At 35.3% G+C, this 144,179-nt stretch overlaps 4 protein-coding genes and 3 long non-coding RNA genes across 18 annotated transcripts; all 7 read left to right on the top strand.

Annotated features, from left to right (window-relative positions):
• Positions 1-2,551: 2,551 nt before the first annotated feature.
• Positions 2,552-4,548, top strand: LOC130013105 (uncharacterized). The gene is made up of 3 exons (XR_008788462.1): positions 2,552-2,688; positions 3,409-3,524; positions 4,285-4,548. It is a non-coding gene; the product is annotated as an uncharacterized LOC130013105 (long non-coding RNA).
• A 9,847-nt stretch (positions 4,549-14,395) lies between these two features.
• Positions 14,396-21,811, top strand: LOC130013106 (uncharacterized). Its single transcript, XR_008788463.1, has 2 exons — positions 14,396-14,478; positions 20,885-21,811. It is a non-coding gene; the product is annotated as an uncharacterized LOC130013106 (long non-coding RNA).
• A 1,504-nt stretch (positions 21,812-23,315) lies between these two features.
• Positions 23,316-26,272, top strand: LOC126825336 (zinc finger protein 239-like). The gene is made up of 3 exons (XM_050554948.1): positions 23,316-23,421; positions 24,135-24,229; positions 25,268-26,272. Exon 3 carries the CDS (start codon positions 25,295-25,297, stop codon positions 26,171-26,173), a length of 879 nt encoding a protein of 292 aa, XP_050410905.1. The 5' UTR covers positions 23,316-23,421; positions 24,135-24,229; positions 25,268-25,294; the 3' UTR covers positions 26,174-26,272.
• A 4,417-nt stretch (positions 26,273-30,689) lies between these two features.
• Positions 30,690-63,444, top strand: LOC126825324 (zinc finger protein 271). Of its 10 annotated transcripts, XM_050554919.2 has the most exons (5): positions 30,693-30,728; positions 34,833-34,897; positions 53,229-53,440; positions 60,280-60,388; positions 61,804-63,444. In XM_050554919.2, the coding sequence occupies exon 5, from the start codon at positions 61,830-61,832 to the stop codon at positions 62,955-62,957; it is 1,128 nt and encodes a 375-aa protein (XP_050410876.1). In that variant the 5' UTR covers positions 30,693-30,728; positions 34,833-34,897; positions 53,229-53,440; positions 60,280-60,388; positions 61,804-61,829; the 3' UTR covers positions 62,958-63,444. The 10 variants fall into 10 exon arrangements, 6 of the variants coding, with proteins under 6 accessions (XP_050410876.1, XP_050410874.1, XP_050410875.1 ...); XR_008788467.1 differs by lacking the exons at positions 53,229-53,440; positions 60,280-60,388; positions 61,804-63,444 and adding exons at positions 40,599-40,707; positions 41,685-41,908 and having other exon boundaries at positions 30,690-30,728; XR_008788465.1 differs by lacking the exons at positions 30,693-30,728; positions 34,833-34,897; positions 53,229-53,440; positions 60,280-60,388; positions 61,804-63,444 and adding exons at positions 39,392-39,689; positions 40,599-40,707; positions 41,685-41,748; positions 42,422-42,559.
• A 4,266-nt stretch (positions 63,445-67,710) lies between these two features.
• Positions 67,711-72,310, top strand: LOC130013107 (uncharacterized). 2 transcript variants are annotated; one of them, XR_008788469.1, is made up of 4 exons: positions 67,711-67,780; positions 68,388-68,581; positions 68,882-69,018; positions 71,939-72,310. It is a non-coding gene; the product is annotated as an uncharacterized LOC130013107 (long non-coding RNA). The 2 variants fall into 2 exon arrangements; XR_008788468.1 differs by lacking the exon at positions 71,939-72,310 and having other exon boundaries at positions 68,882-69,110.
• A 2,971-nt stretch (positions 72,311-75,281) lies between these two features.
• LOC126825333 (zinc finger protein 239) lies at positions 75,282-102,267 on the top strand. Of its 2 annotated transcripts, XM_050554944.2 has the most exons (4): positions 75,282-75,574; positions 92,954-93,157; positions 94,722-94,828; positions 98,961-102,267. In XM_050554944.2, exon 4 carries the CDS (start codon positions 98,988-98,990, stop codon positions 99,900-99,902), a length of 915 nt encoding a protein of 304 aa, XP_050410901.1. In that variant the 5' UTR covers positions 75,282-75,574; positions 92,954-93,157; positions 94,722-94,828; positions 98,961-98,987; the 3' UTR covers positions 99,903-102,267. The 2 variants fall into 2 exon arrangements, 1 of the variants encoding a protein (XP_050410901.1); XR_008788470.1 differs by lacking the exons at positions 75,282-75,574; positions 98,961-102,267 and adding an exon at positions 97,534-97,752 and having other exon boundaries at positions 92,903-93,157.
• A 19,666-nt stretch (positions 102,268-121,933) lies between these two features.
• LOC126825337 (cytochrome P450 2J2-like) lies at positions 121,934-127,875 on the top strand. The gene is made up of 5 exons (XM_056101987.1): positions 121,934-122,354; positions 123,920-124,006; positions 124,039-124,434; positions 124,757-125,197; positions 125,801-127,875. The coding sequence occupies exons 1-5, from the start codon at positions 121,952-121,954 to the stop codon at positions 125,977-125,979; spliced, it is 1,506 nt and encodes a 501-aa protein (XP_055957962.1). The 5' UTR covers positions 121,934-121,951; the 3' UTR covers positions 125,980-127,875.
• Positions 127,876-144,179: the final 16,304 nt, after the last annotated feature.

A 144,179-nucleotide genomic window follows, 5' to 3' on the forward strand; every position in this document is an offset into this window, starting at 1 on the left:
GTGTGTTGATGGTTACTTACAATTTGATAATGCCTTTAGAGTGCGTAAAGTTGAGGATAACTTAAATATACATTATGCAAGGGCTTAATCTGCCTATTGCAGGTCTTTCTTAGGCGTGAAATGTTATATAAACTATTAAAGATACATTATGGGAGATAAGATAAAGAGATGGCAGTTCTCGCTATAATAGTTAAAAACTAGATAGTGTAAAGGTAATTTGCTGAAGCGAGTGAAATTTTTGCATAGTCTCGGTCATCATTACTAAAATCATTAATACAAACAGCATAGTCTGGATTATCCACTTTTTTGATTTAATTATCAATGGCCGTTAGCGCCATATAGGAATCTAATCCAGCCAACATCGAAGGCTAGCCTTGACATCGAGAGTTTATTATGGTCTAGATCAGTTAATTAATGTCTAATTGATAATTTAGATAACATTTCAGTTATAAGAAGATTTTGCTCTTGCATAATGCATTATTAATTAGACATTAATTAACTTATCCAGACTATAATCAACTCTCGATGTCATCGCTATCCTGCGATATTTACTGGATTTGAATCCGATCTGCTGCTCAACGCTCAGTGATGGTTAAATCCAAACAATGGATAACCGGGACTATGTTTTGTTTATCGTAACGACTTTAGTAATGATGATCGAGGCTAGGCCTAAAATTCAAAAGTTAATATCTCGGTTCAGAGTGAATCAATTTGACTGACATTTTCTGCAAATTCCCTTTACATTATCTAGTTTTTAACTATTATAGTGGGAACTGTCAGCTCTTTATCTAATCTTCCATAATGCCCCTTTAAATGGCGGTTTTACAAGCATCATTCATATTAAGGTGGATACCAAACTAAATCGTCCATAAAAAAAATACTTGCCCAAGGTAGTTTGAGGTGGATTTTTTTTCTTGTAATCTTGCAGGACTATGTACTTACCTCCTTACAAAAAAACAATAATCATTTATTTCGTTTTTGTTCCAGAGATTGGAGCGTCTCCTACCAGCATATTTTTAGCAGTGTCGAATTTAAATGACGAGAGTACCTAGGCAATTGCGCTTATGAGACCCCCCCCCCCTTCCAATACCCCAACCTAGACGAAGATTAAAGTGTCATTTGAAAAACAACTGAGCAAAGCCGATGTTTGTCCACTGCACTTATTATTATGATTTCTTAAGGATGACTATATTATATAGCTGTAATATGACAGTTTAGCCCTTGATAATATGGAGATGAACTCAACTAAATACATGTATATATGTAATATACTAAACACATGTTCTCCATTAATACCCAATATATTTAATGATAAAGTCTTAATTAGTTTGTTTACTTTGATAAATGTCTTTATTGATTTTCTTATTTCTATAATAATCAGTTAGATATATAATTAATATACAACATTTCAAATAAATAATGGCACTGTTATTGGTAATATCTCAATAACGGTAGTTAATATCTATCTACAAATGGAGTTCAGCCACATTTCAAAGAATTGGTATACCAATTAAGAATTTAATTAAATCGCCCACTTTGAGCATAGTTTCTGTATAAATACTAGCTTGTATTATGGATCATTATCATACATATCTTGTGTTCGAGTTTGATCATAGTACACGAAGGCAATTTATCATGAATCTCTCAGTAGCCCTTGCTGTATTTGTTGTTCTTGCCTTGGTCTTGCAGTCAGAAGCGGGCAAACCTACAGGTGTCTCTTCCGGATCGCGACAACACGATTGCAAAAAAAACAAAGTGGAAGAATCTGAAAGTAGTAAGTTAAGATGTTACAATTTATTTTATTGGTAAACTTATTACATATTCTATGTTTTATTTGATTGCTGAAACGACTATGGAATATCACAACGTCCTTTTTTTTTTATTTAATTCAAATTTTAAGGCATCAAAATTCATTTGGGTTTATTCTTCAGCAAGGGCCAATAAGTTGGCTTATTATGAAGGGTTCCAAGGGGAGCCAGAGGCATGAAATGTGATATGTCGATAGGAAACAGAGTTTAAATAATGTTTGGACCCACCTCAGCGCCTAAATTATTGAGACCCCCCCCCCCCCCTTCCCCAAGCATTTTATTGGGCTGATTGACTATAGGATGATAAATAATTGTTTCCTCGTGAAACTTTTCAAGATGCACCGAAAGCCCATTAACGGGGTGTTCGCTCCATAGAACCACCAATGGTACTTCGGTGTGTAAAGGGCTGGTTCAGTAACCAAGAGGTTCGGGGTTCGATCCTAGTGTTTCATGTGTGCTTTCAGTCTTGCTTCCCCCTTGTCAGTGGAGCAGGGCATTTGGAATTTGGCAGTTGAAATTCGATAAAGACTAGGGGTAATCCCGGCCAAAATATTTCCTTATAGCACAGCATGTCCATATTATCCCGGTTTGAGGTAGAAAACTAGGACATTAAACCCAATCTCCCCTCGACATCGTGCTACAACTCCGTGGGTAAATTGATAAATATATTTTTGTGTTTTTAGCTGTTAAAATTTGCGGATACTTTAATATCACCATGGAGACATTATAACATATTGTACATTAAATATATTCCCAGTAAATGAAGAATCTGTTATAGAAGTCACTGAAGCTCCTATAGGAGTTACAGCAGGTCCTACAGCAGCTCCTACAGAAGCAACAACATCTGCAACAACCGATTCCGTTGTAGAACAAAACCCAGGTAAGTGTACATTTCATTCCGTTGTATGTAATTACATTTTTGCAAACTTCGAAATTAATTAATCTACTTCCGGTACGTCTTATACACTTAACATTATAACATTAACTTCGGTTTCCTCTTTTCGATTCCCTGTTCGAACGGGGCTCACTTGTCCCGGGAGACCGCGATAAGAGTTTTACTAATTTACTAATCTGAAGGAGCACGGGGACTCATCGGTTCACTACCAGGAAATCTGGGGTTATTGACCCGAGAACGTGTCTCAGGATTTTCCTGCATTGCGCACCCTGGTCAGTGATGTGAAAACACGAGAACGGGCTCTCCTGTAAATAACATAAAGGCAACGAAGACTAGACGGAAACGCCACCGGCGAAGCACGATTGCCCTCATATCACATTGCATGGCGTATGCTATTCGTCATCAACCTGGGTGGCGCAGAGGTTACTTTTTTACGGGGTTCATTAGAACATCATGTCCACGCGATGGGCTAGTACGACAAATCAGGAGTTAGAGGAAGATTTCTTATCTTTCTAACTAATTTATTTGGATGAAATCTTCTTAAAATATTCCAACCCTTTCCTTTCAATTAAAAAGATCTGGATATTTTTTGATGGTAGGTGTTTGTCGTGTAAAATGTGGATCTGACGAACAATGTGATGGTTTTGACGGTAACTGTCGTGTAAACTGTCAACCTAATGAAATATATTCTTGAAATTTTTTCAGCCTGTGATGCTTATGACGGTACTTGTCGTGTAGAGTGTCGAGGTAATGAAGTGGACGTGGGTGGTGTATGCACCAACAGTGAGACAACATGCTGTGTTGAGGTATAAGTTGGCAAAGTAAGTAGGACGTTCGATCCCTGTGTTGACCGAGAAAGTTCATCGTGCTTCTCCGGCCTGGCAGGGGACAGCCTATAGTTTTCAGGTGGGAAGAAACACAGAGGTCCAGTGTACAGATTGGCGTGCACGTAAAAGATTCCTTGACAGCTGGAATTTGACATAAGAAACGTCTGCAGCGCTGCTGTCCCCGCACAAATGTCCTCTTAGCATTAGCCCTGTCATAACAGAACAGAAGGGTGTTAGACCCCATTTCATTTATTCAATGTATGTCTATTGCCTGCTTGTCACCTATAACATACATAACTGACTTCCACTGTAACTTTACCGCTTGAGTTCGGAACTGATCCAATAAACGAGATTCCGGGTATACATTTACGTGGGCGTAAAAGTACCCTTGGCAATCCTAATTTGATACAAGAGTAGGACGTAGCGCTACTGCCAGTGCAAAACGTCCCTCATGGCACACTGCATGGCGTTGGCCTTTTTCAATAGCTCATTTCATGTCATTTCGTTTCGTAGAAATTAAATTCAAAACTGTTCCGACTATTCAGTTCTTTTTGTGCTCGTGTTAGATATTAAAATGAAAACTGATCCTCAATTCAGATGCACGTGTTGTGTCCTTGTTAGAAATTAATTGAAAAGTTGGCTGCCATTTTAACTACCTCTTGGACGTCAGCATTAAATTACATGCTCCTTTAATTGTCGACCCGTGGAGGGTATACTTACATAGTTCACCACCCATGTATCTTTATATTTTCAGATAACTGAACAACTGGATGAATCGTACATCGGAAGCATGCAAAAAATCAAGAAATCTATAAAGACCTTTAACTCCAGAACACTAAATTTATTCTTTTTGTGTGGGGGCAATTTAGGAGGGGGCCTGTGCAACATCAACCAATTAGCCCCACCCCACCCCCACGGAACGCTAATACTTATCCAGTTACCCACAAGCAAATGCAAATACCCATCCAGCTAATTGACAGCTACGCATATTCCACACTAGAATTATTATAAACAAAAAAGAGCGGTTGTTTAACATGTTTTGTAAAATTCCTCGCAGTTTCTGCGATCTCAATAAAGTTTTCTTGAACAAAGAAGTTTTATTTTTTAAGGTACTGATCCACAATTCAACAGCACGGATTGTCCCAATGTATTCGATGAGAGATAAATGGGTTTTAACGTCTACTCAACACAAGCCAAGTCATTTCAGGACTTACACATTGTACAATTTTACTTCAAGAATTTGATTGTGCTAGTGGCTTTAGCAGGGGGAGGAATGCGGAAGACCCGAAGAAAACCCACGAGGTTAAGCAGATAACCTTACCCCTTGTCACGTACAAGTCTGTGATTGAAACAACGCTGCTTGACTAAATGACAGAGCTTATGTTTTAAAGCGCACATAATTGAAATGGATGTATGTGACTGGGTGTATGTGACTGGGTGTGCGTGGGTGTATGTGACTGGGTGTGCGTGGGTGTATGTGACTGGGTGTGCGTGTGTATGCATGTGAAACGCAGAGTGTGTTTCTGCGCTTGTGTGTGTCGGAGTGTGTGAGCAAATACCTTTTACGAGGACATTTGATATGATTTGGCTTAACCAAATCGAAATCTTTTGCAATATTACCAGGGACCTCTTCTAAAAATCTCAACAGCCGGGTGGCAGTCGGATATGTTTGATTTCCATTCAACTGCCATGTGAGTTCCTTCATTCACATTTACACAGTATTTATGCCGCGCATGTACCTTACAAGAGTAGCCATATTTGGAAGAATTTTGTAGCCGTGTAAGCGGTCCTTATAACATTGAAAACGACCAAGGTACGCTCGAAAACGGGGAAAATAATCCGCAGTTTTAGTCATATATTGTTGGACGTCAATTTATACTTTAAATTGAAATAATTGTCTCGAAAATCAAAGCAATTAATATCATCATCACTTGTCATAATCTAAGTTTGTTTTCGCTTCGTGTATCTTTTTTTTTCTTATTAAGAACGAGCCCATGAGAGGACCATGCACCGATTGAAACAAAATAAGATAAACCTGAGGGTCAGCAAATTTCAATCATAAATATGAGGACCCCTAGGCGATAGAAGTCACACGATGCAGTGAAAAAAAATTTGAAATGATAACTTCCGGTATAACGGGAAATTGTTGTTTTGGGCCAAATTTGCCATATTTCGACCAATGTTTAACCCTAATTTCAAAACGCTCCTACTCCAAATGTCTTTACGCTGAAACCTTGAAAACATCGACACACGAAAACACACGCAGGACACAAAAACCTTTTACTTGTGATGTTTGTAGTAAATCTTTTAAATAATGGAAGTAATCTAAATAAACATAAAAGAATTCATACTAGAGAATAAGATACTGGTGAAAAATATTTTACATCTTTTAGTGTTTGTAGTAAACCATTTACCACCATGAAATGGTGTTAATATTCTCCCCCGACTGGACTAATGATGATCAACATGAAATAAGATACTATAACCCATATGTAAGGAAAACTATTTTCTTGTGATGTTTGTGATAAATCATTTACAGCCAACATAAATATTTATTTATCAGAATATTAAGAAAATTATTTATTTACACATTCAAAGTATTGTAAGGTTTTGTTGTCTAGGGTTATTTCCATAAAATAAATATAAATATAAATTATTTTAGCACCAATAACAATTAAATTTATCTTCAAATATGGTTCTTCAATTGAACAAGAAAAATAAAATCTGTATAAATAGAGTTTAATTAGTTTGTTATTAATGAAAAATAAAGGATATTGTAATTGATCAACCTAGTCAGCTATTTGAAACGAGTAGACCTACAAATAACATTAAACCCATCATCCCATTGCTTTATCAGTTTTTACATACTCAGATTTTCAAATGGACGTGTGTTGTCATCCTCTAGCTAGAGGTCTATATTGTTAACCCTAACCCTATCTTAAAATATGTATCTTATATCCCAAAGATCTCAGTTCCGTTCGATATTGACGCATAGCGGATCGCAACATCCTGGATTGTGGTCCCTGATTTTAAGAAAAATCACCCTTTTTGTAGCTTGTTGTCTGTCATGTCTTGTAAAATGTGGGTACACCTTGGACAAGATGGTTCCTCAGTATTTTGCAGCATGGTTTCCCTCTGACAAGGTTGTAGGATGGAACGCCTGATAAGGTTGTAGGATGAAAGGCCTGACCAAGAAGAACTTCTAGTCATAACTAGATCTTCTATTTAGCGATGACAGGTTATTTATATTTATAGATTTATGACTGGGTTTTGATAGTCGAGTAGTGTAATGTTTTATATCATAAGGTCTGTTATTACTGGGGTTTGATAGTCGAGTAGTGTTATGTTTTATATGGCAATGTGTCGATCCCAAGCTTCTAGGTAACAAGGAGAATGATTATTTGGCCAGACACATGGGTATTTCAGGACGAAGGACGTTCTGAAAGGCTTTATTCTAGTGTCTGAATGACCACTTTAGCTGTACCAAAAATAACCATATTCGTTATTCCAATTTAAAAATAACCAGTTTATTTATTTCATTTTAACAAAAAAAGTTTATTTATTTCATTTTAATAAAAAAACAGTTCATCTATTCCAGTTTAAAAATGACCAGTTTAATTCCACAGCAGTGTTTAGAAACCATGTCTCCTAGTCAATTCCTTGGTTTTAGTAGGAATAAAAAAGTATGACCTAAAAACCATGCAATAATGATCTCTGGAAAAACAAAGCTTTAAAAAAAAAGAAAGAAAAAAAGTTGCTCCTAGTATTTTAAAATGGTTATTGGAGTCTTTTAGATAAATGTATTAAATGTGTGCATATCTATTTGTATTGTACCATTTCTATCATCGTTGATAGGGGTTTTGTAAATTAAACATACATTATGCAAGAGCAAAATCTGATTATTGCAAGTCTTAATTTAGGCTTCAGATGTTATAGAAATTATAAATTAGATCTTTATTTAAACAACAAGCCCAAAATCAACTCTGTAGACCCACGAATGGCTCGGCTACAGCTCGGATTTAAATAGGATTTCACTTATTAATTAATTCAAATATGGCGCATCCTGATGAGAATGCGTAAGTTTGATCGAGGCTAAATGATAGAGTGTACTTAGCGAGGCCGCTGTAGAGCGTTTCCGCATGCCATTGAAAACTTTACTTGATAATCGAGATATGTAGGTGGAGTTAACGCCTGTCAATCAAACCATCGGCCAAGGTGAAAGCACATTTCACTACCATTTCTAGTCAAATATTACAACGATGATAACTATGTTCAGAATAAAGTAATTTGACTGAAATTTTCAATATATTCTTCTTTCATCATCTACTTTTGAACTGTTATAGCAAGAATGGCCAATTCTCTATAAAAATCTCCCATAATGTATCTTTAATATAAATGGGCTAATGGGCTATTTGATCATTTATTTATTGTTTGAAATGTAACATTGGTAAAATTTGGTCTGTGCAACAAATAGTATTCTGCATCCTCTATATAGTGACCACAAGAACAGATAGGGTTGTCCTTTAAGTGCACGAAGAATTTATGATAGTTTAAGTTGCTATTATTGTGACACAGTTTAGTATGGATTATTTGAGATATATGCTTTGCCTGGTTTTGGTAATATATCATCATTATTAATTACTGATGCCAGCATGTAAGATTTGGATCAAGAGCTGTCAGTTCTCGTTATAATAGTTGAAAAATAGATAATGAAAAGGGAATATCTTTAAAATTTCAGTCAACTTACTTCATTCTGAGCGACAATTTGCTGTTTGGAAAATAGACGAATCTCGATTGACATGGCTATCATTGTTACAATAGTAAACAATTTATTGATTTTACCATTCTTAATTAAATCATTAACTGCCAATCATGTTTAAATCTGTTGAAAATCAAGAGTGTCTGATGTCATAAAGAGTTGGTTATTGGCAAGTTAATAAATGTCTAGTTAATGAAAGATATAACATTTAAGGCCTAAAGAAAGACCTGCAATAGGCAGATTTTATATTAGTAGTAGATGATTTTATATGTTGGGGTTTGATAAGCTTCAGTAATGATTATGATTTAGAATTTCTTTTCAGCATCAATCTTATCAAATACATTACAGATTCTGTTTAACATTTATATTTATAATTTAAATTATAGAATATAATGTACACTCACACAAACAATAATGGTCCGTAATCTTCAGATATGAGTTACTCGGGTAGGAGATGGTCCACGTCATATTTTTTTTACTTTCCTAATGCTTATAAAATGGCGGATATCTGAACACAGCAGACAAGACGTATTTATGAATTTCATATCGTACCGGTATATGTCTGCATTGTAGATGATTAATATCTGTTATTTAATGTTCAATTAAATACGAAGAAGCATAACTGTAATTTACGTTTAGACTAAACACCAGAATTCACTTAAACATCTAAATGTATTGATTTCGTAACTTCCCGAAAGTTGATATCTTTTGACACGTTTCTAACGTTTAAGGTTTGTTTGTTCTCATCTTTTCAGAATTTATTTGTTCGTTGTATTATTAATAAATAAAGTATTATTTAGATTATCAGTTAATAAATGTTGAAAACTATACAAATCTTTACCTATCTCCTATTTTATTTTAACCTTGCATCTGTTGGGTGTTAGATTTCATATTATAGAGCTGCTTTCACCTACCAACATTTTGTTTATTTACAGAGAGAAGATTCAGAAAATGTCAGTTCATTGTGTCTCAAAAAAGAACTATAAATGTGATGTTTGTGGTAATTCATTTAAAGACAGTTATCGTTTAAGTAGACACATTATGATTCATACTGGTGAAAAACCCTTTTCTTGTGATGTTTGTAGAAAATCATTTACACAAAAAAATGGTCTACGTGTACACATCAGAACCCACTCTGGTGACAAACCCTTTTCTTGTGATGTTTGTAATAAATCATTTAGCACTACCAGTAATCGAACACTACATATGAGAATTCATACCGGAGAAAAACCCTTTTCTTGTGTTATTTGTAAAAAATCATTTGCCGCTAGTAGTTGTCTGCAACGACACACTAGAATTCATACTGGGGAAAAACCCTTTTCGTGTGATGTTTGTAGGAAATCATTTACCACTAGTAGTAATCTGACACAACACACCAGAACCCATACCGGTGACAAACCTTTTTCTTGTAATGTTTGTAATAAATCATTTGCCGTCAATAGTGAGCTACATCGACATAACAGAACTCATACTCGTGAAAAACGTTTTTCTTGTGATGTTTGTAGTAAATCATTTACACGAACTAGAAATCTACTGCAACACATGAAGACACATACTTGACAAAACCCCTTTTCCTGTGATATTTGTAGTGAATTATAATCTACCTGTACACACCAGAACACATATTGGAGTAAAATCTTTATTCTGTGATGCTTGTAGAAAAATCTTTCGCTTGGGATGTTTGTAATATTTTTATAGCAAATCATTTATACACTAAAAATAAAATCTGTAGAAAAGGAGTTTAATTAGTTTGTTATGAATGAAGAAATAAAGGATAATGTAATTTTATCAACCTCAACTAGTCCGCTATATGAAGAGGTGTTCAGATGACCGTTATCTATTTAATATGGTAATTAGTGTCTGAACCATCCTAAATTTTAAACGGATTTCATCGATTATGAACAAACTACTTAACTTTGGTTATTAACAACAATTCAAGTTTGGTTTATGAATAAGCTATAAGTCTCGGCTCGGCATTCACACACTTAACTATCCGTATTCTTTCATTTTGTTACCGTCTTTTACATTCTAGTAAAATCTCTGCAAAGTTTATAACTTTACCTTTTGAAATATTTTGTTTTAATTATTTGATTAGCGACTCACCCATTCCACATCTTTATCAGAATCAGCCAGTGGTGGTTCTGCACCGCTGCATAGCTTACACACACTGTCATCAACACATTCAACAACATTTTCCCTTGCACTGATCTATAGTAAAAAACATTCAACTCAAATAAAATTTGGGGAAATGTATGAGGTAAGAATTCACGTCAGTGGTCTGTAGCCCTTTAATGGCTATAGAGTTGTTACTAATATTTTATCAGAGGTTGAAAAATATACCTGTTTGAATTAAATTAAACTGTGAAGTTAATTAAATTATTTTTTTACAGAGAGAAGATCAGGAGAAAAGCTGACAATGTCAAAGCATTCTGTTTACAATAAAAACTATAAATGTGATATTTGTGGTAAATCACTAAGAACCTCTACTGGTTTAAGTAGACACATTATGATTCATACAGGGGAAAAACCCTTTTCTTGTGATGTTTGTACAAAATCGTTTACAGAAAGATATACACTACCAGAACTCACACTAGAAAAATCACTTTTTCTTGTGATGTTTGTAAAAAGTCTTTTACCACTAGTGGTGGTGGTCTAAAGAAACACACCAGAAGCATACTGAAGGAAAACCTATTTCTTGTAATGTTTGTAGTAAATCATTTTCTGCATCGACACACCAGAACTCATATTATGATACACACCAGAACTCATATTATGATACACACCAAAACTCATATTATGATACACACCAGAACTCATATTATGATACACACCAGAACTCATATTATGATACACACCAAAACTCATATTATGATACACACCAGAACTCATATTATGATACACACCAGAACTCATATTATGATACACACCAGAACTCATATTATGATACACACCAAAACTCAAGAGAAACTATATAAATGTGATGTTTTTGATAAATCAGATCGGTTATCCATGTCTAAGACATCTTTCAGAATTTTCTTTTCGTCCACATTGCGATTATTTCTCCACACACTACACGACTTGAAAGTATTTATCGCCCCAAGAGTTCCTTTGTAAAGTATTTTTGGGTACAGTCCACTTAAAATAGTCGGTCAAATCCTTCTCTGAACATACCGAAAACCTTCAATCATGGTTCACTGTCAGAATTCTTGGAAAAGAATGCCTTTTGGTCCAAATTTTCTGCAGGCTTTGGATAGATCCTCGTCGATATTTGCCTTCACATCTATTCCATCGTCAATATGTTGGCTAAAAAGGGTTGATTATTCGCCTGACTTCGTATTACTATCCATTTTGTTTTTGCTTTCAATTCAATAGTCCAAAATGGCGACGTATAAACAAAAACATGCACGTGATTACTTCGGTATTTTTCGCTATTTGGCGGAAACTATCGAGCAATTTTCCAATCGTTGTTGCCTTTTAATGGAAGGGCCTATTAAATTTAAGGGTGAAATGGCGTTGTATATGTCGGATACAAACCTACTCTCCCTCGGATTGATATGGTAGAGAACGCGCGGGCGAAGCCCAAGCGTTCTCTACCATATCAACCTCGGGTAGGTTAATATCCTTTACGCACATACCAGAACCCATAATGGGGAAAAACACTTTTCTTGTGATGTTTGTAGTAAATCATTTACCACAAGAATATATCTATCTACCTGTACACACCAGAACCCATAAAATCCTTTTTCTTGTGGGGGAATCACGTGGCTAAGTGGGTAAGACGCTGGCTCGCTAGCCTGGAGATCGGGTGTTCGATCCCTGCATTGGCCGAGAAAATTCATCCAGATTTTCCGGCGTGGTTTCCCCCTTGTCAGTGATGCAGGATGGAAGGCCTGACAAGCCAACAAGGCCAGCTGTCTAGTTGTTCGGATGGGACGAAAAACCGAGGTCCCGTGTATATATTGGAATGCACTTAAAAGATCCCCTGGCAGTTGGAATTCGATATAAGAGTAGGCGATAGTGACGCTGCCCGGGCATAAATTTCCCTCATTGCACACTGTATGGCGTATGCCCGTCTTCATTAGCCCAGTATAGGAGCAGAACAGTAGGACGTTAAACCCCATTTCATTTCATTTCCTTTTCTTGTGATGTTTGTAGACAATCATTTATCACTAGTAGTAATCTACATGTACACACCAGAACCCATACGGGTGAAAAACCTTTTTCTTGTGCCTTCTGATGTCAAGATAAAAAATTCTAAACATTTCAGTCAAATTGCTCCACTCTGTACCGAGGTATTAGCTTTTGAATTTTAGACTAGCCTCGATCATCACTATTAAAGTCTGTGCGATTCTTAATTATCCACCTTTACGTTTAATTTTTTTTCAAAAGAGGTATTCCAATCCGCTAAATATTGTGGGCTAGCGATGGCATCGATAGTTGTTTACGGTCTTGAGAAATTAATTAATAATTTAGATAATATTTCAGGCCTAAAGAAAGACCTGTAATAGGTAGATTTAGCCCTTGAATAATGTATTTGTTAATTCATCAACTAGTCAGTCATATGTTATTATTGTTAAACCATTTTTATTTCATCCTCGGCTGAGAGGCTTGGAAATACCGCCGTAACTCACAAACTAGGGGACAGAGAACTTATATCTAGCTTATATTTAATGTCATAGCTGTGTGTGTAGTTTCCTGTATATAACCTTTGTATTATGGATGTTATAAAGATGTAAAAACATAGTTAACGTAAAAAATGTTCCAGAGTTAATTGATCATATGCACAACGTGAACGTCCTGACTAGATAAGTGCCACCCTAGTGTCACGGGCCATATACATATACACAACGTGGAAGTATTTCATAATTCATCTAATAAGCAATACTGTAGTGTCACAGCTAGACGTGGGAGAGATCAGAGACCCCCATATCCCTGTCACAACTTATACTTATATATTGCATATAGGACATGCCTTCTTCTCATCGACGGGAGAGAGAAATGGGGTTAACCTCCACTTGACACAAACTAGGTCATTTCGGAACTAACATATATTTCAATTTATTTCAGTAATTTGCTTGCGCGTAGGGGTCTTTAGCATTGTGAGGAAACCGGAGAGGACCCTGAGAAAACCCATAAGATTGGACAGACGACCCTACTCCTTGTCAAGTACAACCGGGGAATCGAAAACATGCCAGTTGACTTAAAAAACAGACCTTATGATACAGCGTGCACACGTTAACCATTCTGCCATTCACTCCCCCGCCCCAATCAACATAAACACTGGGTATTAATTTAAAGTTAATCGGACAATCACATTAGCCTCCCGGGTGTCCTGAAGCTATTGTGAAGGTTGCAAATATATACAGTAGGCGTCCTCAAACCAATTGTGACCACTCGACGTGAGGACAATATACAATCACATTTCAAAGTGGGCGTATTGATTTGTGTTAAAGAAAAAGTTAAAAGATGCATTATGTAAGATTTAGATAAAGAGCTGGCTGTTCTTGCTATAATAGTTCAAAAATATCTTTCAAATTACTTTATTCTGAGCAAGTAATATGTGTTGGAAGTTTTGCAAAGATGTAGTATAGGTCATTTATTATCGTAGCAATGGTACTGAGCCTTGATTCGCCTTTGTGTTTCAATCCATTTAAATCTCGACCACCCGATAGTCTAGAGTTGATCATTGGCTAGGCATATAAACAAATGTCTGAATAACATTTGAAGCCAAAATATAGAATTTGTTATTGCACATTACTAATTGTGCCATATCGAGGCCTCATTAAGTCACCCAGATTTCATCCTTATCCGTCATAAAAGCAGCCAAGCGAATATTTACTGTGGATCAGTCTGCATTCAGAAAACCAACTCCCATTGGTACAATGTTCAGATTGAAATTTAGCTGGAGTTAAACTCATATGATTTATATCAAAACTATTATTTGATATTACAATTTGAATACAATATTATTATAAATTATATCAAAACTATTATATATAATATTACAATTTCAATACAACAAGGAAAGGACTGAAGTTGGGGGTTGATATGGTGCAGTGGCGATTATGAGTTACTCGGGTTGGAGAAATCCACGTCACATTTTTACCTCATCCATTGCTAAAAAAATGGCGCCCATCTGATCGCATCGCGCGGTCAAGAGATATTTTATTAGATCAATATATCGTACAGGTAATTAACTTCTATATAGATGATTAAGATGCACTAACCTGTTAAAGGGATGGCTGACAGATAAAACTTCCTAGATTCAAAACATACTCTCTTCCTGGCATACCAAATCTTAAAGTAGCTAAGTCTCTAACTCAATATCATCCAAAATCTTCGACATTGAAAGCACGAATTATTTGTCGGTTTAAATCAACATTGATGTTGTGATGTTACCGGGAAAAGATGGTCTTCTGATATCCAATATTTAAGACAAAATAAACATTTTACCATTGGTACACGAATCGTGTACCATAATGCGTTTCAGCTCTATGTGTAATAAGGGACTCGAAAAACGAGGCTAGGCACATTCTAGGTATGTGGCAAACACCAGATAATCTCCAGAGCCGCTTCGGCTCGAGCCTCGTTTTCGTTTTTCTGCTTTAGGGAATTCCCTCGATACCTCCCCCGTACTAATTCTCTTTTTTCTACGTGTTACACAATAACTTAAGTCGAGCTCAGAGACTAATTACGTAGTACACATGTTTATTTACCGCCATGTTGCCAAAATTTTTCCATTGTCCGCATCGAATATTTTTACATTTCAACTTGCAGTTTTCGAGTTCCGTTTACTTCACAAAACAGCCTATTTAACGTCTAAAGGTGAGCAATGTTTGACTTGATCTTCTGATGTATTATTCTTTATTATATTGACAACATCTGTGTTGATTTTGAGCGAAATTCATGGATTACCAACCCACTTTTTTGAATCCGCCGCGAAAGGTGTCAAGGTCGGGGTTAGAAATCGGGACCAAATTTGAATGTGTTTTCCATCTTTTTCGATCAAAAATAAATCACTAAAACGGCCATAAACAACATCAATTGTGTTTTTTATATAATCATTTGTATGTAAAGATATAATTAAATACAGTGTCTGGTATTTTTATGCCTTAATAACGCCGATGATTGATGATTTAGAATGGTATAAAATCCAGCAATTTGTGTAAAACTAGGGCCGTTTGGGTCACGTGACCTCCATTCTTGCTTTGGATTGGCTGATCCGTTGTGTTGATAAACAAAATAATGTGCTGAGTTTGTTTTTTTTTGCATTTCATGACTTAATTTTGATATGTTTTTGATGATTTATTTGAAAAAGTCATAGAGGCATTACTTAGATTGTTGTTTGGACAGGGATATGTTCAATTTTGTTTTAAATTCCTCTGCAAATTCTTACTTATACTCTTATAGTATGACTTATTTCGCTTATAACTTACAGACTTTTATTCTTATTTTTCAGTTTACATTCCACAATGAAGAAAAAGACTAGGACTGCACCGCCTCCAGCAAAGCCGGGTCCAGGCCGTCAACATCTGATGAATCTCTACGGAGAGATGCCAGAGAACAATTTCAAAGTTGGGCATATTTTGACACTGTACTTCCAACATGGGAAATCTGAGACAAAGACTGTCACAGCCATTAAACGCTTTGCACCTGATCATATCTCACTGAACATTAGTGCTGTAAAAACTGTTGTCAATCGTTATGGCAGGTACAAACATTTAAGTCGGGAGTCTGAGTTTGAATCGTTTGCGCTATTTTGTACTGAGCCTTTTACGTTAGATTCATCACCACCTCCAGTTCAATCAAATGAAGCCATGGATACATGTACGTCACCTGTTCCAGGCCCCTCGCAGCAGCAGCCGCCCCACACACCAGTGAAGAACACAGATTCACCCCGGACCCCAAGGCACATGCTCACCCCAAGAAAACTTGAGATGAGGAAGCGGCTTACGTGTTTGTCCAATATGAGAAATACTGAAAAAAAGAAATACTTGACTTGTTTGAGGAGCTTGAAAGAGAAGCTGAAATATAGTGACTATCATGACAAGAAAAAGATAAATCAGTGTAAACAACGGAGAAAGAACTCTATGCTGGAAAAAGATAAAACGATTGCTCAGCTCAAGGAAGAACTCCTGAGATTGAAAAAAGGGCCTGATATGAGTGTGGAGGCAGAGCTTAGACATCTTCAAAGGACTCATAAACGTTTGTTGAATTCGAATAAGGAAAAGCTGAAGGAAAAAAAATCTGAAACAGTTTCAAAAGAGGAGTTCATGAGGGTAAAGAAGGAACTATCTGAACAAAAGGAGTTGACAAGGGGATATGAAAATGAAGTTATTCAATGGCAAGAAAGGGTTGAGGAATTAAAGAATGAAAAAAGCCAGGAGAAAGAAACTAAAAAGGATGGAAAAACATACAGTGTCAAGACACGCATGATGGTCTATGATACAATTGTGGGTCAAGTGCCAACAAATAATGTTCCAGGCATCATAGCCGGGCAGGCGAAACGAAATGGAGACGTCCTCACATCTGTGCCTCATAGGACCACAGTGGAGCAGATGGCCAGGGAACTTGACACTATTGCAGATTTGAAAAGTGCAGAATTAGCCATGAAATCAAAAAACCTTACTTTGGGCTTTGATGCTACCACCCAAGAAGGAGTTCACGTGAACAGCATTCACCTGACTACAAAAAGTGACTGTGACCTTGTTGCCGTAGATGAGCTTCCTGGAGGGACAGCTAATGATTACCATGGTCACATCACCAACACGATTGATTATCTTGCAGACGTTTATTCTGACTTTCATGAGGAAGAGTACCAGTATTGTAGAGAAACGATAATAAGTAATATAGCCAATACCATGAATGACAGGGCTGCTGTGAATCAGGCAACCATTCGACAGGTTAATGCCTCATGGGGAAAAACTCTCAATGAACTCAATTGCCATTTACATCCGCTAGATACAATAGCAACTAAATGTAGGTCTGCCTTAAAATCCGTTGAGAGTGAGAAAGGAGAGTTATTTGGGAATGACTGTGTAATTGGAAACTTAGTTGTACAAATGAACAAACTGAGATATAAAGATTCAAAAGGAGATCCTAAGGGGTTCAAGACATTCCTAGACGACAACAACTTACCAAGGGGTCTTCTGCCTAGGTACAGAGGAAACAGACTTCAATTCCTCTTCCATATCAGTGGGAAATTCTTTGAACATTATGATTTACTACTCAATTTCCTAGGAAGTGGTTCGGTTTCTTGTGGTGGTTTAGTACCCAGTTTACTAAAAGATTTTGGTTTAGAAACTGCCATCACAGAAATGCAGGTTGTTGGTATCCTTGGAAAGCTTCTGACAGGGCCATGGATGACCAAGTTCTATGCTTCAGCTGAGTCAGAAGTTTCACATATGGAAGGTATCAACATAGTAAAAGATGTGCTTTGTACCCTTCGGCAAACACTGGATGACCCAGTTAGTATTATTACAAGAAATGTAGATTTTTTCGGTGGTGCATTCAAACCAGACGACAAAACACTTCATAGTTTATTGAGGGAACCAGTAAACAAGGACATGTTCAGAATCATGGCAACAGCCTGCTTGAAAGCCATCATAGAAGTATTAGAACGACAATACAAACGTTATTTTGGGATGGATATCACTGAGCAGTTGAGAAGAGAAACTGAGTCAGCACGATTGCACAACATTGACTCTGAAGAAATTATGGGTATGTTTAGTGCGGGAAAAGAAAGGGCAAAAAATGCAAATGTAGACTTTTTGGTGGCAAGGATGCGTGCAAAAAAAAACAATGTTGTGGGGTGGTTAGATAGTGTGTATGGGCAATTGGCAAGGCGCGGAAGAAAAGATCAATGAACAGGAAAAAAATTTATGATGTTAACAAGGAATTGTCAAGGAGAGCGGCACACAATAGACAGAAAAAGAATATTAAAGAGAGGAAAGACATTGAAAAAAAACTTAAAAATCTAGATGTTAGTGCTCTTAAAAGAGTATTCCCTGAAGTGTCAGATGAGACCCATGTTGACTTAGTTGGTCTTTTTGAAGGAAGTATAGTTGGCCGCAGCATCTGCCACACTTGGTATGACGAAGACACCGATCAAAAGACTGAGTGGTGTGGTAGAGTAGAAAAAATGAAAAAAAGAAAGAAAGATGGAAATAAACAAAACATTCATTGTTACAAAATAGCTTATTGGTCAGCAGAAGGAAGTTATGAGGATGCAGAGGACTTTGAAATCCCCAAGTTGGAACTTGCTGCCGATCTCATTTGTGAAGACTTGATTTTTTGTTAGGTAGAATAGACGCTGAGTTTGAATAATACTATATATGGATTATTAGTTAATGTGTGTTAAAATTGGTGCATAGATGCTTAAATAACTTGATCGGATAATGAAACTGTTGTTTTATGAAATCCTAGTAGGACATTGACCAAGAAAAGTTGTGCGACGCCGATGCCTTTCACCAATTATTGTATGATTTTTGACTTGTCATTTTAATTAAAATTTAACATGAACACATTACTATTCTTGTTTTAAAGTATTACATACTCCTCCGTCTGTGAATAAGCTTTCCATTGATACCTTTAACTTTGAATTTGAGTTAAAAATAAGAAAGTTATGTGCATTCTCCTGGATTCCACTTTTCGGTCACGGCGCCAAGTCGTTAATCTTACCATTTTCCTATGAAAGACAAAGCCGCCAATTAGCGCTAATTGGTGACACAAAAAATGGTGTACCTCCTTTACTATTTGTCACAGAAATGTGATCTTGGTGTCATTGGAAAGGTCTTGGAGAGACCTATCTACTGATACCAGTCTCATTAAAATCCAGTGACTTTCATTTTTTTTGCCACATACCTACACATTCCACAAGTCATGTCAAACGGTGACGCTATATTTTTATCTGGAGAGCATGCACAATAAATACTATCGGCGTAGACTGGAATAACCAGAAGCTAGAGATTGAAATTCGATTGAGAATACTGGCGTAAGTCGCCGAACCTAACTGATTAGAAATTACAGTAAAAACAGAAACGATTGAATGTAAATCAATTTTATATACATTCATATTACATTATTGTATGCTTTGCGACCCATTTGTTTCAATTTCTAGGTCCCAAATATTAGCGACTTAGCTCCTTTAAATCAAACATTCGGTTAGAAAGAAATAAACAATCATATGCCAAATGAAAGTCATTTAGAATGAATAGAGGAGATAACTCTTGTTTGACTAATGGAGGGAGAGATAACTCTCTCTTTCTCTCTCTCTCTCTCTCTCTCTCTCTCTTCTGCAGTATTAACTTTTAAATGAATATAATCTTAAAAACATTGGCATTTACCCTCAAAATTTGGCAGTTTCAGGTATTCGATTTTGGTAAACTTTTAGGGTGTGATTCAGTACACCTAACTCTACCAGAAACCACCAAAAAACCTTTTCTGGCAATTGTTTGGGGTTTGCCTCTCTTCAAATACGATAGATTTTAAAAACAAACCAAGGGCTAACATTTAATCGCCTTCTTATTAATAAAGATACCAGATGATACAATTACAATATGTACACTTTAGCAGTATGTTTAAGTTGCTATTATTGTGACGCAGGTTAGTATGGATTATTTGAGATGAATGCTTTCCGGTGTGTAAATAATTCGGTAATAAAATATCATCATTAGTTAAAGATGCCAGTACGGTATGTAAGATTTGGATCAAGGAGCTGGCAGTTCTCGTTATATTCGTTGTTACGATATTCAAAGCCTCTATTTTCAATTTCTTAATTAAATCAGTAACTGCCAATCGTCTTTAAATCTGTTGAAAATCAAGTGTATCCGATGTCATAGAAAGTTGGTTATGGTCTTGACAAGTTAATTAAGTGTTAAATTACTTGTATAATATTGTAAATGGCATTAGGTATCACACGGTGAAAATTTTATGAAAATCGAATAATAATTGACACTTTTATGGACCCAAAACCTTGAAAAGTTACCTGTTGAAAATCGTCTATTTCTCCGCAACTGAACAAGTTAGAAACCATTTTGTGATACCTATATGATCGTATGGGTTCATTCTATTGGTTGATTGGGATCAAATATCAAAATTTTAAACAAATAACAAATAGGACTCATTTGAATAAAATACTGATTTTGAAGGCTATAAATACAATTTTTGTCCAAATGACGTTATTTCCGGTGACATTGGAAATGTTAAATTGGTTTGACCTTGTTAAAATTGAGATTACGCATCAAATGAAAATCGAATAATAATTGACTCTTTTACAGGCAAACTAGCGTAAAGGGTGACTCATGCAAAATTGCCCATTTCTCGGCAACTGCTCATATTACAAACTAATTTTCACATACATTCTCTTCGTATGGATAATTGCTACTAGTTTATGAAAGTTGCGAAGAAATATTTTTTAAAATATGAAAAACCTGAATGGGTTGTGAATAGCTACGCAGTGTGAAACCCTAATAAAAATCAAGAAACGACCATCATCTAGGATTTAAAGCAGTATCAAATGGACAATACCAGATCTCTAAATTCTAAACAGTCGATGTTTATCTCCTAATTACCATTTTGTTTTGTGTATTTACAGTGTGAAGATTCAGAAAATGTCAAAGCATTATGTCTCAAGAAATAACTATAAATGTGATGTTTGTGGTAAATCATTTACCACTAGTGGTCATCAACAGAGACACACCAGAATTCATACTGGTGAAAAACCCTTTTCATGTAATGTTTGTTGTAAATCATTTACACAAAGTAGTGGTATCAACACATGAAATTCCATACTGCAGAAAAAAATCTTTCTTGTGATGTTTGTAGTAAATATTTTACTACTAGCAGTGATTAACATAAAGACACCAGACTCCATACTGGGGAAAAAACCCTTTCTTGTGATGTTTGTAGTAAATATTTTACTACTAGCAGTGATTAACATAAAGACACCAGACTCCATACTGGGGAAAAAACCCTTTCTTGTGATGTTTGTAGTTAATATTTTACTACTAGCAGTGATTAACATAAAGACACCAGACTCCATACTGGGGAAAAAACCCTTTCTTGTGATGTTTGTAGTTAATATTTTACTACTAGCAGTGATTAACATAAAGACACCAGACTCCATACTGGGGAAAACCCCTGTTCTTGTAAATATTTTACCACTTGTAATGGTTTATATAAATGTACAAAAACCGTCCTACTATTCTGCACCGACTGGGCTATTGAAGATCAACATGAAATAATCTACTCCCATATGAAAGGAAAACTATTTTCATGTGATGTTTGTGATAAATCATTTATGGTCAACAGAAATTTGTATAAACAGATGAAAATTCCTCAGAATATAAAGAAAATTATTTATTTACACATCCAAAGTGTTGTAAGTTTTTGGTATCTACTAGAGGGTTATTTCTATAAAATAAATATTAATATGATTTATTTGAGCACGAATGACAGTAAAATTTATCTATAAATATGGTCTTATTATATTAACAAGAAAAATAAAATCTGTACAAAAGGAGTTGAATTAGTTTGTTATGAATGAAAAATAAAGGATAGTGTAATTTATCAACCTAGCCAGCCTTTTGAATAGGTGTCCAGAAGACCGCTGTCTGATTAATATGGTCATTAGGATATATTTTATATATAAAATAATGAAGCTACTAGTATTAAATTTGTGTATTTTGAGAATATTATACTTTAATTCATTCATATTATTAATTTCAGATGTTTATTTTATATGGTCTCATTATTGGTTATATCAGTATTATAATAAACTCCTATTATAATAAACACATCAAAATTACATTTTACCAACTTTATCTGTAAAATATAATCACAACTAAGAATGAAATTTTACTAAAAACAAAATTATGAAAGATGGCTTGTGAGGTTTTTCATTTAGCTCTTGCATGTTTAACAATATTAACCAAAATCTGACAGAAATGGTGAAAAGGAAAGGGAGAGAAAGACTTAAATAACTTTCGTGGCATTGGAATATTTGGTGTGCTGTGTCCTATGTCGGGGAGAAACTTCAGGTATCACCATAAATGTCTGCAATAGCAATTCAGTTAAAGCAGACATTAAATCACCAAGGTAGTAGTAGTAGTAGGTATCACCAAAAGGCCTTTTTTAGTTTGCTTACCATGTGTACTGACATTATGCCGGAGAAAGAAAATCAAAGAATAACTGCAAAAATGATGGCCCTTAAAAGTATACATGCTGCTTTATGTACAGAGATGCATCTCAGGTCCAATTACACCAATTTAAAGACAGAAACTTTCACTACACCAAATTAATTATAACAATTTAGAAATAACCATTTTATTATACCAATTTGAAACATAAACTCTTTCCTTACACAATCACTATACCAAATTAAAAATAACCACTTTAATTATATCAATTTCAAAATAACCACTTTAATTTGATCAATTATAACAATTTCAAAATGACCAATTTAATTTGATCAATAATAACAACATCAAAATAACCACTTTCATTTTATCAAATCGACTGTTCCAATTTAAAAATAATCACTTTGGTTACACCAAATTAATTTTACCACTTTTAAGATAACCACTTTAATTACATCAATGATGTGTTTCATACTCATAGTAAATAATTGAAATTCAATCTTGAATTAACCACCTTAAATTCACTAATGTAAAAATAAACACTTGAAATAAACATGTTAATTACACCAGTGTTCTAATAACTACCTTAAACACCCCAATATTTAAAACAATCACCCTTCATTGTATCAATTTTACTGACAAGAAACAGGTTAGCTTGCCTGATTATTCAGGTGCAATTTGTTCAAGTGGTCGGTACTTTTAACAAACTAGCCAAAGTGATTTGAAATCGAGTATACTGACATCTTCACTAAATTCAAAGCGATTATTGGCAAGTAGATAAAAACGCCTTGAATTTTAATTGATTTATCCTTCACGCACTTGTTCACTGACATGAGTTACTCGGGTTGGAGACGGTCCGTGTCATATTTTGACTTCCTTCAAAAATGGCGGCATTCTATTTCAAGCGGATAATAGGTGCACGCTGATAGGTGAACCCAAACCCTAGAGAAGATATTCTCCAGATGACACAAAGATCTGGTATTATTCATAATAGGTACCAATATTGATGTTTATTACAGGTCACTCGATATATTATTTAATGTTAAAATGTAAATTTGATAAACACTAGAATTCTCGCGGCATATTCATATGTCATACATATGGACTAACCCAAATAAAAGTACTAATATTTTCTGGCTAAAATCGAATCTTAAAATTATGTAAGTTACTGTCTGAACCATCGTAAATTTTAAATGGATTTCTTTGATTTAAAATGAACAGACTACTTAACAAACTACTGTGTTTGAAATCAACTCCCGTTAAATAAAATCTATTGCACAATTAAATATTACAACGAATAGAAAAGTTCTCTCATGAGTATTTTGACTATTTACCGGTACTTGTAATTTCGACTGACTGGAAGACAGAGTAGCGTTCGTCACATGTTGGGAGAAACCAAAGAGTTGTTTCGGGTTGGTTTAACTTCGACAGATCCATGTGTATCAATCAAAACAAAGTTCAATTAAAATTAAGGCAATAACATAGGAGATTTATATTATAAATATTTTAACACGCAACATTAGCGAAATTTGTCACAGACCGCAACTGAAACCACAAAACCACACTGGAAAATCCTGAGAAACTTTCTCAGTCAATAACTGGACAACATTGTTAGTGAGCTAATGCCTTGCTCACAGATCCACCATGGTTCCTTTCACTGGACTATTTTTTGAACGATTTTATGACTTCTCCATTCATCCTTAATAGATTTCAAGAGACTTTATAGCTGGATTTCTTACTGTTAAAGCTAAAAACTCAAGAGATTTGAAGTGACTTTATAGCTGGATTTTTTACTGTTGAAGGTAATATAACTTTATTAACATCATAAATTTCCTCAAAATAAACTCTGTATTTCAAGCATTAGATCCCCTTTTTATACACCCACATTTTCATTTGGACTTATATTGTTGTCGCTCCTGTTCTTCCAGAATTTGCTTGTGGACCCTCTACGGGTCACAATTTTCATCTGATTTTGTCAAAACTTTAAATAGGTGTTTATCTCCAAAAGATCTTGGTTCCTTTAGATATTTGCGCATATTGGACTTTATCTTTCTGGATTGTGATCAATGATTTTACGAAAAAAATTGTAATTTTAGCTTGTGGACCCTCTAGAGGTAACAATTTTTGTGTGATTTTAAAAACCGTTTCAATATATCATCGTTACTCCCTGATGATGGTAGAGTTCAAATTTCGTGAAAATCGGAACAAAATTGCCTGACAAAATGGTCACTCCTAGAGGTCACAATTGTTATCTGATTGTGATGAAACTTAAACTATATGTTTATATCCCAAAGATCTTGCAAATCAAAAATCAACTTCCTGGATAATGACCCCTAATTGTACAAAAAAAAAATCACATTTTTAGCTTGTGGATCCTCCAGAGGTCACACTTTTTATCCAATTTTAAATGATACCTTGTTAACCACATACTGCTTCATCTGTGGTAAAAAAACACTCAACCCAAATAAAGAGATATCTTGTTAACCTCTTGTGAGAAAGACATTGCCACAAACTGCTCTATGTGTGGTAAAAAAAATGTTTGTTGCCTTTTAATGGCGATTTCGTCGTTCCTGATATTTTATCTGAGGTTGAAAAATATACCTGTGTTTATGGTTAGTGTTTGAAATAAATTGAATTCTGAAATTAATTGAATTAAACTGTGAAATTATGGCAATTCCATTACTTCTAACAATTAGATCCAGGTAAAAATAACATGACCTGTCATTTTTTCACTTGGAATAAAACTACAGCATTTCAAGTCAAAAACTAGAATGGTTTATGGTTAATTTTGATAAAAATAATTAAACAGTAAATTTAATTATTTATGGGTTTTCTTTCAGAGAGAAGATTCAGGAGAAAAGCTGAAAATGTCAAAACATTCTGTCTCCAATAAAAACTATAACTGTGATATTTGTGGTAACTCATTTAGAGGCCTGGCTGATTTAAGTAGACACATTATGATTCATACTGGTGAGAAGCCATATAAATGTGATGTTTGTAGTAAATCATTTACACAAAGTAGTCATCTACAGAGACACACCAGAACCCATACCGGTGAAAAACCCTTTAGTTGTAATGTTTGTAGTAAATCATTTACCTCTAGTATTGGTCTACAGTATCATACCAAAACCCACACTGGTGACAAACCATTTTCATGTGATGTTTGTAGGAAATCATTTAACAATAGTAGTAATCTACATCGACACACTAGAATTCATACCGGTGACAAACCCTTTTCTTGTAACGTTTGTAGGAAATCATTTACCTCTAGTAGTAATCTACAACAACACACCAGAGTTCATACCGGAGAAAAACCCTTTTCTTGTGATGTTTGTAGTAAATCTTTTACTCGTAGCACCCATCTACATGTACACACCAGAATTCATACTGGCGAAAAACCCTTTTCTTGTGATGTTTGTAATAAATCTTTTACCACGAGTGGTGATCTACATAAACACACTAGAATTCATACTGGTGAAAAACCCTTTTCTTGTGATGTTTGTAATAAATCTTTTTCCCGTAGCACTCATCTACATGTACACACCAGAATTCATACTGGTGAAAAACCCTTTTCTTGTGATGTTTGTAATAAATCTTTTTCCCGTAGCACTCATCTACATGTACACACCAGAATTCATACCGGAGAAAAACCCTTTTCTTGTGATGTTTGTAATAAATCTTTTTCCCGTAGCACTCATCTACATGTACACACCAGAACTCATACCGGAAAAACCCTTTTCTTGTGATGTTTGTAATAAATCATTTTCCTGTAGCACTCATCTACATAAACACACCAGAACTCATACTGGAAAAACTCTTTTCTTGTGATGTTTGTAATAAATCATTTACACACATTAGTAGTCTTTGTAATCATAAAAGAATTCATACTGAAGAAAAATCATTTTCTTCTCAATCATTATTTTTGTAATTAAGACATGTATATATATGTTTGTAATATACCATAGATAATTTGTAAGACATAATATGTATACATATCTTTTTAATATAGACATATTTTATAGTTTTAAAGTATTTGTCAGTGTAATATACCATAATAGCATATTTTATAGTTTTAAAGTATTTGTCAGTGTAATATACCATATATAACAGCATATTTTGTTGTTTTAATGTATCTGTTGATGTAATATACCGTATATAATAGCATATTTTGTTGTTTTAAAGTATTTGTTGATGTAATATACCGTATATAATAGCATATTATATAGTTTTAAAGTATTTGTTGATGTAATATACCGTATATAATAGCATATTTTATAGTTTTAAAATATTTGTTGATGTAATATACCATATATAATAGTATATTTTGTTGTTTTAATGTACTTGTCAGTCTTGATAGTAGAGAGTGGTATTGGGCATAAAAGTCCACTCATCTTTAACCAGGTCATTTTGGGACTAACACATATTTATCTCTTAATTTGCTTGTGTGCAGGGGTTGTTAGAAGCGGGAGAAAACCTTGGTACCTGGAGAAAACCCATGATGTTAGATAGCTTACCCTACTCCTTGTCACTTAACACCATGGGATTAAACTCATGACTAGCATACATGACATGGCTTATGATTGTGTTCGACCACCTCCAAATGAGACGAAAAACTTCTTTATTCGTTTGACTTTTATAAATATGTAGTTACGAATTTATTAAAATTTTTGCTAGAACTCGGCAATTTTTTTCCTAATTTAGTTGATTGTAACCAATGACGTATATATTTTAACGGTTCTCAATTCAGAATCACCTCATGTAGTTTCGTCCGTTTTTATATGCCCACATTTTTATATGCCCACATATTGTTATCTGCCCACATATTGTTATCTGTCACAATTTTTATAAGATTTTGATGAAACTTAAAATATATGTTTATGTCCCAAAGACCTTGGTTACTTTCGCTATTTGCATATATCAAACCACTGATTGTACGAAAAATCGCCTTGTTAGCTTGTATACCTTCTAGAAGCCACTATTTTTATCCGATTTTAAAAACCGTTTAAATATATCACCGTTACACCATAATGATGGTTGAGTTTGAATTTCGTAAAAATAGGATCATAACTGCCCGACAAAATGGCCAATCCTTATACGCAAATAGTGTCAAGGTATATGGTACCAAGGTCGTGGACCCTCTGGAGGTCATAATTTTTTTCTGATTTTGATGAAACTTAAAATATTTTTATATCCCGAAGACCTAGATTCCTGTAGATATTCACGCATATCGGACTGTAACTTCTTAGATTATGGCTCCTGATTGTACGAAAAATCACGTTCTTTGCTTGTGAACACTGTAGAGGTCATGATTTGTATCCAATTTGGTTTAAACTTGAAATGTATGTTTATAACCCACAAATCTCAGTTCCTTTTGATATTCGCACTACCTCAATTATGGCCCCTGAGCTTGTTCTCTGTCCATCTCTTGCCAAATGTGGGCGTATCATGCATGGCAACCACTTGTCTATCTTTTAAACTCACTCATATGGCAACTTAACGACATTGCAAGATTGAAATTTACTTTTATTTAAAGCTGAACTCGGATGACAAAACTACAGAAATAATTAAATAAAAAAGGTAACGACCGCCATACATGTTTTCAATTTGTAGAAGAAACATGGCAATCACTTAGGGGTAACAAAAACACAGACAGGACACGCCCATGGCCAGTGCATGATGTGTCAAACAAACTGTCCAGATCCGGTTAGCTAGTCAACTACCAATTACCTCCTGACTGATCAAAGTTCTTTCACTATCACTACTATCAGCTAACTGAAAATATTATTGCTACACAATTATTATGCCTATAAATATGGGGGATACATTTTCTACTCTTCTGGTTCTACAATTGTCAATTATTGGGTCTATAATTGTCAATAACTGGTTCTATCATTGTCAATAACTGGGTCTATCATTGTCCATAACAATCATTGTTGCACAAAGCTGAAATTTCCTTGATTCTGAAATTCATCATGTATTGGGTTGGGTGATCAAGTGGTCTGACTCCACACTTGTACCTTGACCCTGAATATGTGGAAGCGATTGAAAAATAATTGTACCAAAATGACCTCTCACTGTCTTTCAAAATAACCGCTATTAAACATACTAATTTCAATTGGTGCAATTTATTTAAAAAATTGAATAACTGATTTACAGAAAAAAAATAATTCCAAAACAGAGTCTGTTTAACAGACTCTTTCAAAATGGTCTATATCTTGAAAACAGCTCAAGTTACAGACTCATTTGTCTCGGCAACAGCTCAAGTTACAGACTAATATAACCACTTCAATTACTCAAATTTAAAGTAGCTAAGTCTCTAACTCAATATCATCCAAAGTCTTAAACGTTGAAAACACGAATGATTTGTCAATTCAAATCAACATTGATGTTGTTATCTTACCGGGAAAAGGTAGGCTTCTGATATCCAATGTTTAAGACAAAATAAACATTTTACCATTGGTGCATGAATCGTGTACCATAGTGCATTTCATCGTCATTTGTAACAAGTGACCAGAAAGAGCAAGGCTAGACATATTCCACAACTCATGTCATACAGCGACGCCATAACTTATCTGGAAAGCATGCGCAACAGACTGGAATAACCAGACGTTAGAAATTTCTATTCAGTTGAGACTTATGCCGTATTTCCCTGAACCTAACTGAGCCAAAGCTGAAACAATAGAATGTAAATCAGTTCATATACAATCAGATTACATTATTATCTGCGTTGCGACCCGTTTGGGTCAATTTCTAGGTCCCAAATATTAGCGATTTAGCTCCTTTAAAAATAATCACTTTAATTGCACCAATTTAAAGACAGAAACATTCACTACACCAAATTATTTACAAAAATTTAGAAATAATCATTTTAATTATACCATTTTAAAACATAAAGTCTTTCCTCACACAATCACTATAGTTATACAAAATTAAAAAATACCATTTTTATACGCCCACATTTTCATGTGGACGTATATTGTCGTCGCCCCTGTCCGTCCGTCCGTCCACAATTGTTTGTGAACAGTCTACAGGTCACAATTTTTATCCGATTTCAATGAAACTTGAAATATAGGTTTATCACCCTAAGATCTCGGTTCCTTTCGATATTGGCATCTATCGGACCGTAACTTCATGGATTATGGCCCCTGATTGTACGAAAAATCACGTTTTTGGCTTGTGAACACTGTAGAGGTCACAATTTTTATCCGATTTAAAAAAACGCGTTAATATATCACCGTTACACCATAAGGACGGCTGAGTTCGAATTTCGTGAAAATCGGCCCAAAACTCAAATAGCGTAAAAATACGGTATATCAAGGTTGTGGACCCTATAGAGGCTACAATTTTTATCCGATTTTGTTGAAACTTGAAATGTAAGTTTATAACCCAAAGATCTTGGTTCCTTTCGATATTCGCGCATATCGGACCGTAACTTACTGAATTATGGCCCCTGATTGTACGAAAAATCGCGTTTTTAATTTGTGGACCCTATAGAGGTCATAATTTTTATCCGATTTAAAAAGACGTATTATTATATCACCATTACACCCTTGATTGTAGGAAAAAACACTTTCGTTTTAGCTTGTTTTCTATCCATCTCTCGAAAATGTGGGCGTATCCTGCCTGGCAGCCGGTGGTGATTATACTAATTTCAAAATAACCACTTTAATTATATCAATTTCAAAATAACCAATTTAAATTGATCAATTATAACAATACAAAATCACCACTTTCATTTTAATCAAATCAATTGGTTCAATTTCAAAATAATCATTTTGATTGCACCAAATTAATTTTACCACTTTTAAGATAACCACTTTAATTACTTACATCAATGATGAATTTTATACTCATAACAAAGAACTTGAAATTGAAACTTGAATTAAACAATTTAATTTAACTGATGTAAAGTAAACACTTGAATGATGGAATCTTCAGTTTCAAAATAACCATGTTAATTACATCAATGTCCTAATAAACACCCTAATTTTACAACAATCACTTTCATTGTATCAATTTTTACATGACAAGGAATAGGTTAGCTTGCCTGATTATTCAGGTGCAAATTGATGAGTGATCGGTACATTTAACGAGCTAGCCAAAGTGATTTGAAATCGAGTATACGGACATCTTCACTAAATTCAAAGCGATTTGGCAAGTAGATAAAAACTCCTTTAATTTTAATTGATTTATCCTTCACGCGCTTGTTCATTGACATGAGTTACTCGGGTTGGAGACGGTCCGTGCCATATTTTTGACTTCCTTCAAAGATGGCGGCAATCCAGTTGAAGCGAATAACAGGTACCAGTATAGAAGTTTATTACAGGCCACGCGATATACAACTGTATAATTTAATGTTAAAATGTAAATTTGATAAACACTAGCATTCTTGCTACATATACATATTTCATATATATGGACTAACCCAAAGGAAAGTACTAACATTGGGGGTACGGTACTCGATTGAACGATTACATGTCATTTGGGACTCACGTCATTTGGGACTCAGAAAAATATGACCACGACATTTGGGACTCGGGTATACGACTTTCGTGACTCGGGATAATTTATTAGAAATAGGCCAATTCAAAACACGAAAGTAAATATTTATTAACATGAAACACGTGGTTAGTAAAAGGCTCAACCAAACGATAAAACATTAGTTGCACTTACGGTTCTTTGATAATCATCGTTTCTCATAAAAGTTATATATTTATTTAAAACGAATAATATGCTGATGAATTTATTTGAAAATGACCGACACAAAAAACAAAATAAATATTTACACGACATGCAATCTTTTTTACAAGCCCCTAGAAATTGTTAACGATAATCCGTGAGCTGCACGTTGACATGCTTGTCGTAGATGGCAATACCAATCAATAAATTAGTGCGTACAAGGCAAAGTTTTTTTAAGGAAAATATAAGAAATGGCAACGATCAAAGCAGGATAATTAAAGCTGATTAACTGATAATCCCAATGTTATTACAATATGTTCAAAGAAACCTAACGGTTCTTTGGTGGATGAGGAAAAACATGAGTTGTCAATCATCGAGAATGGCGGCCGTGTGTTGATTGCAGTTATACCGTTTCACGAAAAAACATTAGCAGTGGTCGGTCAATCAAGCTCGTTTACTATTTGATAAAAGAAAAACACAAATTTTCAACAATATATTATTGTCAAGTTTTATACTCGCAGATAAAACAAAACAAAGGAGAACTAGCAAATTTAATCGCGGTCTCAACAATCGCCGATCAACTAAATAAAACGAAAGACAACTAAGACAGCTGTTATATATATCTCATAAATAAATAGTCCCAACTGTCGTTTATATTGAGTCCCAAATGTCGTTTGTGTTGAGTCCCAATTGACGCCAATCAAGTCCCAAACGTCGTCAACTGAGTCCCAAATGTCGTTTATGTTGAGTCCCAAATGATGTGAGTCCCAAATGACGTGATACCGAGATATACTGATGTGTTTGTTTTTAGCTACGATTGGATGCCTTTAGTTCCAAGTGGCAAACTCAATTTCTTTATTAATGCATGTAACATCTTTAAAATAAGATAAGTTTATGCTATTATGAATATGATTAATTAAACTTACAGGGGCCAATGTAGTGGCACAACTGTCTCCTAACTCCAAATATTCGCGTTTAAATTAATGAAGCGTTGTTTTTGTCTGACATTCACCGCCATCGAAATCCATTCATAGTTACAGTGCTTTAGATTGCCCTTTTGATTGGCTGTTATAAAAGCCATATATTTAGCCCCGCCTTCATGATGACAGCGTGTCGTTTAAAAAGACGGCAGTCTTAGTAACGGCTTAACGCCCCGATTTTAAAAACGACGATTTGTACCCGTTTCAGGTAGGATTATATGCTTAATTGTAGTTGGGTGTGGCAGAAATATTCTAAATAACAATAATCAATCGTTGTTTTGATTAAAACTATTGTCAATTTTGTTTACAAATGCCTGGTGCGAATCGCTCCCGCATGTGCTACATTGAAGTTAATAGCATCAACTCTTATCTCGAAACACGGAGGGTTGAAAGATAGATTTGTTATCTAGTGATACAAGACTAAGTGCTTTATTTTGTTATAACGCACCGCTATATAAGTTCATTGTAGATGATTAATATCTGTTATTTAATGTTCAATTAAATACGGAGAAGCGTAAAAAATAATTTAAGACTTTGCAAGGTAATGATTTGACCACAAAACCTGAAGTAACGAGCAATAACAGACACACCATCAAATTTCATTTCACTGGTAATTCCGTTGAAGATGAAAAGTTGTTATATGAGACTCTGACAATTCCCCACTGAGAAGAAATCTTATTGAGGTCAAAATCTTTTGCTATTGCTGACAGTTGGTTTTTATACGCCCACATTTAAATGTGAAACTTCCAATCAGTAGAAACAGGAAACACAAACCAAATACAGACGGTTTGATGGGATCAATTTTGACTAAGTCAAAATGATGCATTTGAAATTCAGATAAGTTGATATAAAATGATTAATAGAATACAATATCAAAAAACCATTGTTTTATCCAACGTTTCGTCAGTAAATATACTAACTTCTTCAGGGATGAAGAACTAAATTCAAAATGACTGGAAGTCAGTTATGACATCATAGGAAGTTATGACATCGTGGGAGTGATGACGTCATAGACTTAGATACATAACGTGAAAGGTTAGCTTAACTAAAACTTAGGTAAAATTTTACAAGTAAGGAAAACTTCTGCATGATTATGAATGGTTTTGAAACCCCTTGGATTTAACTCATTTAAACCGTTAGGCCAAACTGAATCAAGTCTATGAATCCACAGACTTTCTGCTGTGTTCAATTTTTTCTGATCTTTATCAGGAATTTTTTGTACTATGGTACACACGAAATCATGACCCGGTATATTAAAATGGGAGGCTACATGGGGGGAATGGCCAGGTTTTTTAAGCTTTATATTACTTCTGTGCTTATTAAGTCGAGTGCTGAAAGGAGTAATGGTTTGGCCTACATGTTGCATACTACAGGTTTTACATGTTAAACAATATACAAGATAAGAACTGACACAGTTGACATAGTCTCGCATGATTTGCATAATTTTCGTAAACAAGGTTGACATCCGTATGAAATTTTGTCCTTAATATGCTTATTACTAGTGTCAGAAGTTCTCAACTTATTTTCTTTCAAGATATTGCCAATAGTGTAGTTCTTCCTCTCTGCTATTATTATTTTGCTGCTATTCTTAATTTTCATCATACGTGAACTTGTGTCTAAAATACTTTGGTCTTTAATCATTTGGTGAAGGTGAGGTTGTCTAGGGTCAATTTTTACTGACGAAACTTTGAATCAAACGAAGGTTTTTTGATATTGTATTCTATTAATTATATTATATCACATTCAAATGTGGTCGTATATTGTCGTCGCCCCCATCCGTCGGTCCGGCGTTCACAATTGCTTGTGGACACTCTAGAGGCTAAAGTTAATATCCGATTGACTTTAAATTTATACACGGTGTTTAAGGTCTTGAGATGATGAAGCCTATTGATTTTTAGCAATTTCCGATAATTACTCCCAGAGTTATGGCCCTTGATCACTTTGAAAAACCTTGTGGATGTTCTAGAGGCCAAAGTTAATATCCGATTGACTTTAAATTTATACACAGTGTTTAAGGTCATGAGACGAAGAATCCTATTGATTTTCAGTGATTTCCGATAATTACTTCCAGAGTTATGGTCCTTGATTTGAAAAATCATGTGGTCGCTCTAGAGGCCAAAGTTAATATCCGATTGACCTTTAATTTATACACAGTGTTTAGGGTCATGAGATAAAGAATCCTATTGATTTTCAATGATTTCAGATTATTACTGCCAAAGTTATGGCCCTTGATCACTTTGCAAAATCTTGTGACGCTCTAAAGGCTAAAGTTGTCATCTTATTGACTTAAGATTGATACACAGAGTTTAAGATCTTGAGACGAACAACTATATTGATTTTCAATGAATTTTTATGACTTGGAAGAGCTAAATTCATGATATTAAAAGTTTTGTATACAAAACGTAAGCATGGGACAGAACTTTACAAAAACCAAACAAATTCTAATGGTTTTCTGAGTTGTTGCTCTTAATCAGATTTTAGTGTGTATTATAAATGTTTCATTACCGAAAAAAGTAAAAATATCCGACAACTCTTGTTGACTGCCCGCACAATTTAGCTGCTGTGGGCGTATGTTTCGTTGCCTGGCAACCTATCTTCTGTTTCAATGACGTAAAAGCCAAAGAAAATAATGTTGACTTCATCTATGATTTATTTAAAGCTGTATCAAATGGATAATATCAGATCTCTAAATTCTAAACAGTCGGTGTTTATCTCCTAATTACCATTTTGTTTTGTGTATTTACAGGGAGAAGATTCAGAAAATGTCAAAGCACTGTGTCTCAAGAAATAACTATAAATGTGATGTTTGTGGTAAATCATTTGATGGCCTTCATAATTTAAGTGACTCTACTGGTTTAAGTAGACACATGATGATTCATACTAGAGAAAACCATATAAATGTGATGTTATCTACTTGAACATACCAGAATCCATACTGGTGAAAAACTCTTTTCTTGTGATGTTTGTAGTAAATCATTTACTAGTGGAAGTTATCTGAATAAACATAAACAAATTCATACTAGAGAATGAGATACTGGTGAAATAACTTTTACATCTTGTAGTCATAGCAACACAAATACTCATACTAGAGAAAAAGATTTTCTTGTGATGCTTGTAGTAGATCATTTAACACCAAAATTATTCAACAGGAAATGGAGTTTAACGTCTTACTAACGAAGACTATTCTGCACCGACTGGGCTAACAAAGACTATTCTGTACTGACAGGGTTACTGAACACTATTCTGCACCGACTGGGATAATGAAGACTATTCTGCACCAACTGGGATAATGAAGACTATTCTCTACCGACTAGGCTAATGAAGACTACTGTTACGGTCCAGGCGATTCCAGTCTTTCGCACGTCGTTTCCGACTGAGAGTGTCAAAAAAAATGAGACCAGCTCCCTTGTAGAGTTCACGCCCGAAACACATTTATATAACAATGTCATACATTACCATGTATCACAATATAATGCCCGATATCCATCTTGTCCTTTTCACATAATTATATTTATAACATTCCCGTTAGGCCGATGAATTGACACAAATCAGTTAGTGAAACAAGCGACATCAAACAGCCGGCGGCCATGACACTTTGGCGCGGTCAAGGCTATAACGTCGTCATTGTTAGTAACGCTCGCATTCATTGGTCGACAACTGACGTCATCGGAATCCCCTTATAAATAGAAGCAGACGACAAGGAAATCCTCAGTGGACACTCGGTGCACTCGGGAAAGCTCCTTACGTAATTGGCAGCAATCCAGCTATTTTAAATTGGATATGGATCACCAAAAATGGGTAAGGAATTAATATCCTAGCTTTGGCTGTGGTAATTTATCCATAACTGGTCTCCTATTTAAAGACTCATAGGTTGGTTTAACCTTGACTGGCTTGATCCAAGATAGGCCTAGTTGTGGTTCACCCATTCCCCCAAGGCCAAGTCTTACCAATTCCTTATGTCACCAAATCTCCGATTTAATCCCGTCATATCCACCGGCCTGACAGGGCAAATGTATTTATTTACCTTATTCCTGTTTCCATACCTGGGAATTTATCCAAAGGGTTGGCGTCTCACCAAAATTATCTCCCCTTAAGTTAATGCGATGTATCCCAATTATAAATTGATCCAAATAAAGATGTTTATTTTTATCTACACCCGAGTTTGTTAGTTCTTTCGATTGAAGTGCTAGGCTGGAACGAACCCCTAAAAAGTCTCTAATAAATGTTGAGACGCTACACTACCCTCTACCGACTAGGCTAATGAACACTATTCTGCACCGACTGGGCTAATGAAGACTAGGCCTATTCTCTACCGACTAGGCTAATGAAGACTACCCTCCACCGACTGGGATAATGAACACTACCCTCCACCGACACTAGGTCTAATAAAGACAGGTATTCAACATGAAAAGAAAACCATTTTGTTTTGATGTTTGTGATAATCATTTACAGTCAATAGAAATTTTGATATCCAGATAAAATTCATTAGAATGTGGTGGTCATTATGCTTTTTTTTAGATGTTCAAATTTCTTTTGTTGGCAATCTTCTCATCTTTGGTAAGATTTGCAGAGCTGATAATGGTATGAAGAGACTGGTAATCTTCCTGTGAATTGATTCTGTAGCTTCTGGTGTAATTGGTAAATCTGGGGAAATAATCGTTTGGTATTTCTGTGGTGTTGTATTTGTTCACGGGCCTGAAGCTTACTTGCGTTGTGTAGTATCCTGTTCGCAGCATTAGAGTGCACACATGGTTTAAGCTGAAATCCCTTGGGCACAATGTCACAGTTCCTACACCGCATGAGAAAAGTTAAGTTATTACATGTGTGAACATTTTTACCTTCTAGTTTACTAAGTTGACTTACTAACACACTTAACTGCCTCATCTCCATACTGATGATGAATATAATCCTTGAGTGGCATTTAGTGATAGATCACAATTTATAAAGAAGATTATTTATTTACACACCCTCTACTAGAGGATTATTTCCATAAAAGAAATTTGAATATGATTTAATTTAGCACCAATAATAATTTAATGTATCTTCAAATATGGTTCTTCAATTAAACACGAAAAATAAAATCTGTTCAAAAGCAGTTTAATCAGTTTTTTTTATCAATAAAAACTAAAAGATTTCTTAATTTATTACCTGGTCAGACCCATGGATTTTTCTTGACGATGGATGTTCTGAAAGGTTGTAGGTAATTAAAGAGTATGATTACCTGGCCAGACCCATGGTTTTTCTTGACGATGGATGTTCTGAAAGGTTGTAGGTAATGAAGAGTATGATTACCTGACCAGACCCATGTTTTTTCTCGACGATGGACTTCTGAAAGATTTTACGTTGTTGTTGTTTATTACAAATTTAAAATTGTAATATGATATTATGGACAGGTTGATTTGAGTAATTTACTTACATATGGAGGCGTAATATAAAATATAAAAAAATTTAACATCCAGTACATTGTAATATGATATTGTGGACAGTCACTTGGTGTTAAAATCGCTGTAGTGAGAAGGCAGGTCATCTTCTCCCTTTGTCGTAATAAAGACAAATTAAAACAGGAAGTCCAGCTAGTTGATGTTTGTTGGTGTGATCAGTGCAGATAGAAAAAAAACTGTGGGGAAAAAGAATCTGCTTGCTTTATGTAGAATAGCAAAGTTTTCTTTATAAAAACCAAATAGCTTGACCTGTGGAATATTTACAGATTAAAACCTGTTTTATTCCGGTGTCTCAGGTATATAAAAATAACCACTTTAATTACAACAATATAAAAATAACCACTTTAATTACACCAATTTAATAAAAACCACTTTAATTATACCAATTTAAAAATAACCACTTTAATTGTACTAATTTAAAAATAACCACTTTAATTATACCAATTTAAAAATAACCACTTTAATTACACCAATTTAAGAATAACCACTTTAATTATACCAATTTAAAAATAACCACTTTAATTATACCAGTTTAAAAATAACCGCTTTAATTATTCCAATTCCAGGTCTAGAAATTGTGCCATGGTATCTTATACCAATAGGGTGCTTGCATAATTCCATAACTCCTATTTGCCATATGAAAAACAACAAGATAGTGGCAATATCTTTGCTTTAATAGGAATAAAAATATGTTCTGAAAATCATGCAAAAAATGTAATTTCCAATAAAACAATTTTAAGAAAGAAAAAAGTCACACAAACTTTGATTGAATTCAAACATATTTGCTTTTAAAGTAACGTTTTTATGTCAAAATGCCCCTCTAAATGTGATTTATAAGCAAGTTTGAAAGTTGTAACCAAGGGACATAGCTCTATTAATTAGACATTAATTAACCTATCCAGACCATAATCAACTCTAGATGGCTAGCCTGCGATCTTTAAAGGATTATGAGCCGATTTACTGCATAACTTTCCTTCACGATTTAACGATTAAATGGATAATCAAGACTATGCTGTTTATCGTACTGACTTTAGTAATGATGATCGAGGCTAGGTGGAAATTTCAGTCGCTTAGTTATCGGTTCATAGTGGATCAATTTAAATGAATTTTTCCGCAAATTGCCATTACATTATCTAGTTTTTAACTATTATAGTGAGAACTGCCAACTCGTTATTGAATTTTTTAAAATTCCAGTCAACTTCATTTTGAGCGACATTAAGGCTGTTTAGAAAATACAGGAATCTCGATTGACATTGATATCATTTTTACAATAGTAAACAAATTATTGATTTTACTATTCTTAATTAAATTATTAACTGCCAATCATGTTTAAATCTGTTGAAAATAAAGAGTATCTGATGTAATAGAGAGTTGGTTATTGGCAAGTTAATAAATGTCTAATTAATAAAAGATATAACATTTAAGGCCTAAAGAAAGACCTGCAATAGGCAGATTTTATAATAGTAGTAGATGATTTCATATGTTGGGGGTTTATAAGCTGCAGTGACGATTATGATTTAGAATTTCTCTTCAGCATCATTCTTATCAAATACATTACAGATTCTGTTTAACATTTATATTAATAATTTAAATTATAAAATATAATGTACACTCACACAAACAATAATGGTCCGTAATCTTCAGATATGAGTTACTCGGGTAGGAGACGGTCCACATCATATTTTATACTTTCCTAATGCTTGTAAAATGGCGGATTTCTGATTACACGGAAAGATAATTCTGTTTGGAAACATGGTTTGGTGTGGAGGAGTAACCGAAGTTGGCCGAGTGAAATCTGCAGCCGGTTGCCGAGTGAAAAATAGAAAGTAACTCATTGAAGATCCAGTATTGTGCATTACAGCTGACAAGACGTATTTATTTATTTGGTATACGTTACCGATATATAACTTCATTGTAGATGATTAATATCTATTATTTGATGTTCAATTAAAGACGAAGAAGCTTAATAGATAATTTACGCGTAGACTAGTCACCGGAATTCACTTATAAACATCGGAATTCATTGGGTGATTTTGTAACTTCCCAGAAGCTGATATCTTTTGACAAGTTTCTAACATTTGAGGTTGGTTTGAGGAAATGGTCGCTTGTTTCGCAAACCAGTTAATTTTATGTGTTTAATGGACGCTTGTCTAGCAGACAAGGTGATTTTATATATTTTATAGTGTTCTAATGGAGTTGGCGATGGTAGATTTGATTTATATAGCGCTTATCTAACCTTCCTTCATTTGGCTCATCAGTTAATTAATGTCTGATTAATAATTTATAACAATATAAAGATAACTATAGCAGGGGAAACCTATAACAATATAAAGATAACTATAGCAGGGGGAACCTATAGCAATATAAAGATAACAATAACAGGGGGAACCTATAGCAATAGCAGGGGAAACCTATAATAATATAAAGATAATTATAGTGGGGGAAATACACAACAATATGGTGTGTTGACATGTATGTTATAAAATCTATGGAAAGATCAAAATTGTTGTACATACATGTATATCATATTTCAAAAAAAGAATATATTTTTACAATATGAGGGCTTGTGTTTTATTAAATCTGTGGAAAGATCTATATAGTTATTTATTTTATTAAAGATACATTATGTAAGATTTAGATATAGAGCTGACCATTCTTCCTATAATAGCTCAAAAATAGATAATGTAAAATGAAAATATTGAACATTTCATTCAAATTACTTCACTCTGAGCTAAGTTATCACTGTTTCTAGTTTTGACAAGATGTGTGCATAGTGGTAACCAGGGCTCTGGTATATTCAGAGACTTAGCCTCGCTTTCCCGTTTTTTAATTAAATTTTTAAATAGCGAACCGTTCTAATCTAGTTGAAATCTCAAGTATCCATACCATCGAGAGTTGATTATGGTCTTGTTTTGTTAATAAATATCTAATTAATAGTTTATATAACATTTCAGACCTAAAGAAAGACCTGCGATAGGGATGTATGTTTAAAATTCTATAAGTTTTATGGTTGATAATTTATGGTACTTGATGAACATTATCAATTAATATTAATTATTTACTTTATTCAGGTTCAGTATTGGTCCTCTAGTAGTGATGTAAAGGATGAACCTGATGTCTGCGAGCTAACAACTCAAGAGATTTGAAGGGAATTTATAGCTGGATTTCTTACTGCTAAAGGTAATACAACTTTATTAAAATATTTCCTCAATATTTGAATTTCTTATTGTCAAAGTAAACTTGAAAGATTTAGAAAAAGATAATTATGAAACGAGGCTTAGATAAAATTTACCTTGTGAATATGTGATTATTGTTTGTATATATTTGATGGTAAATGGTTGTTGATTCCTGTATATAAAACTATTATTATAAGACAAGAAAGTGGTTGCTTAAAGTCTCTGAAGTATATCCTGTATCAGAATATTTAAATATAGATAGGCCTATAGATTATAATGTTTATATAATCTAGTTAAGACTAAGATCGAGGGAGCCATGATGGATCAGTAGGTAAAACTCTGACTCACTAACCAGTAGATCTCAGGTTCGCTACCTAATGTTGGTTGAGAAAGTTACTTAGTAGGTTTCCCCACACCCATCCCTGTCGGTGGGGCCACATGGACGACCTGGAATGGGACATTGTCAAGTTGTATGGATGGTACGAAAAACTGAAGTCATGTCTACACATCGACTTGCAAGTAAATCAACCTATGACAGTTGGAATTTGAAATCAGAGTAAACGTATCCATAGCACCATTTTATTTCTTAATGATCAAGATATGATACAAGCTAACATGTTGGTTTTATTGTTTAATGATGAAGATATGATACAAGCTAACATGTTGGTTTTAGTTCTACCTATTGTATCAATGTAGACAATGGACGACTAATGTAATTTCCCCAATGAGCAGAAATCTTATTGGTGACAAAATCGTTCGTGATTGTAGGCTCAATGATGTAAAAACGAAAGAAAATAATTTTGACATAATGAAAACATCTGTGATGTAATGCGATGATAATAATACCGATTACATCATTAAAACCAGAAAACGACCATCAACAATGATTTAAAGCGGTATCAAATGGACAATATCAGATCTCTAAATTTTAAACAGTCGGTGTTTATCTCCTAATTACCATTTTGTTTTGTGTATTTACAGGGAGAAGATTAAAAAATGTCAAAGCATTATGTCTCAAAAAAGAACTATAAATGTGATATTTGTGGTAAATCATTTAAAGACAATTATAATTTAAGTAAACACATTATGATTCATACTGGTGAGAAGCCATATAAATGTGATGTTTGTAGAAAATCATTTATCACTAGTAATAATCTACAACAACACACCAGAACCCATACCGGTGACAAACCCTTTTGTTGTTATGTGTGCTGTAAATCATTTATCACTAGTAGTATTCTACAGCAACACACCAGAATTCATACTGGTGAAAAACCCTTTTCTTGTTATGTGTGCTGTAAATCATTTAAAACTAGTAGTCATCTACAGCAACACACCAGAATTCATACTGGTGAAAAACCCTTTTCTTGTGATGTTTGTAGTAAATCTTTTACCTCTAGTAGTAATCTACAACGACACACCAGAACTCATTCTGGTGAAAAACCCTTTTCTTGTGATGTTTGTAGTAAATCTTTTACTGCTAGTGGTAATCTACAACGACACACCAGAATTCATACTGGTGAAAAACCCTTTTCTTGTGATGTTTGTAGTAAATCATTTATCACTAGTAGTAATCTTCAACAACACACCAGAATCCATACTGGTGAAAAACCTTTTTCTTGTGACGCTTGTAAAAAATTATTTACCACTAGTGGTGATCTACAGCGACACACCAGAATTCATACTGGTGTTAAACCTTTTTTTTGTTATGTTTGCAGTAAATCATTTTCCAACAGTAGTCTTCTACGACAACACATCAGAATTCATACTGGTGATAAACCCTTTTCATGTGATGTTTGTAATAAATCATTTACACGAAATAGCAATCTACAACAACACACAAAAACACATACTGGTAAAACAAACGTTTTCTTGTGATGTTTGTAGGAAATCATTTATGGTTATTTCCATAAAATAGATTTAGATATGAATTATTTTAGCACCAATAACAATTAAATTTATCTTCAAGTATGGTTCTTCAATTGAACAAGAAAAATAAAATCTGTACAAAAGGAGTTTAATTAGTTTGTTATGAATGAAAAATAAAGGATAGTTTCATTTATCAACCTAGTCAGCTATTTGAAGCGACGTAGACCTACAGATAACATTAAACCCATCACCCCATTGCTATGCTCAGATTTTCAAATGAATGTGTTTTGTCATCCTCTAGAAGTCTATATTGTTAACCCTAAACCTGTCTTAAAATATGTATCTTACCGGTATATCTCTAAGGTCTATATTGTTAACCCTAAACCTGTCTTAAAATATGTATCTTATATCTCTAAGGTCTATATTGTTATCCCTAAACCTGTCTTAAAATATGTATCTTATATCCCAAAGATCTCAGTTCCTTTCGATATTGATGCATATCGGATCGCAACATCCTGGATTATGGCCCCTGATTGTAAGAAAAATCACCCTTTTTGTAGCTTGTTCTCTGTCATATCTTGTAAAATGGGGGTACACCTCGGACAAGATGGTTCCTCAGTATTTTCCAGCATGGTTTCCCTCTGACAAGGTTGTAGGATGGAAGGTCTGACAAGGTCATGGTTGTGGGATCGACGGCCGGACAAGGTTGTGGAATAGACGGCCTGACAAGGTTGTAGGGTGGAAGGCCTAACAAGGTTGTAGGATGAAAGGCCTGACCATGAAGAGCTTCTAGTCATAACTAGACCTTATATACTATTCAAAAAAAGTAGGGGATATTTGATTTTGGGGGCATAATACTAAAATATGCAAATGACTACGAAAAAAGTCACTATAGAACCTAACAGAAGAAACATTTCCAGTTACATGTGACGCCCAAACGCACCAATAGCTACCGCATGGAATGCAGGTGATGCTTGGGATCATCATGGGGATCCAACCCAAGATTTGCACGACTCTGACTTTGAATGTTACAGTCATTGTGGCATTGAATTCCAGGGTGGAAACATCAGTTTAATTGTTTTAGTGACCAGAAAACAAATTTTGATATGCGTCGGCTTACCCAAAATGAAAGGTTACGTGCCCTTGGCATGCTACAGATCGGCACAACACAGGCGGTTGTGGCGCGGACGATGAATGTTTCTCAGTCTGTCATAAGCAGGCTATGGTCCAGATACCGTGATACACAATCTGTACAGGACAGACCACGCTAAGGTCGACCAAGGGCGACAACTCAAGCCCAGGATCGATTTATCCGTACCTTGGCCTTGAGAAATCGTGTCATCACAGCAAATCAGATCAGCGCTCGTCTTCAAACAGACACTGGTGTGAGAGTGAGTGGCCAGACGATTCGGAATCGACTGCATAGGGGTCACCTTCGCGCCCGACGTCCTCGCGTGATCCCTTGTTTGAGAGATCATCACATTCAGGCAAGACGTCGTTGGTGTAGGGATCGTCAACACTGGGATAATCGACGCTGGAGCAATGTGATGTTTTCAGATGAGTCAAGGTTCACTGTTGATTTTTTGGACAGACGTAGGAGGGTGTGGCGCCGTCGAAACGAGCGCTTCCAAGACGTTAACGTCATCAGACATGATCGATTTGGGGGTGGTTCTGTTATGGTGTGGGGAGGCATCACTGTTGCTGGAAGAACGGCTTTACATGTTGTTGCAGGGCGTGTTACAGGCCAGTACTACCGGGACAACATCTTGGCAGTCCATGTTGTGCCGTTCGCACAACGTCATGGCCGCCGTTTCATCTTCCAGGATGACAACGCAAGATGTCACAGGGCCAGGATCGTTACAGGTTACCTCCAACAACAGAACATCACCACATTACCTTGGCCAGCACTGAGTCCCGACCTCTCCCCCATCGAGCATGTCTGGGACATGCTTGGACAGAGGTTACGTCAACGTCAACAACATCCTGCCAATGTCCAAGAACTTGCTGCTGCGTTGCAACAGGAATGGGACAATCTGGACCAAAATGACCTTAGACGTCTCATTAGGAGTATGCCACGTCGGATCAATGCTTGTTTGGCAAACAGAGGAGGATTTACCCGTTACTGACTTGGTTGTGATGCTGTGGTAACTTTGCTGTTTGACCCCGGATATCATTTTACCCTTATAATGGTCAGTCTGTGCCCTACTTAGTCTAACGATCATTTGGAATAAATCGATGAATGTGAACTTCATTTCATTTTGTCATTTGTTTCTTCGTCAGTTTCATTAGGTGACTTTAATAACACTTAAAAATCAAATATCCCCTACTTTTTTTGAATAGTATATTTAGCGATGACAGATTTCGTTATTGATCTTTTTATTTACCTTTAAACAATATAAATTCATCTTACAATAAAACTGATCAACAAATCATGTACCGTAATGAGTTTCAGTGCCATTTGTAACAAGGGACTCGAAGAGCGAGGCTAGACATATTCCACAGGTCATGTCAAATGGCGATGTCATATTCTTATCTGCAGAGCATGCGCAATAAATACTATCGGTGTAGACTGGAATAACCAGACTTAAGAGATTGCCATTCGATTGAAACTTCTGGTGTATTTCGCCGAACATAACTGATTAGAAATTACAGTAAAAACAGAAACGATTGAATGTAAATCAGATTATATACATTCATATAACATTATTATATGCGTTGCTACCCATTTGTGTCCATTTCTAGGTCCCAAATAACCAGACGCTAGAGACTGCCATTCGATTGAGACGTCTGGCATATGACCAGAAAAAGAGAGACGATTGAATGTAAATCAGTTTATATACATTCATATAACATTATTATATGTGTTGCTACCCATTTGTGTCAATTTCTAGGTCCCAAATATTAGTGATTTAGCTCTTTTAAAGAAACAATTGTTTATATAAAGCCGATGACACAATCTGAATAAAATATTAATCAATATTTCGTTTCATTCTTTTATACAGTCAATGGCTTACACTACATGATGATCTGGCCAGTTGTAGTGGGAGGTCGCGCTAGGGGTCATACAAGCGGGTTATATAACAACTCTTCCAGATCCTAGTGTAAAAGACCAGTAAGACGAAATTTAGATCTCTTAAAAACAAAACGAAATAGGATCTGTGTCAGATTGCAGATGATATTAAAATTATAAAATAATGAAGTCCGCCCCCCGCCCCTCAACAAGAAGTCAGAGACAAGATATAATCTATAAGAGACAACATCGTGTTTTATAAGATACGGTCCTGAATTCACTAAGCATTCTACTGAACTATCTTTAACAATATTTATTCCAATAAGATTGATGTCAAATACACATATACATTGATGTCAAAACCTCTTAGTAAATCGCCTTCTTCTCAATACAAAATACTACAAAATACAATTTCAATATTTACACTTTATACTTAGCAGTATGTTTAAGTTGCCATTATTGTGACGGAGTTCAGCATGCAGTTTGTTTGAGATGAATGCTAGGAGATGATTTTATATGTGTGGGTCATAAGCTGCAAAATTGATCTCCTGGATCATTCTTATGATATAAATTACAGACTGTATTTATCCTTTATAGTGTATAATGTACATTCACTCAAACTATAATGGTTGGTAATCTTGAATTATGAGTTACTCGGGTAGGAGAGGGTCCACGTCAAATTTAGAACTTCCAAATGTTTATAAAATGGCGGATATCTGACTCGAGCAAATAAGACGTAATTATTAATCTGATATAACGTACCGATATGTAACTTCATTGTAGATGATTAATATCTGTTATTTAGTGTTCAATTAAATATGAAGAAGCATAACAAATAATTTTAGTTACTACAAGGTAATGATTTAACTGCACGACCTAGTTACACCCACCGGAAATGAATTGGCCACCAAGCCCGCCATATTGTAGACCACACAGTAGTAGGACATTAAACCCCAATATATTTTATATGTTTTATGGATGATTATTTATGCCACTTAATGTACAACTTTATTCAGGTTCAGAATATCAGAATATCTAAATATAGATAGGCCTTTTTATTATAATCTTTAGTGATTGTAGGGAGGACAACAAAATATTCAACTATCCCGTATGGCATTAATTCTGTTATGTCTGGATAGGGCTGTCCAACAGCTTTACAATGACACCAAAATGAGCTTGAAAGGCCCTATATTAATTGTCGCTAATTTAATTAACGCCCCTTTTGTCTGAAGAACAATGAATGTAAAGTGAGGTCATTCCGCGCGGTCGCGAGCGGTAAAATTCCAATTTCTTACATGGCAGTCACTTCGAAACTGGTTCAAAAATTTTCCGCACTTCATATTTTGACTCTGCACCTACCGATTTCATTGAAAACTCGCAGAATTAAAGTTGAATATATGTATTTTCAAATCAATATATTATTAACCCTATGCTATCCTGGTACCCGTCCCAAAAATCAAGTTGTTTTCTACTTTCATTTTGACTTTTAGTTTTCTCCGCACTCGGAGCAGCTAGAGTAAAAATTCGAAAAAGAGGTCACAGTTTTTATCTGCTTTTGATGAAACTTGAATGTATGTTTATAGCCCTAATATCTTGCTTCCTTGTGATATTCATGCATATTGGACCATAACTTAATGTATTATTGCCCCCGATTGTACGAAAATTCACGTTTTTCTTGTGGTTCCTCTAGAGATCCCAATTTTTATTCAATTTAAAAAAATGTTTGAATATATCACCGTTACAATACAACCTAATGACATTACCGGGCAAAATGGCCACTCCCTGTTCACAAATAGGATTAAAGTGTGTAAAATCAAGGTTGTGGACCATCTAGATGTTACAGCTTTTATCCAATTTCGATCAAACTTAAAGCATTTGTTTATATAGCAAAGATCTTTTGATATTCACGCATATTGGACTATATCTTCCTGGGCCCTGTTTCTCGAAATCGTAACTAAAGATAAAATCCAAATATTAGTAGACACTTCAATTTTGATTGGCTAAGCACTAAAATGAATTTACTATTATCCAATCAAATTACTAAAACATTGTGATGTTAAAAATCGTTTCAATATATCATCGATACAACCTGATGATGGCTGAGTTCAAATTTTGTGAAAATCGGAACCGAAACTGCTTGGCAAAATGGCTGCTCCTTGAATGCAAATAGTGTAAAAGTATCTAATACCAAGGTTGTGGAAACTCTAGACTTCACAATTGTTATCTGATTATATATGTTTATAACCCCAAGATCTCGACGCATATCGAAAACCAACTTCCTGGATTAATACCCTGAATTGTATAAAAAAATCACATATTAGCTTGTAGACCCTCTAGAGGTTACACTTTTTATCCAACTTTCAAAACCATTTAGTTCAAATTTCGGGAAAATCGAAACAAAGCTGCTCAACAAAGTGGCCGCTTCTTGTACGCGAATAGTTTAAAAGTATGTAATACAAAGGTTGTCGACCCCTAGATGTCAATTTTTTTCCGTTTTTTGTGAAACTTAAAATATATGTTTATATACAAAAGATCTCAGTTCCTTTTGATATTCACACATTTTAGACCATAACTTACTGGATTATGGCCCCTGATTGTTCGAAAAATCACTCTTTTTTTTTAGCTTGTTCCCTATCCATTTCTTGCAAAATGTGGACGAATCTTGCCTGACAACGACTGGTTTTCATGCTTGTCATTTGAGCAAATATCGAATGTTGTTAACATTAGTGAGATGAAGAATTCTATTTGATTTCAAAAATTTCCGTTATTACTTCAAGAGTTGTGGCCCATGTTTCACTTTGTAGAACCTTGTGAACGACTAAAGTTATGATCCATTCTGTACTAAATTGATATGCATTATTTAAATTATGACAACAAAGAATCCTATTGAATTTCTACTCAGGGCCCTGTTTCACAAAAACTTAAATCTCCTTAAAATCGTCTTAAACTAAAATTCCATCCTAACTTAAGATAGATGCGTTTCACAAAATGATTTTAAGCATTTAAGATAAAATCCACTAAAATAATATTGTAAGTTAAAATTGTATCTTAACTTAAAATAGTGGCGTTTCACAAAACTATTTTAGGGACAATTTTAACTAAAATCAATTTTAACTTAGGACAGCCGTCACCCTCTCCTAACTTAAAATCACGACATTAACAAACATTGATTAGAGCTACGTTGTGAGATCTATTGCGACATATAGATATATTTGGAATAATGATAATATTGCCAATGGCCCGGGTTATATAATTTAAACATATTATCATTCAAAAAATAATTTTCATTCAATTTCTTTTAATTGCATGGGAAATATAGCTGTAAGGCAATATAAGCAATTAGATGATGACCCAAATTACGGTATAACCCCAAGAACAAAAAAACCCTCAAAACCCCAGTAATCAAAACTCTTTGTTACTATTTTATATATTAGGCCTACGACATGATTCAAGTATAAATTATAGTATTTTCAAATAATTAATAGACCCCCCAAAAAACACTAAAAAAATCTAAACACTTTTCATATCTAATGTCTATAAAAAAAAATATCTTTGTAGGCCTACAATTGTTTAAATTGAGAGCGAGAGAGAGACAGGGGGAGTGGGGTATAACGTCCACTAGACACAAACTAGGTCATTTCGGGACTAACACATGGTTTAATTTTATTTGAATAATTCACTAGAACGTAGAGGTCTTTATAAGTGGGAGGGAACCGGAGGATCCGGAGAAAACCCACGAGGTTGGACGGGCGACCCTACTCCCTGTCTGGTACAACCAGGGAATCGAAACCCCATCAGTCCTATAATACTAGAAATGGTTCCACTACTGATGTCTTCCGCCTTACAGTTTAACGTTACAAGTATAGTAACTACTATAATACTAAATACGCCATATGCAAAGTATATATGGTTTTGGGGTTATGATGATTTATGTAGGAGCCAAGGGTAATTTATATTGGGAAATTTAATTTAGTAAGTTAGATAGGCATTATCGAATAAGTAGTGGGGCACTTTGGCATTTTAAAATTATTATTGAAAGCGTCCATGGAACATGGTTATTTCGTGTATTAGTTATTAAATACTTTTAAAATTCGACAATACTTTAGTCTAGATTAATCGTTTGAGTCAGAATATCACATGTATGTGACAATTTCTCAATAGTTTCTGTTATCGAAAATACCATAAAACTACTAAATTCAAGCGATTTAGTTTATCGATACGCATTATTTCCATTGAAGCCTGCAAGTAAATCAAATGCCAAGGTCACGAAAGCGACATGCAAGTTCAAGGCCAACCAACTGATACATTTCAAAGCGAATAACCCGCAATAAACATATTTATTTCATCTCTCTACGACTGTCTGACAATCTGCAGACATTGTTACAACGTATGAAACTCTCCTCATTGGTATTGTAACGGTTAGTTCAACCTGGCAGCAGTTTTCAGTTCCGAAGCGTGTATATGCTTACACCCTAAGTGCCCTCGCCGGAATTATGCACTGCACGAGCGCAAGCAATTTTAACTAAAATGTATTAAAATCACATTTTAAGTTACAATCGATCTTCGTGAAACGCATAAAATTTTAAATTACAGTTTGATTTTAGTTAAAATCAATTTTAGTGATTTTAGTTTAAGTTTTTGTGAAACAGGGCCATGATGATTAAACAACTGTGGGCGTATCTTTTGTTGCATGACAACTGATCTTACTTTCAACCTATTGATGCCCAGTAAACAGGTGAAAACTATAATGTAATGATCTGTTGATGTTTTAAATGAGGATAGCTCCCCCTTCATGTTACAGTTTGTGTATCTGAAGATATACTTTATGAGCAAGACATGCTCCATCTGTGGTCTGTGGCCTTTTAATGAAGATTGAGTCGTTACTGATATTTTATCTGAGGTTATAAAATATACCTGTGTTTATTGATAGTGTTCGAAATTAATTATACTGTGAAATTATGGTTGTGTCATTACTTCTACCAATTAGATCCAGGTAAAAATAACAAATCCTCTGTCATTTTCTCACCTGGAATAAAACTACAGCATTTCAAGTCAAAAGTTAGAATGGTTTATTGTTAATTTTGATAAAAATAATTAAACAGTAAATTTAAGCCCTTTTCTTGTGATGTTTGTAGTAAATCATTTACCACTAGTAGTATTCTATAGCAGATGGAATATTAAGGTAAAAAGTTTAGAGATGAACAATCATATGCCAAATGAAAGTTATTCAGTTTATTCAGAATGAATAGAGGAGATAACACTTGTTTGACTACCTCCCTAAACAGTGTCATTACCCTCAAAATTTGGCACTCTCCGGTACTCTGATTTTGGTCAACTTTAGGGCGCGATTCAGTAGACTACAACCAACTTAACTAAAATCCAACAAAAATAACATTTCTTGCAATTGTTTGGGGTTTGCCTATCTTGCAACACGATAGATGTTAAAAATAAACCAAAGACCAATATTAAATTGCTTTCTTATTAAATTGCTTTCTTATTAATATAAATACCACATGATGCAATTGCAATATGTACACATAGAGAATCTCGTACAAGTCTTATTTGATATCAAAAAATATCAACACAGTTGATAAAGTAACAAAAAACGAGGCTCTGTCGATTTTTTTTTTACTTTAACAAGAGTGTTGATATTAATTATTATTTATCATTTTATCACTCAATCCTTTCTTTCCTGCGCATATAAATAAATGTAATTATTTGCTATAGACTTCACTTTTACTTAACCTGATTGCACTACGGCGTAGTGATACATCATTTTTTGACAGCAATTCAACCATTGCAAAGTCCTTATATTGATCTTCTGGGTCATTCAAGTCAAATACATTACAGATTCTGTTTAACATTTATATTTATAATTTAAATTACGGAATATAATATACACTCACGGAGCCACAGTGTCTTAAGTGAGCAAGACGCTGGCTTACTAGCCTGGAGGTCGGGTGTTCGATCCCTGTATTGGCCGAGAAAGTTCATCCCGATTTTCCAACGTGGTTACCCCTTGTCAGTGGTGCAGGACGGAGGGCCTGACAAGGACATCTGTCTAGTCATTCGCATGAGATAAAAACCGAGGTCCCGTGTATTCATCAGCATACACGTAAAGGACCCCTTGACAGTGAAATTCGATGTAAGAGTAGACCATAGTGCAGCTGCCCGGTTAAAATTTCTCTCATAGCACACCATATGGCGTATGCCGTCTTCATTAGCCCAGTCATAGTAGAATAGTAGGACGTTAAGGTTAAGCCCCATTCATTTTCATTCATTTAAACTCCCGCAAACAACAATGACCTGTTATCTTCAGATATGAGTTACTCGGGTAGGAGACGATCCATGTCGTATTTTAAACTTAACAAACCTTATAAAATGGTGGATATCTGATTCGGGCAGACAAGTCGTGATTATTAATTTGATATACATTACTGGTATCTGTAAGTTCTTTGTAGATGATTACTATCTGTTATTTAATCTTCAGTTTAATACGAAGAAGTGTAACCGATAATTTAAGACTTTGCAGTAATTGGCTGCAGAACAGTAGCCGACGTAAACTTCACTACTTTATTAGGGTGACCCGTGCACTCTACAAAAAATTGAGGCGTTTTTACGAGAAAACAAATCAGTTTCGATTTCCTATCTCGTTTTCTACAACTACATAGGTCTCGAGTTGGTATTCTAATCGGATCTTGTAAACACGATGAGTTGCCTCACAAGATGGCTGAAGACTGAAGAATTGAGGAAAAATAGATAATGTAAATAGCATATTCTAAAAATTTCAGTCAAATTGCTCCACTCTGAACCAAGGTATTAGCTTTTGAATTTTAGATTAGCCTCGGTCATCAGTATTAAAGTCTGTACGATAAAAAAAACAAATTCTTGATAATCCATCTTTACGTTTAATTATTTTTCAAAAGCGGTATTCCAATCCACTAAATATTGTGGGCTAGTGATGGCATTAATAGTTGATTATGGTCTTGAGAAATTAATTAATGATTTAGATAACATTTCAGGCCTAAAGAAAGACCTGTAATAGACAGATTTAACTCTTGAATAATGTATTTATTGATTCATCAACTAGTCAGTCTTATGTTATTATTGTTGAACCATTTTTATTTCATCTTTAAAAATCATCTGTTGTCTATCAATGAAAATCACCTATACATTATCTCTTAATTCAGGGGTTGCATAGGGTTCTTTATGTAATACTATAGCGTCTATGTAGAGGTTACCTATATACTGTAATTCAGGGGTTGCATAGGGGTCTTTATGTAATGCTATAGGGTCTATGTAGATGTTACCTAAGTTCAGTAAAAGATGCTCTGGTCAATGTATTGAAGTCGTCAGCTAGTACCAGTGACAACGAGAACTAGGTTAACAAGGATAAGTCTGGTAGTTTGAAATCGGGCAATGACATCATAGTCTGATAATCCAAATATAGCAACCACATGCGTTAGAAACGTGGTTAGCCACCCTCCTGGGTGCCCATATAAGTACACTGTGTTGAAATCCAGGGTAGCGTCTGTGCAACTGACCAATCCAATATAGGAAGTACCTGGTCAATTTCCCAGGGCTCAATACATGACTCATGCACCTATCCTCTTTATATAATAAGAACGGGGTTTACTTTCTTTCAGACGTCATAGAGCAATCCGAGAGGGGAACATCATACTCACAGCCTCCTAGGCTGAGAGACTGGGAAACGGACATCAAGATGAGACCGTAGAGTGTGTAGTTTCCTGTAGATAACCTTTGTATTATGGATGCTATAAAGATATAAAAACATAGTTAACATAAAAAGTGTTCCAGAGTTAATTGATCATATGCACAACGTGAACGTCCTGACTAGGTAAGAGTCACCCTAGTGTCACGGGCCATATACACAACGTGGAAGTAATTCATAATTCATCTAATTAGCGACACTGTAGTGTCCCAGCTAGACGTGGGAGAAATCAGAGGCCCCCATATCTCTGTCACTTACAACTTATACACTGTATATTGCATATAGGACATGCCTTCTTCTCATCCACATGAGAGAGGGGGAGAGAGAGAGAGGGAGGGTTGGAGAGAGGGAGGGGAGAGAGAGGGCTCCACTTGTCACAAGCTAGGTCATTTCGGGACATATATTTAATTTTTATCTCTCCCCCCCCCCCCCGCCATAATGACTGGGTATTAATTTAAAGTTAATCGGATAATAATGGTAGCCTCCAGGGTGTCCTGAAGCAATTGTAAAGGTCACAAATATATACAGTAGGTGTCCTCAAACCAATTGTGACCACTTGACGTGAGGACAATATACAATCACATTTCAAAGTGGGCGTATTGATTTGTGTAAAAGAAAAAGTTAAAAGGTGCATTATGTAAGATTTAGATAAAGAGCTGACCTTTCTTGCTACAATAGCTCAAAAATATCATTCAAATTACTTTATTCTGAGCAAGTAATCTGTGATAGAAGTTTTGCAAAGATGTAGTCATTTATTATCGTAGCAATGGTACTGAGCCTTGATTCCCCATTTGTGTTTCAATCCATTTAAATCTCGACCACCCGATAGTCTAGAGTTGTCCATTGGCTAGTCATATAAACAAATGTCTGAATAACATTTGAGAGAGAGAGAGAGAGAAATGGGGTTTAACGTCCACTCGACACAAACTAGGTCATTTCAGGACTAACATATGGTTTGATTTTATTTCAATAATTCGCTTGCGCTTAGGGGTCTTTAACAGTGGGAGGAAACCAGAGGACCCAGAGAAAACCCACGAGGTTGGACAGGCGACCCTACTCCTTGCCACGTACAACTGGGGATTCGAAACCACGCCAGTCTGTCAATGACAGACTTTATGATACAGCGCGCGCACGCTAACCATTCAGCCATCCAACCCCCCAATAACATTTGAAGACAAAATATAGAATAAGTTATTGCACATTACTAATTGTGCCATATGGAGGCCTCATTAAGTCACCCAGATTTCATCCTTATCCGTCATAAAAGCAGCCAAGCGAATATTTACTGTGGATCAGTCTGCATTGAGAAAACCAACTCCCATGGCATTGGTACAATGAAATTTAGCTGGACTTAAACTCATATGATTTATATCAAAACTATTATTTAATATTACAATTTGAATACAATATTATTATAAATTATATCAAAATTATTATATATAATATTACAATTTCAATACAACATGGAAAAGACTGAAGTTGGGGGTTGATATGGTGCAGTGGCGATTATGAGTTACTCGGGTTGGAGAAGATCCACGTCACATTTAAACACATCCATTGCTAAAAAAAAATGGCGCCAATCTGATCGCATCGCGCGGTCGGGAAGAAATTTTATTAGATTAATATATCGTACGTACAGGTAATTAACTTCTATATAGATGATAACGATGCACGATATAATTGTAGTGATTCCGGAAGTTGATAAAACCAAGTTATCTTTGACAATTTTGTAACATTCAAGTTTGGTTTGGCTCTCCCAAACTCCATTACATTTTACTGTGTGAACCATCGTAAATTTAAAACGGATTTCTTCGATTATGAACAAACTACTTAACTTTGGTTATTATAAACTTACTTTTATGTTTGAAATCAACTCCCGTTAAATAAAATTCACTGCATAACTAATAATCCCAACGAATAAAAAAGTTCTCTCTTGAAATAGGGATTTCAGGTCACGTGAAATCGGACAGCCAGCGGCTGAAATATAGCCCACTTCAATCTACGATTCTGAATTACTATGTAAATGCATTACTAACGAATGTATTGCAATAGTTTAATATCAATCTCAATATCTGCAAAGATTCAGGCTAAAAAATTATCGAAATGTAAGCGAAATTACCGTTTGTTTACATGAGACGCTCGCAGGAAAATACCGCTCTGACATCACGCGGCCTGAGATTTTCCATTCTACGACTCACTTCATTGGTGAATCCACACCTTAGTTATAGTTACCGGGGTATCTTGATATAGAACCAATCAAATGATAGCTAACATTTTTGTGGTTATTATGCTTGTTGATACCACGTGATCGGACAATTTGACCTGAAGAAAAAGGGATTTACCTGTTTTGATGACTGAAAATTGCCAAATTTCGACTAAATATAAAAAAACTTTCTTGAGGTATCATCCAGATTATAAATATTTGACATATTATCATTCAAATTATTACGATTTTAATCAATTTTAGCTGACAATAACATGCGGATTTAAGTTTTAAAATTGGTACTAGCGATTCTGAAGGGAAAATACCGCTTATGACGTCACTCAAATATGACTTAAAAGCACTTATTTTGGTGCCATGCCACGCATTGACTGGTATAGAGCATTTTGATTACATTATTGACGTCGATCTATAACTTTGGATCTAATTAGAGTATTTTGATGAAATAAAAAAAATTGGGTAGCATTTTATGTATATTTTCACAAAATATTTAAAAAAAATTTTTTTCTGTCATTTGAAACTTTGACCTGAAACCCCTACTTGAAAAAAATTGAATTCCCACAAACTTTGACACAGAAAAATACCAATATGGAAGCTGATTATGTCACTCTCCGGGAGATATCATTTCGTATAAGGGGTGACAGCATAGGAAATCGGCACTTTTATGACAATTCAAGTTTGGTTTAAGAAAAAGCTACAGTACAAATCTCGGCTCGGCATTGAGTTTGGGCGTTCACAAACATAACTGTCCGTATTCTTTTATTTTGTTGCTGTCTTTTACATTTTAGTAAAATCTCTGAAAATTTTATAATTTTACACCTTTTGAAATTTTTTGTTTTTATTTTGTTTTAGCTACTCGGGCGAGATCATTTTCTTTTGAACACACATGCTGCACAACAACAATTACATTTGTTTTACGGGCCTTAAATATAACCCATGATTATCTTTAATATGATAAATTAATAACATATTTTTAGTTTATATATGACTTTATTTTTACGAGTATCAGTGATATTTTCATTGTGAATAAAATTTGATAGACTGGCGATCAATGGTTTCAACATGGACCGTGTATGCACAGTAGGATACCTCAAACTCGTCCATACTCTTTGAGTACACGGCCCATATAAGAGGGCTGATTAGCTGGAGGGTTGGAATGGCCCAGTGGTCTAGAGTGTCACGCTTCAACCTCTAGCTGGCCGGGCACCTCTGGGTTGCGGTTGTGGTTTCAATCCCTGGTGTGAGTGTTTGTGGCGTGGAGATAGGGGCACCTTCTCAATCTCAACCTCGTGGGATTACTCCGGATACTCCAGTTTCATCCCACAGGAAAGACCCCTGCGCGTGCACTAAGATAATGAAAATAAAAAAAAAGACAACTTGTCTGCGATATCACCTTCGGTGGAAGCCGACATTTAAACACTAACAACAACAACAACTGGAGGGTTTTATTGCATACCAATTTGGTTGGATTTCAACAGACATGTTATTTGCTCTTAAGCCAGGCTAAGACGGGCAACTTTTTCGAGCAACTTTCAGGCAACAGTGAAATCGCTGGTCGTTGAAAGAAAACATCGCTCGTCTGCGCCAACGGGCAACAATAGTTGCCTGCTGTTGCTCCGAGTTGCTTCTCGTTGCCAAATATCAAACATGTTTGATATTCGACAACAGAAAATCGCTCGTCGCCGAGAAATTGTTCATCTGTTGCTTCAAAATTGCTCGTCTGCGGCGGTAGGCGACAACAGGCAACAAGCAACTGGTTAACTGTCCAATCAGCGAGCGCTCTACTGTCATGTGATACTTCAAGATGTATGTACGGCGCCATTTTGAATGATCGCGTGATATCGGCATTCCGGATACATTCGGGGAAAAATTGCTTCTCGTTGCCAGTCAGCGCACACGGGAGACCTCGAGTTGCCAATTGCTCGGAGTTGCCAGTAGTTGCCTATTGCAGCAACAAGCGACGTTAAGTTGACCGTCTGCGCCAAGCTTTAGTCATTTGATACAATAGTATAATTGTAAATAATATTATGAATATCCAAACTATTATACATAATATTACAATCTGAATAATAATAATAATAATAATATCTTTATTTTTATAAATTCTTCTACACATATGTTTCAGACTCGCTGTACACTGACATATTAGTAATAAAACAAAGATGATACATACCTGTAAAATTCTAAAATAAAAGGTAAAATATAGCACAAAAGGTGAAATATCAAAATACAAAAATTAAAAATGAAACAAAAGGATTAAAAAAGATATACATACAACAAGTTCATGTTGATGTTGATATTTAAAGGGCTAATCCTGATCAATTTTTGGAGAATAAAACTGCTTAAATTTGTGTTAAAATCCTCTACCTAAGGGCCGTACTAAGACTTTTATTTTTGAGTCTCTGTTCAAATCGGGATAGTCCCCTTTAACTTCAGCTAAGATATGACACGAAAACTTAATCAGATATGAATTCCTCTGGTTGGAGGTCTTCCGAATCATGTTTCAAACTCAGCCAATGCTTATATTTATATTTAAAGGGCTATGTTGTAGTATTGGGTAGTATGTGGTGATATTGGGATGGTATTGGGTAAATCGTGCCCTAAATGACCTGTAAGCTGAAGATATGAGTTACTCGGGTAGGTGACGGTCCACGTCATCTTTTAGTCATGAATATTGCTTATAAAATGGCGGATATCTTATTTCGTGAGATAAGACGTAATTATTAATTTAATGTTCTATACATTATTAGTGTCTAAGTTCTTTGTAGATTATTGATATCTTTTACACAGCAAATAATTTAATACGTTCATTGTAGATTATTGAAATCTATTATTTAATGTGGAATTCAATACCAAGAAATAGCCTTTCCACCTAAATTAACAAAACTTTTTAAAAAAATCTAAAAATGTGTTAATATGATCCAGAGGTGTATATATTGTTGTGAAAAACAATTTAAAATTGCATCTGGTTGTTTATTTTTCATAATCAAAAAAATAATAAATTTTGGAGCTTATGGTAGGGTGACCCACCATAAATAAATATCTCCAAATATCTCGATAATTACGCCACAATATTTATATATATGCCAAGCCTCAAATCAGTTTCACACAATTATAGTCACTAAATAAACGATCATGTTGTACTTAATAAGCTATGACCATTAATCATCTATAAATAATAGACTGAAAACTGGTTCCAAGTTGCGTCCATAACATCCAGACACTTTTGAGTAAAAGATAGGTTACGTGCCCTTGTTTTGAAATTAGTCTCGCTTAACCAGTCTATCGACCATTCTACGTCTGATTGACAGGTCGGGATAATCAAGACTACTTTTTTACGAAACATAACAGAAAGCTAGAACAAGAAATTGAATTTAGAAATAAGCACTTTAGACAACTCAACAATTGTTTTAAGAAACTTGTAAAAGTAAAATGAAACTACTGCTAGTATCATGTTCCTGCTAAAGAAAGTGATTCAGAGATAGTATTTGTACTAAACCAAAAGATGCCGCTCTTAACGGTACAGTTAATGATAAAGCAATTTAAAAAATAAAACAAACGTAATTACTAAAGCTGCTGTAATAACCAAGAAGCTAAATTTTACTGCTATTCAAAATCGTCAACAATAGATTTTTTACGGCTGTAATAGTTGATATATTTGTAGAGAATTGCACGTGCCATGGCTATTTATCGACTTAAAGCGACTGCGGGGTAGTCAGAAATCAGTTCGAGACACGCAACTGAAGCGTGCACATTTAGCCGTGTCGAGACCAACTTTCTGTAAAGTGCACGGGTCACCCTACTTATGTATTAAAGGGTGATAATGTTAGCCAAAATGTCTGGTTCAAAACATAAAAGGGGAACAACTCTTGTTTTATTTTTCACAGATTTCAAGCTATAGTCTGTTTCAAAATAAGTAGCTGCAACAAGATTGTGACAGATTGTATTTGGATTATGTTAAAATCAAGTTTCAGTGCTAACTTTATCCAACAAAATCATATAATTATTAAGCAGTAATCATTTTAAATGTGCACATACATGCATTATGGTATAGACATGGCCATATTTGTAGCACATACATATATTGAAATGAACCATAATCTAAGAAAGACAACTCTGTTAACAAAAATTAATATATTTCAGAAAAATTACTACTGCATCAAAAGGAGAGCACTAAAAATTATAATAATTTCTCCAAAAATAGATTAGATACTGATAATCATGTTCATAATGGATATTTACTGAAAACAGTATAAACGATATTAGAAAATAAATATTTTAGACACCACCCCTTTGCCAGTAGAACATTAATTATTTTTTTTGTAGATCTGTAAGTCGATGACAATTTAAATAAATGGTTAAATATAAGATGTTGTAACATATACTTTGCACAGGAATTTTAATCTTCGAAGTATTTGTTGGATTTATCATAAAAATCATCTAAAACAACTTGTGACAGACTCGTCTCTATCATAACATTGAGCAGACATTAAATTATTTCAACTTCCGGTTTAAAGAGTTACCTCCCTTAGAGCAGATGACATGTTGAGTAGAAAGGCTACAAGAAACCAACAAATAATTTAAGATACTGCGAGGTAAAGAATTTGACCACTACACCAGGTCATTGACTGCAGAACAGTAGGACGTTAAACCCCATTTTATCTTATTCTATGATTGATAATTTATGCTACTAGATGAAGATTATCAATTAATAGGCTATTAATTAATTGTTTGATTTATTCAGGTTCAGTATTGGTCGTCTAGTAGTGATGTAAAGGATGAAACTGATGTTTACAAGCTAGCAACTCAAGAGATTTCAAGTGACTTTATAACCCGATTTCTTACAGTTAAAGGTAATATAACTTTATTAACATCATGCAGGTCACAAGGAATGTATGACAAGAATTCATGTCACTGGTCTGTTGACTTTTGAAATGAAATGAAATGGGGTTTAACGTCCTACTGTTTTGCAGTGTTGCATTTTGATAAATAAATAATAATAATAGTGGTTCTCATAAAGTGCTAGACTTTTGTTTAAAGACACTCAGAGATGGGGCTGTCTGTAGATGTAGTAGTAGAGAGTTCTAAGTCTGTGCTGTATTAAAGTTGAATGATCTACACCCAAAGGTCTTCAGGTTATACATTGGAACAGTTAAAAATGGCATTATGGGAGAATAATAATAATAATGTCCTAAAATCCAACCGAAGCTGCTCTTTGGTAACATTATGGTCAATTAAAACAAAAACACTAGTTAAAAATCAACAGTTAAAAGAAAACGTTTCTAAAAAGATGGGCTTAAGATTCTTTTTAAAACTGTCAATTGATGCACGGTACTTTAGTTCTATAGGAAAATCATTAGAATTCCACAGTTCTGCTGCCGCAAAAGCAAAGAAGCGTCTACTGAAAGAAGAGTTTGCAGTTACTGATTTAATAAGGTACTTAGTTTCGGAACGAAGATTTATGGTAGGGTGGTAGGGTTGAATTGATTCTTTAATATAAACAGGGGAGTGAGTTCTTTCAAAACGGGGGTAATATTGGTGTATAATTTAGTTCTTGTAACAATTCTTGCAGCTCTGTTTTGAATCTTTTGTAGTCTATTAATTTGATATACTGGTAAGTTGTAGAGTAACGAGTTGCAGTAATCGAGATGTGAGGTCACCAAAGAGTTAATTAACAGTTTTGTAGAGTCAATGTCGAGGAAATTGCGGATCCGTCCAATTTTGTGAAGTTGGAAATTGGAAGCTTTATAGATTGAGGAAATGTGAGCATTCATGTTCATATTGATATAAGAGTTGACAGTTCTGGCTATGATAGTTAAAAAATAGATAACATAAATAGAATATACTGAAGTGGGTACGATAAAAAACAATGTCTTGGTTATCCATTTTAGTTTAATTATTTTCCAATTCCGTAAATATTACAGGCTAGCAATGACATCAACAGATGATTATGTTCTCGATAAGTTAATTAATGTCTGATTAATAATTAAGATAACATTTCACGCCTAAAGAAAGACCTGCAATAGGCAGATTTAATACTTGCATAATGTATGTTTAATAAACACTGGAAACCAGATCGCAGTGATCCAGCTGGAGTGTATTTATGAATAGTATTACATAAGTAGTTTACACTGATACGTTGCCTTTTAATGGTGATTGAGTCATTACTGATATTTTATCAAAGGTAGTAAAATATACCTGTGTTTATTAATAGTGTTTTAATTAAATTGAATTCTGAAATTAATTAAAAAAAAATTTTTTTTTACAGAGAGAAGATTACAAGAATAACTGAGGATGTCAAAGTATTCTGTTTCCAATAGAAGGCATCAATGTGATATTTGTGATAAATCATTTGAATACCTGTCTAGTTTAAATAAACACATGATGATTCATACTGCAGAGAAGCCCTATAAATGTGATGTTTGTGATAAATCATTTAGAGACTCTTCAGATTTAAATAAACACATCAGGATTCATACGGGTGAAAAACCCTATAAATGTGATGTTTGTAAAAAATCATTTACCATCGTTAGTAACTTAAATAAACACATCAGAACCCATACTGGTGAAAAACCCTTTTCCTGTGATGTTTGTAGTAAATCATTTACCACTAGTAGTCATCTACGTAGACACACCAGATCCCATACTGGCGAAAAGCCCTTTTCTTGTGATGTTTGTAGTAAATCATTTACCAGTAGGGATGTTCTACAGCGACACAGAAGAATTCATACGGGTGAAAAACCCTTTTCTTGTGATGTTTGTAGTAAATCATTTACTGGGATTAGTGATCTACAAGTACACACCAGAATCCATACTGGTGAAAAACCCTTTTCTTGTGATGTTTGTAGTAAATCTTTTATCTCTAGTAGTAATCTACATAAACATACTAGAACTCATACCAGCGAAAAACCCTTTTTCTGTGATGTTTGTAGTAAATCTTTTACCACTAGTAGTATTTTACATCAACACACCAGAATTCATACTGGTGAAAAACCCTTTTCTTGTGATGTTTGTAGTAAATCATTTACCACTGGCAGTGATTTACAACGACACACCAGAACCCATACTGGTGAAAAACCCTTTTCTTGTGATGTTTGTAGTAAATCATTTACCAGTAGCAGTTATCTAAATGTACACACCAGAATTCATTCTGGAGAAAAACCCTTTTCTTGTAATGTTTGTAGTAAATCATTTAACAATAGTGGTATTCTACAAAACCACATTAGAATTCATACCAGAGAAAAACCCTTTTCTTGTAATGTTTGTAGAAAAGCATTTACACTAAATGGTAATCTTCAGCAACACATGAAAACACACACGGGTGAAAAACCCTTTTCTTGTGATGTTTGTAGTAAATCATTTACACAGAATAGTACTCTACATAGACACATGAAGATCCATACTGGAGGAAAAAAACTGTAGTCAGCGAAGTTTGTAGAAAATCTTTAGCTTGTGATGTTTGTAGTGACACCTTTAGCTTGTAGCTTGTGATGTTTGTTATAAAACCTTTAGCTTGTGATGTTTGTTATAAAACCTTTAGCTTGTAGCTTGTGATGTTTGTTATAAAACCTTTAGCTTGTAGCTTGTGATGTTTGTTATAAAACCTTTAGCTTGTGATGTTTGTAGTGACACCTTTAGTTTGTAGCTTGTGATGTTTGTTATAAAACCTTTAGCTTGTGATGTTTGTAGTGACACCTTTAGCTTGGAGCTTGTGATGTTGGTTATAAAACCTTTAGCTTGTAGCTTGTGATGTTTGTTATAAAACCTTTAGCTTGTGATGTTTGTAGTGACACCTTTAGCTTGTAGCTTGTGATGTTTGTTATAAAACCTTTAGCTTGTAGCTTGTGATGTTTGTAGTAAAACCTTTAGCTTGTGATGTTTGTTATAAAACCTTTAGCTTGTGATGTTTGTAGTAAAACCTTTAGCTTGTAGCTTGTGATGTTTGTAGTAAAACCTTTAGCTTGTGATGGCTTGTGATGTTTGTAGTAAAACCTTTAGCTTGTGATGTTTGTAGTGACACCTTTAGCTTGTAGCTTGTGATGTTTGTTATAAAACCTTTAGCTTGTGATGTTTGTAGTAAAACCTTTAGCTTGTGATGTTTGTAGTAAAACCTTTAGCTTGTGATGTTTGTAGTAAAACCTTTAGCTTGTGATGTTTGTAGTAAAACCTTTAGCTTGTGATGTTTGTAGTAAAACCTTTAGCTTGTAGCTTGTGATGTTTGTAGTAAAACCTTTAGCTTGTGATGTTTGTAGTAAAACCTTTAGCTTGTGATGTTTGTAGTGACACCTTTAGCTTGTAGCTTGTGATGTTTGTTATAAAACCTTTAGCTTGTGATGTTTGTAGTAAAACCTTTAGCTTGTGATGTTTGTAGTAAAACCTTTAGCTTGTGATGTTTGTAGTAAAACCTTTAGCTTGTGATGTTTGTAGTAAAACCTTTAGCTTGTCATACTAGAGAGAGACCCTTTTCTTGTAATATTTTTATAGCACATCATTTATACATTAAAATAAAATCTGTACCAAAGGAGTTTAATTAGTTTGTTATGAATGAAGAAACAAAGGTTAAAACATAGATATGCCGTCATCCTTTGATGTTTTTAACCAGTATATAGGAGAATGTACGCTTTTCTTAAACAAGCGTCTATTATTTATAAAACTGTCCATTATTATAATGGACAGTTTTATAAATAATAGACGCTTGTTTAAGAAAATAAGCGTCTATTATTTATAAAACTGTCCATTATTATAATGGACAGTTTTATAAATAATAGACGCTTGTTTAAGAAAATACCAATAATAGACACTTATCTGAAAAATGAACATGTATTTTGGGATAATTTATTCTCTGAACAAATTAAATTACAGAACATGAAATTACTTTAAAACCTCATAGTTACCGAAATGTCACATGACCGAATGTTGATTTCATGTGTTTGCCTACATAAAGAATTGCACTTAAATCCGTCCGTTATATGCCACTTGTCCGTTTAATAGTACGTTCGGCACTAGATCGATGATACGTTTTTATACGCCCACATTTTCACACCTCCTTTGTGTAAGTGTAAATTATTTAATTAAACCAACTCTACAGGTTATAACTTGAAATATAGGTATATATCCCAAATATCTTGGTTCCTTTCGTTATTGACTTGTATAGGACCGTAACTTCATGGATTATGGCCCCCAACTGTACACACTAGAGGTCACAATTATTAGCCCATTTTGATGAAGCTGAACATGTGTGTTTATAACCCAAAGATCTCGATTCCTTGCGATATTGGCATATATCGGACCATAACTTCCTGAATTATGGCCCCTGATTGAACAAAAAAAAAGTGTTTTGAGCCTGTGGAACCTATACAGGTCACAATTTTTATTCGATTTTAAAAAACGTTCAAGTATATCACCGTTACACCATAATGACAGTTGAATTTGAATTTCGTGAATTGGTTTGTGCCTTTGATCCTGTGTCCTGTCACTTATATCAGAGTATATATTAAATATTAATTCAAAACTTGAACGGCTAGTACCCTCCATATTAACCACTGTACTAAGATTATTATCAATATCTAAATCATTCTCGTGAGCGGCCTTTCCATCACAACTTTGACGGCTATCATTCTCCCATATCAAGAACATCACAATTTTTACGACTATTATCTTCCATATCGAGTACACTACCAATTTAATCAGTATCCAAATGCTTATCACATATATTCTCATTGTTAATATTTGTTTTCAACTATGTTATAAACATGTCGTCTCCATGTCGAATATTTTGGACTGTCTGTGTATGCTTGCATTGTATGACTTGGAGTGTTTTGTCAAGTGCATTCATGTGCATGTTGTTTTAAGAATATATCCATTATTTTATGGCTTGTTGTTTTAGAAAACTATCCATTATTTGTATCTCTATGGTGCTATGTTTTAAGTTTGATAACAACCTCAGACTGTCCATTATGTAAATACAAAGAAAAACTTCGGGGCTAACGCCCCTCAGTTGTTCTTTCTATTTACATTATGGACAGTCTTCGGCCATTATCCATCACATAATGTAATGTATCCACCTCAACTAGTCAGCCATTTGAATAAAGGCCTACAAATGTTATTATTGTAGACAAGACATTAAACTCTGCTCTGTCAATTTTTTTACGTAAATTGTTGTCACCCCTGTCCGTGTGCTTGGACGGATGTCTACCAGTCCGTTCACAATTTGTTTGTGGACACTGCCGGTCACAATTTGTATCTAATTTTGAAAACTATAGCTTTATATACCAACGAAGATGGCTCCTTTCAATATTGGCTCGTATCGGACCATAACTTCCAGGATTAAGGCTCCTATGTAAGAGAAATTTTAACCTGTGGACACTCTAGAAGCCAAAATTTTTGTCTGATTTGGATAAAATAAGTACGAACAATCTAAACCATTAGACAAAATTCAAAGTCCTAAAAAAAAAACGGTATTGGCAAAATAGTGTAATCACCACACAGTGGTAACAGGTGTCCGGAAGAGTACGCTAACTCTGTCTGGCGCCATAGCTGCATCCAAACCTTTAGACAAAATCTCGGTAAAATAGCGTGCTTGGCCAATGGACTATCCGTATGCCAAATACACGTGATGAACAGTGTTAAATAATGCAGTGGACATAATCAGAATGGTCCTCAATAGATGTTGTCTATTATTGTTACGTAAAATACAAATCATCTGGAGTCATCCCGGTTCCTTTCGATATTGGCATGTATCTGACCGTAACTTCATGGATTATATCCCCTGTTTGTACGAAAAATCACGTTTTTTGCTTGTGGACCCTATAGAGGTCACAATTTTGATCCGATATTGTTGAAACTTAAAATGTAAGTTTATAACCCAAAGAGCTCAATTCCTTTCGATATTCGCGCATATCGGACCATAACTTCCAGAATAATGGCCCCTGATTGTAAGAAAAATCGCATTTTTAGCTTGTGGACCCTATACAGGTCATAATGTTTATACGATTTAAAAAGCCGTATTATTATATCACCGTTACACCATAATGATGGTTGAGTTCAAATTTCGTAAAAATCTCACCTAAACTGACGAACAAAATGTGTATCAGGGTTGTAGACCCTCTGGAGGTCACAATTTTCATCTGATTTTGATGAAACTTCATATGCATGTTTATAACCTACAGATCTCGGTTCCTGTTCATATTCGCGAATATTGGACCATAACTTCCTGAATTATGTCCCCTGATGTACGAAAAATCGCGTTATTATACGCCCACATTTTCATTAGACATATTTGTCGTCGCTCCTGTCCGTCCGTCCACAATTTGTTTGTGGACTCTCTACAGGTCACAATTCTTGTCCGATTTTGACGAAACTTGAAATATTGGCATGTATCGGATCGATACTTCATGGACTATGGCCCCTATTTGTACGCAAAATCACGTTTTATGCTTGTGGACCCTATAGAGGTCACAATTTATATTCCATATTGTTGAAGCTTGAAATGTAAGTTTATAACCCAAAGAGCTCACTCAGTTCCTTTCGATATTCGCACATATCGGACCGTAACTTCCTGAATAATGGCCCCTTATTGTAACATGACGAAGGTGTTATCCATCTTTCTGAACCAGAAAACAGGTTGAAAAGGAGCGGTTCGAATGCCTTCTTCTGGCGACATCATGTAAATTTTGAAAATCAGCGGGTTTAAGGACTTCCCATCGGTAAACCGTGGATCTGTCCATAATAGTTTTTCCCCGTGTGAAATATGTGGATTCCAGGCATTGCTTGATCAACGGAATACTGGTATGAACTTGTAGTGGTGTATCGAGTGGTGTAGAAAGTTGTCGAATACGGGTTTCAAGAACTCTGAAATCAAGGCTTCTTCTTTTGGCACATTAATGAGTGGGTCGACAACACCGTACGGGGGCAATTCATTGGAGTCCTTAATGAAAATATCACTTTGTCTGGAATATCTAGGAATATCATGAGTATGGCGAATTCTACGGATTGTATTTATAATATTAGGTGAAACAGACATAGTAGACATTTTGTTCTCGATTTTCGAAACAACCTGAACCTAGCTCCCTAACTAGATGGAATATAATGTACACTCACAAACAACAATGACCCGTTATCGTCAGATATGAGTTACTCGGGTAGGAGTTGGTCCACGTCATATTTTAGACTTTCCACAGTGCTTATAAAAGGTACCCTGACCACTCGGACCAAAATGGCGGATGTCTGATTCCAGCAGATAAGACGTAATTATTAATTTGATATAACGTACCGGTTTATAAGTTCATTGTAGATGATTAATATTTGTTATTTAATGTTCAATTAAATACGAAGAAGCATAACAAATAATTTAAGAATAAGATACTCTATGGTAATGATATGACCAAACCCAGAAATTGCAGAACAGTTGCAGTAGTACGTTAAAATCCTAAAAGTTTTATGGTTGATAATGTATGGCGCTTGATGGACAATATCAATTAATATTAATTATTTACTTTATTCAGGTTCAGTATTGCATGAAGATAAGAATTCAAGTCAGTTGTTTGTTGCCTTTCAATAATAATAATAATAATGTGAACATTTGTATAGCGCTATTCCACACTGACTGTATGCTCGTAGCGCATGCAAAGAGTTCAGTTTTCTACAATCTTAGCAACAATTCAAAGCACATTTCTAAAGATAACGTTGGAACAGATAAGTCTTCAATGATGATTTGAAAATTGATAGGATTGGGCACTCTTTCAAATGTAGATTATTCCAATGTGAAGCTGCCAGATATGAAAATGATATTGCACCAAAAGTTTTTAGATTGTACGTTGGTAATTGTAACTGAAAGTTATTTTTTGATCTTAGGTTCCTAGAGGGTAAATGTTCCTGGATAAGTTCCTGGAGGTACACAGGTGCTATTTTATGAACTGCCTGATATGTTAAACACAGTAATTTGAATTCAATGCATTCATTTATGCGAAGCCAATGAAGAGAGGATAAAACAGGTGAAATGTGGTCGCAAACTTTTGTTCGTGAAACAATTCTTGCCGCTGAATTTTGTATCCTTTGAAGTCGATTTTGTTGTTCTTTTGTAATAATAGATTATTGCAATAGTCTAGTCGAGATAGAATAAGACATCGGACCAGAGTTGTTGCAGCATCTGCTGTTATGAAATGACGTATTGAACCAATGTTTCGAATGTGGTAATGACATGTTTTGCAGAGGAAATTGATCTGATTTTCCATTGATAGATTATTTTTCATGATAACACCCAGATTTTTAATGTAACTTGAAAGGTTGATGTTAGAATTATCAATTTTCAAATATGTAATGTTACTCTTCTTTAATCTTCTCGGAAGGGCAATGATTCCATTTTCATGCAGCAAGACAACTGACTATCCTTTTCTGGAGTGAAGAAATTTATGATTTGTGAGTCGTCTGCATAAAAATGGTGGTATAAATCCTTTTTGATGAGCAGTTTACCAAGTGGTTTCGTGTACGTACAAAACAATACGGGTCCTATTGTTACTGATATTTTATCTGAGGTTAAAAAATATACCTGTTTGAATTAGATTAACCTATGAAATTAATTAATGTTATTTTTTTTACATAGAGAAGATTACAAGAAAAACTGACAATGTCAAAGCATTCTGTTTCCAATAAAAACTTTCAATGTGATATTTGTGGTAATTCAATAAGTGACTCTACTGGTTTAAGTAGATAAACCATTTAAATGTGATGTTTGTAGTAAATCATTTAACAATAGTGGTGATCTACAGTGCTGTACATCAACACACCAGAACTCATACAGGACAAAAACCCTTTACTTGTGATGTTTGTAATAAATCTTTTACCACTAGAAGTTATCTACATATACACACCAGAACTCATACTGGTCAAAAACCCTTTTCTTGTGACGTTTGTGATAAATTATTTAATAACAGTAGTAATCTGAATAGACATAAAATAATAAGATACTGGTGAGAAACATTTTATATCTTGTAGTCCCCAAAAACTCATTCTGAAGAAAAACATGTTTGTAATAGATCATTTACCACCAAAAGTATTCAACAGATAGAGAGAGAGAGAGATTGAGGGGGCGTTTTAGACATATAGGGGTCCAATGTGTACAATTGGGGGGAAATGTCATTATGTTGACATGAATGATTATCATGTTATATATTAATAAAACATAAATTTCTAGGACTGTCCATCTCCAAAGAAGGGGGGGGGGCGGTAAAATTGGCGGGGAATGAGTTCACACTGATTTAAATGGTGATTTTCTTAGAGCTTAGTAAAAACTTATCAAATCATCTAAGAAGACAACTTGTCTACTCGATCCTCTTCCAACAAATATCCTTGTTGAATATCTTGATCTGCTTCTTCCAGTCATTACTCAGATTGTGAACACAAGTCTTAGTACAGGAGTATTTCCTTTAATATATAAAGATGCCGTTGTAAGACCCCTTATTAAGAAAACTTCTCTTGACCGGAATGTTCTTAAGAATTACAGACCCGTCTCAAATTTGTCATTCCTCTCCAAAATCATTGAAAAGGCAATAAACAATCGACTACAGTCCTTCGTAGTTTCTCGAAATCTTTTAGACAAATTTCAATCTGCTTACAGACCACATCATAGCACTGAGACAACTATCCTTTGTGTGCTAAATGATCTGCTGCGCTCCGTAGATAGTGGTAAACTTGTGTCCTTGACCCTGTTAGATTTGTCTGCCGCGTTTGATACTGTCGATCATGAAATTCTCTTAAGAAGACTTTATCAAACTTTTCACATAATGGATTACAATGGATTAAATCTTATCTTACTGACAGAAGACAGAAGATCATTATAAACAAATCTCATTCCGAGTTTGCAAACCTTAATTGTGGAGTGCCTCAAGGATCTGTTCTTGGACCGGTATTGTTTATACTGTACACACGATGTCTGGGGGATGTTATAGACCAGTTTGATATAAGCCATTTCTCCTACGCTGATGATACTCAGTTAATCAGTAAGTTTAAACAAGACAATGCTCATGATTCCTTTGAAAATACCACTCGCTGCTCCAAAGCTGTTAAATCCTGGATGAATAATAATAAATTGAAGTTAAACGATAAAAAAACAGAAGCAATACTTGTTGGAACACCACAGCGTCTCGCATCAACTCCTGATTCTCGTCTTGTAATTTGCGACTCTAGTATTGAATTTGCAACAAGGGTTAAAAATCTAGGTGTTATATTTGATCCGTCTTTAACAATGGAAAAACAGGTTGATCAGTTATGCCGTGTTTGTAATTTTCATCTCCGTAGTATAGGAAACATTCGTCATCTATTGACTACTGCTGCTTGTCATCTTTTGGTGCGGTCTCTAATTTTTTCAAGATTGGACTATTGCAATAGTGCCTTGGCTGGAATATCTCAACATTTATTAAAGCGACTTCAAATAATTCAGAACAACTGTGCCAGAATCATCACAAGAACAGCAAAACGTCAACATATAACATCTGTCCTTAAATCGCTTCACTGGTTACCAATAGAGGCTCGTATAAACTTTAAAATCTTAACACTGGTCTACAAGTCTCAGAATGATTCAGCTCCATCCTATATCACAGATCTTATGCAGCCTTATGTACCAAACCGACCACTCCGTTCACAGAATAATCTATCACTTGTTGTACCTTCAACTAAATTAAAATCTTTTGGTGATAAAGCCTTCAGTGTATATGGTCCACGACTATGGAATGACTTACCTGACAAAATAAAGTGTTCAGAAACAGTTGCTCAATTTCGATCTAGACTTAAGACGCATATGTTCACGATCTATTATCCACAGAAGCCATTAACTTACAGCGCTTAGAGCATGCTCATGGATGGATTAAGCGCTATATAAATGTACATTATTATTATTATTATTACTTTTTAATTCCATTGCGCATCTCTAAAGATTCCCATTGTATGGGGCTGGGATAAAATGTAATTTTGGGGACAGAAATCACTTAGTAAAAAATGGACCTGAAAAGTGTTTCGTCGTTAGCTTTTTCGTTCAGTTCTCCACAAATCAAACCAGTTGTCCAATGGGATCATAAACACTTTAGAGATAGGTAATCCTAGAAATTTATGTTTTATTATTATATAACATGGTCATCATTTATGTCAACATAATCACATTTTACCCCAATTGTAGACTTTGGGCCCCCATATCTTGAAAATGCCCCCTCAAACTCCTGGTCACCACCCAGATTCGGAATCTCATCTGGGGCGTATGAATACACGTATGTACATGTTGTTTGTACAGGTTTGTGTCATTCATGTCGAAGTCGCCATCAAGTTCAGTTCACATTCGTTTATAATAGTGGTGTACTAATCCTGTCTTGAATAATTATAATTCATTATGTATTTTGTTTTTTATATATTTGTAGGTTTATGTTAAAGAGGTGTATTATCGATGTAAGCCTATACGACGGTGATATTATGTATATATTAAACTATTGTTGAATTATTATTGTATATCTGGTGTGAAATAAATTGGAGTCAGTTGTTCAGTCAGTTAGGTGGCTTCGACTCTGCTACCCAAAAAATGTCTTTATTTTATGTATCAGGGGTTATACATTGGCCTGTTGATCTTAGAAAAGATTAACTTCGGTAAAGGTGTCTTGCTTGCATGTATTTAGTGACGAGGGGGGGTGGATTTTTATAAACAGATAAACTTTATCAGTTTATAAAGAAGATTATTTATTTACACACCCTCTACTAACGGCTTATTTCTATAAAACAAATTTAAATATAATTTATTTTACCACCAATAATAATTTAATGTATCTTCAAATATGTTTTTTTTTAATGGAACAAGAAAATTAAAATCTGTTCAAAAGGAGTTTATTTACTTTTTTTATCAATGAAAACTAAAAGATTTCCTAATTTACTACCTGGCCAAACCTATGGTTTTTCGCGACATTGGTCTTTCTAAAAGGTTGTAAGTAACGAAGAGTATGATTACCTGGACAGACCCATTGTTTTTATGTGGAAAAGCAAAGTTCTATCAGTAAAAACCAAATAGCTTGACCTGTAGATTATTTACAGATTAAAACCTGTTTTATTCCGGTGTCTCAGTTATATAAAAATAACCACTTTAATTATACTAATTTCAAAATAACCACTTTAATTATACCAATTTAAAAATAACTGCTTTTATTATTCCAATTTTAAAATAACCACTTAATTATACAAAATTTAAAAACTTTAATTAAACCAATTTTAAAATAACTGCTTTAGTTATACCAATTTACTAATGGTACTAAGACTTTTATTTTTGAGACTCTGTTCAAATCAGGATAGTCTCTTTAAAAATAACTGGTTTAGTTATACAATTTACAAAGAAACACTTTAATTATTCTAATTTCCAAGTATTGAAATTTTGGGATGGTCCCTTAATACCAAGAAATTCCACAACCTCTATTTGTTCCTAAGTGTCAATTTCTTAGCTTTAGTAAGAATAACGATATGTCCTGAAAACCCCACAAAATAAGTGATTTCCAACAAAAACAAAAAAAAGTTGCACAAACCTAAATTGAATTCAAACATATTTGCTTATAAAGTAACGATTTATTTTCAAAATTCCCCCAAAATGTGATTTATGAGCATAACCAAGGGACATAACTTTTGGATTACACAAAATCGCTTGCTTTGAAATCAAATTTTGGGAAACAAAAACGCTACGAATCGTAGCCTACGATTTTAAATTTAATATGACAGTTTGCCATAAAGAACAGTATATTATCAAATATAGATATTTACAAATTAGAATTTGTAATTGTGGAATACCACGTTTTTTCACAAACGCAAAAATGAATTGAAATCTGTAAACATGTAGACAAAGAATTAATAACAAAAGTCAAACATAAAGATGTTAAACATATTTGAAATCAAATGTTGATAATACAATTAAATATAAATGAATTAGAAATAAATACATTGTTTACATAAATCATTCAGTAAATGGACATGAATATGGTTATCTACTCTTACAAAAATGAATGTGAAACGAAGGCTGTTTCATTAGTATTCTACAAGGTCAGAGCAGATAATTTGAAATGGTGGAAGCCCTGTGGATTAAAGCTGTACTCCGATTACAAAACTACAGAAATAATTAAATAAAAAAAGGGTTACGCCCAATACAACCGCCATACTTGTTTTCAATTTCTTGAACTAACATGGCGATTGCTTTGGGCGGACAAACACATAGGCAGGCCATGCCCACTTCCAGTATTTGCCGTGTCAACCGAAGTGTCCACATCCAGTTGGATATAGTCAACTACCAATTACCTCCTGACGACTGAAGTCTTTCGACTATCAGCTCACAGAAAATATTATTGCTACACAATTATTGTCTGATCCAGGTATATATTATTTTACTAATTAGACGAAATAAGTCAACCAAGGTGTACGTTTCCTCTAAAAGTAACAGAGAAATTGCCTTACCCCAAACAAAAACGAATCAACCAGCACCCAACCAATTGTTTCTTATTTTGTGAAATTTTTGCACAACAGAGTAGAACACCAAATACTTTTCTGAGTCGTAAAGTCTAGTATTATCGTTCCAAAATATATCCAAAGCAGCAATAAAACTGTAGTCCTCTCCATCAAATAAGTATGCTTTCACTTCCAATTGTTGTTATAATGGCGATCAAGGGACATAACATATTTTTCTGATGTCATAGAAAGTTGGTTATGGTCTTAACAAGTTAAGAAATGTCTAATTAAAGCGGCATTAGGTAAGAATAGGTGAACAGTTGACAATTCGCTCTAAAATAGTAAAGAAATAGATAATTAAAAGAGAATATGTTGAAAATTTCAGTCAAATTACTTCAGTCTGAGCCTAGATATTAGCAATTCAATTATAGACTAGCCTCAAACCTCATTACTACCATCGGCGTTGTTATGATAAACAAAGTCGCAATTATCCATTTTTACAGTAACCGCATACACCAGAACACATATTTGAATCCACTGAATATTGCAGGCATCAAGAGTTGATTATGGCCTAATTAATAGTTTAGATAACATTTAAGGCCTATAGAAAGACCTGCAATAGGCAGATTTAGCTCATGCTCAATGCATGTTGAACTGTGCTTTAAAGAGTTTTATAGTAGTAGATAATTTTATATGTTGGTTGTTCATAAGTTGCAGTAACCATAATAGTTTGGAATTTCTCTTCTGTATCATTCTTATCAAATACATGTACATTACAGAAATTATGGAATATAATGTACAAACAATGATGACCTGTAATCTTCAGATATGAGTTACTCGGGTAGGAGATGATCCACGTCATGTTTAAGACTTTCACAATGCTTATAAAAATGGCGGATTCTGATACCAGCAGATAAGACGTAATTATTAATCTGATATAACGTACCGGTATGTAACTTCATTGTAGATGATTAATATCTGTTATTTAATGTTCAATTAAATACGAAGAAGCATAACAAATAATTATTAAATTATGGTTGATAATTTATGTCACTTTATGAACATTACCGGTATCAATTAATATTAATTATTTACTTTATTCAGGTTCTATAGTAGGAGGTGATTTTATATGTTGGTGGTTGATAAGCCGCAGTAATAAATAATAATTTTTGAATTTCTCTTCAACATCATTCTTATCAAATACATTACAGATTCGATTTATCTTTATATTTGTAGTTTAAATTATGGGATATAATGTACACTCACATAAACAATGATGACCCGTAATCTTAAGATATGAGTTACTTGGGTAGGAGATGGTCCACGTCATATTTTTTTAACTTCCACAGTATTTATAAAAATGGCGGATGTCTGATTCCAGCAGAAAAGATGTAATTATTATTTTGTTATAACGTACCGGTATATTGGTTCATTGTAGATGATTAATATCTGTTATTTAATGTTCAACTAAATACGAAGAAGCACAACAAATAGTTTAAGAATAAGATACTCTATGGTAATGATACGATCAAACCAAGTCATTGCAGAACAGTTGCAGAGCACTTTTACTCAGGTGGCTGTTAAAGGTAATATAAAGGTTGCTTGAAGTCCTGTATCAGAATATTTAAATATTGATAGCCCTATAGATTATAATGTTTTAGTTTTCCTCCTGTCAGTGGGGCTTCACGGATGGCCTGGCATGCAATATTGTCAAGTTGTTTAGATGGTACAAAAAAGCTGCAGTTCTGTGTACACATTGGCTTGCAAGTGAATGATAAATTGGAATTTGAAATCAGAGTATGCTAATCCATAGCACCTCTCTGTCTGGGCAAAATTTCCTTAATAGCACATTTCATGGAATTAGCATATTAAAGGACAATATTGGTGTCAGGCATTACATCCCACTTCTACTCGTTGCCACTGGCAACCTTTATTTGCAATACATGCATAAAAGTATCCATTTACACACCAGAACCCATACCAGAGGAAAACCCTTTTCTTGTGATGTGTGTAGGAAATCATTTACCACTAGTAGTCATCTACAGCAACACACCAGAATCCATACTGGTGAAAAACCCTTTTCTTGTGATGTTTGTAGAAAATCATTTACCACGAGCAGTGATCTACATGAACACACCAGAAGTCATACCGGAGAAAAAACCCTTTTCTTGTGATGTTTGTGATAAATCATTTTTAACTAGTTCTCATCTACAATGACACACCAGAATTCATACTGGTGAAAAACCCTTTTTTTGTGATGTTTGTAGACGACGATTTAACACTAGCAGTGATCTACAGCAACACGTCAGAATTCATACTTAAAGTTACAATTTCATATTTTCTAAGAAAGTCAAAACATAATTATTTCTATGTCTTTTGCTTAATAGGTTGTTGTCAACTCACTATTATACGATCATAGGTGTCATTCTCACACTTAAAACAGATTTACACCGGAAATAATAACACAATTACCTCCCTTGTTTTCTAATCTCCACCATGGAGTAGCTAACTTCAAACGTTTAAATTTGTCGATGAAAATGATATTTTTGCCAATTTCTCAACTGTCAATAGTGAATTATAGGATTAATAGGATTATTCTTTAACAAGGTAGGACTGTTTATATATACCATCTATTTTAAGGCTTTATTTTAATAAATTTTAAAAACATAACTTAAAAATATGAAATTGCAACTTTAACCCCTTTTCTTGTGATGTTTGTGGTAAATCATTTTCAATTACTACTCATCTGTGACATACCAGAACTCATACTGGAGACCCATCCCCCCTTTTTGTTTTTTTCTTGTGATATTTGTAGAAAATCATTTTCTTTTAATCTTTGTAGTAAATAATTTTCAGCTTATCTATAACCACACACGAGAATTTATACTGGAGATAAAACCATTACTTGTGATGTTTGTCATAAATTATTTAAAAGCAAGTAGTAATCTAAATAAACATAAACAAATTCATACTAGAGAATTACATAAATCTAATATTTATGATATTAGATAATACTTATCCTGACATAACTATTTGCATATTCCGTTTTTCCTTCTCGGTAATCGTCGGAAGACATCAAAGTAAAACTGAAACACCGCCATGACCTCTGACCCACCTCACTATCACCACTGACCACATCACGTGTCATTACTGTCTTAAACTTCCTCTTCCGTTAACCTGCTAACCATTATAACATAGTCACATGCCAAGGGGAGGACGGCGGGATCGAGATCTTATGTCAGGATAAGTATTATCTAATATCATAAATATTAGATTTATGTAAATTAATTTACTACTTATCCTGACATAACTATTTGCAGAATTCATCAGAAAAGGCGGTGCTGGCATCTTGTCACGTGGAGTAGTGGTGATACTAAAAATAGATTTCAGAAATCAACGGTAAAACTCGATACATCTCGGTTACCGTGACCCCAAATGCACATACTTCCGAGTAATTAATATGATATCATAAATCATATAAAAACACCGAAAAGTGCCCGTATCACATTTTTGGAGAACAAGACAAAACTGGAACCCACCTGTCTTGGTTTCTGGCGCTGCTTTCTGTCTATATATATCCATTATATTACAAATAACCATCACCATAATAAAGGTCAAGGCCTCTAACCCTTCAACGTAATTACACTGCTACCATATATACATCAATAATCACACCATTATTATCGAACTCTTCTAGGCCCTGAAAGCACTTGTTGTGCTGCCACCAACGGACCCAATGAATGAACGCCATCTAAAGTCTCATCCGATAAATCTCGCAAATAGAAATTTGCAAATGTCGTATCACCAGACCAAAAACACCCCTTCATAATGTCGCTGACAGAGATATTATTATGAAGAGCTAAAGTTGCTGCGTATGCACGAATTTCATGAGGTCGATCCGACACAGGAGGCGGAAGACCTGCACTTGAGTAAGCTGCCAAAATCGTAGCCCGTAACCAAAAGGCGAGAGTATTTTTCTTCACGTCACCGTGCTTCGCTTTCAGTGGTAGAAAAAGCCGCTTTCGCTGACGTCTGAAACTACTTGTAGACTGTAAATAGATATTTAACGCGCGAACGGGGCACAACGATAAATCTTCATTGTCGTCAGGGCCCAAAATGTTATCCAGTGACCGAATTAAAAATGTTCTATCAGGTTGACCTGGTCGTTGATTCTTGGCCACGAAATCGAACATAAGCCCAAGCTGCACCGCACCCTTCTCGGTCCGTATAAATTTGACTTGAGTGACATCCAACGCATGTATTTCGGAAACTCTAGCAGCCGTGGCAAAAGCGAGTAGAAATGCTGTTTTATATGCAAGATGTGTCATGTCAGCTTCCAGCAACGGTTCATAAGGTGATTTTGTTAAATACTTCTGTAATTGGTCCTCCTGACGAAACCCCTTCACCATCGCTGAAATAACATTGGACTGTCCAAGTTTGACGGACATAATTTTATCACGAACAGATGCAATTGACGTCACATACGACGCTATAGTTCCATCTCGCAACTTTTTAGATTCTCGTAGAAAGATTATGAAATCAGCGATAGTTTGCAAAGGAGTCCTATCGGGTATGACTTTATTTACATTACACCAATCTACAAAAGTCTTCCATCTGACATCATAGGCATCACGAGTAGAAGATCTGTGAGCCTTCAATACAGCAACTGATGATTTCTCAGAAAACCCTTTTTCCATCAGTCCTTCCCGAACAAAGTCCAAGCGTGAAGTTGGAATAACTCCGGGTTTGGATGAGCTTGCTTTGTGTGAGGGCTTACTAGAAGTCTTTTCCAGACTGGTAATTTTATAGGATTTACTTCTGCCAACTGAACGAGATCAGGGAACCATTGACGTGTTGGCCACCAAGGCGCGATCAAAAGAATTTTGCATTTGTAGAGCCGAACTTTCTGTAGCACCCTTGGAATCAAGATTGCTGGTGGGAATGCATACGCGTCCATCAAGTGCCAACTGATCGCTAGTGCATCGTGATCTAATGCCCTTGGATCTGGAACGGGTGATACATAACTGATGATTGAGACTTGTCGCGAATAAATCCACCAATGGGGTCCATAGGCGTCTGCACACCTGTCGAAAAAGATCCGGGTGAAGCATCCATTCTGTTGCACTCGGTCTGTCCGGTCGGGATAGAGCATCCGCTATAACATTCAACGCTCCTGGAATGTGTCTGGCTCTTACTGCAATTTGAAGACTGTCTACCGTCTGATAAAAGTGAAATGTTAGGGACATTAGAACCTTCGACCTTGTTCCTCCCAGCTTGTTGATATATGTCGCTACTGTGGAGTTGTCGGTTGCGATCATTACTGTCGAATTTATTAAAAGGTCTGACCAATTTTGAACTGCTCGAATTACTGCTATAAATTCTAGAGCGTTTATGTGAAGGTTCTTCTCCTTGTGATTCCACGTTCCGGCGACGAAGGGATTGTGGATCGAAACGTTTTTCTGGTGACCCGTTAAATGAGCACCCCATCCCTGATGACTCGCGTCTGCGTGCAGATAAAACTGGGGTTCCTGCTCTACCAACGGTACCCCCGTCATCACATTTACGGGAACCTTCCACCAAAGTACATGCCGCTGTAGCTCCGAAGGTAGAACTATTAAATCCTGAAGTTCCAGTGACTCCATTCTGGACTGTATGAACATCTGCAGTGGTCGTAATTGAAGCCTTCCTTGGGCCGTAGCATACTGGGCTGATGTTAGAAGGCCTAAAGCCTTGGTCCATGTATGAACCGACTGTGGAGCATCTTGGATAGACTGAACAACTTGTTGTATCTTGTCCCATCTGTCCCGAGGTACCAACAATATTCCCCGAGACGTGTCGAATAGTCCCCCGATGAACTGGAGGTTCTGTGTAGGTATTAAGTCTGACTTCTCCTTGTTCACTAACCAACCTAGTTAGTGAAATACTTGAAGAACGAACTTCAGTTGCGCACAAAGACGGAGTTCCTCTGAGTTGGCTAGAATACAATCGTCTATGTAGGAGTCGACCCGGACTCCTCGAGAATGTAGAAATCCTACTATCGGCTTGGTAATCCGGGTAAACAACCAAGGAGCCACTGATATTCCGAACGGCAAAACCCTCCAGTGGTAATGACGTCCTTCGAAATAAAACCGAAGGTACCTGTGACATGATGGATGAATCGGGATGTGCAGATAGGCATCCTGTAAATCGATTGATGCTAGGAAATCTGCTGGACGAATCGCCCGCCGTAACTGTGCGAGCGATGTCATCTGGAACTTCGGAGGTGGAGCCAAATAAAGCTGGTTGAATGACTTCAAGTTGTGAATCATTCTCAGCTTGGTCGAATTTTTCTTTGGAACCAAAAATATTCTTGAATAAAACCCCGGAGTGAGATTGTCCAATGGGCTCTCTTCGATTGCCTCCTTCTCTAAGAGAATAAGAATGTTTTCTCTTAAGATTTCCGTATGCGCATCAGGATAAATCACTTCTACAGGTGTCTTCGTCAACGGCGGAGATGACGTCAGTTGCAGACGATATCCGTTTCTCAACACATCTGTCACCCACTGATCGCCTAAAATTTTCCAATTTTTCCAATACTTCTGGAGCCTTGATCCGACAGGGGACGTTTCGACCGAAACTTCCGGCCTTGGAATGGTAAAAGTCTGTACATTTGACAAGATGAAACTGTCTGACGAAAGGCCCGATTCCCCCCCTGACATGAAGTCAACTTCTTCGTGACGTGCCTGTCCTCGAGTTGTACGAAGATCTACTATAAGACCCTCCTCTTCTATTATCTTGGTTCCGAAAAGAATTAGATGGTCCAAACTTATAACTATTAGATGACGTCGAAGTCGTTGCCGATGGCGTTGAAGCTGTCATCTGTTGAGAAAATCGTGGCTTCTTGTACGATGGTTGATTCCGTCCGAAAGAAACATGCTTCCTTTTAAGTATCCGCTCGACCTTGATATTCGATTCGAGTGACTTCGCCATAGCCACCTGTGTGTTGTGACTATCTTGTGCCTTTAAGGCCTCCTGAATGTTGTTATGAAACACATATTCTCCCGTAATCGGTTGTCTAAGCAAGGACTCTCTCAAATGGTGTTCTAACTTTGAACCTTCTAAAGCTGCAACCCGTCTTTCCTTGATAATATTACCAACTAGGAATGTATTAATGTTGGCAATAGTATTCAACGCCGATGCCGCTGAAGCGATAGCCGAAGTAACACAAATGTCATCTCCGTTCTTCGAATGACAAAACTTCTCTAATAAAGCCTCTAAATGTGTTCCTAAATGAGACGAAGCCATCATGGATTGTTTAACACATGCCTTCCAACAAGACAGTATTCCATCCTCGATCTTAGCCCCAGGAATAGATCTCCTAAGTCAGACACTCCATGTTAGAATCTACTTTCAATGCGTCGATAGAAAAATCCAGACCATGTATTGGGTATAAACTCTCCTTAATAACTGGTTTATTGAACAACCTTCCCTTCCAATTCAATTTCTTGAACGCAGAGTTAAGGAATGAAGACACTTGTTTTACAGTTCCATCAGGGGGTAAGGAACGACCAACAGTAACTGCTGGTGTTGATTTTCTTGATACATTTGACTCCACTGGACGATCTGGTCGCAAAGGCTGTGGCGAAAGATCAGGTAAAGTACTGTAAATCCAAGCAATTGTATCTCTCGGTGACAAAATACCTGGTTCAGAATCGGACGCTTCAGAGTTGGCTGACGAGTGATCTGATTCGTCGCTCTCATGCGCTGGCTCATAAACTGGTGCCTCCACATCGTGTGTGGTAGCGTTCGTTGATGATGGAATACGAGTCGTACCTGTCGACGATGAGGAATCTCCGGTAACTTGACCGGTGTTAATCAATAAATTCTTCAAGACATCCAAAATTTGAGCTGCGCTTGGTGTCAGTGAAGCGCCGGGCGTCTGTGAAGCGCCGAATGTCTGTGAGGCGCCGAATGTCTGTGTAACACCGGGAGCCTGTGAAGCGCCGAATGTCTGTGTAACACCGGGAGCCTGTGAAGCGCCGAATGTCTGTGAGGCGCCGAATGTCTGTGTAACACCGGGCGCCTGTGAAGCGCCGACTGTCTGTGAAATGTCGGGGGCCTGTGGAGCGCCGGTCGTCTGTGAAGTGCTGGACGTCTGAAAAGCGCTGGGCGCATGTAAAGCGCCGACGCCGGGCGCATGTAAAGCGCTGGTCATCTGTGAAGCGGCGATCGCCTGTGAAGCGCTGGCCGCCTGTGAAGCGCTGGTCGTCTGTGAAGCGCCGATCTTCTTTGGAGCGCCGGTCTTCTTGGATGCGTTGGTCTTCTTAAATGACTTCGGTTTCAGACATGCGCTGGGCAACGCCGAAACTCCAGGCTTCCTAGATGCGCCGTCCTTCTGAGAACTTGATCTCTCAGATACGCCTCTACCACGCTCTTGTGGCGACTCCATCCTGTCGAAATCACCGACCTGCCTCTCTGCATCACTAAACATGCCGGCACCAGGAGACTGGCTCTCCTCGGGAACGGTGACATAACTTCTAACAAGCCTGTCCTGTTGAGTGGCTCTCTTACGAATAACATCTAAATACACCTTGAAGGCTTTCTCATCTAAAGGTAAACACCAATCACATCTTCGTAGTAGCGAACAAGTTTCACCCTCAACACAATCGGGACAAATAGGATGCGGGTCCTTGGCCGATTTAGAGAAATTGCATCTCGTACACATAGATCGTCTTATTTCCCCAGCCGGGTAAGCAATGGGGATATCAGCAGAAGACATAATAAAGTCAAATAAAGGCAAACAATTATCAAACCAAGTAACTCAGAGAGCTACAAAAAAAAAAAACCACGTGCACTCGTCATGCACGGAAAACGGAAGAGGAAGTTTAAGACAGTAGTGACACGTGATGTGGTCAGTGGTGATAGTGAGGTGGGTCAGAGGTCATGGCGGTGTTTCAGTTTTACTTTGATGTCTTCCGACGATTACCGAGAAGGAAAAACGGAATATGCAAATAGTTATGTCAGGATAAGTAGTAAATTAATTGAGATACTTGTGGTCATCTACAGCAACACAAAAACTGTTGATGAAATGGTGTTTAATGTCCTACTATTTTACACCGACTGAGCTAATGAAGATCAACATGAAATGGAGTAGGGTTTAAGATCTTTTTATTCTACACGGACTGACGACTGACAGTTATTCAACATGAAATAAGATACTATAATAAATATGAGAGGAAAACTATTTTCTTTTGATGGTTGTTATAAATGATTTACAGCCAACAGATGAAAATTCCTCAGAATATAAAGAATATTATTTATTTACACATCCAAATTATTGTAAGTTTTTGTTATAAACTAGAGGGTTATTTCCATAAAATAAATTTTAATATGATGTATTTTAGCACAAATAACAAATAAATGTATCTTAAATTATGTTTTTTTTCAATTGAAAAATAATATCTGTACAAAAGGAGTTTAATTAGTTTGTTATGAATGAAAAATAAAAGATAATGTAATTTATCAACCTCAACTAGTCAGCTATTTGAAACGACGTAGACCTACTTTGTTCTATCAATTTTTATATGCTTAGATTTTCAAATGGACATGGGTTGTAATCCTCCCCCCCCCCCCACCTGTCCATGTGTCTTGACATCTGCCCGTTCACAGTTCCTTTTCATATTGGCATATATTAAACTAGAACTTTATGGATTATGGCCCCTGATTGTTCGAAAAATCACGGTTTTATCTTTTGGACCTTCTAGAGGTCACAATTGTTATTTGATTTTAAAAACAGTTCATACATTTCACTGTTAAACCATAATAAGCTTTGTGTTTGAATTTTGTTAAAGGTAAACTGCGGTTGCAAGAAATTGATTTTTGGGCAAAAAACGTTTTATGGGGCTAAAAATGCGTTTTTGAAAAACAAAATGGTTCCTGCAACCGCAGTTTATCGCCTCTTCCATACCTGCTAGGTATTAATATTCTATGCATCCTGGCACAATTTTTATTTTTTTGGACCACAGGAACAGTGCCGGCTAATATATCCTAGAAGGGGGCGTGGCGTTTCTGGGCGTGTCTGTTAGGGGTTACAAATTGTTTGGCAGTGGTCATTCATGATTCCCGTCGTGGTACTTTACGACTCCAGAGCTGTTTTAGGTGGTACAGATTTCAGCTAATCTAGCCTAGCTGTGGTCTGGAAATTAGAAAACTCTTGTCAGGGATACTCCACCACTATAAATGTCTGGCTAATCTAGCCTAGTTGGGGGGGCATTGCATTTTGGGCATGAAATACCACACCCACCACCAGAAACCTGGCAGACTTACATTCTGATAATACCTGATATACATGCATTGATATCATATAGGAGAAAATTGGTACACTTTTCAGCTAGGTTAACCCCCTGGGCTCCCGCTCTAATATGCGTTGCACAAACAATAATGACGGTATCCAGAAAACCCAACTCAAAGACCACTCGGCCCAATAGAAGACAGCTCGGACCCAGATATTCAAAGATCACTCATCCCAACAAATAAAATGAAATTGTATTTATTTTAATACAATTATTTTCTTTGAATACCACTCGGACCAAGATAAGAAGACCACTCGGACCAAGATTAGAAGACCACTTGGACCAAGATTAGAAGACCACTCGGACCAAGATTAGAAGACCACTTGGACCAATCTGATTTTGAAATAAAAAAACCTGTTGTTTTAATAAAATTGATATTGTTCCTTTAATGAATTGATAGTTGTGTTTGTTTTAATATTTTAATACATTTGTTTTCTTTGAAATACTAAGGTGTTGTGTACTTAACAAAACAATTAACAAAACATCGATTAACAAAACATTATTAGGACAGTGATGCCTCTATCGCAGAACATATACTGCCAACATTCCATAACTTACAGGAGAAAGCTACTACTGACCCGGTAAAATCGGTAATGAGCTACATATTTGACACTTGGACGACAAATAGTTTCTCGAGTATCCTGATGTGAAGCGTAACTGGGAGAACAATAAGAACCAATAGGGACGTAAAGCCGAATCAACCAGATAATAATAATAATAATAATGATAATAATAATAATTTATTTATAATGCACCTATTACCAATATAAAATACTGCTCAATGGCGCAGTTAACATTTTGTGGACATCACACATAGAAAAATAAAATAAAATTAAATGGATGATAAAAGAAATTAAAATGGTATACGATAATCAAAATATGGTAGTAAAGATTATAATGAAATACGACATGTAATAAACAAATTAAAATAGCTAAAAGTAATAAAGAATAAAATAGAACAGCGCCTAAAATAGTATACAATGAACACGGATACCTGCATTAAAAGCCATAATAGTCAACAAAAAGGTGGGTTTTTAAATTGCGTTTAAAATTTTCAATGCTATCAGATAGTTTAATATTGAGAGGTAAGGTATTCCACAGAAAAGGAGAGGCGTAGGAAAAGGAGCGTTTACCATAAGATGTGGAAGGATAAAAAGGTGTAAGCAGGTTGCTATTTTGAGATCGGAGTGTACGGGATGGAGTAGATAGGGAGATAAGAGATTTAAGGTAATCTGGTGAATTATCTGAATGTAATGTAGAGTAAGTAAGTGTAAGTATTTTGAAAGTGATACGGTGTCATATAGGAAGCCAGCCAGTGTAGATCATGTAAAACAGGGGTCATGTGATCGGTAGGTTTAGTTTTGGTAATGATTCGTGCTGCTTTATTCTGAATTTTCTGGAGGAGAGACAACTTATTTGCAGGAAGATTACATAGCAGGGAATTACAGTAGTCCAAACGAGATGTAACAAGAGTATTCATAAGCGCATTTTACAGGTTTCATTACCCAGCCTTCTCAGTACGTAAATCCTTTTTTTACGAAACATAACAGAAGGCTAGAACAAGAAATTGAATTTAGAAATAAGCACTTTAGACAACTCAACAATTGTTTTAAGAAACTTGTAAAAGTAAAATGAAACTACTGCTAGTATCATGTTCCTGTCTAACCCAAGTGTTTCAGAGATATTATTTGTACTAAACCAAAAGATGCCGCTCTTAACGGTACAGTTAATGATAAAGCAATTTAAAAAATAAAACAAACGTAATTTCTAAAGCTGCTGTAATAACCAAAAAGCTAAATTTTACTGCTATTCAAAATCGTCAACAATAGATTTTTACGGCTGTAATAGTTGATATATTTGTAGAGAATTGCACGTGCATGGCTATTTATCGACTCAAAGAGAGTGCGGGGTAGTCAGAAATCAGTTCGAGACACGCAACTGAAGCGTGCACATTTAGCCGTGTCGAGACCAACTTTCTGTAGAGTGCACGGGTCACCCTACTGTTTGTATGAATGTATGTGTTTATGTAATATGTATTATTAAATGTATATGACTATGTATGCATGCTGTCCATAATGGACGTTTTGATGAAGTTTCTTATCCGGCCAATTTTATACAGTTGAAAATTTGTTGATTTACAGATAGGCGATATATGGTTACCCATATAGACAAGGAAGCTGTTGCTAACCTTATTGTATATTGACGTGTAAGCTTCAGATATGAGTTACTCGGGTAGGAGACGGTCCACGCCAAATTTAATACTTCCAAATGTTTAAAAAATGGCGGATATCTGACTCGAGCAGATAAGCCTCAAGACGTAATTATCAATTTGATATATGTTACCAGTAAATAAGTTCATTGTAGATGATTAATATCTGTTATTTAATGTTCAATTAAATACGGAAAAGCTAACAAATAATTTAAGCTACTGCAAGGTAATGAATTGACCACCAAACCCGTCATATTGTAGAACAATAGGGTATCCAGACCAGTCGGACCAAAATAAGACCAGACGGACCAAAATATGACCAGTCGGACCGACATGGAGACCACACGGACCAAACCAAAAGACTACTCGGACCAATTAATTCATATTGTAAGACCACTCGGACCAATATTTATCTTTGGTACTCGGACCAACCCAAAGGACCACTCGGACCAATTAGATTATATTATAAGGCTTGACTTAATCATTTTAAAAATAAAATACTGAGAATATGTTATTTATTATTAAATCACAATACAAAGAGATGAATAATTATTATTGGTTCGAGTGGTCATATTAAAACAAACACTATTATTAATTTATTAAAACAACACTTTATTATTGGTCCGAGTGGTCTTTTTTTTTGGTCTGAGTGGTCTTGGTCTGAGTGGTCTTGGTCTGAGTGGTCTTGGTCTGAGTGGTCATGGATTCAACAGTAGGACATTAGACCCAAATTTATTTTATATGTTTTATGCCACTTAATGTACATTATCAAGGAATATTAATTATTTACTTTATATCAGTATATCAGAATATCTAAATATAGATAGGCCTTTTAGTTAGTTATAATGTTTAATGATTAGGCCTACATTACATTGTTAAACCCCCGAAACGACCATCAAAAATGATGTAAAAACCAAAGAAAATAATGTTGATGTAATGCGATAATAGTAATACCGATTACATCATTAAAACTAAGAAACAGCCATCAACAATGATTTAAAGCAGTATCAAATGGACAATACCAGATCTCTAAATTCTAGTCAGTCGGTGTTTATCTCCTAATTACCATTTTGTTTTGTGTATTTACAGGGAGAAGATCCAGAAAATGTCAGTTCATTATGTCTCAAAAAAGAACTATAAATGTGATGTTTGTAGTAAATCATTTATCACTAGTAATAATCTACAACAACACATCAGAACCCATACCCGTGACAAACCCTTTTGTTGTGATGTTTGTAAAAAATCATTTATCACTAGTAATAATCTACAACAACACACCAGAACCCATACCCGTGACAAACCCTTTTCTTGTGATGTTTGTAGTAAATCATTTATCACTAGTAGTCATCTACAGCGACACACCAGAAGTCATTCTGGTGACAAACCATATAAATGGGATGTTTGTGGTAAATCGTCTACATCGACACATGAAATCACACACTGCAGAAAAAAACATACAAGAACACATGTGATGTTTGTAGTAAATATTTTACTACTAGCAGTGATTAACATAAAGACTCCATACTGGGGAAAAAACCCTTTTTCTTGTAAATATTTTACCACTTGTAATGGTCTATATAAACACACAAGAACCCATTCTGGAGGAAAACCCTTTTCTTGTGATGTTTGTGATATATTATTTAATAATGGAAGTAATCTAATTAAACATTAAAGAATTCATACAAGAGATTGAGATACTGGTGAAAAACATTTTACATCTTGTAGTCATCTATAGCAACACAAAAACTGTTGATGAAATGGTGTTTAACGTCCTACTATTCTGCACCGACTGGGATAATGAAGATCAGCATAAAATAAGATACTATAACCCATACGGATGGAAACTATTTTCTTTTGATGTTTGTTATAAATCATTTATAGTCAACAGAAATTTATAAAAACCAAAGGAAATTCATCAGAATATAAAGAAAATTATTTATTTACACATCCAAAGTATTGTAAGTTTTTGTTGTCAGGGTTATTTCCATAAAATAAATTTAAATATAAATTATTTTAGCACGAATGACGGTAAAAATTTATCTTTAAATATGGTTCTTCAATTGAACAAGAAAAATAAAATTAATTAGTTTGTTATGAATGAAAAATAAAAGATGTCCAAATTTATCAACCTCAGCTAGTCAGTCATTTGAAACGATGTAGATCTACAGATAACATTAAACCCATCACCCCTTTCATCTGTCACAGTCCAAGGTCAAGGTTGTAGGATGGAAGACCAGACAAGGAAGAGCTTCTAGTCATAACTAGACCTTCTATTTAGTGATGACAGGTTGATCTTTTCTTTTCACCTTGAAACAAATGAAATGGAGTTTAACTTTCTACTGTTCTGCTCAGACTGGGCTAATGAAGACGGGCATATGCCATACAGTGTGCTGTGAGGGAAATTATATCAACTGCCAAGGGATCTTTAATGTGCATGCCAATGGGTCAATTCAAGTCCTGGGTTAGGTGGTGTAGTGTCTAACACCAGTTAGATCATTGTAGCACTGGTGTAACGCTGTGCTAACTCAACCTCAGACCCCCTCTGTATTTGAAATCAGTCCGAGTTAAGGTCTACGGTGTTGAGGTTGTGTTTAATATGGATATATTTACATAAAATGAACACCAGTGTCGTATCTGTGTTACCCAAACACTAACTTATACCTGAGCCCCTCAGTTTGTCTATATTTTCAGTATCAATTTCCTGATTTAAGAAACAAATTTACATGAAAAAATATAAAGACAAGGAGCTTTGTGCAATATTATTTCTAATTACATAAAAACTTGTTAGATAATAATAACTTGATAAAAGATATTATCTTATTAAAAATAACTCTAACACTAACCCCTAGGGGTTAAAAAAAATCTCAGTTCAAGTCATTTATTACAACACTGGTGTAAAACAGCAAACGGCAAGAGGGGAATTTCTTTTACGTTTTTTAGATTTAGTTTTAAGGCTTAAAATGATTTTTTTATCCATATATATATATAGCCAAAATGTAAGACAAAGAAATGTTGATCACAGACCTGCCAATTTACGAGACATTTTAGGAAATTTCGCCTGAATAATGAACAAATGAGACTTCAAAAATTCAACATAGATCCTAGTTACTTAACTTCCTGGAAGCGGTTAGTTTTCCCCAATTACCTTTGTTATTCTTAGTTGACCAGGTCATGCAAATAATTGAATGCTTTAGAACAGAAGACAAAAACAAAGTGTAACGTTTAAAAATAACACTAGTGTTATAGTTTTTTTTTTTATTTACCACCAGTGTTAAATGGAATATTTAATTAATTAATAAATAATTATCATAAGCCTTACTAATATTTCATTTTTAAGTCAAATATATTTTTTTTTGTGTACCACTACCCCATCATGGTGACAAAGTGGTATAGACACGTGAATTCACAATACCATACCATGAATAAAAAACATGAAATATGAATTTACTTTGAAAAGTTTTCGTGCGTTATCAAAAATGACCGGTAGTGACAATTTTGAAGTGGAAGCCCTGGTCAACACTGGTATTAAACGAGTTTAGACACTGGTGTAAACACTAGTGATAAATCGAGAGGCTCAGGTTAAGGCACTAAAAAGAAAACCAGTTATACACCACCACAACACAACCATAACACAAGCCTAACCCGGGACTTGAATTGACCCAATGTGTACACAGGACTTAGTTTTTTGTCCCATCTGAACCACTAGACAGCTGTTGGTTTTTCTTGACGGACGTTCTGAAAGAGTTTACGACGCTGTTGACATCAAATACATTGTAATTTAATATTATGGACAGGCTGAGTTATTTACGTCTGAAGGCATCGTATATGAAAAAAGGAAAATAGATAAAAACATTAAAAAAAACCCAACAAGTTCTGGTATATCAAATAGTCACTTTAAAACTTGGCGTTAAAATCGATGTAGTGGGAAGACAGGGCGGGTCATCTTCTCCCTTTGTCGTACTAAAAATAAGTTAAAACATGAGATCCATCTAATCAGTGCGGATAGAAAAAAACATTGTGAGGAAAAAGAATCTGCTTGCCTTAATTATACGAATTTAAAAAAAACCTCTTGAATTATACTCATTTAAAAATAACCATTTTAATTATAGAATTTTTAAAATAACCACTTTAATTATACTAATTTCAAAATAACCACTTTAATTATACTTATTTAAAAATAACCACTTTAATTATACTAATTTAAATATAACCACTTTAATTATACTAATTTAAATATAACCACTTTAATTATACTAATTTAAAAATAACCACTTTAATTATACTTATTTAAAAATAACCACTTTAATTATACTTATTTAAAAATAACCACTTTAATTATACTAATTTAAATATAACCACTTTAATTATACTAATTTAAAAATAACCACTTTAATTATACTAATTTCAAAATAACCACTTTAATTATACTTATTTAAAAATAACCACTTTAATTATACTAATTTAAATATAACCACTTTAATTATACTAATTTAAATATAACCACTTTAATTATACTAATTTAAAAATAACCACTTTAATTATACTTATTTAAAAATAACCACTTTAATTATACTTATTTAAAAATAGCCACTTTAATTACACCAATTTAAATATAACCACTTTAATTACAACAATTTCAAAATAACCAATTTAATTATACTAATTTAAATATAACCACTTTAATTACAACAATTTCAAAATAACCACTTTAATTATACTAATTTAAATATAACCACTTTAATTATACTAATTTAAATATAACCACTTTAATTACAACAATTTAAAAATAACCACTTTAATTATACTTATTTAAAGGTAACCACTTTGATTATACTAATTTAAAAATAACCATTTTAATTATACTAATTTAAAAATAGCCACTTTAATTATACTTATTTAAAGTTAACCACTTTGATTATACTCATTTAAAAATAACCACTTTTATTATAATAATTTAAAAATAAACACTTTTATTATGCTTATTCAAAAATAACCACTTTAATTATACTTATTTAAAATAGCCACTTTAAACAAATATTATGCAAGAGCTAAATCTGTCAATTACAAGTCTTTCTTTGGGCCTGAAATGTTATATAAACTATTAATTGGACATTAATCAATTTATCCAGACCATAATCAACTCTCTATATCACCGTTAGCCTGGGATATTTACTGGATTTGAATTCATTCTGTGAATTACGATTGTATGTGAAACTGGATAATCGAAACTTAATCATACTAACGTCAGTAATGACAACCGAGACTAGCCTAAAAAAAAAACAATGGCTAATATCTCGGTTTCAGAGTGAAGCAATCTGACTGATATTTTCAATATATATTGTTTTCATTATCTTTTTTTGAAATTGTTGAAATTTTATGATGGTCCTTTATATCAATCTGTACTTGACAAGAAAAATGGTAGCCTGTCTAAATCCATAATAACTATTTGCCATAAAAAACGGGGTCTGCTAAGTGTCAATTCCTTAGAATTAGTAAATGTAATTTCTGATAAAACAAATTTTTATTAAAAAAAAGAAAGAATAAAAAATTGCACACACCTTTAGTGAATTCAAACATTTGCTTGTAAAGTAGTGTTTTTATGTCAAAATGCCCCCCAAAATGTGATGTATAAGCAATTTTGGAAGTTATAGCCAAGGGATATCAATCTTGTATTACTCAAAATCACTACGATTTTAAATAAAAAAATAACAATTTGCCATAAAGAAGGGTATATTATCAAATACAGATATAAATTATTATTATATGAGTTGAAATAATGGTGCATTTGGGTAAATCCAGCTACTGTTAAAAAGAAGGCTTTTGCATTGTGCTGTGAAACAGATTGAACACAAATATTACAGATTCTTCTAACTCATTACTTTTATTGCTACAGATAAATTGTTGAGAGAGAGAGAGAGAGAGAGAGAGAGAGATGGGGTTTAACTCCACTCACACAAACTAGGTCATTTTGGGACCAACATATGGTTTTAATTTTATTTCAATAATTTGCTTGCGCATAGGGGTTCTTTAGCAGTGGGAGGAAACCTGAGGACCCGGAGTAAAAAAACAAGGTTGGACAAGCGACCCTACTCCTTGTCACGTACAATATGATACACTACGCACATGCTAACCATTCAGCCATCCAACCCCCCAATAAATTGTGGAATATCAGGTCATTTCACAGAAGCAGTATTGAACGCAATCTCAACGACAAACAGACCCACACTACCTGCAGAGAAGTTACCATTTAATTTTCGTACGTTAGTTACGTACGTTAGTTACGTATGTAATGAATGATGATCTGTAAACATGCATTACTCGGGTTGGTGTAGATCCAAATCACATTTTAGAACAACAACATTCTTTATAAAATAGGTCACTGCCCAACAATAATAATCAATAATAGAATCTACTTTATCAAGCAGGTAATCAGATAAGCGACCAGCTGTATGATACTGTATAGAGGAAACAATTATCACGGTGGTTGGATTATGCTAGTGGTGACGGACTATACACATAACCACACGACGGTTCTCATAGACCGGAGGTTTTGATATGGGGATAACAAGATAACATGAAATGGCGAAAGCGTTTTTAATCAAGCAAGACATATTTTATATAGGCTACAGGTATATTACTTACTATTACTATTTAATGTTAAAATATTAATTTGAAATACTCTGCTGTACATGAATGTATCGAGTTTGGTACTCGTGTATTATCCTGTTGTCATACAGCAGCATTGTATAGTAGGCTACTAATAGTAGAATTTGGGGCAATGAATAAGATTTGATGTCAATATCTTAATATATGGTACTCAGGTGATTAATCAGGTTATGTAGTCAATTATAGGATTATTCTTTAATCCTATGTCACTTAGACTGCCTGATATCATACTTACTATATATCATTCTAAAACCACCCCAAACCGTCTCTTCATATTCACAGCTGTGACATACTTAAACCGATCATGCGAGATAATAATAATAATGCTGCTTTGTTATACAAATGCATGATATTAATATATACAGGAGTATTGTATAGCATACAATAGGCCTACAATCATTAAAGTAGCCATGTCTCTTACTCAATATCATCCAATTATTTGATGTTATTATCTTACCAGGCAAAGATGGGTTTGTGAAGCGGTGGACACACTAGCCGAATGATTCGGCTGAATCAATCGGCGTCGAAATTCGCCTAGTGTGTCCACTGTCATTCGAATAGAAATTCGGCCGAATGATTCGCCCGAATCAAACAAGTTTGAAATATTCGGCCGAATATTTATTCGGGCGAATTATATTCGCCTGGTGTGTCCGCTTCGCTGAAGCATTCGGCCGAATATATAATTCATTAGCCAATCACCACTCATATCGAGAAGTCACGTGATAGATTGAAGACATAGATGCCGCCATGTTTAATCATGTGACGTGAGAGGTGATGCAATCGGCAGGTTGAATCGGGCGAAGCATTCGGCTAGTGTGTCCACCCATTCGGCCGAATAAAATTCGGCACCGATTGATTCGGCCGAATGATTCGGCTAATGTGTCCACTACTATATATTCAATATTTAAGACAAAATAAAATTTTTAACATTGGTACACTAATCGTGTAGCATAAAACGTTTCAGCACCATTTGTAACAAGGGACTCGAAGAATGAGGCTAGACATATTCCACAATTTTAAGTCATGTCAAACGGTGATACCATATTCCTATTTAGAGAGCATGCACAATAAATACTATCTGTATAGACTGGAATAACCAGACGCTAGAGAATGCCATTCGATTGAGACTTCCGCCATATTTCGCGCCGAACATAACTGATTTGAAATTAGAGTAAAAAAGGAAACAATTGAATGTAAATCAGTTTATATTCATATTACATTATAATATGCATTGCGACCCATTTGTGTCAATTTCTAGGTCCAAAATATTAGCGATTTTGCTCCTTTAATAAGAAATAACAAAGAATTAGATTTACATGGATTTCTAAAAGAATAGTAAATTATATTAATACGGCTTGTATGTAGGCCTTAAGTTAGGCCTTTTATATCTCAAATGATATTTAATGCCTATTTTTAAACATTTCATATACGAACGTTGCAACATCATATTTTTTTTTAAATCGTTTAGATTAGTTTTAATGTAATGACTTAAAAACGTTTACAGAAATTTATATATACATATTTCAGGTGGTTTGAGGCGGTCTAACGGACAGCAGTTTTGGTCTGTTTCCCTTTATTTTCTTCGAGGAATTGAGGTAGTCAAATATTTATACCAAGTGCTGAAAGATAACAAGGTAGGACAATGTATGACATATTTCCAATGTCTATTTTTTGGTTAACACGTGCATGGTCTATTTTTAGCTCTATAGGGCGGTTGAATGGCCCAATGGTCAGCTTGAGCTCGCTGTATCATAACATCTGCCATTGAGTCAACTGGCGTGGTTTCGATTCCCCATGTATGTGTACATGGGTTTTCTCCAGGTCCTCTGGTTTCCTCCCACTGCTAAAGACCCCTAGTGAAAACATATTATTGAAATAAAATAGAACCATATGTTGGTCCCAAAATGACATAATTTGTGTCAAGTGGAGATTACCCCCCCCCTCTCTCTCTCTCTCTCTCTCTCTCTCTTAGCTCTGGAAGACTGGCCTTTTCTTCATGTGTTTTAACATGGTAAATGCTAGGAAAAACCACGTTTTTAGTCTTTTTCTCTTTATAGAAAATGTATTCTTGAATGCCACTCTTGTTATAAGTTACATGTAGCATTTGTAACAAATTACTGATTATTAATCATGTCTAAGTAATTTTTGTTGTTGTTTTATACAATGATATGTGAATTTCCCAAATATTCAAGTTGATTGCTGTACCATAATGTAAATCATAAACCAAGAGACATTGCTATATGAAGCCTATTATATGTTTTGTGTTTATTATACTGCAAACAATTAATAGATAACATCTGTTTAGGTGTAAAATGCCACGAAATAGAGCATTAGGGTATGTAATAAAGTGAATTAGAAAGGTGACCGGTGGTTCCACGAAAGAAATGAAATGAAATGGGGTTTAACGCCCTACTGTTCTGCTCCAAAATTGGGCTAATAAAGACGGGCTATGAGAGAAATTTTGCCCGGACAGCGGCAATATGGTCGAATTCCAACTGTCAAGGGATCTTTTACGTGTACACCAATGTGTACACGGGACCTCGATTTTTCGTTCCAACCGAACGACTAGACAGCTGTACTTGTCAGGCTTCCTCGAAAGAATTCAAGACGATATCAAAATTTAAGCATAGTGGTGTTCATCTAAAGAACAAATGATTAAGATGTAATTAGAAATAATTCTGTATAGAATGCATTGATTCCACCTACCGGTATATATTTTCATTCAACAGTTTTTCTCTGAACCAAATACTGAATCTGAAATTTTGATAAAGTGGGACAAAAATATGTCCTTCTTGGTTGCGACAATAGAGATAAATGGAGATTATTAAAATCTGACAGAGTGTCAAAAACTAAGTCAAGACGATCTACGAGTCCTATATGGTTCATTAATTAAAAACACTTATATGGATATACTACGTCTGAATTTATTAACATGCTACGTTTCAATACATATACAGATATCATTATCAAGCAAATAATGATAACGATATCTGTATGTGTATTGAAACGTAGGATGTTAATAAATTCAGAAGTAGTATACCCATATAAGTTTCTTTAATTTGTGAAATCTACTTCTACAACATGTATATGTCTGATAAGGACAATATAGAGTTTATACAAAAAAATTGATAATTGAGAATAGTTGGGTGGTGTTATCGTCTGTCAATCAAACTATCGGCAATTCATTAGTGTTATATATCATTATTTGCTTGATAACGATATCTGTATGTGTATCGAAACGTAGGATGTTAATAAATTCAGAAGTAGTATACCCATATAAGTGTTTTTAATTTGTGAAATCTACTTCTATATGTCTTATAAGGATTAGATCTATATGGTTATAAACAATTAATTAAACATACTTTATGTAAGATTTAGATAAAACTCTAGCCATTCTCACTATAACAGTTCAAAAATAGATAATGTAAAATTAATAATTTGAAAATTTCATTCAAATTACTCTATTGCGAGTGAAGATATTAGCCTTTTAAGGTTTGACAAGATGTGTCCATTAATTGTAACCACTGTACTGGTTGTTTGAAGCCACGCCTCGCTCCTCCATTTTTAAATTAAATCAAAATATGGCTGAATTATTTAATCTATTTAATATCGGAGAAATCCATTGCTATCGAGAGTTAATTATGGTCTGGATAAGTAAATTAATATCTAATTAATAATTTAGGTAACATTTCAGGCCTAAGAAAAACCTGCAATAGGCACATTTAGCTCTAGCATAATGCTTGTTTAACCAAAAAAAACTACAAAGGTTTTAAAAAATTTATTCACTGATTCAACATCGTTTTATTGTCTCTGTTATTCTTTTCCATCAAGCGGAAATTTTATAAAAATGTCTGTATTTTCCTTCAACCAAACAACTATTTTAACTTCAGTTATAATCGGGAAAATTTACAGTAGCTTTTGGCCAACAGCATGTATGCATGAAGGCAAAACAATTTTATTTGTTTATTCAACCATACTTAATAGAATTATAGGCTGAAAATGTTTTTAGATCAATAAGCCCAACATGTAGTAAGGTAGCATGCAGTGCTATATATAGACAACGATTTATATCAACCTTGCATGTAATTGTCTAGTCGGCTGTACAAATGTAAATATATAGTAGATGAATAATATCAACCTTGCATGTAATTGTCTAGTCGGTTGTTAAATGTAAATGGGATAAACCATTTATAAACTTTGTGTTTATTGTCCTGTTATTAATCAATAACATCTGTTCGGTCGTAAAATGCGTGGAAACAGAGCACCAGTGTAATAATAGTGGATTACAGAGGTGACTTGTGGATATGTACATGTATCTGTCAATTATTCTCGATTACAGAGGTGACTTGTGGATCCGTGAAAGAATTTGAGACAATATGTATCAGTGAATTATTCACGAAGTGACTCTTCTAAAATAAAGAAAAAATAATAGTGTCATAAATATCTGGTACTGGTTAGTAGACCTTTTTACCTAAAGTGAAATAGTTGACTGTTTCATTTTAAACAATACATGCTATTGATAGAAGGATATTTTCACTCAAAAACAGGTAAAGACCAATACATGTAAGTTTCTGTTAGTAAATAAGGCCAGACACAAGGACAGCTGTCTAGTTGTTCGGATGGGATGAAAAAACCCGAGGTCCCCTTTACACATTGGTATGCACATAAAAGATCCCTTGGCAGTTCGAATTTGATTTAAGTGTAGGCAATAGTGCCGCTGCCCTGGCAGAATTTCCCTCATATCACACTGTATGGTGTATGCCCGCCTTCCTAACCCAGTTGGAGCTGAACAGTAGGATGTTAAACCCCATTGCATTTCATTTTTAACATATTTTAAACCTATGATGTTATCGTTGTTACGATAAATCTATTGAAAATCAAGGGCATCCGATGGTCTAGAGAGTTGATTAGGGTCTAATTAATCTATATATAAATAAAATCAAAGATGTGTTTATGTATGTATGTTCGACCATCCAGCTTCGTCACTGTGCCCCACCCCCACCCCATATATGTGGTATCAAATTAACCAGCATGTCCCTGTGAATGTTTTTTCGGCCCTCAAATTGGGGTCCTGGATGAGGCTGGGTATCCTAGTAGTTTATATAACATTTAAGGCCTAAAAAAAGACCTGCAATACACAGATTTAGCTCTTAAATAATGTATGTTTAAAGTATCGGATAGGATATTGAATCCCTTGAAGTCTTAAAATTATATTTACTATTAACAATGCTGTGATGAATTCTAATATATGTCAGGCCATTGCAATATGAACTAGAACTTTAAAGAAGTACTGAATCGGCTAAATGTGTCAGCAATTGCAATATAAATAAGTCAACATTGTAGTAAAAAGGTATCGCCACCATGTATAATTGGGAACAGAAACCAAGCCAACACATGTGTGTTTGATCACACGGTCTGTCATTGAGTCAAGTGGCGTGGTTTCGATTCCCTGCTTGTACGTGACAAGGAGTAGAGTCGCCTGTACAACCTCAAGGGTTTTCTCTGAGTCGTCTAGTTTCCTTCCATTGCTAAAGACCCCTAAGCACTAGCAGATTATTGAAATGAAATCGAACCATTTGTTAGTCCCGAAATGATCTAGTTTGTGTCAAATGGAGGTTAAACCCCATCTCTCTCTCTCTCTCTGAATGAGGAACTTATAATTTAAATTGCTGTATATATTAGATCATTTAGCCATGCCCCCCCCCACCCCACCCCCCAAAAAGAAGGAAAACAAACTATTAAAATAATTATTATTTTTTTTTTTAGAGAAGACAGTCCGGAGAAAAGCTGAAAATGTCGATTGAATCTTTCTCCAATAGAATTTATAAATGTGATGTTTGTTTTAAATCATTTAAATATCTTTCGAGATTAAATAAACACATTGTGATTCACACCAGAGAGAAGCCATATGAATGTGATGTTTGTGGTATATCATTTAGACATACAGGAAATTTGAAACGACACAGTAGAATTCATACCGGTGAAAAACTTTTTAAATGTGATGTTTGCAGTAAGTCGTGTAATACTAGCTCTAATTTGAAGATACATAGAAAAAGTCATATTGGATTAAAACCTTTTTCTTGTGATGTTTGTCAAAAATCATTTACCACTAATAGTCATCTACAGACACACATAAAAACCCATTCTGGATTAAAACCCTATTCTTGTGATGTTTGCAGAAAATCATTTACAACCAGCGGTAATCTACAGAGACACATGAGAATTCACACCGGAGAAAGACCCTTTTCGTGTGATGTCTGTAGTGACACATTCGTCTCCTACAGTAGTCTACAGCGACACAGCAGAATCCATACTGGTGAAAAACCTTTTTCTTGTGATGTTTGTAATAAATGTTTTGTTACAAATAGTAACCTATTGGAACACACAAGAATTCACACGGGGGAAAAACCCTATTCTTGTGATTTTTGCTGTAAATGTTTTAGCACTAGTGGTGGTCTACATCGACACACTAGACTTCATACAGGAGATAAACCCTTTTCTTGTGATGTTTGTAGTAAATCATTTGCACATAGAAACAGTCTGCGGGCACACATGAACAGCAGAGCACACAGCACGTCAGTGGTTCCAAATCTTTTGTTGGTTGCGACCCCATTCCAGAAACCGGCATCTGATCCTGACCCCTTGAAGAACAATGTTTTCCCTGTAAATCATCCACATCCTGATAAAGATAGAGTGAGAATCCCCTAAAACTAGTTTCGCTTTTCAGATAAAAATGTTGTAATCGATCTGATTAAAGTACCGAGCCCTGATTCATGAAATTTTAACTTAAGATAAAATCCAAATTTTAGTAGATACCTCAACTTTGATTGGCTAAGCACTAAAATCAATCTAATATTATCCAATCAAATTACTAATATTTGGATTTATCTCAGTTAAGTTTTCGTGAATAAGGGCCCAGATCTATATTTTGTTTCGTTTTTTTATACTTTCGATGGCCTACACCAATGACATCTATACTACATGAAGATCTGAAAAGTTGTACTCGAAGGTTGTGTCAGGGGTCGTATGAGCGGCTTTTGACCCTATGACGTCAGCGTTGATGTTTCTAGTGGTTTACCCACACTTCCGTGCATTGGGTAATCCCTCACTTCAACCAAAACGCCGGTAATATATAACAATTCTTCCAGATTCTAGTGTAGTAAAGACAAGTAAAACAAAATTTTAAATTATAAAAAAAGAAACGAAATAGAATCTGTGTTGTAATCAGATTATGTTGTAGTGAGAGACTGAGAGGGCGTGAGAGAGGAAAGGCGATGTGGCTAGAGGTGTTTAAATCTCGAAAACAAAACAGTTTTTCAAAGTACATGTATTTATACTCTAGAAATAGGGAGAGGTTATTTCAGATAAATCCCACTTACTCAATGGTTAGATCAACAATTTTCAAAGTAATGATATTCTTTAATTAATTTAATTCCACTTTAATTAAAAATTGGGTCAACAATGTTTAAGTAAGCAAACTGAAACTGATATACATTTTAGTTTGGGTGTGTTAGGTTGTCACTCCGTCAACAATTGGCTTTTGCACGTGATATAGGCTAGACTTTTTCTTGGATCCTTTAAAGTTGGTGTGAAGATTTGTGGTCACCAGAGGACACCACTTATTTCCCCACCAGCCCCTTAAAAACCCCGAATATAAATAGATTATGACATCTTTACATCTTAGTACTTATAATCCGGAAATAGATAGAGGTTGTTACAGACCAATCTCCCCTAGGTCAACAATGTTCAAATAAAATTGAAACAAAAGAACAGTTTTTGTTACAGTGTGTATTACCAATATCCAGTTGTCCATTCTTAACCTGGCATTCCACTTTCCCTTGTATCCATTCTTAACCTGGCATTCAACTTACCCATGTATCCATTCTTAACCTGGCATTCCACTTTCCCATGTATCCATTCTTAACCTGGCATTCCACTTTCCCTTGTATCTATTCTTACCCTGGCATTCCACTTTCCCATGTATCCATTCTTAACCTGGCATTCCACTTTCCCTTGTATCTATTCTTACCCTGGCATTCCACTTTCCCATGTATCCATTCTTAACCTAGTATTCCACTTTCTCTTGTATCTATTCTTGCCCTGGCATTCCACTTTCCCTTGTATCTATTCTTACCCTGGCATTCCACTTTCCCATGTATCCATTCTTATCCTGGCATTCCACTTTACCTTGTATCTATTCTTGCCCTGGCATTTAATTTCCCATGTATCCATTCTTAAGCTGGCATTTCACTTTCCCTTGTATCTATCTTTGATACAATGAATGAATGAAATGTTGTTTAATGGCACGTCAGCTCCAACCGGGCTATATTGCACCAAACATATGGTGAATATTACGAGACAGGCTAAATTATATCACAGAAAAACATTATATGCATACATAAAAACAATATCACAGTTACTAAAATTAAAAATAAAATACAACTTTTACGCATATAAATATTAAAAACAAAAATGAAATGATATATACAATTAAAATTTATGATAAAATCCTGTCTCTTTTAAAAAGTCTAATGCTTTACCATATAAACCCAGTTGGGCAAACATGTGATGTAATGACTGACAACAGTAATAATTTGATCTAATATTCTTGAGATGCCTGCACTCAATCAGAATGTGCTTAACTGTCAAAGGAACATGACAGTGTTCACATTCTGGTTGAGGCTTTCGCTTCAAGATGAAAATGTGGGTTAAAGTATGACCTATGCGAGAGCGACACAAAACAACCTCCTCCCCCCTGCTAGTTCTATAGGAGCTTGGCCAGTCTCCTAAGAGAGGCTTTACGTGATGAAGTCTTTGATACAACTCATGTTATAGACAAATTACAAAATTTTAACCCTTGTATATTTAATGATTAACACATAATGTATATTTAATGATTAACACATAATATATCTTTAATGATTAACACATTATATATCTTTAATGATTAACACATAATGTATCTTTAATGATTAACACATAATGTATCTTTAATGATTAACACATAATATATCTTTAATGATTAACGCATAATGTATCTTTAATGATTAACACACAAAGGATCTTTAGTGATAAACGCATAATGTATGTTTAATAATTAACGAATAATGTTTTTAAAAATTAACACATAATGTATCTTTAATGATAAATGCAAAATGTATGTTTAATAATTAACACATAATGTATCTTTAATGGTTAATTCATAATGTATCTTTAATGATTAACAGATAATGTATCTTTAGTGATTAACGCATAATGTATCTTTATTGATTAATGATTAAAGCATAATTATCTTTAATGTATCTTTAATGATTAATGCATAATGTACCTTTAATAATTAACAATTTAATGTATATTTAATAATTAACACTTTAATGTATATTTACTGATTAACGCATAATGTATCTTTGATGATTAACACATAATGTATCTTTAATGATTAACACATAATGTATATTTAATGATTAACACAAATTGTATCTTTAATGGTTAACACAAAATGTATCTTTAATGGTTAACACAAATTGTATCTTTAATAGTTAACACAAAATGTATCTTTAATGATTAGCACATAATGTATCTTTAATAATTAACACATAATGTATCTTTCATGATTAACACATAATGCATCTGGCATTCAACTTTCCCTTGTATCCATTCTTAACCCGGCATTTCACTTTCCTTTGTATCTATCTTTGATACAACTCATGTTATAGACAAATTACAAAATTTTAACCCTTGTATATTTAATAATTAACACATAATGTATATTTAATGATTAACACATTATATATCTTTAATGATTAACACATAATGTATCTTTAATGCTTTACACATAATGTATCTTTAATGATTAACGCATAATGTATCTTTAATAATTAACACACAAAAGATTGTATCTTTAATGATTAACACATAATGTATCTTTAATTATTAACACATAATGTATCTTTAATGCTTAACACATATGTATCTTGAATGCTTAACACATAATGTATCTTTAATGCTTAACACATAATGTATCTTTAATGATTAATGTATAATGTATCTTTAATGATTAACGCATAATGTATCTTTAATGATTAACACATAATGTATCTTCAATTAGTTGAAAATATATCTGTATTCTGTTATACGCATTTAATATATAATTGACCATCTCTCATTTTTTGCTTGGGGATACTTGAGGAGAATTACCTTTTGGCTAATTCCTAATCTTGTCTATTTAAAGGTGAGGGTGGGGGTGGGGGTCCTTTGTATTTTGGTTTCTGTAGCCGAGGTACATTATTGGCATAATATTAATTACACCCCAAACCTTGTGGTCGGATATTAACTAGCGTTACACCTATTTAATATGGTGCGCGTGTGTCCTGTAGCCTATATAATATGATGAGCTTGTGTCATGTTCCATATTTAATATGATGAGCTTGTGTCCTGTTAAACCCCATTTCGACACATATGCAAGAACAGCTGACTCGACATATACGCAACTAATTCTTGATGAAACTGCACAACTACACTAACGACATTACGCGAAATTTTGGAAGATCTCGACGAAATTGTTGGACCGTTTAGTAAATCAGTTATTTTCGAAATTAAAATTTACCCCTCCCCACTATATGCTCTTGCTGGCTTGACAGCTCCAGAAAAAAAAATTGGCCTTATTCTAAGTACTAGATGTGTTAGTGTCCTACCTCTTGTGTAAATTATCCATTAAATCCTATTTTACTTGTCCAGAGGGTTCAAAAATATTTTTAAATCCAAGTCACATTTGAAAAGCTTTACGTCAGGCTTTTCAAATCATTTAGTTGAATTATTCCAATTTTTTAAATTAGGTGTGTTAAGATGAAATTTGTATCATCAATTAATTGGAATATTGTAAAAAAGTACAATTTGTTGACCAGAATAAAGATTGGGACATATTCAGTTACAACATGGGTGGTATTGAGCCTTTAAAGTAGCTAAGTCAATATCAAAACATATGGTACGTCAGGTGATTAATCAGGTTATGTAGTTAATTATAGGGTTATTCTTTAATTCTATGTCACTTAGACTGCCTGATATCATACTTACTATATCATCTAAAACCACCCCAAACCGTCTCTTCATGTTCACAGCTGTGACATATTTAAATCGATCATGTGAGATAATAATGATAATCCTTTGTTATACAAATGCATGATATTAACGTATACAGGAGTATTGTATAGCATACAATACAATAATTAAAGTAGCCATGTCTCTTAACAACATATCGTCCAAAGTCTTGGACATTGCAAACAGAAATTATTTGTCAATTTAAATCAAGATAATGTTGTTATCTTACCGGGCAATATTCAATATTTAAGACAAAATAAACATTTTATCATTGGTTCACGAATCGTGTACCATAATGCGTTTCAGCGGCATTTGTAACAAGGGACTCGAAGAACGAGGCTAGACATATTCCGGAATTCATGTCAAACGGTGACCTCATATTCTTATCTGGAGAGCATGCGCAATAATTTACTATCAGTGTAGACTGGAATAACTAGATGTTAGAGATTGCTATCCGATTTAGACTTCTGACGTATTTTGCCGAACATAACTCATTTGAAATTAGAGTAAAAACGGAAACAATTGAATGTAAATCGGTTTATATACATTCATATTACATTATCATATGCGTTGCGACCCATTTGTGTCACCTTCTAGGTCCCGAATATTAACGATTTAGCTCCTTTAATAGAAAATTTTCCACATACTTTATCCGGCAAAGTGGGTTTTTTTTTCATAACAAACATCATACTGCAAAATTGGACTATATTTGGGGCTAAAATAAAGTTAAATTATTAGATTTATAGACGCCCCCCTCTCTCTCTCTCTCCATATGTATTATAAACAGACCAATGTCAGCTGTTGGAATACATTATATTCATTTTAATATTAGGTTAATCGTTAAACAATTCATGTCAATCGTCGATCTTTCATATCCAGCTAAACGCGTGTTTTATTTACCACTGTAATTATAAACCGTTAATAATAAAGGACAATATTGGTGTCGGTCATTTTAAAATATGTGATAGAGCTCGTTAAACACATCCCAAATATAATTTTAACACAGAGATCATTGCTACGATATCTGAGAAACAGGCACGTGAAGAAACGGGAAGTGACGTCAAACATGACAAACACGAGTTGTCTTTCTATATAACAGACTGAAGTAACGAGCGGTAACAGACAAACAATCAAATTTCATTTCACTGATAATTCCGTTGAAGTTGAAAAGTTATTATATGGGACGGTGGGAGGGTATCTCACAATTCAAAAATAGAATTGGCTGTCACTAGATAAGGAACACGAGAAAAATAGAAAAATCCCGTGCATTCCCACGTTTTTATTCATTCTGTTCTTAATAAAAACATGGTAATGCACGGAGTTTTTCTAATTTGTTCGTTATCTTTTATCTACTGACAGCCAATTCTTTTTTGAATTGTCAGATATCCTCTCATCGTCTCATAACAACTTTTCATCTTCAACTGAATTATCAGTGAAATGAAATTTGATGGTTTGTCTGTTACCGCTCGTTAATTCAGTCTGTTATATAGAAAGACAACTCGTGTTTGTCATGTTTGACGTCACTTCCCGTTTCTTCACGTGCCTGTTTCTCAGATATCGTAGCAATGATCTCTGTGTTAAAATTATATTTGGGGTGTATTTAACGAGCTCTATCACATATTTTATAATGACTGACACCAATATTGTCCTTTAAGACATTTGAAGGCGTTGCCCCTGTAACGAAAATTTCTTTATCACGGTCGGAACACATCGTTTATTTCTTTTCTGTGAAGTTACGGAATACATTCAATGAAACATTGAATTTGACATCGGTACGCATGCGCAAACCCTCAGTGAATTTAAAAATCCACCCACGCCTTCAAATGTCTTAATATTAACGGTTTATAATTACAGTGGTAAATAAAACACACGTTTAGCTGGATATGAAAGATCGACGATTGACATGAATTCTTTAAAGATTTGCCTAATAAAAAATAAGAGATTTTTTTTTAGATCAGAACTACATTCGTGGGTGACGAAAGTAGACATATTTTTAGTTGACCTGTGTCTTATATAGGAATGAATTTGTTCTATTTACAAAACAACTTATGCTCCCACACCTGGCCCATATCACCTACACCCTGTCCAAAAGACATGGCAATATATGCATTTTTAGACAGATAATGGATTACTTCCTTATGTGTACACATTTTCACTATTTATGCCATTTGAAGTCAGTAGATTTGCAAATCTACAATTTTCATTCCTTTATAACTTGGCTGTTTATCAGAATAAGTACTTTTAGTAAAATGATTTTAACAATTGAATTCAAATCAAGCTTGAAGAATATAAAAATGTGTATTCTTCATTCAGATTTTTTTGGACAAAATATTGGTACTCTTTTTTGTCAATATCAGCTGACAAAAGTCAAAATTCTGAAATTTTTAAATTATTGAAACCAACAAGTTATATTTATAGCACGGCTTTCATGAGTTAATATGTTAAACCTGTTAACGAATGAAGCGTGCTATAAATGACTTGTAACATTGACACCTGCTCAACATGCTTGTTGTTATTGCACAGAAAACACCCCCCCCCCCCACTTCTCTATATGATTTCTACTAAAACTAGTGTAAACCAGCAAAAGAGTGCAATAACATTGAACTTGTCTAGTTATTGCACGGTTAAGCTCCACCCAATCTACTAGAGGGAAAACAATCTGCTTATTCAACGAAAAGAACAAAGGAAGATTTCCCGTCCATGTTACAAGGGTAATTATTTCTGATACATCTTCCAGTTGACTGCAACACAACAGGCCAATTAGTTTAAAATAATCTAATTACATAAGAAGACAACATGTTTATAACCCCCCCCCCCCCCCTTGGAATGAAATCCGATATATGCTTGACCAACCATAATCCTCCCTTCCAAGCCACACCTTACAACTCTTACATTTGACATTCCATATATATCTGATCCTGGAAATATATCTGATACGGATATTCTTCTTCCTTCTTATGATGACATGGGTTCTGGCAGCAGGAGGGAATTGAGGTCTAAACCTAAAAAAAACACAAGATGGTGATAGTAACAACATGGATGCCATAGAGGGAAATAGAATCATCAACACTGAAAAAATGGTTGACATGTGGAATTCAGTAATCAAACTTCACTTCCAATTGGATGAAGAAGCTTGCTTAATGCCAAATTTTGAAATGGGGAGCAGGCTTGAAATATTCGATTCGATGCACCAAATGAGGTTTCACCTCTCCTGTTTACAAATTATACGTTGAGGTAGAAACAGGCAGAAAGTGACGGAAGGCTGCTGCAATAAACTTAACACTACAGTCTGGCTTGTTGGATATGCCTATTGGGAACACCAAGGCCAGGCTTGTGTTGGCTGGTTTAGATATTCCGCCACCATCTCGGACCAGTATGCAGAAATTATCAAAGACCGCCAGTGAAACAACAGTTGAGTTAAATTCCCGGTACATGAAGGAACAAGTTAACGTAGTTAAAGCCATCAATGCAAAGGGGGGGGGGGGGCAGGGAACCAAATATAATAAATGTGGCTGTTGATGGCAGATACATCTGCTTAACAATTGGGCACAGCAAAAAGCCAGGCCAGGGGGCTTCACTGGCAATAGCTCTCGAATGTGAAACAAGCACAGAAAATCAGTATATCTTAGGGGCAGTCATGCAAAACAAATTCTGTTGAACTGGTCCTGGTTGAAGGGGAAAGGGCTTTCTGTAGATTCTGTAGATTGTCCAGGGGCCACGAAGGATGCATAGCCAACTTATTAGCAGAAGCTCCACTTCCGAGCTGGACATGGGTAGAAATTTAGGCAAGGAGTTTGCTCTACAGGACGGCCTTGTCAAATGTGTGACAACAGACGGAGATGGAAGATCTGCAGAGGGAATAGAGGAGAGGTTAAAAACTTTACATCCGATGTGGAAAGTGGAGAGGCTAGCTGATCCCACACACCTGGTTGCCTCTCAGTTCAGACAGTGTAGCCTAGCAAAGTTTAGTGATGCCATGTTTCTGGGAAAACAAGACTAGAAAAATTACGCATAAACAAAATCTTCAGTCAGGATGTCAAGGCCAGGTGTAGTCTCATTGTAAAAGAATTGTTTCACAACCACTATGGAGATCTAAAAGGAATCAAGAAACGCCTACCTTAATCATAGAGGCAACTGTCATGTGCTATGATGGTGACTGTTCGAAATGTCGAAGCTGTTCAGTTGTCTGTGGGGGTGGTTTTTACAATTCGTGGTGGCTACGCTCCATGTTCCTGGATTCTAACAATACAACTGTTCTGAAAATGAATGAACATGATATTACATGAGATCCTGAAAATCAGACTTAGCGAGGAAGCCATTTCAAAAACCAGATTTCAAACATATACACAAAAATGTGAGGCCCTGAACCGGTCTGTAAGTGTATCCCTACCCAAAAATGTAAATTTTGGAAGACATGCTATGGGCAGGCTCTCGCCGACAGTTTTACGAAACAATACTGACATTAGGGAATCTTCGGATTGGTGCTCCCCTTTCCCCTAAAACAAAAAAGGCCTTAAATCAAATGGAAAATGAACGAATTTACCAGAAAAACTACAAAAGCAAATCGGGAGTCAAAACGCATGCACTGTGGTCTAGGAGAAGAAAAATGTTTGACTTTGCTAAATACAAACAGACACATTCTGCCGTTTCTGGCTATAAGAAAGGGCAATTGGATATAAACTTACCGGAAGGCATGATGATGGAAACACAAGAGGAATCCCTCCAGGATCTTTCTTACACACAGACTTGAACTGTGAACTAAAATTTCTATGCCAGCTGAGCTGCAGAGTGGAGCCTGAATAAAGAATTGAAGTGAATAAAATTGCCATAAAATAGTGACATTAAAAACTACCCCCCCCCCACAAACAAAAAAACAAACCCAGATGGTTAAATAAGAAGGAAGACCTCCCCGTTGTTTCAATCGGTAATGGAAGTACATGTAATTAAAGTATTTCCAGCGAACATTCCTCCCCCCACCCCACCCCAAACAGATGAAATGAAATGGGATTTAACGTCCTACTCCTATACTCGGCTAATGAAGACGGGCATACGCCATACAGTGTGCTATGAGGGAAATTTTGCCTTGGGCAGTCGCAAACCTGCAATAAAAAGGACCAATACTCACCTAGATGTGCATCAAATATTAGCCATGCCCTGTGCAAAACCCAAGAGATTTGCAACGTTGTCTATTATTGTTGACATGATGGGGCTCTAAACTCAGATGACTTGAATTGACGCACAGGCTGTTATGACACATATGGGAGCAATCCAAGTCAACTGGTAAATTAAAATCTAGTGCATCGAACACCATAAATGATAATCTATGGACCTTTTTAGTTCGCCAAATACCATCAGGGCGTTTCAAACGAAGAATGATATATCTGTCATTGGAAGCCTTCCACCCCTGCCAAACCTGAAAATGGCCGTTCGCAGATATTTCACTGAAAAAATTGATTTTTGTCGGCATAAAATGCAAATTTTGCTGCCATTTTGAAACATGTGCTTTCAAAAACTGTGAGATATAAAATATTAAACATAAAAAAAACATTGTCTTACACTGTTGCATTCGATATTGGTGAGTTTCATGAAAATACTAGTGTAAACAAACTGAAAATTTAATCAAAGTGCCTGAAATTGTAATTTACACTTAATGCATCTATACTAATATTTGTAACTGTCGTTGGCAGTCTGTTCGGGGTTGGCGGCTACACTAAGTCTGCCCCGAGTCTGAAATTTGGGGTATAGGGGTAGCACGGACCGGGGAGTAACGTAGGCCAGGTGGCGTTAGTCTACCACTTCCGGTTTCGGAGTTATTACCCCCGAGCGAAGCCGGGCATTCTTCTAGTAAGAAATAAAGATGTTTATAATAACTACAATGTCAACTGTACCGGCTCTGAAAATTTCAAGTAAAAATCTTCAAAACTTTGATCACAGCAAAAAATGTAAAATCGGTCCCATTGACTTCAATGTTATTTCAAGCTCATGTAACAAGCTGTAACTCTTTCCACAATATTCGTTGAGGTAATTCCTTAACAAGGCATAAACTATAGCACCTGGCAGTCATCTCCTCCGAAGCATGTATGAGGTTCACCATGAAAATCTCAAATCAGTAAAAGTTAAATTCATTACTTCCGGTTCAATGTGAGACGTCTTTCAAGCCCTTTCACCCATGTTATTCTTCCGCACAAATATCCCAGCATTTCCACATCTTAAAAAAAAAACCCAAAACGCCTGAAAAAGGGAGAACAAAATAAGGGAAAAATTAGGCTATTTTTAGATCAGAACTACATACGTTGCTGACGAAAGTAGGAATTATTTTGGTGACCTGCATCCACATGGAGGCAGACCACCATTAATTTTCCATATTCGGTACCCACAAATTGTAGTGCCGGCTATTTTTAGATATATTTTTCTCCCTCCTTTCCTGCCATTTTGCATGCTTATCTCTATTGACTTTTTGGTGTAGAATTGATGAAGAGGCATTGAATTTCTATTTTCTGCCTGGTTTGGTGTCAGATTGAGATTTTTAAGGCGGAAGACTACAAGGAGTAAAGAGGCTTTGTTTTGTTTTTGCACTAACACGGACATGATATTCTGACCCCAGTCTGCTATGAATTTCAGTGAATTGAAATTTTGGTGGTCAACCTCATACAAATTTAGTACTCTGATGATCCCATGATGTCATACTTGCTGTGCTGTAAAGCGAAGTTCTCAACGAAATTTAGGGAATGGGCTACAGCATGTAGAACACCACTGATTTAACATTGGAGTCAATGGAGAAATTAATGGTGGTCTGCCTCCACATGTCTTGTATTGACACTGGTAGTTCTCTCCCTTTGACTTCAATTTCAAATCCGTGACAATTACTTCACTGTACACTGTGTAATATAACAGTAACACACGCAAGTAAGCCTACATATGATATCGGTTTTAACACACCAATAACCATTTAAAACATAGTCTTCATTTAACCAATGTCCATTGCTACAGATAATTGGGTTTTTCTCCCCCTTGTTTATACGCATGCTCATACTATCTATAAAACTGCTGGTGTCTTTTTAGTTAATATGAACTCAAAAAAGGTTTAAAGTACTACCTTTCTGTTCCTGATAGAGAGAGAACTGGGGTTTAACGTTCACTCGACACAAACTAGGTCATTTCGGGACTAACATATGGTTCAATTTTATTTCCATAATTCGCTTGCGCGTAGGGGTCTTTAGCAGTGGGAGGAAACCGGAGGACCCGGAGAAAACCCACGAGGTTGGACAGGCGACCCTACTCCTTGTCACGTACAACCGGGGATTCGAAACCACGCCAGTTGACTCAATGACAGACTTAATGATACAGCGTGCACGTGCTAACCACTAAGCCACCCAACCCCCCTGTTCCTGATAGACTAATGAAGACGGCCACATTCCATACAGTGTACAGTGGGGAAGATTGTACACGGACAGCGGAACTAAAGCCTATTTTTTTTTATCTTATATCGAATTCCAACTGCCAAAGGTTCTACGTGTACGCCATCCGAACACCTATACGTTGTCCCGAGTCAGAAACTCTACTCCGCACCGGAAACACACCGGAAAATCCAGATGAACTTTCTAAGCCAACACCGCGATGGAACACTGGATCTCTAGGTTAGGGGTCCAAAATCTTACTCACTGATCCACAGCGGTTCCGTAGTTAATATGTACATGTATCGTACAAAAAGGTAATATTTGCAACATTAATTATTGTTTATATCAGTACCTATATTAGGGCGGTCCACGGTTATAAAAAAATACCATAAACAAGCCATATTTGGGGCTTATTTTAACATATATAAGACTCACCATTGAAAACATCATTCATAAAGCATTAAAGTATTGTTAAGTTGGATTTTTTTTATGTGATGTAACCATTTGGATGTTTTTTTTAAAATTGTTCAAAAATTTGCCGGTACAAGATTTCCGACTTTGATAAAGTGTTTTGGATCAATGGTGATATTCACCACAAGAGTTCCACAAGATATTGGACAGGATGGTGAAGTCAACACCGGGAAATCGTTATTATCAAAGATTGATCTCGGTCTCCTACATTTACACCAAACAGCTATATTTAAGACCATTACAGAAGTAGGGTTGATGAACTGCTTTCCGAAACCTTAGCCTTTGTTTACAACGATCCAGCACACAGTTCTGTGTTTAAAGAGCTTATAATGAAGGTTAGTAAAATATCAGCATGTAAACACGTAAGAAAAAACCCCACCATTTCATGATCATGGACATCCTCGGTATCCCCAGTGTTTTCGATAAAAATAGTACAATCTCATCAAGGGCGAATTATCTGAAAACGTGCCCCCCCCCCCCATAGATCAACCCAGGGGTTAGTGGAGTAGAACGGAATGAAACCACTGGGGATACCGAGGATGTATCATGGATTGAAGAAGAATATATAAGAAATGTATTCCCCACCCAGTGTAATTTTATATTATATAACTTAGTAATTGATATGAAACTGAAATAAATACAGCCATATCGTCATGCTTGTTAGTGTTAAATTATCGAGGGTTATATCACAGATTTTGATATGACGATCATATGTTTCCAGAGTGTGAAATATACCATATTCGCTACTACCTTTTAGTGTCTAATTTTTATTGCACATTTCGTATTTTACAGACATCCGAGAAGGAAAGTTTATCTAATTGTAAGAAAAGACGATATCCACAGACTTGTCCACGGGTGACAGCAAATCCTTTTCTTATGACAGAACTAAAGAGAACACGGGCATATTTTATGATTTTTAATTTGTGGTTGTGAAGCTATAGGTATCTATTATGGTGTTCAATTGTAAAAGAGGAGGGGAGAACGTTGATATCACATGGTACCACATGTTGAGATCGATATCTATTAAAGATATTTTATTTTACATAATCCAATGGATAAATATTATCCGTATGCACGGAAACAATTTTGTATTAATATGACTGTTTGAATGTTAAATGAAATTTATAAATTGTATACTGGGAAAGATTTCATGGTTGACAATCCTGCCAATCATAGCGAGTCAAGAGAACATCAGTTGTGGAGATTTAGAGTCGAACATGAACAAGACCATGGGTTCTGTTGGTAAGGCACACCCAGTCATGTCCAGTCAAAACTCAAAACCTAGTAACTCACTTTTCGTAAGTCACATTCAGTCATGAGTGTTTGAAGTTGTCAACTTTATTCAAATCTATCCAAAAGGGTCATAATACCAAAAATCTTTGTAGATCCACGTGTTTGAATCGATAAGCGACTTATGTGTTTGAAGCAGTCAACTTTATTTAAATCTATCCATGTGTTTGATTCGATAATCGACTAACACCAGGCATATATGTAATGTATATACATAACAAAGTGTGATCTTATATTTTAGGTTACTTAACAGCATTGGGCGATTGAATCCATAAGGAAGGGTGGCTACGACTGCAAGCAATAAAACCAAGACTGCTAGTCAGCGGGAGCCCTTCCAAAGGACATAGCTGACCGTTTGGCCGAAGATTATGGCTATTTGCTTGTGTTGACAGATATGGTATTTTTTTTTATATACGTAGTTATTAAACCAACAGATGCCACTATTTATCGTACTATATTTTTAATTTATGAATATTTATTTATCGTACTATATTTTTAATTTATGAATATTTATTTAGAGTATCACTACATATTTATAATGTTTTATTTTAGTTATAGTTTATTGAAGCTGTAGATTTGGAAATCCAAATGAAAAAAATCACAAGGGCAGATGATTCAATTTATCATACCACATGGTGCCCTTGTATAGAAAGCTCTTTTATGGCGTTATAAAAGCAGGCTTAGATTTAAGGACAAGGTATTAGCACATTTTCTAAAATTGTAGAGATCTGTGATTTCCTGTGCATCTATGAAATTATGAATACATTTTAAAGATACATTTCGCAAGAGCTAACTTTGCCTATTGCATGCATTTTTTTAGTCCTTTCATGTTATATAAACTATTATATCAATTATTATAGTGAGAAGTGTTAGTACTTTAAACTTCCATAGTGCCTCTTTTACTTTACAATAGGTGGGAAATATAATCAACCCCAAGATGACAACAAAGAAACTACCAACAAACACTGGGACCCCAAGAACCAATATCATTGCTATTCGGGTAAAACAGCTAAAAGGTCTTATAACTGGTGGAGATCATAGTGATCTATGCAAGAAACAGGTTGACAACATATGCCAAGAGATTATGTCCCTGGGGAGTGATAAATGTCGTTCAAAGCCAAGGGTGGTTTGGAAACCTCAGAAATCATAGCTGTTCTGCACTTTTGATTAGACGTGACTGTTTGTCGGCGAATCTTTTAAATGATGTCGACAGCGGAAACAACATTTTGTGCTGTAAAACGAACATGTCCTTTCGGGTATTATATGTTCTCTTGGATCATTAAAGGTATTTACACACCTTGGGATGTTGTTTCCTTTGATCTCCCATGCATGTTATGACACGTATCTACCTGCTGTGACGTAATCAGAGGGTTTACGGACGCTGCAATGAAAAGGGCCACAAATTCTTTCTTTTAATATTTTATTCACTTATTTGTACAATGCTGACAAATGATTCGGACGACGAACTTTGCCAGGTCCATGTTACTTAGTTTCTTCATCTGACCACCAAGAACTTGTCTGAAACTCCCAAATTCTGGATTGTGTAGTATATCCACATCAGTTTTAGTCGCTATCCGTAAACGTGAAACTATTCCCGGAACTAAATACGGAATTCGGTGAGTAATATCATTTTATTTTGCTTACTTCCAAGACAAATCCAGACGTCCCCAAAATAAGATCGTTATTTCGCCACACTGACCAACTGTTAAAAAAGTTCACAGCTCACTGATTTAGGCGTAAGGTATTTATGGGGCACGGCATTGTTGGTACATTCACTGACGTCTGGTCACTCGAAATTGAAAAGCGTTTACCATTTGCTAGGGTGACCCGTGAATTGAAAATTTTCACTACATAAAGTTGGGCTGACACGACGAATGTGCACGCGTCAGTGGCTTGTCTCTTAAGTGATTTCTGGCTAACAACGCAGTATGATAATACTCAGCACTAGAGTCTAGGAGACTATAAATAGCCATCGCACGTGCAATTCTCTACACAACTATTACAGTAAAATTGAGCTTTTTGGTTATTACAGTAGCTTTAGAAATTAAGTTCGTTTTATTTTTTAAATTACTTTCTCATTAACTACACCGCTACGAGCGGTATCGTTTGGTTTAGTACAAATAATATCTCTGAAATACTTGCGTTGGGCAAGAACACGATACTAGCTGTAGTTCCATTTTACCATACAAGGTTCTTAAAACAATTGTTGAGTTGCCTTAAGTGCGTGTTTCTAAATTTAATTTCTTGTTCCAGCTTTCTATTATATTTCGTAAAAAAGTAGTCCTGATTATCCCGGCCTGTCAATCAGAAATGAAATGAAATAGGGTTTAATGTCCTACTGTTCTGCTCCTAACCTGGGCTAATGAAGACGAGCATACGCCATACAGTGTGCTATGAGGGAAATGTTGCCCGGGCAGCGGCGCTACGGCCTACTCTTATATCGAATTCCAACTGCCAAGTGATCTTTTACGTGCACGCCAATGTGTACACGGGACCTCGGGTTTTCGTCCCACCCGAAGGACTAGACAGCTGTCCTTGTCAGGCCCTCCAGGCCAGCGAGCTAGCGACTTAGCCACGTGATCCCCCCTGTCAATCAGACATAGAATGTCCGAAAGACTGGTTAAGCGAAACTAATTTCAAAACAAGGGCACGTAACCTATTTTTTTTACTCATAAGTTCCCGGATGTTATCACCGACACTCGTAACCATTTTTCAGTCTATTATTTATAGATGGTTAAATGGTCAAAGCATATTAAGTACAACATGACCGTTTATTTAGTGACTATAAATGTGCGAAACTGATTTAAGACTTGGTACATATGTAAATATTGTGGTGTAATTGTCGAGATATTTATTTATGGTGGGTCGCCCTACATCTGTAGCTTCCTCACAATCCGAAATATCTCAGTAAATTATATCCTTGTTAAATATTTAAATAATTCTTTTTTCAGAATCTACGTGTTCTTTTTCAACCATATTTTCTACAAACTCACTTGCGCGGATCAGTTCGTCGCCCAAATCGTTTGACAACATTGCACACAATGAAGGCCAGTTTGTGAACACGTGGTTACTAAAATGTAATGCACGTGCCACTTACGACTTGTTTTCTTAATTTTGTCATATCAGTTGTCGAAGGGCCGATATGGGCTAAACCATTGTCTTATAGGTGAAATCAATTAGGATAGATTTAACCTTGGTGTCGGTGTGTGAGAGAAATATTACCCCAAGACCCTCGGTCGATATGTGAAATAACCCACGGCCTCCGATCTTGGATTATTTCACAATCAACCCTCGATTTACGATTAGGGTAATATTTATCTCATAATGTCACGATATAGAAATAGAATTTATGGTTGCCCATGGAGACAGATTTTAATTCATTTTATTGCCATCTCCAAATTAACATCGCATACTTCTGACAGTCGCGAAATCATTGTCTGCAAGTCATTGGTGCATCATTGATATATTTCAGTTTTTGGGCTTATGGGAATACAGATTAACTTTCAGTGAACACATTTATTATTTTGTCGGTTGCACTCAACACAATCATCCAGCTTTTAACCTGTAGATCGTATTTAGGAATTGACAAGAACTGACATCACGTATCAAATATTGTAGTCATCTACCAGCTTCTGGTACAAACAATTCAAAGAGGTTTTTAGGTTTTTTTTATTTACCAAAAATGACTTAAGTATAATCTTTCTTACAGGAGAACGATATCGAAATGAAAGCAACAGATTCATGTATAAGTAAACATGTTATAAGTATTTTTTCATTCAAATTAAACGACAACCGTGAAACGAAAGACAGATTTGTTCCAGAAGTGTATAAATTAATATTATTTAGTAATATCTGCCAAGGTCCCTAGTTTCAATAAAGCATAGATGATAGCTGCTCAGAATATCTGGGTGAGCTCTGATCAATTTAGCTCAAAACCCCCTTATGTCTGTACGTTATAGACTGACCTTGACGTGAATTACCTTCAAAATATGGAATTAACACCCCATTCTCCCGAAACCAGGGGGAGTGATTTAGTCTACCAGACACATGTCATAAACAGATAGAATCTGATAGATATTTTGACAATGGTAAGAATTTTACCAAAATATCACCTTTTTTTAAATATATAAACATAAAATTAAATAAAACCAAGTACGAACAAGCCAAACCATAAGACAGAATTCGAAGTCCTAAAAAACGTTATAGGCAAAATAGTGTATTCAAGCAAAATAGTGTAAACAGCGAATGGACTGCTCCTCGTGTACAAATTACACGGCAAACAGTGGTAACAGGTGTCCGGAAGAGTAAGCTTACCCTGCCTGGCGCCACACCCGCCATAGCTGAACCAAACTATTAGGCGAAATCTCGGTAAAATAGCGTGATTGGCCAATGGACTATCAATGACAGCCTACACCGGTTGTGTTCCCAAAACAAACGGTATAGGCAAAATAGTGTAATCAGGCAAAATAGTGTAATCAGCAAATGGACTGCTCACCGTATACACAATACACGACAAACAGTGGTAACAGGTGTCCGGAAGAGTAAGCTTACCCTGCCTGGCGCCACACCCGCCATAGCTGCATCCAAACTATTAGGCGAAATGTCGGTAAAATAGCGTGATTGGCCAATGAACTATCGGTATGCAAAATGCACGCGATGAACTGTGTTAACGATGTAGTAGATATTATCAGGGAGATAGTAATAGTATACGTGTCAATTAAATATATCTAGAATAATAGCCGAGAGAGACACGTTATATTTACCAATCAAATCAATATGACGGCCATAAAACTTTTTAAAGGTTTTAATAAGTTTAGTGCGCAAGTATCCTTGTAGTTGAAGCTTAGATGACAAATGCCTCGATCTACTTAAAAAATCAGAATAAAAGGAACAAGCTCTCGCGTAACGAATTAGCTGAGACACAAACACTCCATAAGCTGGTTTTATTGGAATGTTACTACTAATAAATGGAAAGTTAACAATCGGAAAGTCAAAGTCATCACGTTTATCGTACAATTTAACACTCAGTTTATGGCAATTGTCAAAATTGAGACGCAGATCCAAGTAGGAAGCGTAATTGTCACTGGTGTTTTTAATTTCGAGCTCATCAGGATATATGAATTCTACATAATCACTAAATTTAGGATTATTAAGTGATAAAACGTCATCGATAAGTGAAATTAAAAAGTCTGACTGATCGTTTATTAGTTTTTACGAGCGTCTGTATGTAATCGGCTTCGTACGAATAGAGAAACAGATCAGTAATTACCATTACCCATTACATTGAAAGTAATTAATTCCCATTACCCATTACTTTATGAGTATATAAATAAATAAAAAATTCTTAGAAATTAAAAAGACAACCTTATTTTTCTGCAATAAAGCGCCTACAAAATCAAACTCGATAATAATTCTTGATTCACAATAATAGATATATTATTTCTATTTATTATAACATCAAGGCAAATTTTCAAGTGACAGACAGTGGCGACAACTGATGTTTTTACTGTATGACTTGAAAAAAGTGAATTGAATAAATAGTTAATCAACTCTATTTTTTTAAAAGTGATTTTATAAAGTTTTTAATCAATCCAAATAGGGGATCATGTGGCTAAGTGGGTAAGACGCTGGCTCGCTAGCCTGGCGGTCGGGTGTTCGATTCCTGCATTGGCCGAGAAAGTTCATCCAGATTAACCGGCGTGGTTTCCCCTTGTCAGTGATGCAGGACGGAGGGCCTGACAAGGACAGTGATCTAGTCGTTCGGATTGGACGAAAAACCGAGGTCCCGTGTACAAATTGGTGGAATAACAAATGCCCCTGCTAAATACCAGGTTCGAGCTGTACCCAGATAAATTCATGTAATATAATGTTATGATTGTTTGTCGGTGACTTAACCTCTGAATAATCGTGTAAACTCTCATGTATTTTTATTGTCCAATACATGATATTATGGACAGGTTGGTTTAATTAAAGAGTGTATGGCTCTATTATCTTGGACCTTAAAACAGACGAAAATAGATCTGAAAGCACATATTAATGCAAAATGAACGTGTAAAAAGTGATTTATATTCAATTTTTTTAAATTGTAATTTATAATCAATTATGTTCGGGGAAATACATGAACAGTCCAATTTGAACGATAGCTGTTTACACTAGCTTAATCCCTTCTAGACGTTTATTCATAATTATTTTGTCGGTTTTGAATCAGTTATTACTTCTTTACTTCTTCATATGCGTGTAGAATGTGTTTTTCTTTGTACATTATAAATGGTACCCGAAACCATAGAATACACGACTCGTGTACTGTACGTATATAAAATATCCACCACTGTATCTTAATAATGTGTTATATATATATATCTGTCTTTATATATATTGTATGTTATTGTATTATATGAATCTTCTACTCATATTAAATTGATCTTACTATTGTTGAGAGGATTAAAGTAAGATAAAGTGTCGATACTACCCCAAATGTAAACTTTCCACAGCTAAATTTTACTCTCGTTTGTCATCGCCCCCGTCCGTCCGTTCGTCCACCCGCCAGAGGCTAAACTTATTAATCGTTTGCTTCTGGATGCTCTAAGAGGCTAAATTCATTAGACGAAGATTCCTATTGATTATCGAGGGCCTTTTATGACCGAGTTACGTAAATTTGTGCATTACTCTGTATTTAGATTTCAATGGCGTCTGCCAGTCCGTTTAGCAGAAGGGGACGTACTTTTAACAGCATGCTGTGTTGCGCATACTGACGCTAACGAGGTAAGCAAGGTCTCTCACTAAAATGTTTCTTTACATTGTTTAGGCGTTCACAGAGACTGACACACCACCGTTTAGCAGTAAAACGTTTCCCAGTAAAAATTGACTGGGCCCGATTTTAGTTTCGACAAGGATTCAATAGGACGCTTCCTGAATGTACGAGGCGAGTGTAATGAGATCTACGTTCAGAGCTGAACTATCCCAGACCATGACCTACATTCTTAGGCCATCGTACAACAAATGGACCATGTTCTACGTAAATTTAACGTACATATTTTACTGTTTTATTCTGAGAACTCTCAACGATACAAGATAAGGCCGTAAAGCCGCTGTCTGTGAAACAATTCCCTCATAGCATACCGCATGGCCTTGGTCCGTCTTCATTAATCCAGTTGGTGCCGAAGATTACTGGAATTCCGTTTAGAAAAGGCTCCGCGCCCCACCTCACCCCCATAGTTTCAAATAGCTAAATCTCTATTCTTTGGCACCTAGAAATCGACAACAATGGGTCGCAATATATTATGAATGTATATAAACTGGTTTACGTTCAATCGTGTCTGTTTTTATTGTAATTCCTAATCATGTTCTGCGAAATACGCAAAGAGTCCAAATTGAATGGCAGTCTTTGGTGTCTGGTCTGTCCAGTCTACACTGATATTACCCCCCCCCCCCCTTGCACCTATTGAGCTAATGAAGATAGACATACACCATACAGTGTGTTCGACCTAGACGCTGTACTTGAACCACTTACAAGGGACAATCACGATTGAAACGTATTTGATTAACACCGTCATCAAACCATCACACTGACTGTAATAGTGTGTGTGTGTGTGTGTGTGTGTGTGTGTGGGGGGGGGGTCGTGAGTATGTTTATCGGGATAAACTGAATACCGAAATCCCGCTCAGAAAAAGTCAGTCTTTAGCTAAAAATTAATTTCTGAAATGAAATGGGGTCTAACGACCTAACTTGGATAATAAAGACGAGTATACGCCATACAGTATGCTATGAGGGACATTTTGCCCAGACAGCGGTACTACGGCCTACTTTTATATCGAATTCCAACTATTAAGGGATCTTTCGCGTGCACGCCCATGTGTACACGGGACCTCGACTTTTCCTACCATCCGAACGACTAGACAGCTGTCCTTGTCAGGTCGTCCGTCCTGCATCACTGACAAAGGAGAACCACACCGGGAACTCTGTATGAACTTTCTCGCTCAATACAGGGATCGAACATTCGACCTCCAGGCTAGCGAGCCAGCGTTTTACCCACATAGCCACCGTGATCCCCAAATTTATTCCCAAAGGGCCCTATCGGGTTAAAATCGCTCTGTTTCTCCTTAGCATTGAAATTAACTAAGTACGACTTGTGTCTGAACTAGAGCACCATACATTACACACAATAACAAAACATGTCCTAAATGTTGAACCCTGCAAATAAAGGGTCACCACCTCTTAGATTCAATTGGAAAAATTGTGTCGCTGTTCGGGCCAACTATTATCTTAGCGATTGACAGATCATCACACTATTATAGTATCAGTATGCCCGCCTTTATTAGCCCAGTCGGAGCAGAACAGTGGGACGTTAAACCCTATTTCATTTGTTTATTTGTAAAAGATGAAGTTAGTCTCTCCCCTTTAATCAAACTGTAAGTGCCGGGTCAGTGTGATCTGATGTATAATTTGATCAGTGGTGTAACTATAATACTCAGAATAAACCAAGACACGGACTAAAACACACGATGTCTGGTATCTTCACCATGATATTAGATATATTCCAATATTTTAACATAGAATATATAACTGTATTGTTTAAAGATAATGTTGGTGTAAGAACTGGTCTAGTATTTGTGACTTGTCTGGGAATATGGTTGCTGATGAGAAAACCCCAGGGGATTCCACCAGGACCCAGATTTACCCTGCCTATATTAGGGGACATGTATTTGAAAGGAGAAAGTGATTTGAGGATAGTTGCCAGGCAACTAAGAAAAGAGTACGGAGATATATGCAGTGCTTATTTTGGATCGAAGTTGTTTATTTTTCTCAATAGTTATGACGTGATAAAAGAAGCCTTGGTTAAAAATGGAGATATATTTTCACATCGACCATCCTTGTTTTGGTCAGATCTTATTACACAGAGAAAAGGTAAGTGTTTGTGGTGATTAATAGATGTCTATTCCGTACACTTCATAAATAAACCCCTGCTGCTCAGTGAGTAGGATGCATGTCTGTAGGCCTAGAGGTCCCGGTTACAATCTCCGTATTGGAAATGAAAACAAAATGAAATGGGGTTTAACGTCCTACTGTTCTTGGGTTAATGAAGCTTTGAGGGAAATTGTGCCCGGACAGCGGCACTATGACCTACTGTTATATCAAATTCTAACTGTCAAGGGATCTTTTACGTGCACGCCAATGTGTACACGGGATCTCGGTTTTTCATCCCATCCGAACGACTATACGTTGTCCTGTTTCAGACCCTCGGCATTTCACAGCCTGATTGCTTATCATCGGTGGTGCAGGACGACAACGGACCTGGCACGGAAAACACACCCGTGTATGTCATGGATACAGGAAGACAAATTTTCAGCTCGTTTAAGATTCCATGACAGTTTAGCGCCCCTTCAAAACAAACGTATAATACATATGTTGTCATGAACGTTTAGATTACCAGCCAGATTACCCTTTCTAGAACAGCTGATATCACCTAGCCTAGATATATAGTATTGGTAGCTGTTGTACATGATACAGGGTATGCTAGAACATCTGATACCACCTATTCTAGATATATAGTATTGATAGATGTTGTACATGATACATGGTATGCTTACTGTTTCTTGAACACCAGATATCAATTTGTAACAAACGCATATTTATCAAGACCTGTCTTCGTAATGGCTAATAAGATGTCTTAAATAAAAACTGAAGTCCAACGCAGACCAAATAAGTTCACCGGTGTGCGATGGATTTCAACAAGCCCGTTTATTGGCCGAGCAATGTTCAAAGGGCGAACCATTTTATTTGGATATTCAGTCATCATTTCACTAACTACTACTTGGGTCAACAATAAAACATCAACGTCCGGGTTTTTAACCAATGTTGGTTGTTTGCGTTAAAGATTCTTCGTTTGCGGGAGATTTAAAAAAATATAAAAGATTTGCTTTGTTAGTCGCCAACAAATGTCAGTGAACATAATATAAACTATTGTTTTGTTCCACGCGCGGGGGTTGGATGGCTTTGTGGTTAGCACGTGCGCGCTGTATCGTTAAGTCTGTCATTGAGTCAACTGGCGTGGTTTCGAATCCCCGGTTGTACGTGACAAGGAGTAGGGTCGCCTGTCCAACCTCGTGGGTTTTCTCCGGGTCCCCCGGTTTCCTCCCGATGCTAAAGACCCCTACGCGCAAGCGAATTATAGAAATAAAATTGAACCATACGTTAGTCCCAAAATTACCTAGTTTGTGTCGAGTGGACGTTAAACCCCATTTCTCTCTCTCTCTCTTTTATTCCACGCGCTTCGGTCTTGATTAGGTCTACCCAGTTCACCTCGCGTTATTCTGGTGTTTTTTTTCACCAAATGAAACATGACGTAGATCAATAATATGCATTCTATTACAGGTGTAGTTATGTCAGAGGGACAGCCCCGCCCCTTCCCCCCCCCCCCCTTTGCGCCATATGAAACATGGCGTGAATCAATAATATTCATTCTTTTACAGGAATAGTGATGTCAGAGGGCCAGCCGTGGAAAGAACAACGAAAGTTTGCTCTGGAAACTTTGAGAGAGTTTGGTTTTGGCTTGAAGACAAAATTCATGAAGAAACTCGCCACTTTGTAGAAGTTATCGGAAACGAAAATGGCGGAAAATTCGACATGTTCCGTTTAAGTCAAAAGGGTGTTTCCAATATTATATCGTCTATGGTTTATGGTAAACGATTCGAGTATGATGATCCGGTATTTAATATTTTTCTGGATAAAACTGAAAGCTTGCTTCTAACAATAACACATGGGTCTGTTTTGAGTATGTTTCCCTTTCTGCGATATTTACCGGGTGATTTGTTCAAATATCACAGTGTTTTGAACAGTCTGGATTTCATTAAAGACAACATCATCATTCCATCAATCAACGAACACATGAAGAATTTTGATGAAAATCACGTGGATGATTACATCAGTAGTTATATCAGAGAAATGAAGAAAGTGTCTAAAACTGGACAGCCATCTTATCTAAACGGTTAGCATTGTTTTATTTTAAATGAAAGGTTTGATGGGGACATCCGAGGTCAACTCAAATATAGGGCCTAGTAGCAAAGTTAACAGCAATGATTAATTCAATTTCACGCTTTGCTCTTCGACTGGATGCTCCCCTTCCCCCGCCATCCCCCTGAAATAAATTTCTCTGCATTCCTCCTCGTGTGTTGTATCTTGGCAAATACGGTGTCAGCGTCTCTCTCTCCCTCTCTCTCTCTCTCTCTCTCTCTCTTTCCTCCGCGCCAATAATTTATCTTTCAAATGTGGTAAGTCACGGCTTCTTGCAATATTGTGAAATGTTTCAGAGCCCCAACTGGTGTCCGCTATACTGGACCTGTTTATTGCTGGCACGGAAACGACATCAACAACCATTTTGTGGACGATTCTTTATTTTCTACATCATCCAAACATACAAGATAAATGTTACAAGGAGATTCAAGATGTCGTTGGTTCCGGTCGTCTACCGTCAATAAAAGATAAACCGTCCTTGCCGTATGTTGAAGCCGTCATATTGGAAGTTCTCCGTAAAGCAAACATTTTAATGACCGGAATCCCGCATGCTGTCAGTGAAGACACGAGGTTCCATGGATACCATTTTCCAAAAGACGCCATCATCATACCTAACGCCGATGCTGTTTTAACCGATGACAAGATTTGGGGCGATGCTGATGTATTTAGACCGGAAAGATTCATCGATTCTAATGGAAAGGTCATAAAAAAAGATGAATTGATTCCCTTTTCGACAGGTAAATTACAAATTAGTCTTTATAAAACGTACCGGCTGGTATTTCTATAAAACGTATCGGCTGGTAAACAACTCGGTGAAGATTTTATAAAACGTAACGGCCGGTAAACAACTCCGGCTCAGTCTTTATAACACGTAACGGCCGGTAAACAACTCCGGCTTAGTTTTTATAAAACGTAACGGCTGGTAAACAATTGCGGCTTAGTTGTTATAAAACATAGCGGCTGGTAAACAACCGCGGCTTAGTTTTATAAAACGTAACGGCTGGTAAACAATTGCGGCTTAGTTGTTATAAAACATAGCGGCTGGTAAACAACCGCGGCTTAGTTTTATAAAACTTAACGGCTGGTAAACAATTGCGGCTTAGTTGTTATAAAACGTAGCGGCTGGTAAACAACTGCGGCTTAGTGTTTATAAAACGTAACGGCTGCTAAACATTATAAAACGTATCGGTTATATTCAGTTTGTTGAAACATCCGTCTCTTTGATCTGAAGTCTTCCTTAAAACTTTGGACACTTGATTAAATGTATTAATGAATTGTGATAGCCTCGATTATCACACAATGCTCTGGTTTTATGTGAATAATTATATTTTGTCTTTCAGGTAGAAGAATATGTCTGGGAGAATCATTGGCTAAAATGGAATTATTTTTATTTGTGACAACCTTGGTACAAAGATTTGAATTTAAACCGGTCGATGCTGATAATTTACCAACATTACAAGGTGTTATTGGAATAACTCATGCCCCTGCTAGATACCAGGTTCGAGCCGTACCCAGATAAAAACACAGTTCCCTCCCCTATTTCATTAACAACGAACTGTTACTTCGCATAAAGTTGTTTTTAGTGAACTTAATGGTCTCAAATCTAAAGACGTATTACTGCTTTTTGTGAAATTGAGCTTTAAGGAATGTGTGTGCTTACCGATAATTTAGTCCGATAATTTTTTTTTGTATAAACATATTTTATTCAAACAACATGAATAGGATTGGGTAACAGGCAGAGCCTATGTGAAAACCCTCTCCCTGTATACAGTATAATTTACAATAATAAAGTATTTACACATATACAAGGTATTTACAAGGTGCTTACCGATAATTTAGTCCGATTGTACCCAATTATTTCTAGTTCAGTTTAAGTCCGAGAATCCGGAGGTTTTTGTTTATGAAAATTGTGCATAGATGAAGTCCGGATTCTCAAACTAGGTGGGGTAAGAAGAAATTTAATGAAAGAGCGTTACTGAATGAGGTAATAGAGCCTGTTTCCTATTCTATGTTAGAAAGAAGTTAAATAAAATCTGTACTGTTCAAATGTTGTCACGGTATTAAGATAGAAGTACATTTTTCTTTTTTTTAAAAGTGTCTTCCAAGTTTCTGATCGGTGATATTAAAATACGCCCTCATAAGTAAACGTAGGAGTGTAATCGATATATTCACTTGGGGACAAGTTGACTCAGATTAAAGCACAGATCATATTTCCTTCAAACTTTTGTTTTACTTTTGTTTTACTACAAAGGATCTGTATGAGTTGTTGAATATCTCACGTTCTGTCTGATGTGAAGGATTGGCCAATCAAATAGTCAGATAGGTAGACATATATAGAACAAAACAAAGTAAAAGTCTTATTTCTGAACAGGTAATTGTCCTATATTATAGTCAGTTGCATCTAGTTCTTATCACGTGACGCGATATGAGTAGACATATTGTCAGTTGCATCCAGTTCTTATCACGTGACGCGATATGGGTAGACATATAGAAACAAAACAAACCCAAGGTTGTATATCCGAATAGCTAATTCAAACACAAGAGTCGATTGGTTATTTGAGTGACTGTCGTCATAGGATCAAAAGTCACTCCCATGACACTTGACGAACAACCTCCATGATCGCCATGTGGTCGAAGCCATCCAAAGTACAAAAAACGAAACGAAATATAGATTTGTATTTTAATCAGATTGGGGCAAGGTTATATATTAAACACTGGGACATTTCTACATGAGAAAATAAAATAAATTTTATGGACAGAAATTGATTAGTAAGTTCATTGATAAATCGTGAAAACTGAACTAGTACGGTTTCATTCACTATGTCCTTCCTGTCCTGTTCGACTGACAGGAGGAATCATAAACAGCCTGGCTAGCTAACATATAATATCCCAACTCGATTTGTTGTTTTGAAATGATGTATTTTAATACAGTTTGACTGTTTAGTTTAATTTTGTATCAGTCATTAAAAAAAGTCATTAAAACCGCGTAGATTGGACTAAGCAGGAGCAAACGACTGTCGTTAAATTTGAACTGTCGGGAGATTGATCCCTGCATTGGCCGAGAAAGTTCGTCCAGATTTTCCGGCGTGGTTTCCGCTTGTCAGTGATGCAGGATGGAGGACCTGGCAAGGACAGCTATCTAGTCGTTCCGATGGGACGAAAAAGCGAGGTCCCATGTACACAACGTCGTGTACACATCAGATCCATTGGCAGTAGCACCGCTGCCCGGACAAAATTGCTCTCATAGCACACTGTATGGCGTATGCCCGTCTTCATTAGCCTATTTCGGATCAGAACAGGAGGACGTTAAACCCTATTTCATTTCATTTAACGTACGAAAGAATAGAGTTGCTGAAAATACGTATTTGAGAGAATGTTTTGGAGAATAAAACTGCTTAATTTTGTGTTTAGGACGTTAAAACCATTTCATTTCATTTCATTTAATTTTGTGTTAAAAGGGATTTTAAGGGATTTTAACACAAAATTAAGCAGTTTTATTCTCCAAAACATTATCGGTATTGACGCTTTAAAACACTGTATTATCAGATATTAACGTATCTTTTAATATGCATAAACAGAATGTGAACTGTAAACATGTTGATACGCTATACATCCTGTTGGTGAATACAATAGAAGATAATTTAGACACGCTGTACAGGGATTTCTCCGGGTCCTCCAGTTTCCTCCCACTGCTAAAGACCCCTACGCGCAAGCGAATTATTGAAATAAAATTGAACCATGTTAGTCCCGAAATGACCTAGTTTGTGTCGAGTGGACGTTAAACCCCATTTCTCTCTCTGCACTGTCGTATGTTAATTGTATATCGTCCGTTCTTTAAGTGTTTCTTCTATGTATGTATGTATATATATAAATATTATTACCAATCCTTTCACTTATTTTGCCAATAACTTTGTAAAATTTTTATTTTTCATATATAACATGTAATTATCTGCGATATCACTTCGGTGGAAGCGGACGTTAAATAAAGCTATTTCACACACGCACACACAGTGTATCGGTAATGTATATTCGTTAAAAGATGGGAGATGACCATCGTCTAATTAGAATTGTTTTAAAACCGGAAGTTTTATTAATACACGTATATTCTATTTCCAATTAAAGACAGTTTGTTTTTTTTAAACTGAGTCAGATATCTTTTTAACATATCAGTACATATTTTATTTAGTACATGTACAAAGAGAGCGGGAAAGAGGGAATGGGATTTAACAACCACACAACACAGACTAATATGTTGACAAAAAAAAATAGACAAATAGATTGGTTTAATTAAACTTGATGAGATATCGAACAAACATATTTTATATCCATTACATGTACGTGTGGTTTATGATAGTGAAGTCTATGAGTAATATATTGTATATCAAAAACTCGACCAAATAACCGTCGTCTTTAGCCTTTAGTATTGTTTGTGAGTGAGGGCTATGAGTAATAAAGTGTATATCAAAAACTAGACCAAATAACCGTCGTCTTTAGCCTTTATATTATTCTTTAGTCTTTATAATATTCTTTGTGATACACAAATAACTGTTTGTTTCCTCTTACTCATGGCCGCCTGATTATACATTTATAAATTGATCAGATTTAAAGACAAGTTGATCAAGATGTCGGTAATTTTACTGGTTTTCATATCTTCTCTTCTAGTAACAGGTGGGTACTGTAGCATTTTATATTCTTTTGGTTAGAATATTAGCTTTGTTCTGGTCAGGTATTGTCCAGGGTGTTTAAAACTTCCTGTAGCTGTTGTAATGGTAGGTATATCGCTACCTTACTATTAACATATCGTCGTTGTATTTATTATGAATGTGGTATGTGTCTGTGTAGAAAGCCTTCCCATCCTCTACCATATATTCCAGGATGAGGATAACCCATTGTTTATGTCTTGGTATTTGTGCTGTTATACGTTTTGTTTGTGACATTACCGTGTTGAAATATAAAACACTCGGTAGTAATTGTAGAACTGGAACACCTTACGGCGATGAAAATGAAATAAAATGGTGTTTAACGTCATGCTTTTCAGCTCCGACTGTGCTAATGGAGACGGGCATACGCGATGAGGGAAATGTTGCACCTACTCTTATATAGAATTCCAACTGCCGAGGGATCTTTAACGTATACGCTAGTGTGTACATGGGACCTCGGTTTCTCGTCATATCCCAACGACTATATGCTGTCCCTTGCCAAGTCGTCGGTCTTGCACCAGTGACAAGGAAGGGCCGCACTGAAAAATCCTGATGAACTTTCTCGGATCAAACACGCGACCTCCAGGTTAGCGAGCCAACGTCTTACCAACTGAGCCATCGTGGTTCCCATACGTTTACGAAGCTACACCTGTGAGTGTCATTTCTTTGTTTTAATCTTACCATAAATTTCATCCCAAATGATTTAGTAACTAATAATATCGTTCCGTGTAATTTATTGGCAACTGTTTTGCATTTCAATGTGGTTTGAGCGTTGCTGCGTGTGGCGGGGTATTTTTGCTATGAACAAGTTAGATCCCGCCATTGTTTACAACATGCGTTGATATTTGTCTTGTGTGTCATATTTTTGTATTTGAAACTTCATAGTGTTTTTATCACTTTGTCCATTAAAGTAGCTTCGTTCAGGGGCGGGTTCAGGGGCGGATTCGGGGGGGGGGGTGTAAAACAAAACAACACCTAATCAGAAAAGTGTGACGGTCAAACGTCCATTATCCTTTATAATCAGATGGTGGGATGGGATGGGCATTCAAAGCGCGACATAATGATATAGACATATGTTTTATCACAATTTAATTGAATCACAATGTGATGGTATTAATCTATAATAAAAAAATACATTCAAAAGGGGTTTTGGATTTCTCTCTGTTATCATGCATTGTCAACTGTCAAATTTCCTTAACAATGGATGTCCTATATGAGAGAGCCCCCCCCCCCACCCAAACCAACAACATTGTCTCGGGAACTTGTCACCCCCCAACCCCACCTCCTCCTTCAAACATTATAGAACGTATTATCATCAACAAAACTATTCGGTAACTATTTGAGTGGTCCACTCTTCACTATTTGTAATAGAATTACTTATTTCAATACAAATTTTGATGATATTGTGCGTTTGAAGCTATTTTTACTTGTGCAAAGCCTTGAAGCGTGTAACAATTGTAACGACAGACAAGATAAGATGCCGCTACAGCATTGCGGCTTACCAATAAGTACACGGGATATCGTTTTTTTTCGTCCCATCCGAATGACTATACACTGTTCCGTGTCATCTCACCCCGCCCCCAGCCGACTTGCTCCACTGACATGTGTAAACCACGCCAGAAAATCTCCAGGTACGTTCTCGGGCAACACCCGGAGCGAATCCGGAACCAGAAGTTACTTACAGGTGAACAGCGAGGTTATTCACATCATTAATTATAATTGTTATTTGATATTGGCTATTTTCAATTCAAATAAATCCATCTTACTTTTATAATTTTATCTGGTTTCAGTTCAAGGTAACTGTGATAGTGTTATAAATATCTATGGCTGTGCCAAACAACAAAATGTTACATTAACAGTTGGTCTACCAGACAGTAGTACTTTGATAAAAGTAACTCATAATTTCCATTCATTATTTATGGGCGAGAAAGGGTCGATTAATTTACTCTCTCCCAATAGTAAACACTATGAAATTATAAACCAGACGGAACAACAGTTTATGTTTAAAATAGTAAATGTGACTAAACATGATGCTGGTATTTACGAGTGGTATTCTGTATGGTATGGTATGTTCAGATGTGTAGCACTTTTTATATCAGGTAATCATCATCATCACCATTGGTTCTAGATTTCAGTGGAAAAATACCGACTATGAATATACTGGTATACCTTTAAATAATTACAACTTGTAGGTATAAATAAAACAAAACCAAGTACGAACAATCCAAACCATTAGACAAAATTCGAAGTCCTAAAAAAACGGTATAGTCAAAATAGTGTAATAAGGCAAACTAGTGTAATCAGCATATGGACTGTTCACCGTGTACAAAATACACGACAAACAGTGGTAACAGGTGTCCGGAAGAGTAAGTTTACCCTGCCTGGCGCCACACCCGCCATAGCTGCATCCAAACTATTAGGCGAAATGTCGGTAAAATAGCGTGAGTGGCCAATGGACTATCGGTATGCAAAATGCACGTGATGAACAGTGTTAACGATGTAGTAGACAGACATTATCAGGGAGATAGTATACGCGTCAATTAAATATATCTAGAATAATAGCCGAGAGAGACATGTTATATTTACCAATCAAGTCAATATGAAGGCCATAAAATTTTTTAAAGGTTTTAATAAGTTTAGTTCGCAAGTATCCCTGTAGTTGAAGCTTAGATGACAAATGCCTCGATCTACTTAAAAAATCAGAATAAAATGAACAAGCTCTCGCGTAACGAAATAGTTGAGATACAAACACTCCATAAGCTGGTGATATTGGAATGTTACTACTAATAAATGGAAAGTTAACAATCGGAAAGTCAAAGTCATCACGTTTATCGCACAATTTAACACTAAGTTTATGCCAATAGTGTTTTTAATTTCGAGCTCATCAGAATATATGAATTCTACATAATCACTAAATTTTGGATTATTCAGTGATAGAACATCATCGATATATCGATAAGTGAAATTAAAATGTCTGACTAATCGTTTATTTGATTTTACGAGTGCCTGTATGTAATCGGCTTCGTAGGAATAGAGAATCAAATCAGCAAGCAAATTAAAAATTTCAACATCTGAATTATCTTGTTGGCGGTGAATTTATTTTTGGAATCACTATGGTTCGTAACAAAATATGTGGAATTGTAATTAACAACTAAATATTGATATCTAACATTTCCCGATTTAGATGAAAAGACACTGTGAATTATGTTTTTTAACCGAGCTTTTAATTTACTATGGGGAATTTTAGTGTACAAAGTAGAAAAGTCAAACGTTTGTATAGATGAGATTGAAGCAAGTGATCTAGAATGTAAACCATCAAGTAATTCTTTGGAATATTTTAATATCCACATTTGATTAAAACCACTACGGGAGTATATGTTGTCACAGTATTTTTGAATACCCTCTTTCACTGCCGTTAGTATAGATGTCAATACTTTTGAAATTGGTTTTGTGGAACAACGGGATGAACCTGCTATAAAACGTTGCTTGTAGGGATTTTTATGTAGTTTAGGTATCCAATATAACAAGGGCAGATCTGTATAGGTATCTCCACATGGAGTACCAAATGAAGTGAGTACAGATCTGTGATTGGATATAATTTCATCCTTACTAAGCGTAAAGCGTTTATACGTAGCACTGTCGATTGATTTCCCGAAATTAAGTTCTTTGAACAGACAGTCATAATAATATCGTTTACATATAAACACTAAGTTATTGGACGCTTTGTCAGCCGGTACAATGACATACTTGTCATGTAAGGCGTTGAGATTTTCAACAATGCTAACATCATTGAAAATAGATTTAGGCCTAGTATCAACTAACAAACGTTGCATATAAATTCTTCGTTTAAGCAAGCGACTGATATATATCTACTTGTAGTTAAATTTAAACAAAAAACAAAACCTGACAAAAATGTTATTAATAATTTATTACCATGTAGATAAACCTAACAAATATATTATATTGTATTACCATGTAGATAAACCTGACAAATATGTTATATTGTATTACGATATAGATAAACCTGACAATGTACATAAACCAGTAACAGTTATATCCAACCAACATCAACCAGTTTTATGGCGTATTAAAGATAATGGTGGATTAAAGGGGAAGATAAGTCTAACTTGATATGCAATATCTACAACCCTACCAACTAATGACAGTTTACCATATAGATGGTTTATTAATGATGGTTTACCTATGATATATAGTTGGTTTAAACACGGTATATATTATGGTAATGGTAATATACTACAAGATAGAGATGTTGATATAAATGATATAGGACATGATATAATCTGTATAGCTACAGATGATCCTTGTTGTAAAACAGTTTTACAAGATTTAAAACAAGATGCTACACTTACAACAGGTATGTTGGTGTATGTATGTGTCTTCGTCATTTTGGAAAGACTTCGAGTCAGTCAAACATTAACACCTTTAATAAACTGTAGCAATAAATAGCTGTTTTGTGAATTGTCCGTTAATTGTTTTCATATCTGACAATGTACATATCACCATAGAAATTTTAAAAGAGAAAATAGTTGTAGCTATTTTATCTCTTTACCTTTGACTTTCTACTTGTTTTAGTACATTATGGTCTGATTTTTATTAATCCCATTACTTTATTTTAATGATTTTATTTTTCCAATTAACATAGTTGATAGAGATAACAATTGTAAAGGTGTAGTTTAGTCTTATTTTTATTCATCCCATTAATTTAGTTATTCATCGATTTTTTTCCTCGTTAATACAGTTACCACAGATACAGAATGTAAAGGTGTTCTTGGTGTTTCAGAAAAAATTATTATTCAACCCTTGTGTAAGTTTTATTTACATTTGTAAAGTAAAAATGTTATATATTTGATAATATGTCCAGGTTGCAATGAAGAGTATATACTCAACACTCAACATAAGGATGAACCTACACAGATCCCTCATTGCTAATCCCCAAAAAAGAATGATTCCACTAAGCAATATGACCTAAATGCATTAAGTGTAAAAAGAAGGTAGGAATTTTAGTCATTTCGTGTAATGTCTGGATTTTTCAGTCATTATACGTATTGCCTGGTGCTCACAAGGCTATTCTCGAAATGACTGATTCGTTTAGTCATTACGTGAAATGCCTGATTACACAGGTAGACTGTAACATATATATATCTCAGTCAAACATATACTATTCAAAAAAAGTAGGGGATATTTGATTTTTAAGTGTTATTAAAGTCACCTAATGAAACTGACGAAGAAACAAATGACAAAATGAAATGAAGTTCACATTCATCGATTTATTCCAAATGATCGTTAGACTAAGTAAGGCACAGACTGACCATTATAAGGGTAAAATGATACCCGGGGTCAAACAGCAAAGTTACCACAGCATCACAACCAAGTCAGTAACGGGTAAATCCTCCTCTTGTTTGCCAAACAAGCATTGATCCGACGTGGCATACTCCTAATGAGACGTCTAAGGTCATTTTGGTCCAGATTGTCCCATTCCTGTTGCAACGCAGCAGCAAGTTCTTGGACATTGGCAGGACGTTGTTGACGTTGACGTAACCTCTGTCCAAGCATGTCCCAGACATGCTCGATGGGGGAGAGGTCGGGACTCAGTGCTGGCCAAGGTAATGTGGTGATGTTCTGTTGTTGGAGGTAACCTGTAACGATCCTGGCCCTGTGACACCTTGCGTTGTCATCCTGGAAGATGAAACGGCGGCCATGACGTCGTGCGAACGGCACAACATGGACTGCCAAGATGTTGTCCCGGTAGTACTGGCCTGTAACACGCCCTGCAACAACATGTAAAGCCGTTCTTCCAGCAACAGTGATGCCTCCCCACACCATAACAGAACCACCCCCAAATCGATCATGTCTGATGACGTTAACGTCTTGGAAGCGCTCGTTTCGACGACGCCACACCCTCCTACGTCTGTCCAAAAAATCAACAGTGAACCTTGACTCATCTGAAAACATCACATTGCTCCAGCGTCGATTATCCCAGTGTTGACGATCCCTACACCAACGACGTCTTGCCTGAATGTGATGATCTCTCAAACAAGGGATCACGCGAAGACGTCGGGCGCGAAGGTGACCCCTATGCAGTCGATTCCGAATCGTCTGGCCACTCACTCTCACACCAGTGTCTGTTTGAAGACGAGCGCTGATCTGATTTGCTGTGATGACACGATTTCTCAAGGCCAAGGTACGGATAAATCGATCCTGGGCTTGAGTTGTCGCCCTTGGTCGACCTGAGCGTGGTCTGTCCTGTACAGATTGTGTATCACGGTATCTGGACCATAGCCTGCTTATGACAGACTGAGAAACATTCATCGTCCGCGCCACAACCGCCTGTGTTGTGCCGATCTGTAGCATGCCAAGGGCACGTAACCTTTCATTTTGGGTAAGCCGACGCATATCAAAATTTGTTTTCTGGTCACTAAAACAATTAAACTGATGTTTCCACCCTGGAATTCAATGCCACAATGGCTGTAACATTCAAAGTCAGAGTCGTGCAAATCTTGGGTTGGACCCCCATGATGATCCCAAGCATCACCTGCATTCCATGCGGTAGCTATTGGTGCGTTTGGGCGTCACATGTAACTGGAAATGTTTCTTCTGTTAGGTTCTATAGTGACTTTTTTCGTAGTCATTTGCATATTTTAGTATTATGCCCCCAAAATCAAATATCCCCTACTTTTTTTGAATAGTATATAAGAGAAAAAACACTAAAAATTAAAATTTTGGCTAGTACTTTCATCGTTATCAAACGAATCGTCAGGCCATTTTAATGCGTTACTATGCTGTTACAATAACGTTACGTCATAACAGAGGACAATGACTATGTGAAATATAAAAATTAAAACGAAATAACATTAATTAAATATCAAACATAATTAAAATAATCACCCCTTAGCATTCAAAATTCGGTTATATTTAGCGATAAAGTTGCTTTCTTTTTGTTTCCAAGAGATCATTATCAGTAATATTGAGTTTGTACAAAGGAAAAATCTTGAATGACCTTTACAACAAATATCCAAATGTTCGCTCACCGGCAAAACTCTATTTCTTGCGAGTTTTATATTAGAACGATGTTGGTTAATTCGTAAATTCAACTGTTCAGTAGTTTTTCCAATGTACTTGCCATTACAACCATTACATATTAAGAAGCAAATTACATACTTCGATTTGCAATTCATATTTTGTTTAATATAGAATTTAACATCTTTAGTAATTTGGACAAATGTTCCTTCTAATAAATCGGAACATGTCATACATCGTAGGTCCACACACTTGGATACATGGGATACCGAAATATCAGAATCAAGATTTTGAGGTTGTTTTAGACTATTTATAATTTTGTTCTTGTTCTTTAAAATATCCAACCGCCCCTTTACAATGGACAACCCTCTTTCTTAAGAAGGATTAAATGTTGTCACAAGTGTTATATTATTAGAATCGTTGTCTTTTATTTTGGGTTTTCTGAGATCACCAATGTTAAGTTTAGAGGCGTTTTCTTTACCAATATTTATCAAGTTTAAAGGATAATGTTGTTTTGTAAGGAATTCCCTTAGCTCTTTCAGACGTTTTGATTTATCCTCTTCCGAAGATACTATTGTACATATCCGTCTTGCAAGATTATAAGGAATATTCCGTTTGGTATGCTCTGGATGACATGAATGAAAGTCTAAGTATTGATGTGTATCCTTGGTTTTATAAAATAAGTCGGTTATTATTTCTCCAGTGGATAAGAGCCTTACTGACACATCTAGAAAGTTGAGACTTGTTGTGTTTTTTTCGATCGTGAAATTTAAACTTTTGTTCATCGAATTAAGCAGGGAATGGAGTTGAATAAGGAGTTCTGGATTATTTGGCAATATTATGAAGCAATCATCCAGAAATCTCCTCCATGCAGCTTCAATGAATAATTGTGTTTCACGACCAAAATTCTGTCAATTTCAGAATACCAAAATTCTTCCAAATAGCCAAGAGTAAGCGTTGCATATGTTGGGCCGACTTTAGTGCCCATAGCTACCCCTTTAATTTGATCATAAAATTGCCCAGCAAAATAAAATATATTATTTGAGAGAACAATTTGAAGTGCTTCTACAACAAATGATTTTGGAAATCTTATTGGGCATTCTGTATCCAGCTTATCTATCCAGTAATCTACAGCCTTTAATCCAAGATCTTGTTCAATGTTACTGTATAAACACCAAAACTGACTAAAATGCTGTTAGCGTCTACAGATTCTGGTAGTTTGCACAAAAGGTCTATGGCATCTCGTAAAAAGCTTTTCACGTATGTACAAAAAGGTTTTAGGATAATATCTACAAAGTTGCTCAATCTTTGTGTACTACTATTAGCCCCCCCCCCCTACTACGGGTCTAAACTTTAAATCAGCTGGATCTAAAATGGTTATGATAGCTTTGTTTTGTGTAGATACAGCTTTCTGGATAAGGGTACTTTTATGCACTTTGGGCAGACCATAGAAATTTTCATGTTGGGGATCATAATTTGTGAGGTAACTTATTTCTTTTGACGTTAATAGCGCTTTGTTTGCTATCGTGAAATTAATTACCTAGCCAAAATTTTAATTTTTAGTGTTTTTTCTCTAATTGTGTCGATGTTCAGAATGAAGGTGGAAATCTGACGTTATGTGGTAAGCTTAAAGGTATGTAGAGAATCGGTTTTAATACATAGCAATAAGTTGCCGTTTTAGCATAAAGGGCGTATATATCTATTCTTTAGGTCATTAAAATAGACGAAAATGGATCTAAAAACATATATTAATGTAATATGAATGCGTATATAAAGTGACTGATATTCAATTATTAAAATATTATTGCAATTTCTATTTAGTTTTGTTCTGTGAAATACTGGAACAATCCAAATTGAACGCCAGTCGTTTACGCCTGTTTAATTCATTCTACACGTTTCATTTGTCCTTTATGAATCAGCCAGAACTATTTACTTCAACATTGAACCATTGAATACAGGACTCGTTAAGTTCAGGTGTATAAAATAACAAAATCAATATGGATTGAAATGAAGCAATATTGAATTCTAATTTATATTTGATTAAAATTTAAATTTTATGAAAAATATTGAGTTAGAGGTTAAGATCCTTTAACTTTAATTTACATTTACTGTATTAACAGACCCTGGTTGTTGTCCACCAGCAGAAAACTCAATGTCAGGTAGTGCTAACGTCGCTCTAGTTGATGTTGGTGAAACGATAATATTACAAAGGGAGATAACTGGGTATCCTAGACCTTCAATAGACGTGGAATCGATGATATCACCAGTAGGAGCTAACCCTCACAAACGATATATTAATTATACACTGATTAACGCAACTAAACCACATCATTATAAACTTAATCTTTCTGTATATGTTGTTACCGAACATTATATTGGTAAATACTGTATTTACGTAAAGAACAAGCATGGAGGATTACTGGTTTGTTTCACGCTGATGCAGGGTTCGTATTTATTATTATATTAAATTACAGAGCTACTCCATAGTAAGCTTAGATTATAAATTAGCGCACCTCACCCCTTGTCACGTACAAATGTGGCATCGAAACCACGCAAACTTGGCCAAATACCAGACATTATGATTTAAAGCATGCGCGTTATTCATTTCCCTTGAACATGGCACTGACCTTTAATCAGTGCTAGACGACCCAGTTATCAAGTAGCTATTGCACTCAAACAATATAAGTCAAGTAAACTGATCAATAAGTACGAAGCGCACCATTTGAAAACTTTGAACCGGATTATGCCCCAAAATCTAAATACTTTAACCGTTATCTCATCACATACCGTTTGACTCCCCACCCACATCCAGAGCAATATTCACTTAAACCAGACGAGGAAAACAAGTGTGAATTCTCTATGAGAATAAAAGGGATGTTTTGTGGGGTTTAGCAAGTATCTTTAAATAAACTTTTTTATTTATTACAGCTAACAATGACATGATTTTTATTTCTACTGGAATTATTATAATTATATGTCTATTAATAGCTGTTTTTATAATTGGTTTAGTTTTTGTCAAGATATACTATAACAGTAAGTGATATATATTTTCACAGTGAATTACATAGTATTATAATGATTCTCAAACAGGAAGTCCCACATCTCTCAACTGTACAAAGAGATTTTGTAGATTTGAAACTATGTTTAATTCATCCTGGAGTCACCACTTTCCACAATTGACAAATACTAATCTTAGTTATCGCCCGGCAAATGTTGATTTACTTCAATCTATTTACAGAGATTGCTACCAATACAAGAACCATTCCTCCAGAACATCAATATGAAGAAGTTGCAATGCAACAGCTTCCTACAGATCGTACAACTCTAAATACTAACAGAACACTTTTACGTAACAGAGAAGCTTTAAGTATTCCTTCAACACAAGCATCTTTCTATTATGAACGACCAGTTCCATTAATTGTCCACCGACTATCAGATTATGATCAGCAAGAAAATATTAACGATGGGGTCGAAGATGATGGTGCTGATGCTGCTATTGGTGAGGATGCGGCTTCTGGTGATGATGCTGCTTCTAGTGAGGATGCTGCTTCTGATTGTTTTAATGATACCAATTCAGCATCCTTGTTTACACCACAGAATGGCGACCACACTACTCCTAAATGCATCTATACAAAAACCAGGTCATTATCATATACAAGGCTTGATGGACAAACGATGAACCAAAGACCAAATTCTTATCAGGAACTGAACGCATAGGATAAAGACAATGAATAAGGCAGCCATTCTAAAAACCCTTCGTTAGACATCCCACATAATATAATACATAATTTCATGCAAATGTTTTTGCTACTTTTGTTTATTCTGTTACATCACAATTTATTGGAATATTTTGATATTTTTCTGATATATTTCTCCATTTTTTGGGGAGGGAGCAAATATTGTGAGGATTAAATTTTCAATAATTCTAGTTATGGTGTAGCCTTCCGTTTCGAATGTAGGCCACTCCCACCCTTTGAACACGATAAAGGCTATAGGCGTTAACATATGTTCTTTGCAATATTACATTTATTCAAGGATCCTAGATCCTTATCAATTGTGCTCAACACCCATACTTTCCTTTCATTTAAGCTGCTGTATTGGCGTATTCCACAGTTTACTTACAATGTTAATTTCATGTCAATAGATATAATTACACATCTGCTTGTTGTCTATTTTTATCATGATGTGATCTATCTGCCAATTGGGAAATAATATATTTCTCATGTTGATTTTGATTGAATTCTCATATTTTTATATTGATTGAATTCTCATATTTTTATATTGATTCAATTCTCTTTTTACTATATTGATGGAATCCATTGAATTTTCATTTTTAGAATATATGTGTTGAATTCTCAATTTGTATTATTGATTGAATTCTCTTTTTTTGCTTTAAAGAAAAAAATGATTGAATTCTTATTTTCTTATATTGATCGCATTGTCATTTGTTTCTATATTGGTTGAATTCTCAGTTTGTTATATTGGTTGAATTCTCAATTTGTTTTGTATTGATTGAATTCTCATTTTGTAGTATTGATTGAATTCTCCTTTTGTTTATAATGATTGAATTTCATTTTATTTTTTATATTGATCCCCTTTTCATTTTTATTATTTTTATTGTTGCCTTATTCTCGTTGATTTTATATTGAATGAATTCTCATTTTGCTTTTTTTATACATCGAATAAATTCTCAATGTTTTATTGATTGATTTCTCATTTTTGTATTGATTGCATTGCCATTTTGTTTCTATATTGGTAGAATTCTCAATTTGTTAAGTTGATTGAATTCTCATTTATTTTTTTATATTGATTGAATTCTCATATTTTTTATATCAATTGAAACCTCATTTTTTTTAATATCGATTGTATTATTTTTTTTATACTGATTGGATTCTCATTGTTTTAATGGTTGAATTCTTAATTTGTTTTATTGACTGAATCCTCATTTTTTTGTATTGATTGAATTCTCAATTTCTTGTATTGCTTGATTTCCCGTTTATCTTTATATTGACTGAATTCTCATTTTACTTTTTTTTTAATGATTGAATTCCATTGCCAATTGAATTCTAATTTGTTTTGTATTGATTGAATTCTCATTTTTCATAGTGCTTGAATTCTCATATTTCTTTTGTTCGCCATGACAGTGACGACGTTAAATACATATTAAATAACATGTCCCTGTTAAACCATATTAGTTTGGCCGCCATTATCATGGACCAGTTAATTACCTCTCAATATTTACCTTTGTTCTTCTAAAAATTAAATTCTAAAACATTTTTAAAAATTATTCGAAAAATAAATAAATGTGCTTGAAGTATATGTGTATCAAAAATATTTCCTATTTAGTATGAATCGGTACATAAAACAGTAAACAACAGTAGAATTATCTCCCACCCCTGCATTGAAATCATGGTAGAAAGGTTGAATTGAAATAATGACAGAAAGGTCGAATTGAAATCCTCCCCAAATCTACAAAAGGGCGTAGGGTGAAATCCGTCGGTTTTCTCTGATGAACGTCTGTTGTTATAACAAGCCACTGATTTACATTCAATCGTTTCTGTTTTTACTGTAATTTCTTATCAGTTATGTTCGGCAAATACACCAGAAATCACATGTGAATGGCAATCTTTAGCGTCTGGTTTTTCCAGTCTACACCGATGACTTGTGGGACATGTCTATCCCTGTTATTTGAGTCCCTTGTTCCAAAAGGCGCTGAAACGCATTATGGTACACGATTCGTGTACCAATGGTAAATTTTTTATTTTGTCTTGAATATTGGATATCAGAAGCCCATCTTTTCCCTGTAAGATCACAAAACCAATGTTGATTTGAATTGACCAATAATTTGTATTTTCAATGTCGAAGATTTTTGATGATATTGAGTTAGCGACTTAGCTACTTTAAACAGTGTTCGCTATTTTGGTAGAATTGATTTGGTTTTCGCCTACAATTAGAAATGTGGTCACTAAATAACAAAAAATTATCATGAAAATTTAAAGATGGCAATTATAAATCGTCTACTAAACCAATCCCATCCCATACGACAAGGTGAATAGTCTGTTGAGAAAAAGGCCCCAATCATTCGTGGCAAAATATGGCGTCGACAAAACACCCAGAAAAAGCCAGAATGTAGTATAGCATTACAGTCTCTCATCCCTAGACGTACATGTATAATATTGTCCTTGGATCGTCTCTGGAACCGCGCTAGATATGCTGCCACATCTACAACGTCTATTTATTCTCGTTTAAAACTTACTAATGCTCTGGTTTACTGCAATAGCCTTTATGTCAATTTGCCAAAAAATACCTTGTTACCGCTTCAAAGAATACAAAACCTCCCAGCAAAAATGATCCTCGGACAGTCAAAATATTCAAGTTCAACAGATGCTCTGAAAGAACTTCATTTTTTGCCTATACATGCTCGTGCAGAATATAAACTATTGCTTCTAGTATATAAGTGCTTAAATAACCCTGCTCCCCAGTACTTGATAGATTTACTTAAACCTAATCCCATCCGATATTCGACACGATTTTCCAACAGTCAGTTACTATACGTTCCACCCACAAAAAGAAAAACATTTGCGGACAGGTCTTTCAGTGTTGCCGGTCCACGGCTATGGAATGATCTTCCCGACAGCTTAAAAAACTCTAACTCTCATGTTAGTTTTAAGAAATCACTTAAAACGTATCTTTTCCAAAGGACCTTCAAGAATTAATTAATTATTAATATACTATATTTTATATTCTTGTACATATTAAATTATTTATTTTAATTGTACAGTGCCATTGAATGCATGTATAGCAGTAATGAACGCTATATTAAATGTAATAAACTTAAACTTAAACTTAGCATAATCAAGACATGATTTTATAAACAATCTTCGTGATCTGTGTACTGGTTCTGTTCCCGACGCCTCCCGGAGCTCATTAATTTCCATCGGTATTCCATCGCCGAGGCAAACAATGACCAGTGGGACCTAGGCATAAGTACCACCGGTATTCCACCACGCAAGAGACTGAGATCTCACAGCACGAATATTCACCCGATGGTGTTGATTATCGGCGAAGGTACTCCGGATCTTTCCCGATTATTGGGAACCATCCCCTATGATTCACGTAATTGTTCGTGACACATTCCCAAAAGCTTTGTGACCATAGCCAAAGCATCAGTGAACGTTCACCGGGCTATCCCCGATGCCAAATTCCTATGGATCTTTCCCGATTATTGGGAACCATCCCCTATGATTCACGTAATTGTTCGTGACACATTCCCAAAAGCTTTGTGACCATAGCCAAAGCATCAGTGAACGTTCACCGGGCTATCCCCGATGCCAAATTCCCATGGGATTACTTCGTTTGGGGCACAAACATCGGGAGTGTCGGGAGAAAATTTGTTAATTTTCACATCGCCGATGATTTTTCTCCAGCTGGAACTGGGCATTATTATGTGGCTTATGTGGCCAGTTCTTTTTATTAGGGACATTTTTGATTTCACAGTTAGTATTAGATGGTTCTGTGCTCTCTCTCAGGGCAGTATATTACATCTACCCAATAATGTAGTGCACTGCTTATAAATCTCTGTTGATATCATTTAGTTTTATCTACTGCTGTATCTTATAGAAATTATCGCTTCAACTTACATTTGGACAATCATTGACTTTGTCGCCAATTATGGTTTAGTTACTTTTCTTTACTACAAAAAGCTCTGTATGAGTTGTTGAATATCTCACGTTCTGTCTGATGTGAAGGATTAGCCAATCAAATAGTCAGTTGCCTAAACATATAGAAAACAAAACAAAGTAAAAGTCGTATTTCCGAACATGTTATTTGCCAATCATATAGTCAGTTGAATACAGCTGTTATCAGGTGACGCGATATTGATAGACATATAGACATTTACCAGTTGTTATCACGTGACGCGATATGGGTAGACATATAGACGACTGTCGTTAAATTTGAACTGTATTTCACCGACCGAAAG

This window comes from Patella vulgata, chromosome 6 (genome assembly GCF_932274485.2).
Source record: "Patella vulgata chromosome 6, xgPatVulg1.2, whole genome shotgun sequence".
NCBI lineage: Eukaryota > Metazoa > Mollusca > Gastropoda > Patellidae > Patella > Patella vulgata.

What these genes read in the sequence shown, in the direction of transcription:
- LOC126825333 (XM_050554944.2), top strand. Translation starts at nt 98,988, where the DNA reads ATGTCGATTGAATCTTTCTCCAATAGAATTTATAAATGTGATGTTTGT.
- LOC126825324 (XM_050554919.2), top strand. Translation starts at nt 61,830, where the DNA reads ATGTCAAAGTATTCTGTTTCCAATAGAAGGCATCAATGTGATATTTGT.
- LOC126825337 (XM_056101987.1), top strand. Translation starts at nt 121,952, where the DNA reads ATGTCTGGTATCTTCACCATGATATTAGATATATTCCAATATTTTAAC. An exon ending in TCTTATTACACAGAGAAAAG is followed by an intron (nt 122,355 to 123,919) that starts GTAAGTGTTTGT and finishes ATTCTTTTACAG; the next exon opens with GAATAGTGATGTCAGAGGGC. An exon ending in GTTTGGTTTTGGCTTGAAGA is followed by an intron (nt 124,007 to 124,038) that starts CAAAATTCATGA and finishes GCCACTTTGTAG; the next exon opens with AAGTTATCGGAAACGAAAAT.
- LOC126825336 (XM_050554948.1), top strand. Translation starts at nt 25,295, where the DNA reads ATGTCAAAACATTCTGTCTCCAATAAAAACTATAACTGTGATATTTGT.